The sequence below is a fragment of the Loxodonta africana genome, chromosome 18, assembly GCF_030014295.1.
Source record: "Loxodonta africana isolate mLoxAfr1 chromosome 18, mLoxAfr1.hap2, whole genome shotgun sequence".
In the NCBI taxonomy this organism is placed as follows: domain Eukaryota; kingdom Metazoa; phylum Chordata; class Mammalia; order Proboscidea; family Elephantidae; genus Loxodonta; species Loxodonta africana.
The window spans coordinates 56,206,582-56,331,315 of NC_087359.1; the positions used below are offsets into that span (position 1 = coordinate 56,206,582).

At 42.8% G+C, this 124,734-nt stretch overlaps 1 protein-coding gene across 3 annotated transcripts; it reads right to left on the reverse strand.

Moving 5' to 3' along the window:
- Positions 1-58,462: 58,462 nt before the first annotated feature.
- Positions 58,463-117,969, reverse strand: RHOT1 (ras homolog family member T1). 3 transcript variants are annotated; one of them, XM_023553463.2, is made up of 21 exons: positions 117,831-117,969; positions 101,219-101,277; positions 99,166-99,247; positions 96,835-96,878; positions 96,460-96,513; positions 96,259-96,311; positions 92,266-92,374; positions 91,843-91,944; positions 86,407-86,505; positions 85,805-85,913; positions 84,959-85,079; positions 83,606-83,690; positions 83,076-83,221; positions 80,528-80,628; positions 77,829-77,959; positions 77,093-77,176; positions 74,217-74,336; positions 73,020-73,222; positions 71,850-71,945; positions 70,093-70,215; positions 58,463-59,586 (listed from the first exon to the last, which is right to left on the reverse strand). In XM_023553463.2, the coding sequence occupies exons 1-21, from the start codon at positions 117,904-117,906 to the stop codon at positions 59,469-59,471; spliced, it is 2,115 nt and encodes a 704-aa protein (XP_023409231.2). In that variant the 5' UTR covers positions 117,907-117,969; the 3' UTR covers positions 58,463-59,468. The 3 variants fall into 3 exon arrangements, with proteins under 3 accessions (XP_023409231.2, XP_010592518.2, XP_010592519.2); XM_010594216.3 differs by lacking the exon at positions 71,850-71,945; XM_010594217.3 differs by lacking the exons at positions 70,093-70,215; positions 71,850-71,945 and having other exon boundaries at positions 117,831-117,967.
- Between the last annotated feature and the right edge of the window lie 6,765 nt (positions 117,970-124,734).

A 124,734-nucleotide genomic window follows, 5' to 3' on the forward strand; every position in this document is an offset into this window, starting at 1 on the left:
TAGAAAGAGGAAGGTAACTCTCGGTTAGAGAAGCAAGTTTCAGAGAAAAGGAAAGAGCATTGGGTCAGAAGACCTGGGTTCCAGCCTTGGGTCTTGTACTAAACAGCCAGGTGACCTTGGGCAAGTCACTTAGCCTCTCTGGGCCTCGGTTTCCTTATCTTCTAAAGGGGAGGGGAAGGGTTCGTCCAGATTAGTTATACCCTCCTTTCTATTTCTAGCACCCTAACCTCCTTCACGCCACAAACCAGCACCATGCTCAACACACCCTGAGCTTCACTGGCCAAGAAGAGCCAGGAGCTCTGGAGGACCTCAGCCCCATCTCCTTCATCCCTGCCCCAGTCTGAGCCTGGAAGCTGCCTCAGAGGGAACCCACACCCTCTTCTTCCACAGTCAGTGAGCCTGCCTCCTCCCCCATCCACGCTGAGCCACAGCAGCTCATTCCCTGCCCCTTTCAAGGCTGGAGACCCAGAAGCCATGGCCAAGTGGTGAAAGTCCAATTCCTTGAGTCAGGCATGCCTAGGTTTCAATGGGATATGACCCTGACTCTGATTCTACAAGGTGGCCACCAAATCTGGAAACATAGACAAATGCACAATAAATGGTTTATTACACATCATCATACATGGTACAATGGTATTGTTCACGTGTTCAGACCCTTCAGCCACCTTATAGCATCACAACTGCTAACTCTCCTCTTGGAAGGAGAAGGGAAATAAGGGGAGATGGGCACGTGCCTGGGTGAGGGTTCAGAGATAGCTTCCACCCCCTTTCTCCCACCCCACTCCAACTAGCTGCCTCTCCTGCCAGGCTGTGGAGAAACACCCCCGCCAAAAGCCTCTGGAGTTGGAGCAGGGCCCTCCAAAACTTCCACTCTTCTTTGGGAGTTGAGCATGAATGAGAGGCTTTCAGGACTCCCGGGGTGGAGAGGATCCCAGAGCAGGTGAGAGATCCTCAGAACCAGAGCCAAAGTTGTGCCTGTGGAAGGCCACCACTCTGGAGTGCCTTTGTGGACCCAGCACCCCTAGTGAGCCGAGGGACTGGCTGGACCCTCAAGGCACATGTAGTGTCCACCTGACTACTGGCCCTGCCCTCAGGTGGGACCTGAGGCTGCCCTGACACATCCCTCAGTACAGCTCTTGCTGCCTCACCCAGTGGTCGCCTGACTCTCAGAGACCAGAGGCAGCCTTGCTGACTTCCACCTGGGGGGGCCTCCTTTGCCTTTCCTGCCCTCCATGGCCACACTCTAGCCCCTTCTTATGGAGATGTGTCCTAGAGACACAGCTCTCCCAACCCCAGACCACATAGTACTGCCTGAGTGGCTGGTCCATGGAAGATGGTGTGGGGATTATCAAAGTGTACCTGGGACTATGGGCCAGCAGTTAACGTTAGGCTAAGCCTGAAGGCAGGAACCAGACAGGGCTGGCGAAGTGAACCATGCCAGACCAAGGTACAGGGGTCTGAACTGTCGGGGGAGGTAGCTGGAGAGGATCTAGGTTCAGACCAGACCAGATGGTATGAGCCTCCATCTGCAGTGCCTACCGTACTCCTGGGTTCTACCATCCTCATCTTCGAAATCTGGCTTAAAGTCACCCCCTCCAGCAGGCCTCCCCAGGTGAACCCCTGCCACCTCTTCCCTGTTCTCATCCCTTCCGTACCGATAAAGCTTGGCTCTGGCTCTGAATGGCTCAGGAGTTCTGTACATGTAGGCAGGGGCTGGGCTCCCATGTACACTGGGAGCCCCAGGCAGGGCCACATTGTCAGATTATTTTGCAGCCACCGTTACCACCCCCTAGATGTGCACACATGCTCCCAAACACGCTCATAGCCAAGAGGACCTGTGGTGGGGACAGACTCAGCATGAGTACAGGAGAAGTGGTGTGTACAATTGTGCATACACACACTCACCATTCACCCTATATCCTTGATAGCCCTAGAACCGTTTCAGACATAGTGGTAATCCTGGTCTCCGGAATCACAAAGGTTACAAGGAGAGAGAGATATGTAAACAGCAGCAAGAAGTGATATCATCGTATTTATTTGGTAGATAGTATTATCCCCACATTATAAGCGCGGGATCTGAAGCTTGGAGAGGGTAAGTAATTTCCCCAAGGACCTATAATTAGTAAATCACAGAGCTGGATACAAATCCAGAGTCATGCTAGCCCACATGGCACTTTTGTGCCAATTAGATAAAGAGGCCTCTTCTAGTCGGATGCACCCCGTGCCCAGGCCAGATTTCAGTCCCCACTCATTTGTCAGCCAGGCACCCTTGTACAGTACACAACCTGCACACGCATACATGACAACCCTGGCCACTCAGCTGTAATGCTATATTTTATATATATATATATATATAAAAAGTCTGAGCAAAGCACTGTGGGAGCCCTGGATAAGGGCGATTCGTTCTGCCTGGTTTGGGGGCTGGGAAGGGTTCACGAGGGATGCAGAGGAGTTCACCTGGTGCAAAAACATTAAAAGACAAGAAAACCTTCATTTTATTTAATCCTTACAACAACCCTGAAGAGGGCATTCTGTGGCCTCACTTGACAACAGGAAAGCCCAGGCTGACAGGGTTGTACAGTGAGTGGCAAAGGTAGAAGAGGACGAGGACCCAGGCTGCCTGACTTCAGGCCCTGAGCTCTCTCCCCTACCTGTCCCCTCAGTGAGCCCCTTCTCGGTCCCATTCTCCAGGGCAGCCCTACTCACACGAGACCAGGTGATGGCTGACTGGCCCAGCTTGGAATTTTAACGGAGAAATTTCGACATCGGTAATAAGCAAGCTCACTGATCCGGCCCAGACAAAGCATCTCATGGGCCCAGCAACGTCCTCACTCTGCTCTGAGGCTGAGCAAGACACCCTGTTTCAGCAAGCATGCTGGCACTGAGGCTGCTGAAGAGGCTGTGTGGGCTCAAACCCATGCCCTGGCCTTGGTGGCACTGCTGGGCCCATCCCATGAATCCCAACTGTCCCCAACTCCTACACTCAGCTCAGCTCTGCCTGCCCACTGAGCTCTGCCCGCCCCCCCATGAGCTCTGCTCCCTGGGTCTGCTCTGAGCAGCAGCAGAGGCCTCCATCCCAAGAAGCCCTATGGCTGCTCCCTGCAACCCCACTAACTCCCGGGCAAAGGCAGTCCCTCGACCGAGAGGATATTCACACAACTCGGAAGCCTGGGCATTCACATCGGAGGGCTCACATGGCACAGTGACAGGTATGAGGGATAGCGGCTTCCCCCTTACACATGCTTTCAGGTTCTGGGAGCCCAGGGAGCTTCACACAAGTCATTTCACTCTTGCCACCTCCACGTATGACCTGAAGAGAGGCGAGTCTCCGTTTCACCGATAGGGAAACTGTAAAGACTTCTGGCCTTGTAGTCATCCTGCTGGTTCATACTGCATCTACCAATGTCTCATCCATCCCACCATAGGTAAAATGCTGCCTGCTTAACCCCACTGAACCCCACTCCAATTTTACCACAGTAGCCCCTGTAATAGCACAGCAATAACCCCCATTGCTCCTGGGGACATCTGTTCTGACCCCCTGCCCCAGCATCCAGTCCCCACCCCCTTCCCCTGCCAACAATGCCCTTCTCACTCCTGGACCTTCATTTTGATAGGACTGACACCACTCCCAGCTCCCAGGGTGGACAATGATTGACTTGAGCCAATTAACAGATCCCACCTGACCCCAACTAGGCCAATGGGAGGGAGGAATCCCAGGCCTTGTGCAGGAGCTACCACAACAGTCCCTCTCCTCCCCTGCATGATGTGAACTGAGGGTGTGAGGGCTGGAACAGCTGCAGCCATTTTGCTGCCACAAGCGGGGGGAAGGTCTGGAACTGTCAGGGGCTGCTTTGAGGATGGGCTGACTCTGCAGTAGGCAGAACCAAGACATAAAGAGACACTGGGTCGTTGGTGACATCCTTTCACTTGCTGAAGCCTAGACGTTTTCACTGCTATGGGCCAACAGATCCTTTCAATTGTCTAAAAGGGTCATCTAAGCCACAAACCCCATACAGGTCCCTCCCAGTGGCAAGGGCCCCGTAGTGCTCACCAGGTTGACAAAGTCCTGGTAGCAGATCTGCCCATCCGCGTGGCTGTCGGCGAGAGCCAGGAGCACCTCCTTTTTGTGCGGGTCCAGCTGGGAGCTGTGGCTCTCCAGGAGGCTCCTGAACTTGCCTGTGCTGATGAAGCCTGTGTTCCCAGGGTCAAACTGGGGGAGAAGCACAGACAGCCATGGCGTCAGCGGGCACCCCCTCCTCTCAGCACAGGTGCCCAATCTTCACCACCACTCACCAGCTCCTGGTCCCAGCCCTCTGCCAACAGAGGCCCAGGCAGTTTCTGGGGGTATCTCCCAGGCCCTCATGGGAAACATCCAAATAGGGCATGGGCAACCACTTAAATCCTAGCAGACCCTGGTGACCTATGAGATCACCTCATCCAGCCGTCTCATGTGCGGATAAGGAAACTGAGGCTCAAAAAGGCTCAAGGATTCCCTCCCCTCCACCCTAACTACTGACCCTGGACAAAAGGAAAGCGAGAATGAAAAGGCAGTGAGTGGAGGCAAAGAAGGCATTTCTGGGGCCTGGACAGGGAAGAGAGCAGAAGAAGGAGGAAGAAGTTTCTACAGAAGGCCTTCTAGGGGTGAGAGGCAAAGAGGAAGAGGGCTGGGCCAAGGGACTCCAGTGGGGAATTCTGGAGGGCCTGGGGAGCAGGAAGCACACCTTGCAAGCCCTTCCATCTGACTATGGTCCCTCTGATGTCCCCTCGCCTCACGCATGGCCTACACCCAGGCACACAGAACTGTACAATGCTCCCAAAGACACTGTGCTCTTTGGCCCTCTGCAGCTTTGCCCACGAGAGCCCTCTGCCTCCAATTCCCTTACCTCACCGTCTCCCTGGAAAACCCCGACTTATGCTTCCTGACGAATCGGGTGACCCCTTCCCTGGGAAGGCTCCCCTCAGACATGGCCTGGTCCTTCTGCTCCCCCTGCACCTTTTTATGTGTGTGTGATAAAGTATATATGGCAAAACATTTGCCATTCCAACCGTTCGTAATGTCCGACTGAATGTACAATTCAGTGACATTCATTACATTCACTATGTTGTGTAGCCCATCTCCACTATCTGTTGCCAACTTTCTTCACTACCTTTAACAGAAGCTCAGTGTCCCTTAAGCAAGAAGGCCCCCTTTCCCCCTTCCCGCCTGCTCTTGGTAACCTCTAGTAAAATTTGGTCTATTCTGGATATTTCATTTAAGTGGGATCATAGCACATTTGTCCCTTTGAGTCTGACTTTTTTTGCTTAGCATGTTTTCAAGGTTCATCCTTGTTGTAGCACGTATGAGAACTTCTCTTTACGGCTGAGTGATGTTCCATTGTACGGATACACTGTGTTTTGTTGATCTGTCCACCTGTTGATGGGCCCCCTGCGCTGTGACAGACCTCTAGCACCATTCTCACACTGTTCTCTGGTTGCCTGCTGATACCTCTCTCTTTCGCCTCGTCACTAGACTGCAGGTTCCTGGAAGGCTGGCATCACATCTTATCCCTGGCGCTCAGCACAGAGCTTGGCGTAATTGGCATGCAATAGTGGATATTTGGATGGATACCCAAGCCAAATCAAACCAAACAAGTTGGTGTTGGCTGGATTCTGACTCATGGGGAACCCGTGTGTGTCAAAGTAGAACTGTGCCCCACAGGGTTTTCAATGACTGAGTTTTTGGAAGTAGATCACCAGGCCTGTCTTCCAAGGTGCCTCTGGGTGGGCTCCGACCGCCAACCTTTCGGTTAGTAGCTGAACACTTAACAGTTTGCCCCACCCAGGGACTCCACTCAGATGATCAACCGAACCTGTTGCTGTTGAGTCGATTCTTACTCATAGCGACCCCACAGGGCAGACTAGAACTACCCTATATGGTTTCCAAGGCTGTAAATCTTTGTGGAAGCAGACCGCCACATCTTTCTCCCATGGTGCAGCTGGTGTGTTCCTATCAGTGACCTTTTGGTTAGCAGCTGAGCATTCAACCAGTGTGCCACCATGGATGGGTATTAATTTTCTACAGGAAGTCTCAGTGGCTCACTGAGAAATCCAAGATTGTATTAATCTCCCCAAGAGAAGAACACAACCTCTCTGTCCCTATTCCATAGCCCCTCTTTCCTCACAGAGTCCACCCAACGCTTCTTCCCTCACACACACCCTGGACTCTCCTGGGTGCGAGAGCTTTCCTGGTCACAAAGTGCTTTCACAGAGGCTCTACTGTGGGCTGCTTCGATTCTAAAAGGCAAACAGATGTTGGGGTGTATGTGTGTGGAAGATGAGGGGTGGCTTCCTGTGCTGCCAGGTTTGCTTCCGGGAAGTCCAGACGACTTGTTCCCCCTTTTATAGCTAAGGTCACTCCAGGTTATTTTAGGAAAACTGCCTCTCTCTGCAGCATTTCTGAGACAATCCAAGAGAAAGAGCCAGGAGCCACATGTCAGGGGCTATTTCAATTCTCCCCAGAACTCAACAAAAGAGGACATCTCTACTGAGGCCTGTTTTAAAATCTGCATACCCCTCCTCCACCCCCAAATACCAAGTTTCAGAGATGATATCTATTTGGTTATCACCATCAAGTATTTCAGGAAACTCTGTTATGGATTGAATTGTGTCCCCCAAAAATGTGTGTCAACTTGGCTAGGCCATGATTTCCAGTATTGTGGGGTTGTCCACCATTTTGTGATCTGATCTGATTATCCTATGTATTGCAAATATGATGTTAACGAGGCAGGATTAGAGGCAGTTTTGCTATGAGGCAAGCTCAATCTGTAGGACTGGGTTGTATTTTAAGTCAATCTCTTATGAGACTGAGAGAAGTGGGACCTCAAGTCACCAAGAAAGAAGCACTGGGAGTGGAGCGCATCCTTCGGACCCCGCGTCCCTGTGCTGAGAAGCTCGTAGACCAGAGGAAGATCGATGACAAGGACCTTTCCCCAGAGCTGACACAGAAAGCATTCCCTTGGAGCTGGTGCCCTGAATTTGGACTTCTAGCCTCCTAGATTGTGAGAGAATAAATTTTAATTAAAGCCATCTACTTGTGGTATTTCTGTTACAGCAGAAATACTCAGATAACTAAGATACTCACTTACCCCGGGCCTCCCTTACCTTTCATGCCAGGGCCAGACAGGCCAGACGGTGGGGATCATCACAACCCTAATAATGAAGCCTCAGGGACATTGGGGGATACCTGGGAGTGAGGGAGAGTCAGGGATGGGAATTGCTGCCCAGGCTTTAAAGAAGGCCCTCAAGAATAAAAACACCTAATATTTGCTGAATGTTTTCTTGAGTCCAAGTACTGTTCCAAGTACTTTCCATTGATAGTTTCTTTGAACCCCTCCAATAACTTTACAAAGTAGGTCCTATTATTATCCCCATATAACAGACGAGGAAATGGAGGCACAGAAAAGTGAGCACAGAGGGGTTAAGTAACTGCCTTGCAAGCAGCAGAGCCAGGATACCACACCCAGGGAGCTTAGCGCTGCCTCTAAAACACTGCTGGTAGGCGCTGACCTTCGCCTCAAGGGCTAAAGAGGTAAGTGTCAACCTAGGACAGGTGGGGGCCCCAGGGGTGTCCAGGTTCCACCCTAAACAGAGAAAAGCCCCCAAACAGCAACCATTCTACCACCCTACTGCTCAGCTGAGGGAGTTGAAGAGGGAGGGAAAGTGGCAACCAGCCAGAAAGGGAAAGCATGGATGCAGAAGGTAGGAGAGAGGGGGTCCCATCGCTCTGGAGGGAAACGGAGCTTTTAAATAAGGCCGCACCCTCACCCAGGGAGTAGCAAGGATCAAGGCAAAATCCCATTCTTGTCTCAGCCACTAAGTGTTGCTGTTGTTGTGAGCTGACGAGTCAATTCCGACTCACAGAGACCCTATATGACAGAGTAAAGGGCCCAATAGGGTTTCCTAGGCTGTAATCTTTCTTTATGGGAGCAGACCGCCAGGTCTTTTCTCCTTCAGAGAGGCTGGTAGGTTTGAACCACCGACCTTTCAGTTAGCAGTGGAGTGCTTAACCGCTGCGCCACCAGGGTTCCTTTTGGCCACTAACTAGGGTTTGTGTATTTAGGGTAAATGGCTCCTCTTTGAGCTGTGCTGTCTCATCTTAAATGGGGCTAGCACCCCCTCAGGTTGTGGTGGGTTGAATCAGCAGCTCCTCCCTCAGTGACTGGGACCCTTCCCACCCCTGAGTCTCCCCAGCTGCCCACTCTCCTCAGGCTGGCACAGGCCACTTGTACCAACACCGACTCCATCACAGGGACTCACTACCCTGGACCCGCCTGGTCCCATGTGGCCCTCAGGTGCTGGGTGGGCATGGGGGTGGGGTAGGGGGTACAGGTTGAGAAGTAGCCATGAGTCCTGGAAAGATTCCCAGTGACCACCACAGGGGGACTAGGGTGGGCAGGGCAGTGATCTGCCACTCAGCATGGTGCCTCTCCCGCCTCAGCTTGGGGGAGGAAGCCCAGGGGCCTTGTGTGCATTGGGAACAGGGACGCCAGTCCTCTCCCAGGGGCTGCCTTGGAGGCTTGGGAGGACAGGGGGCGAGGGAGGTAGGCTGGGATCAGGCAAGGGCCCCTCTCCCTCATTCCGGCTCCAGACAAAGAACCACCTGCTCCCCTTCCCCCCACCCGGAGGGCTCCCTGCTGTTGGCCTAGTGACAGGGGCTGCCCTGTGTCTCCTCCAGGGCCCCCACCAGCCTCCCTGCCCTGCCCTGCCCAGGCACACCACAGGCTCCAGACTGCAGAAACAAGCTGGAATCAGGCCGAGCCTCCCTTCTCTGCCAAAACTCTACCTTTCGTGCCAGGGCCAGACAGGCCAGACAGTGGGGGTCACCGTTACCCTGATAATGAGGCCTCAGGGACACTGGGGGAGGTGAGGGAGAGCCAGGGATAGGGCTGGCTGCTTGGGCCCCACGGATGTACCCAGAACACCCTCCAACCACTCCCCAACACCTGAGAAGATGAGGGCAGGAGCAGAGACTGACAGTGGGCACTGAGCTGGGGAGGGGAGGTCAGAGGGAGGACAGAGAGAGGTGGGAGAGACAAAGGGAGAAACAGAGACAAAGAGCCAGAGAGCTTGGACACAGAAGGCAGCAGACAGAGGGTCCCATTGCTCTCAAGGGAAAAAGAGAGCTTTTAAAGGCTGTAATCTTTATGGGAGCAGATGGCCAGGCCTTTTCTCCCTCAGAGAGGCTGGTGGGTTTGAACTGCCAACCTTTCAGTTAGCAGTGGAGTGCTTAACCGTTGAGCCACCAGTGCTCCTTTGGCCACTAACTGGTTCGTATATTTAGGGCAAATGGCTCCTCTCTGAGCTGTGCTACACCCTCCCCCAGGGGTAGCAAGGATCAAGGCAAAATCCCATTCTTGTTTTGGCCACTAACTGTTGCTGTGTTGTGTGCCATGGAGTCAATTCTGACTCATAGAGACCCTTTATGACAGAGCAGAACGGCCCCAGAGGGTGTCCGAGGCTGTAATCTTTATGGGAGCAGATGGCCAGGCCTTTTCTCCCTCAGAGAGGCTGGTGGGTTTGAACTGCCAACCTTTCAGTTAGCAGTGGAGTGCTTAACCGTTGAGCCACCAGGGCTCCTTTGGCCACTAACTGGTTCGTATATTTAGGGCAAATGGCTCCTCTCTGAGCTGTGCTGTCTCATCTTAAATGGGGCTAGTGTCCCTTCAGGTTGTGGTGGGTTGAACCAAGCAAATGTAGACAGCAGCTCACCCAGGACCAGGCGGCACCGACTCAGTGCCTGCCTTCACTGGCTGGTCGAATCAAGGGGTGAAGTACCTGCAAAGCCGGAGGTGGCCCTCTCTGGGCACGCTTCTGCCTTTTTGGTCTCCTTCACAGCCTACTGTGTGAATGAGGTGATACTAACACCATGGTTTGGAGTGTTTGGAAAAACAGGTCCTATACAGGCCACCTCCTTGGAGAGGCCCTAGAAGCTCCCCTGGGTACTCTGCGCCCTGGATTTTCCCACAGTGGCAGAGGGCACTCTCAGTATAAGGTCTGCGCTGGGTCCACTAGAGGTGGCTGCCTGGCCTGGTCTGGGGATGGTCCCAGGGCAGTCAGAGGAATGCGGGCTGTGAACGGGCCACAGGGGCCCCGCAGGGAGCCAGGACTCAAGGAGCATCCTCGCAGCTGCCTCCTGAATAGGGCCTGCTGCTATAGAAGGAGGGGGGCCAAGTTCAGATTCTGCCAAAAAGGAGCATGCTGGGGGCAGAGGGAGGAGAAAGACACAGAGTGAGGAGCTGCTCCCTCCAGCTTCCCCCGCCCACCTGCCTGGCCCTTGAAAAGAGCGGCAAGGGCAAGAGCCTCCTTAGGACGTTAATCCTGCCAGCACCAGCCTGCTGGCCCCTAATCCTCTAGGTCACCAGTTCTCCCCAGCCTGGAGGCTCACACCACTGCCATATCTCCCATCTCCCACCCTGGCCCTCTTCCTCTCTGTAATGGCCCTCTCTTGTAATGCCGCCACCAGGGGCTCCTTCTCCTTCTCTGGGGCAAGGGGATAGGGGAGGAGGAGGGTTTCAGAAGGAGCCCCATCCCCAGCTGCTGTGCCAACATGAACAGATCATTTAACCACCTGCCTCAGTCTTCCCTTAAACCAAGTGGTAGGAACTCTTCCTTGTATTCTCAAGGAGATGTAAGGGAGTCCACACCCACCCCTGTGTGCATAAACACGCCCTATACAGATGGTGGCTGGGGAAAGGAAACCCACAACCTCACAATGCCCCTTTCACTCTCAAGCATCCCAGTTTAAATAATAAGTCATATGGCCCCCCCTTCTAAGTCAATTGGCAAAATAATTCCATTATGAAAACATTCTGCATCCCACTTTGAAATGTGGCGTTGGGGTCTTAAATGCTAACAAGCGGCCATCTAAGATTCATCAATTGGTCTCAACCCACCTGGATCAAAGCAGAATGAAGATCACCCAGGTCACACGATAACTATGAGCCCAAGAGACAGAAAGGGCCACATGAACCAGAGACTTACATCATCCTGAGACCAGAAGAACTAGATGGTGCCCGGCCACAACCGATGACTGCCCTGACAGGGAGCACAACAGAGAACCCCTGAGGGAGCGGGAGATCAGTGGGATGCAGACCCCAAATTCTCATAAAGAGAGCAGACTTAATGGTCTGACTGAGACTAGAGGAATCCCGGCAGTCATGGTCCCCAAACCTTCTGTTGGCCCAGGACAGGAACCATTCCCGAAGACAACTCATCAGACATGGAAGGGACTGGACAATGGGTAGGAGAGAGATGCTGATGAAGAGTGAGCTACTTGTATCAGGTGGACACTTGAGACTGTGTTGGCATTTCCTGTCTGGAGGGGAGATGGGAGGGTAGAGAGGGTTAGCAACTGGCAAAACTGTCATGAAAGGAGAGACTGGAAGGGCTGACTCATTGGGGGGAGAATAAGTGGGAGTATGGAGTAAGGTGTATATAAGCTTATATGTGACAGACTGGCTTGATTTGTAGACATTCACTTAAAGCTCAATAAAAATTATTAAAAAAAAAAAAAAGAACCACTTCTACATTAAAAAAAAAATTATATGGTCCCCCTATTTAAACCTCAGAGTTCTTGGGGGACACAAACAGTTAAATACTTGACTACCTACCTAGCTACCCATTGCCACTGGGTCAATTCCAACTCATACAACCCTACAGGACAGAGTAGAACTGCCCCACAGGGTTTCCAAGGCTGTAAATCTTTATGGAAGCAGACTGCCACATCTTTCTCCCTTGGAGTGCCTGGTGGGTTCAAATTGCTGACCTTTCAGTTAGCAGCCCAGCTGCTTAACCACTGTGCCACCAGGGTTCCTTAGGCACTCAGCTACTGGCTGAAAGATTGGCGGTTCAAACCCACCCAGAGGTGCCTTGGAAGATAGGCCTGGGCATCTGCTTCTGAAAGGTCACAGCCTTGAAAACCCTGTGAAGCACAGTTCTACTCTGTACACATGGGGTTGCCGTGAATGGGAATCAAGTAATAACAACAACAACGTTTAAACCTCACAACAACCCAATAAGGTAGATACTATTATTAGTTCCATTTTACAGGGGTGAGGACTGAGGCACGGAGAGCTGAGCTGCCCAAGTTTGAACAGCTGGTAATTGGTGCAGCTGGATTTACACCCAGCCAGAGGGGCCCAGAGGCTGCACCCTCTTCCAGCATTAGGATGCTGCGGCTAAAAGGAGTTTGGCAGATCCCAGCCCAATCCTCTCATTCATTCATTTAACAAATATCTGTTAAGGGCTGATTACGGGCCAGGCATTGTGCTCATTTTATAGATGGGAAATAGAGGCGCAGAGAGCAAGAGCTTGAAGTCACAGACTGAGTTAGTGGTTGAGATGGGACTAGACTCAGGTTCCCCTGCTGGGGTTGGCTGGTTCCAGCCCTGTACTCCCCCTCCCTTGCTTTTCTCTGGCCTGTTCAGGTGTATGAAATTCAGTCACATGCTCAGGGTTTCCCAATGTGCATTTTACGGAACACCAGGCCTAACACGGTGCAAGAAATAAGGGTTCTATGGTTCCATTAGTTTGGGAAACCCTCTTGGAGAGCCATGATACACAGAAGCCTACTAAGAGCACCGCAAAGTCTTACAGTGGAAAAATCTGTCTGATTTCGTTCAGCACAGCAGTTCCCAAACTTATTTGATCTTTGATCATAGTGTTTTTTCATGAGAGGGGTCAGAAGCCGGTTTTTAGAACTGGTCTCTCTCCTTAGCAGAGAGGCTTAAGGTCTTTGAAAACCCACTCCCAGCCCCAGCTTGGGACAGCCAGATGGTGCCTGTTATACTGGCTCCTGCCTCTGCACAAGTCATTTACCTCTGTGTACCTCAGTTTCCTTACGTGTTAAATGGGACTAATAACACTTGCTCTAGGGTTAGTTCCACTCCATGGGACACTCTTTGGGAAAAATGCACAAGTCCAGAGTAGAGTCCATTTTTCCCTTTTGTGGAGCTCAGCCCCTTCCTTGGTAGTTCTGAACCAGCCTTTTGCTTCCATCTTGTGAGTGACCAGAGGCCCTTGGCGTTGCTGACACTTTGCCTGGAATTCTCCAGCAAAGCTAGAAGTCTGCGGGATCCAGGCCCCAGCCAGAGGGTTGACTGAGGACACCAAGCCTCGGAAGAGGCCGAGATATCAGTGACAGACCTAATGGGGCCGCTGAGTCTGAGCTCTCAGGGAGCAAACCCCGCCCCAGCGGGATTTGCCTGCTCAGCACCCCGGACAGCAGCACCACTTCTCCCCTCCCTGATCCAGGCCAGCAAGCCCTGCTAAGGCTTCCAAATTCACCCGCAGCTACGAAGCAGAAAGGAGTGAAGAAGGGAACCATCTAGTCTATATCCATTATATACGTGTGACTTGCACAAGTGGCATCCCCAGGACAATCATACATTGGTACTTGCTCCCAGCACATGAATTCTCTTCTCTGATCCTCTTTTCCCAAGAAGAACCTCTTCCATTGGGATCTGGAGAACCCAGGACCTCAATCAAGGGTGTGGGCACTTTCAAGGATCCCAAAGTCAGCACCTGGGGCCAGTGAACCAGCTGCCATCCTGGTGAAGACTTGTGGGGTCGAGCAGGTAGGGACCTGTATGATCTAGGGCAAGTCTCCCACTTCCATCCTCACTGTCTTCTCCCCGTCCATCAAGGCAGAAGGAGCCCTGGGAAATGACCACAGGGCCTGTGTGCTGGGGTAGGGGCTAAGGTACAAGCAGCTGTCTCTCCTCCTCTCTTGGGGCGGGGTTACCATGGCTCATCTGTCAACTCCTGGCATCATTACCACGGATTCCGAGCAGAGCAGAGTTAACTGTCCCCACCCAACAGCCAGAGCCCACCAGGGACCTCGGGCTCATTCACGGATATTTACAGCCCTGTAAATTAGGTCCAGGCCTGCAGCTGCTGAGGTCAGGAGGCGAAGTCATGAGAGCAGGAGCTCTCTGTTCCAGTTCCTCCTCCTTGCAAATGAGGGTGCTAATTCACCCCAGAAAGAAAACCACCTCACACCCTCTCCCTGGCTCCCCCTCCCCTGCCTCTTTAAAATACTTCCTTTCACATATATTTTATCATTTTTATCCTTACACCAAAGGAGCCCTGGTGGCACAACTGTTAAGTGCTCCATTGCCAACCAACAGGTTGGCAGTTTGAACTCACCCTACAGCACTTTGCAACAAAGACCTGGTGATCTGCTCCTGTAAAAGATTACAGCCAAGAAAACCCTAGAGGCAGTTCTACTCTGTCACATGGGGTCACTGTGAGTCGAAAATCGGCTCAATGGCACCTAACAACAACAACATTCTTACCTCAAGTGTTATTAGTCCCATTTAACAGACAAGGAAACCAAGGTACACAGAGGTAAATGGCTTGCACAGAGGCAAGAGTGAGTATAAAAGCCACCATTTGGCCTGCCTCAAGCTGGGGCTGGGAGTGGATTTTCAAAGGTCTTATGCCTCCCTGGGAGGGAGAGAGACCAGTTTCTAGGATCCAGACTCTGGCCCCTCCTGTCCTCGGGCTTCCCCAGATGGAGGCACTATGGCCCTTGCTCCTCTGGGATTTGACCAGACAAGGCCTCTGACAGCTAGAGAAGCTCAGCAGCTCCAGGATTCCCAGTGGATTATTTCTGTCCTTTCAGCTGTCACCACAGCTCAAGATGGCTCAGCACTATCACATGGGCTTCTCCCAAGGGCCCCAAGCCAGACTCTTGAGCACCCCCCATGTCAGTCAGACAGCTGAACCCCCAGATCTGGGGCTAGGGGTGATTAGGGAACTAGAACACCTTTTTCTCAGTGGGGAAGCCTCATCCCTGTGGTCCCTTGGTGTCCAGGCCTATGTCCTGGCTGAGCCACTGGACAGTCAGTATGCTTCCAGAAAACCACATCTGCCCAGTGAGGGAAAGAAGAGGCACCAGACTTTCCCTGGAATGCAGGAAGCTGGGGCTGGGTGGGCAGTGAGGGGCAAGGGGCTGTTTCATTCCTCCAGGCCTGTTAGTCTGCACTATGGAGGAGCCAGCCCCAGGAAGACATTGCTTTCCCCTCTAGGGCCTGGGAGGCCTTCGATGCATACAAAAGGCTCTGCTCCAGGAATGACCCCTGCCTTTGCCATAGCCACAGACTCTGAGGGAGCAGGACGGGGCTGTGACTCAGAGGTAGGCCCCTTGGGCACCCAGGAGCAGACGTAATGGCTGTGCTGACTCATTGGTGCCCAGCCATCACAGCTGCCTGGGGACTGCAGCTGAGTCACAGCCCTGGAGTCTCAGGGGAGCAGCAGACAGGGAGAGGTGGGGCTAAGTGTGGGGGGAGGGTCTTACATCTGCTTCTTCTCTTGCCCTGAAGCTCAAACCCATTTCCTCCTTCTGCTTCCCGGCAGCCTCCAAGTGTCCCTGCGTTCCCCTGGGAAGAAGAGAGGACTCAGAGATCCAGGGCGCGCCATGCAGGGAAGAGGAGCAGGGCGGGAAGGATAAACAGGCACTGAACTGCCCATTGGGGTTCCTGGGTGGCGCAAATGGTCAATGCGCTCAGCTGCTAACCAAAAAGGTTGGAGGTTTGAGTCTACCCAGAGGCACCTTGGAAGAAAGGCCTGGAGATCTACTTCCAAAAAATAAGCCACTGAAAACTCAATGGAACACAGTTCCACTTTTGAGGTCTGGCTACCAGTAACCTGCCCATTCACTTCCCGTGGTCCTTCTGCCAACTGCACTGAGCCCAAATGATTTGGGGACCAGGGGAAAGCCCTGTTTCAGAAGTTAGTCAGAGCCTTTTGTACAAACACACACACCCCTCCTCGGCTCAGGGCCCTCATTTGCTCTTGTGTCTTTGGGCAAGCCCCGCACCCTCAGGCCTTAGTTTCCTCCTCTGTAAAGAGGGGAGAACATCCTTTATCTCACAGGGCTGCTGAGAGAACAAAACAAGACAACACAGGTATGTGCACATAGTAGACATTTGGTGTTTGCTCTCTCAAAGAAATGTTTACAATCTCAAACCTGTACCCCACTTCAAAAAAGCTGGGGGAGCGGGGATGGGAGCTACCTTTGGTTGTTCACAACTCAGATATGCATGGATTCACTCCTGTAACACAAGGCGCTGCTCTGGTCTCAATCTCACAGTGAACCACTAACTAACGCTCCAGCAGGAACTGACAAATCTGGACACTGGGCAGAGGGGAGGCTGCCCCAACCCCCCATGACCAGATGCCTCCTTCTCAGCCCCACTCCTGCCACACAGGTGTGGACAAGCTGGGAGACCAGAGGCGAAAGGCTTGGGCATTAACTCTCCCCCAGGCAGCCTTTGTCTAAAAACTTCTCTCCTTTCTCTGGAAAGTTCAGGGGGGACATGGATTTCCAGCTTCTGCCCCAAAGGAGGCAGCCTGATATAGTAGAGGGAACACCCAGACTGGGGATCTGGACACTTAAAGGTCTGGATCTATCAAATGTCAGTGCTCATTTTGAAAACAGTGTTTATTTCTTTAAATTCCAGTAACATGATAACAATATCTGTACCAGGTACTCACTGTATCCTGTGCCTAGTACTACACACACTTTATTATCTCATTAGTCTTTCCAACAGCCCTGGGGGGACAATATTATTCTAAGCAGTTTACAGAGGAGAAGGCTGAGGCATGGAGTGGTTAGTTGGCTTGTCCTTTGTCACACAGCTCGTAGGGGCAGGCCTAGGACCTGACCCACATCTGCCTGATTACAGAGTCTGTGCCCTCTCCACTGAAGGACCCCACCAGCTTTAGTCACCCCAGGCTGCCCAGTGATCAAATGGAAGGCCTGGTGGCAGGAACTCTGGTCGGAGACAGAGAGCTGGACTCTAGTCTCAGCTCTGATACCAGCACACAACATGACCTCGGAAGGTCACTCATCTTCTGTGGCCTCAGTTTCCTCACTTGCAAAATGAGCAGATGGGAAAAATGCTTCCACCAATCTTCTCATGGGCCTTGAGCTGGCAGCAGACCTAGAGGGGCCAACATGGGCAAGGTAGCCCCACAGTCAGGACCTGCTCCTGGAGAGGATATTTTAACCCAAGACAATACACCTGGGGCCGTGGTCCAATTTGTCACTCCCTCACTGCATCAGGAGGCAGGCGGGCAGCACGCAATCGTGAAGTTCTGGGCCCTACCGCTCAAACACTATCAAGTGCTATTTTGTGAGTGGTCAGGGGTAAAAGGGTTAACTCTGGCATGACTGATGGGGTCACTGGGACAGGGTGGGATAGGGAAGCTGGCTCTGTGGTGGAGGCAAGTCCTTGGCCTCAGTGGCCCTGGAGGCCACTTGATAAGGGGTTGGGGCTGCAGAGCCCACATGAAGGCTCCAGTTAAGCCCATGGCTTTGTCCCCCTCTGGGAACCTCTCTCTGCTGGTTAATCGTGTGTTCCAGGGGCCCGTGGCCAATGCTGCAGCCTCTGGAGCAGGTGTTTTCTCTGCGACTACTCGCTAATCCATTCAGCGCTCCATCTGAACCTCTTTCAGTTCCCAGAGCCCCTTAAGCCAGCTTGCAGGAGGACTGCAAATGAGGTGGGCTTCAGGGTGAGGCCAAGGGAAGCCTCCCAGGCTGGAGGCAGCGGGAATCCTCTGGGCTCAGAGTTGCTCTCTGTCTAGGAGCCCAGAATGGGAGGGAGCTGGTCTAGAGTGGACACTGCCTTCTCTGTGGAGCCTGGATCTAAGGCGTGGTCTGTGTGCGTCTTCCCAGCAAAGTCTGATTCCCAGTCAAGAGACGTGTTGAACATCCACTGGGTATCAGACATTGCGAAGGGAGTTTCCACTTCCATTTAATGCCCACAGTCTCCCATGGAGTTAGAGATTAGTGTCCCCATACGTGGTTAAGAGCGCAGATGCTAACCAAAAAAGGTCAGCAATTTAAATCCACCAACCGCTCCTCGGAAACCCTATGGGGCAGTTCTACTCTGTTGTACAGGGTTTCTGTAGGGTCCCTATGAGTTAGAATCGGCTCAGCGGCAAAGGGATTTTCATTACAGATGAGGAAATTGAGGCTCAGAGAGCTAAGGTGACCTGCCCCCCATCACAAAGTCAGTAAGATTTGAACCAGGTAGGTCTGACTCCAAATCCAAGGTTCTGCCTGCAGCTGCCCACCCAAGCTACCTTGTGCTCTGTTCGTGCCACATACTTATAATTTCAGTGGGATAGCCAGGACTTGTCTGCTTTCCTTCTGATCAGTGGCGTCACTCGGGGAGTGAGCAGCCTGCGGATGGCAGGCGGTGACGCTGTCAGAGGGGGTGACACCAAAATGATTGTCTATAACATTTTTGTACAGTGTTTCTGCAGAAATTTATTATTTTTTATAAAAATATTCCCATAGTTAGTTATAACAGCAAAAAAAATTTTTATAAGCCCAGCTTACATGTATCAATACACCTACAAGGCTAAAACTCTATGCTAATTTACTTTTCGAATCTTCTAATGCACACTGGTCAGAGCTGTCATTATTACCCAGTCAAAATGCTCCTTCAAATTATACGGTTTCATCTGCACATGCTACAAGCACGCACTGTTGTTGTTGCTGCTGCCAGTGTTTGTATAGTTGCTGATTTTGTCAATTTTTCTGCTGTTTTAGCTACAATATTGTGCTAATTAGCATGGGGAGGTGACGCCATGAGTTACCACACTGGGTAACACCAACCCTAGCGATGGCACTGCTTCTGATAGATTAGCAAAGTTGAGGTCTCCTTTTAGGGTCTGGGAAATGCATCCTCCCCAGCTGGAAGGGGAAAAGGGAAACACAATGATATAATCAAGTTTCTTTCAATTCTTCATTTTCCCTCTTTCCGGTTTGAGCTCCTAAAGTTATTGTGCCTGTTGACTTAACAAAACAGTTTCAAACTCTTTTGCTCCTTAAACATTTGGAGATCTTGGAGGCATTTTTAAGGGTGAATCTGGAAACAGCTCTTCCAGCCCAGGAGGCCCTTTGTGTGTTAAATGGATGCCAGTCCCACATCTGCCACTGACCTGCTATTTGACTTTGGATCCTTGACAGCTTGGGTTCAGGGGAGACCCTGGGGTTCAGGAAGGGACTGAGAGTTAAGTGATCAAAGCACAACCAGAAAAAGAGGACCCTGTAGGAAACCTACATAACAGATATAAAGGAATAACTCAAGGGTACATTGTTGCTGTTAGGTACCATTGAATCGATTTCGACTCATAGCAACCTCACGTGACAGAGCAGAACTGCTCCATGGGGTTTTCTAGGCTGTCATCTTTTACGGAAGCAGATCACCAGGTCTTTCTCCCACGGAGCCACTGGGTGGCTTAGCAGCCAAGGGCTTAACTGTTTTGCCACCAGGGCTCCATAAAGGGTACATTACCTGGGCAAAATTAAAAATATTAATGGGCTAGATCAGAAATAAAAAATAAACCCAACTGCATATAAAAATCTACCAAATAATAAAATTTTTCAAACAGTGTTTAAAGGAAGGGTTTCTTAATAAGTGATGGATAGAAATAAAATACAGATGGAGTAAAGGGTTAAATGATTGCTTTTAAATCATAGAAGTAGTAGAAAAATAGAAGTGGAAATGAGAAACTAACTTGCTCTGTAAAGTTTCACCTAAAGCACAATAAAAAATTAAATTAAAAAAGAGAGAAAAGAAAAACAGAAGTGCATATTTACGAGGTCTAGAGATGATGAAAACTGTCCCAGGGCTGAAGCAACTGAAGGAATCATGAAGGAAAAGCCCAATGGATTTGACGATACCAAACAAAGTCACGTTTAGCTTAATATTACATACACTACAACAAAGATGGAGCCCTGATGGTATACTGGTTAAGAGCTCAGCTGCTAACCAAAAGATCGGTAGTTCAAATCCACCAGCTGCTCCTTGGGAACCCTCTGGGGCAACTCTACCCTGTCCTATAAGGTTGCTCAAACAGCACCTAACAACAACGACAAAGAGAGAAAGCAAAAGTTTTGGGAAAGTGTTTGCATCAAATATTACAAAAGATTAATTTTGATGGTAACTTTAAAATCTATGAAAATATTTAGGAAAACCACTAAGATCCTAAGGTTATGAAAGGGCAACTCCCTTGAGGAGAAGTTCAAACAGGAAACAAATACATGGAAAATCAGGGGCTGAACTTAAGACCTTTGGGGTTCCTGCCTGATTTAACTTCTGGGACTCCTGGGGAGGAAGCAGGAGAATGGGTGAGAGGTCATGGCATGGATTGGCCCTGCTACACCCCTGCTTAAGCTACCAGACAAATGCCCAGGACACCAGTGGTGCAGGTAAAATTCCAAGGGACCTTGGGCCACCTGTTTTCTTTACCTCCAACTCCCACAAAACGCATCTCTGGCCATTTAGTTGAAGGATGACCACAGAGGACCAATAAGGCCAAGGTCATGGGTTCTAGCCCTTGGGGTCCAGTTGGCTTCATGCTAGGTCAGGACTACTTCACGAGCTGAAGAACCAGACAGCATGGAGGGACTGGTCCAATCTATCTTAAGACCTGAAATACAGGTCCTGGCAGGTTCTAGTTTGAACCTGGGTGACCACTGGTGTCCCCTTGACCCAGGAAGGGAAGGAGGACACACCTAACTGTGCCCAGCCTCCCATTCCATTGACCTCTGGAAGGTGCACTCCTGAGCCACATTTGCTTGAAGGGACTGACAGCTGTCCCCATTGACTATTGATGTGTCTATTTCTGTACGAAGGGGTGGGGAGACTGCCTGCAACCCCCAGCCAAACCTTCTTTCCTAAGTGTACCAACTTCACCAATCACCAAACTCTACCTTCAAGCAAGTCTAGAGGAAGAGGCAGAAAGGCTACAACACTTCAGCTTTCTGAACAACTTGGCATCCTGCTGAGGTTGTGTCCATTTGTGAAGCTTCATACAGATTCTTCTTTTAGCCCTATTAGGGGACCAGTCTATGATGGTTTAACAAAGTAAGAAATGAACACAGAGGGACTGGAAATCTGACCAGAGGTCAAAGCCCTGCTCATAAATGGCCCTTCTTAAACACAAAGCACCAGGAGGATGACAGAAGCTAGAAATGGGCTTCTAATGCTGCATGGGGATGGGGAGCAGACATGAGGCCACTCACTGTGAGAAGGGCTGTTTTCCCTGAGTAAGCTTTGGTCACTTCTTTTACAGAACTCATTGTGTCCTTCCAGAATGGTTTCTGCGTGGTATTCCCAGAAGCAGGAGGGCGACCTCAGTAACATCCAGGATCCCCTCCAGTTTGAAAATCAGGTTCCACAGGCCACCTGGTAACTTCAGGTGCTGCACCATCTCTTTGCTCCCTCAAATTCCAAAATCTCTGTACTAGAAGCTTCTGCCATTCACCAAAATGGTTCGTTTTAAAAAAATAAACACACGCACACACATACAGGGACTGGCAAAGAAAATTAACCAAATGAGAACGACAGACCCACACAGAGGGAAAAAAAGGATACATCTTGTACTAGGTTCTGGTTCTAAATCTGGCGGGAGGTGTGAAGGGCTGGCAGCTTGGTGGTGGTGGTGGTAGTAGCAGTGGTGGCAGCAAAGCCAGCTCCCTCCTGCCTCAGGGCGCCCGGCCAGCAGCCCCTGTGCTCTTAGGAGCCAGAGGGAGAGTGGGTGGTACTCGGGAGGGAGCCAAGGGAGAGATGCTCCACCCCATCAGGACAGGAGTCAGGGTGTGCTCCCCAAACCCCAAACCCTCACCCCAGGCCCGCCATGTCTTTCAAGCTACACTTCCATGTTTTCAGTCCCACTCTTGGCACCTGCATTTGGCTGGCTCCTCAAACCGTTCGAAACCAAAGCTGTCACTTTTGACAACTACCCCCTGCTTCAACTTTTCTGTTTCCTCCTAGGTTCAGAATCTCAAAGCTGTATATGTGATTCTGCTCAAAGCTCCAATCACCTGTTGTTGTGTTGCTGCCGTTGAGCCACTTCCAAATCATGACGACCTTATGTATAACAGAACATACAATGCTTGGTTCTGTGCCAAATCATCTGCCAAGGCCCTACCATTATCCCATCCTTTCTGTTCTCACTGTTATCTTCCAAGTCAAGGTGCTTGTCTCCATTTATTGAACAGACTCCTGGCTAGTCTCTCTCATCCCTGCACACTATCTCACCTCTATCCCACTATCACAGAGGAATCTTTCCAAAGCATTGCTTGGAATCATGAAACAATCTGCTGAAAAAACTTCTAAAGGCTTCCCCTGCCTAAAGTCGGATCCAAGCTACTCTCTCAGCTTTACCTCCCACTCCAACCCAACACACTCCCCCTGGCCCAACCAGACCGATCTCTTCAAGTCGTGATTCCCCCACGCTGGGACATGCCCTGCCTCCTCTCCTTCTGCACTATGGGATAAGCAGGGAAAAGAAAGCAGGACAGTCTTGGGAGATACAACAGCACACCAGTACCAAGCTAAGAAGAGAGACATTTCCTTGCTGAAAGTCCAATGCCTATCTCCAAATTCAAAAGCCGACACTCCCAACTCCACTCCCCACACCTAGGCTCTAGGCATCGCAAACCATCACATGCCATTTTCTTTCTGCAACTCCCAAGCACTCCCGCATCCCTACCGGAGAATTAAAGAAGTGGAATCAGCCTTCAAAAGAGCACATAAGGACGGCAGAGGTTGGGCCTCAGTGGTGGCCATGGACCTTTGGTAGCGGCGGTAGAAGGGGAGGGAGGATGTTAACCCAATCCCTTCTCTTCACCTCCCTGGCCCCCTACTGCAATCCCCTGTCATATAGAGAATTTACTGGGCATTAAATTCATATTGTCCAATTTCCACATAGTATAAACCCTGCTCTGCTGCAGCAGAGTTGGGAGGAGCTGGCGGGAAGGATTGTCTCAGGGAAGCCCAAGGCCTCCTCCTGATACCTGGAGAGCAGTGGAAAGCGGCATGGTTGTTCAGCCCCAGAGATGCACTAAGTCACACCCCCACTCCACATCTCCATCTCAGGAGTGCAGAGCTTAGGGAAGCCCACGCAAGCAGGGGGACTGACTGTGGGGAGGGCTGGAAGGAAGAGGGAGGATTTAACTGCTCACATACCTGATCAAACAGGACTTTCCAGTGCTGGCAGAGAGGGAGGCCATAAAGGAGAAAAGGAAAAGGAGAAAAAGAAACACAGACTTATCACTGAGGCCTCTGTATCCCTTTGATGTTTCTGACATAGCTTCTCAGCTGCTGCCCAGGAGTTATCATCAGGCTTGAGATGGGCACAAGAGACCAGGGAAAACCTGGGAGGAGCTCCCCTCAAAGGAGTTCACGCTGAGCAAAGGCAGGGAACTTCCGGGGTGGGGCTGGAGGCTGTTTTCTAGTTCTGGGACAGGCAGGTGGAGGGATGAGCAGAACAAGGGTGATTCTGAGCAATTACCAGATAAAGCTGTCCAACTCTGTCCAAGTGCCTCTAATAACTTCGGCTGCCTAAGGGTCCTGCACATTCTGCACCCAGGCCCAGGGAACGCACTCCTGCTGCAATTCCATCAGACCCTGCTGCAGCCCTTCTTAACCTGCTAAGGGCCAGGGACGCCCACCCAGGAAAACTCACTCCTGCAGAAGCACTAACATTTTGCCTACAGTTTGGGGGGGTGGGGGGCTGCAAATCTCCTGCAGCACATCCAATCTCTTCCAAGGCTGAACGTAAGTGCTGACTGAGTACAGGAGATCCTACCAGGGGGCTGGGGCCGGGAGAAAGTGATAGGTTTAATCACTGTAGATAAAGCGTCCCCAGGTTACTCCGTAGGTTGGAGGGCCTGGCTTCACTCCCATCTCCCGTTCCTGAGGGGGGGACGGGGCAGGACAGGGTTTAGGCCCGCCCAGTGTTTCTCCTCTATTTGCGGCTTAATCCCTGAAGGGAGAAGCTTAAGCAACTCAAGTTCCCAGGACTCCACAGTGCCGGCTCCGCTGATGGCTCCAGGACCGTAGGGAGGGAGACTCGGGCACCAGATGGCAGGGAAGCCCTCTGGGGCTGCTCCTCCCAATCCTCGCCCAGGGGACCGTTCCTGGCACCGACGCGGGACTGGACTCCCAAGCCCTCTTCTAAGGGCCAAAGTGCTCCAGTCCCCCTTCCCTCCCTCCTTCGGCCGGCTTCAGCGAGAGGGATCAGTTTGAATTTCAATCAGTGTCGCGACAGGGCAGGTGCAGGGCGAGAGCTAATCCGGGAGCGGAGAAGGGGGTCGCCAGACGGGTCTGCGATGCCAGGGGCCGGGGACTCGGCGGCACCCGCTCCTTCCAGAGGCTCCGAGAGAGCCCGCAGGTCGCGAGAGGCAGGGGAGGGTAGTCACTGCCGTGACGCGGCCGCCTCTGCGGGAAAACGCCGTGTCCCGGGCACTGCACCAGCTGCGGGGAGGGGGCTCCGGCGGCCGGCGGGTCCCCAGCGCGGCGGCAGCCGCTGCGGGTTGCTGAGCAGTGTCCCGCAGGGAAGCCGCGGGAGCCCCAGCAGGGGTGGCGCGCGCGTGCGTTTGGGGGAGCTGGGTCCCTCCGCCCCCTCTCGCCCGCGGGGACCCGGCCAATCCTGGGCGCTCCCGCGTCACCTTGAAACCTCCAAGTTGCCCCGTAGGGGCGAGACGGGGGCAGCTCGTCGCCTATCGCCCCCCAGAAAGTTTGCCTGGGCGGGGAAGGGGCACTCACGTCCTCCGGCGCTGCGGGCAGCTGCTCCTCGGCCTCGGGTTCCAGCTCCTCGATGCGCTCCGCCTCGGCGCAGGCGGCCACTGCGGGTCCCGGGCTGGGGTGCTCTCCCATGGCGGAGACGGGGTTCAGGGGCGGCCGGCGGCTGCGGGGCTCGTCCCGGGGCGCCGGGCTAACTTTGCGCCGCGGCGGCCTCGCCGCTCATGGGGCTCGGTGCTCGCCGCGCAGCCTCCGCGCTAGCCCCGCCGCCCGCCCCCATGGCCCCGGCCCCGCGCCGCCGCCTCCTCGCGACCCCGGGACGCCTGGCCTCTCTGCCGCCAAACTTCGCCGCGCTCACGGCCCCACCGGCCTCCGCCTCCTCGCGGCCCCGCGCCCAGGTCGGAGGCGAGGGCGCCCTTGGGCCGGCCGGGCCCCGCCGCTCCCCCGCACTCCCTTCCCGCTTCCCGCGGCCCCCGCTCTGCGCCCGAGTCTCCTCCTCCCCGCGGACTCCTCGGGGGCGGTGCGCGGGAGGGGGCGGGGCTGCTCGCGGGGACCGCCGTCCCCCGCCCGCCCCCCCCCCCCGCCCCGGGCGCCACCACTCGGGCCAAATCGGTCAGAGCGGCGCGGCCGGGAGAGGGGGAGGGCTTCGGCGGGTTGGCAGGGAAGTGGCTGCGCGGCCCCGGGCGCGGATGGGGACTGCCCTGACCCCAGCCCCATCACCAGCAGCAACCTCCACTCTGGCCCGGGCTTGTCTGTTCACACAGGGCCGGAGGGAGCAGTCCCTGGTTCCGGAGACCCACAGGGGTAACGACCTCTTGGAGGCGGCAGGTGGGTGCAGGAGGCAGGAGCGAGGTTTTCATTTAGTTGGCAACGTTGGGGTTGACTGGGGGTGAACTGGAGCGGGATGCGGTGGAGATGGGCTCCCCTCAGCTACCTGCCCTCCGTCACTTCACTAGGGTCTCAGATTTTGGAAGATCCTGGGAGGTCCAATAGTGTAGGGCTAGGACTAGTCACGTAGGCGGGTGCCCCGGGCCAAACCCTAAATCTTGTCCTCCTACACCCAGGACTAAGTGACAGTGCCTGCCCTCATTTGACCAGGTTGACAGGTAAGCTCCGGGAAGTGCCCCAGGTGGGGAAGTAAAGAAACTAAAGCCAGCAAGAATGACAAGTATGAGATCTGTTGAAGGAAAACAAACAAACAAAGGTGATGTTTCCCTGCAGGAGAGAGCCTCCAGGACAGACCGTCTTCCTGAAGCAAACGCTCCCTGTCCTGAACAGTGCCAGTGCCCTGCTGGGACAGGTGCCTGGCTGTCCCTAGGAGACTTGCGGGCTCGTTCCTGGTGAGTCTCCACAGCCAGTCCCCAACCCACACCAGGGCTGTCCCCTTCCACTCCTCTTCCCAACACCCACTCACACACCGCCTTTGCCCCTGTCTCCCTCTCAGAACCCAGGGCCTTTTGCAATAGTGAAAGTTGCCATTAATGCTCTCATCTTTATAAAGCAAACACATTTCTCCAGCCCCAGGATCCGACCTGTGACCATCCTACCCTGCAGTGACTGCCTCCCCTTAAACACAGAGAAGGAAATTAACTCCATTCTAATTAGCTGAATTTGCTACAGACACCAATTTTCATCTCAGTTTCAGAAAGTGTGATTATTTGACTATTTTTGTTTCTCACCACCCCCCCTTCCTACTCTACTAACAAGTCAAGATCCTGCCAAGATTTCCTTGTAAATAAAACTGTCTGCATAGGGTGTGATTTTGAAAACAGCCTTCAGGGGACAGAAGACAGGCTGACTCCTTTGTAGAAAGAAGCCCAGAAGGACAACACAGTACAGGGACCCTGAGGTCAGTGTCACTGTCCCCACTCCTATCCCCCTCCCCCATCATTTTCATACCCACATGGTTGTTGGCTCTGGTACACTTACATCTTCGGGCCTCGAGAAGTGGGCCAGGAAGCCTGGTTCCAGGGGAACTAGTGGAAGAAGGGCTCAGCAAGGCTCTGGCCCTTCTGCTGAGATGCCCGGCAGCCCTGGCCATGTTCTGACCCTGGCTGCCCCTTGGTTTCTGCCTCTTCCCCAGCCCAGGGACAGCATTTATCAACATATCCAACTCTGTCATCCCCTCAGGTGGAGGAGCTCTCAGTTCGGCTCCACCAGTGTTTATTGAGCACCTACTAAGTGCCAGTGATACAGCTTTGGGAATACAAAGATGCATGGGACCCAGACCTTGCCCTCCAGAAACCATTTAATTGGAGGCGACAGCCACGTTCAACACAAGTTTTGGGTCGAGAGAATTCAGAGGGCATAGAAGGCCAAAGGAGGGGATCTCTGTAGGTCCAGGAAGGCTTCCCAAAGGGATACATGCCACCATAGCTGAGCCTTAAAACTTTAACCAGGCAAAGTGGGAAAGGTGAAGGGGAGGCATTCCAGGCAGAGAAAATAGCATGGGCAAAGCTGGCATTGTATGGGAGGGAACGACAAACACTTTAGCATGGCTGGAAATTAGAGCAAGGTGCTCAATACAAAGAGCCCAGTCTGGAGAGGAGGGTTGTGGAGGATTGTGAGTTTGGACTTTGCCCTGAGGGCAATAGGGAGCCATTGAATGACTGTAGGCAGAAGAGTAATATTTTAAAAGCTCCCTCTGACAGGAACCATTTCCGAAGACTACTCATCAGACATGGAAGGGACTGGACAATGGGCTGGAGAGAGGTGCTGATGAAGAGTGAGCCACTTGTATCAGGCGGGCACTTGAGACTGTATTGGCATCTCCTGCCTGGGGGGGGAGATGGGAGGGTAGAGAGGGTTAGAAACTGGCAAAACGGTCATGAAAGGAGAGACTGGAAGAAGGGAGCGGGCTGACTCATTAGGGGGAGAGTAAATGGGAGTGTGGAGTAAGGTGTATATAAGCTTATATGTGACAGACTGACTTGATTTGTAAACTTTCACTTAAAGCACAATAAAAATTATTAAAAAAAAAAAAAAGATCCCTCTGGCTATAGTGTGGCGAATGGTCCTCAGGAGGAGGGTTGGCCTGAGCCTAGGGGAACGGGAGGCACTGTCCAAGGAAGAGGCCCTGAGGACAGCACTGGCTGGAATAAAGGGGAAGAAGAGGATCTGAGAAGTATGAATGGGCATCAACATCTCGTTCCTTCCTCTGCCCAAGAGGAACACTTCCCCCCACCTTGGCATGGACAGTGTTCTCAGAAGTCTCCTAATTCCGACCACTAACCAGATAACTGCCTTCAGGAGGCTGCTTCCTTCTCCCAAGACCCTGCTGGCCATCTGGACTTGGAGACTATTAGGATGAGTTATGGCATCCAACATCCTCTGTGACCCTGAGCCCCACGCTCTGACCTTTGTCCTCACTGTTGCTTCCTCTCCTTAGCCCCAGGTGAATCTGCAACTAGGTATGACCCACATCCCCAGCAGGCAGTGGGAAATGGGGCCTGAAGCCAGAGGGGCCTGATGGGTAGGCAGAGAGGCTACCCCTAAACCTAGAAACCTCCAAGGGATGGGAATGGCCAGGCTACCTGATAGCTTTTGAACCACCCCAATCTAAGCCAGCCTAAGGACTGTGGCATGTTCTGCGCCATATTGGGGGCAGAGGAGGGAACAGACTTGGCGCCCACTCACTTTCACTGAATACTGCCAGGGGCCAGACACTCGTAGATGAACTCAGGATCTAATGGGAAATGACAGCCAACATTCCTACTCTTCATCTTATAAGCCCTCCCACTCCCACTCACCTCCTTTAATCTTCCTAGCAAGACATTCTAAGTCAATGCAGAACAGTTCGAGAGCCTAGAGGCCGGTGGTTGAAACTCTAAGGGTTTGAACCCAGTTCAGAGGGGCAGGGATGTGCCATTGAGGTGAGTCTCAAAAGATGGGGCAGCTTTGGCGAAGAGCATGGAAGGGTTTCTGGATGGAAGGAACTACAGTAACAAAGGCACAGAGATAGGAAAACCACTGACTGTGTGAGGGAACTAGTAACCGGTTGAGGAACAAGTGAGGCTGGTGAGGCAGGTGAGGACCATGTCGCAAAAGTCCTTGGGTGCCAGTCTGAGGAAGCTGGACTCACCCAGTAGGCCATGGAGAAGTGGTGATGGCTTCAAACTGGAGGAGCATTTTAGGAAGATTAACTTGGCAGCTGCTCAACAGTGCAATTCAACACATTGCCAGTGTCCATTATTTGCCAGCCCCTGGCCGAGGTGCTGAGAAAAATAGGAGTAAGACCCAGGCCTCGGCCTCCTGGGAGAAAATAAGATAACCCTCTAGTTACAGCCCTGTGGGGTAAGTGAGAGGGGGAAAGGAAGAGCCATTTGGGAGCTGGGTCTCTAGGATGCACCCATCAACAGAAGAAGACTTCCCCCCCCTCAGATCTGATGTTCTGAACCTAAAACAATGGGGCTGCCTTGAGTGAAGCAGGCAAGCCAGGAGGATGGGGTGAGGAGTTTGTTTGTGGACACCTTCAGCTAATGAGAAGCCAGGGAGGAAACATCCAGGTCTGTAATTACCACTCAACACAAATGGCAGTGCTGAGAAGGGGGGTTAAGCAGGGTGACTTTTTCTCCAGAACCTCTCTGGCTTGGGTCTTGTCTTCAACACGATTTCCTGTTCTAATGTCTCCCTCATCCAGGCCCACACACTTTGAAGCCCTTTCTCTCCCTAAAAGAAACCTAAATCAACCCTGGCAGTCCCGCGTCTCCACCTGTAGCTTCAATCTTCAGAGAAACTGCTGAACCAGCTCTGAGCTGCCGCTGTTTGCCTGCTTGAGATGAAGACATGAGTTATTTTTGACTGAGATCCAAGCCCCAGCCCTGAATTCCTTTGTCCTGCAGGAATCCCCCAGTCATGTTTGAAGTCTGCAAGTCAGAACAGCAGACAGGCTCAGGGAGGAGAGTGCCGCTTGGAACCCAACCATCCTCTATCCCCATCTCCAGCATTCTTCCGTTATTACCAGGCTGTCTGGGAGATCAAACGGAACAAGGCTGCTAAACGGATTTTTTTCCCCTTTCCTTTCGTCTCTTCCCTTCTAGCTCCAAGGCCTCCACTTTTCTGAGTAACTTAAATCATTACTGAAAGATGTCTAGGTTCACAGACACCGAACCCTTTTCAAAGACAGGCATGGGCACCCAAAAGTTGAGCTCAGATAAACACAGGAGCCGTCCCTAGTCCTTCCTTGGGTTAGCCAATCACACCTTCATGGAAACTGTCAGCTTCCTTGCCAGGTCTCATTTTTTCTTACCATCTCCTTGGAGCTTGGCAGATCCCACTTCTGGATTCTCTTTGTGCCCCAACACTCCTGTATGACCTTAGGTTACACTGTCGGTAGGTCCTGTCTCCTCAAAGGGAGTCCCTGAGTGGTGGAAATGGTTAAGTGCTTGGCTACTAACCAAAAGGTTGGCAGTTAGAGTCCACCCAGAGGTACCTAGAAAGAAAGGCCTGGAGGTCTACTTTTGAAAGATCACAGCCATTGAAAACTCTACAGAGCGCAGTTCTTCTCTGAAACACATGGGGTCGCCATAAGTTGGAATCAACTTGATGGCAACTTTTTGGCAACTCCTCAGTAAACAGTCTGCTCAGTCTTACGTATCTCTCTGAACGCTCTCTCCTTCACACAGCCTTTTCTCCATACTCCCACCCAAACTGATCACTCCTTCCTCTAAACCGCTGTTTTCTTTTGACCTTGCATTATATTATCTAAGTGTTGTCTTCCTTATATGAGAATGTGCGTTCCTTGAAAGAGAGGATCATGGCTTAGTCAGTATTGTAGCCACCAAAACACACAACACTGCACACACCACAGGAGCTGAACCAACATCTGTTTAATGAAAAACAGAGCACATCCCTTATAGGACACGAAGTCTAATTATACAGTTATTACTCTCAGCCCCCAGGAAAGGACAACTTTTATATTATAGAGAAAAGATTCTTCTGCATAATAATAACAAGCTTGTGTGCCTGCTGCCTGTAATTTCAAAACATTTCCACATTTGCCATATTTCATTTCATGCTCAAAACCCTGGCCTATGAGGTAAACAGAGCAGGTACAATTGCCTTCATTTTTACAAATGGGGCACTACGGTCATTGGGCCAAAAGGAGGTTTTATTCTCCAGCCCTCTCACCGAATTTCTTATTTGAAAGGTGAAACGGTAGTGGGTGCCCTTGCGGCAACCGCTTTCCCAGGGCAACTCGGCAGAGCTAAATCAGTGTCCAAACTGGGCTTGTCCAGCTGCAGGCTGGCATGAGTCAGAAACTTCAGGGGATGTCTCTGGCTTTGCAGCAAAACTCCCATTGGTCTGTTGTCTGTTTCTCTTAAGCTATGCCTGCCCACCAGGACAGGGAATGTTCTGCTTTCATTCCCCCTGCTCAGAGCCAGGCTCGAAAGTGTTCCCCGAGCTCTGCTGAGTGAAAGAAGCAGTGAGACAGTCTCGGAGGGCCGGGAGTCATTTGCTACAAGGCCCATGGTAAAACTTTACACCAAAATGTATGCAAGGCAAGGACTTGGTTTGCTTGTTCATGGCAGTAGACTCCTAGAACAATCCCTGACACACTTGTTGTTAGTTGCTGTTCAGCCGGCTCTGACTCAGGGTGACCCCGTGTACAACAGAATGAAACATTGCCTGGTTCTGTGTCATCTTCACAATTGTTTGGTATGCTTGGTCCAATGTTTCAGCCACTGTGCATTTTGAGCACCTTCCAGCCTAGGAGGCTCATCTTCTAGCACTATACTGGACAACGTTCTGTGGTGACCTGTAAGGTTTTCATTGAAATAACCTATATGCCCATCAATAAATGAATGTATAAATAAAATGTGGTACATGCATTCAGCGGAATACTATTCAGCCAGTAGGAGAAACAAAGTCTTGATACTTGCTACAATATGGATGGAGCTTGAAGACATTATGCCAAGGGAAATAAGTCAATCACAAAAGGACAAATATTGTATGATCTCACTTATATAAAAAGACAAGAAAAGGCAAATGTATAGAGAACGAAGTTTATTAGTGGTTACCAGGGGTGGAAGGGTTAATGGAGATGGGGAAATCACATTGGTTGCACACCCAATTATTGTAATTGCTGTCAGTAAGTTGTGCACCTGTAAAAAGTTGAATTGGCAAAAGTTGTGTGATAGATATATTTTGCAACAATGACAAAAAAACAAAAGGTTTTCACTGGCTAGTTTTTGGAAGTCAATCACCAGGCCTTACTTCCCAGCCTGGAAGCTCTGCTGAAACCTGCCCATCATGGGTGACCCTGCTGGTATTTGAAATAACAGTGGCATAGCTTCCAGCATCACAGCAACACACAAGCCACAACAGTATGACAAACCAAGGTTCACAAAAAACATCTGCCAAATGAATGACCTCATTCCATGTGTACTTTTCCAGGCCGAGGAAAGGCCTCCCAGAGGTCAGCATCCCTGAGAAGTTGACCGTGTGTCTGGCCTCCTTGACCTCTTTTGGGGAAAAATGTCAATTTAACCCAGCACCTTCACCAGTGAGGGGCTACTGTGAGAATGAGTTGGGGTCCAGAGTCAGGCTCTCTGACTCTGAGGAAGTGGAAGCAGCAGCAGCAAGATCCCCCGGAGCTCCATATCCAGTGTGGCAAGAGGCAACTTACACTAGGGAAACAGCTGAACAGACACACAGCAGCGGCAGTAGCAGTAGCAGCTGCCCAGGAGTACCAGGCAGAGGAGTGAGACAGTGGGCCCTCAAATCTGTTTCCTCCATCTCTCAGCCACACAGCCCAAGTGAGGCTATGTGAGAACTTCTCGGTGCACATTGTAAATACCATCTGTCATGCTGCCTGCCCAGACGCGGCCTCCCTCCCTGGAAGGGAAGCGTTCTTTATTATTTATGCAGTATGCACCCTGCTTAAGTGCTGTGCCACCAGGAGAGGGAAAGAAAAGCCTAGAAGAGTCAAGGACTCCAGGGACCTGCCCCGGGGATAGCAGCTGGCTGGGAGGGCTTGGCCATCCATCTTTCTCAGGTGGGAGGAGCGTGGCAGCTGGGTAAGAGCACAGCCCTAGGAATGAGGAGGTCTGTACTCTTGTCCTGGTTCTACCACCACCTTGCTGTGGGGCTGTGGGCGAAGCCCTTCAACACTCCAGTTTTCCACCATCTATAAATGCAGGGGTCAGACTAGATGACTTCTGACATCCTCCCGGCTCTAAGATTCCATGGGTGTCGCTCTAACTCTCTCTTCCTGCTGTAGGCCCAGAACCTGTTCATTACTGCTCGGCCCTTCCAGCCAGGCTGGACCAGGGAAATACAGGTCAGGATGTGACTCCTTCGTCACCAGAGAGCAGGACCAGGAGTCAGCAGACCTGGGTTCTTGTCCATGCTCTGTCACTACTTAGCCTTGTGACCCTGGGGTAGGCATGGTTTCCTAACCCCAGTGTGCCTTTTGTGAAACAATTGAGTGGAACTAGGAGATTTGTGTAGGAGAACCCATCTCCAAATTCCATGATCTCTGATTTTCCCTTCCAAAACACTGCACGTGAACATCTTTATAGACCGGGTCTGCAGGCAGAGATTAACGAGACGTAGCCCCTGCCTTCAACGAGCTACATATATGTCAGGTGGAAGAGATATGAGAAAAAAAAAAAAATACATGCAAGGAGACAGGTACCAAATAGAGATGTATGCAAAACATGTGATGTCAAAAGAGGGTGCAAGTGGGTGAGGCTCGAGCTAAATTTTAAAAGACTAAGTAGAAGTTCATCAGGTGGATGAGGCTCGTTGCATTCAAGACAGAAGGAACTGCATGTATTGAGGCAGGAAGGTGTGAATCTGCATAGAAACCGCCTGCCCGTCGTTAGGGTGATGGTGATACTCTGGGATTCCTTTTATTACTGCTTCCCCTCTCGTCCCTATAGAACAATCCAGCACTCCCAGGTGGAGGCAAAAGGGTTTATGGTCAATGGCTCAGCCATCATGAAGCACATTACCAAGGAGGTGGGTGACTCTCGGAACAGGAGTGTCTCCTTCCATCTCCCGCCCTTGTCTATTCTCTGAATTAGAATCAGTGATGCAGGTCTGGAATCAGGGAGCTGGCTCAGATGACCCCAAGGTGACCCTCAGTTCTCCTGCCTTGCACACCATCCGGCTAGGTCAAACATGGTTCTGTGCAAAAGGAGGCCCAGCAGCTGGCATGGGCAGTCTCAGTTTGCTGGGGATTCCCCAGTGTGCGGCCAGAGCACGTGATCTGTCCTACAGCTGTGGCCGCCTGTGGTGGCTCCTTGGGGAGCTGTCCAAGTCCTCTGCAGAGAGATGGAGTTAGCCTGTCCCTCCTCCGTGAAGGACGTCCTGCAATGGAAACGCGCCTTTCCCCCGGCTTCTCCGTCTGCAACTCTGGTCTGCAGCTCACATGCCTGGCTGTGCACACTCCAGAATACACGAGAACAGCAGAGGGGGAATGCATGCATCCAGGGCATCCCTTAGCTGTGAGCAGGCTGCGAGCCATGGGGTTAATGAGGCCCAGGGAAAGCCTGTGAAGTGTGGTAGGCATTCTGCTGGTCAGGCTTGCTGCAGCCATTTATATTCAAGAAAAACGGGCCACGAGTCAGGGAAATACCAGAAATGCTGAAGGAACTGGCACATTTGCCAGATGGTCCCTGGGGCACGGTTGTGTTTGCACAGGGACAGTCTGCAGGGGGAGATCTTTCATCAGAGAGCAAAGGGGCTGGCTGATGGCTCCTTCATTGTCCTAGGGCTTGTTTGGAGGAGAGTGGCAGCCCACGCACGTTCTCTCTTCTAGAACCCAGAAGCTGTGATTGCCTGAAGCTGTAGTGCCATTTGAGGTTGGGTCTTTAGACACCTGTCACCTGTATCTTCTTCCCCAGCTGCAGCCAGCCAGTCCTTTCTCCCAGCTTCCAACTGTCACTCTCTGTCCTTAATGTGACTGACCTGATTTAGAAAATTACCCAGCTTGGGCTCCGATGATCTGAGTTTAGGTGTGCTGCCAGGGTTGAACTAGGAGGCAGTAGGGACCAGGCAAGGAATGGGTGAGTTTGAAAACATGAATAACTGGAAGGGCTTCAGTTTTCCAGAACCCATCACTTTTGTCCCGATAATGCATGTACCTGCTTTGTCTTCCCCCATTAAACTATAGGTTTTGAGCAGCAGGGGACTATGTCTCTCAGCTTTTTTGCTGTATATCCCAGTGGATTGGTGGTCAGCCCTCAGGGGGCCTTAGCTGTGGGAGAGGTGGCGGTGTGTGGGCAGTTGACACTAAGGCATCACTATAGGAAGAGTCCCTAAGAAGTGTATTTTTTTACACTTTATTAATAGTGGCCAGTGGTCCCCCTTTTACATAAGAACAGTGTTACATCGATAACAGGAAGCACCTTTTAAATGGCCACATGTTCAGACAATGCCTCTTACTAGGAGACCTGTAATCATTTGTCCACTTGTAAGTCCCTGTTCTATAATGACCACCTTAAGGACAGGGGCTGTGCCTTTGGGACTGCCTCATTTTCTCTATCCTGGTACCATGCCTGTTTGTATAGAGGGATTTTGTAGAAAATGTACATATTTATTCATACAGACCCACATGTGTATCGGGCTGGGTAATCTTTAGCAAGTTACCTTCAACGAGCCTCAGTTTCTTTGGATATTAATATTACACATCGTGTTAGTGAAAGCAGGTAAAAAGACGTAGGTAAAGAGGCTGGGGCACAGTGCCTGGCACAGAGCAGCTCTCAGTAACATCAGTCCCCCTCTTCCCTCCTGGGGATTTGATAAATGTTATAGAATAAATGAATAAATTGTTTCAGAGATGTATACTCTCTCCCATCTTTCTTGGATGCCTTCACATCCTCCAAATCCCATATATTGCGGTTAAAAAAAAAAATCCAATTAAGTAACCAAATTTGCAGTTTATAGCAGGAAGCAGCCACCCTGTGGTGGATGAAAGTGATTTCCAGCAGATGGAGAAGTCACCATTTTTTTTTAAAGGAAAAAACAGAGACTACCATGGAAAACAATGCCACAGGACCTTGTGTTTGACCTCTTTTATTTCTTCCATTGACCCAAGAAGCACACAGTTGGTTCCTAATGAATGCACACCAAAGGCCTGGCCTTCTGAGAGGCACCAGAGTAGTCAGACTGGCTAGAAGCCACAAGAAGTACTGGAGCCATAGTGTCCTCTAGTGGGGATGTATGGCCACAGCACCCCGCGGAGATGCAGTGCCTTCTCCTGGTTACCGCGAGAAACAGTGCCCAGGGCTGGGCTGGTTCCCTAAAGCGACCTGGGTCAGCCCCATTGGCCTACTTCCAGGCTGACTTGCTCTCTGGAAAATAACAAACAAAAAATACTCTTTCAGGAAGTACTTCCCTGAATGCATCACTCAGAAACAGCCATTGCAGCCAGGTTTGTTTCTTAAAATTCATTTTTTTTTTAAAAAAAGAAAGAAACCAAACCCATTGCCATGGAGTCAATTGCAACTCATGGCCATCCCATGTTACAGAGTAGAACTGACTGCTCCATGGGGTTTTCTTGGCTGTAATCGTTACAGATGCAGGTAGCCAGAACTTTCTTTTATGGTGCTACTGGATGGGTTTGAACTGCCAACATTTTAGCTTAGTAGTCAAGCACAAACTGTGCTACCTAGGGACCTTAAAAAAAACCAAATCAAAACCACTGCTGTTGAGTCGATTCCAACTCATAGCGGCCCTATACAACAGAGTAGAACTGCCCCATAGAGTTTCCAAGGAGCGCCTGGTGGATTCAAACTGCCAATCTTTTGGTTAGCAGCCGTAGCACTTAACTACTATACCACCAGGCTTTCCCCTAGGGACCTTAGACATCAATTAATTATTGGGTCTAGGCAATGGTCATCTATGCTGCTAACTTCACACAAAGTTAAGTAACTAGACATGCGGTCCTTTGGATGGAAGTATACAGAATTGAATCTGGCCCTGATCAAGTCTCTAGCTCCAACCACCAACTTATAGGAGATAAAATTGTAGTTAACAAATAAATTTACAAAGGACATGATGAACAAAATTAAGTGAATGCGATCAGAAAGCTCCAGACTGGAAAATTTTATAGGACAAAAGACCTGGTTTCTTCAACAATAAGCTGTAAAGGAGAGGGAGTAAGAGATGGATCTTTTTTGATCCTGATTTAAACAAACAAAATGAGAAAAAAAAAAGTAGACAATTGGGGAAATCTGAATATATCTGTATATTTTATATTAAGGAACTGTTCATTTTTCATTTTTTTTTAAAGGTATTATGGTTGTTTGTTTTAAAAGTCCCCATATTAATTATACACGTAGAAATTATTGAGGTGGCATATGTTTTGTTATGTATAGTCTCACCACAATAAAAAAATCAGTAAATAAGGAGAGTCCCTGAAAATGTTTGAGATAAAATGATGTGCTGTCTGGGATTTGTTCAAAATAATTCCAGAGTGGGTGGGAAACATGAAACAAGACTGGGCATGTTGGTAATTGTTACAGCTGGGCGATGGGTTCATTATACTATGTGGTCAACTTTTGTTTAAATTTGAACATTTTCATAATAAAATTCCCTTTTAATAATGTTCTACCTTGCGTCTTCTTGAAAGAACCCATAGGAGACTTCTTTCAAAGCCTTATTCTGCTACCTCTGTGAGAAAACCGAAGCCCATTCTCGGACAACTTCTGCAGGATGGGGTGTTGTGGATCGTTTTCACCTAGCACACCTGGAAAGTATGGTCAGAACCAGGCGAACTGCTGTGCTTTACAGTTGCACCATTAGAATGAGCCTTTCTTCTTTTTTTTTACCCCTGGACAACTGGGTGGGAAGAGGCCAAGAACTAGAAGGCAGGTCTTCTAAGGGCCCACTTTGACAAATGCTCTGACTCGGGGGAGCCGGTCACTCCATGCTTTCTGCAAGCTCTGAATTATCTGCACGACTCTCTCTCCTCAGCAGTAACTCCAGGTCCACAACTTCCCAACCAACTACACTGGACATCAGAGCATTGGCAAGTATACAGGTGGGTTAAGCACCTCCAGTCTCCTTTGTAGGCCTCATACTCCCCTCTGCTGCCAGCTTACATAAACACAGCTGTATCAGCAGCCCGCCAGCTGCCAACTCTCCTAGAAGATATTCTGTACTTTTCCTATCCTGGCTAAAAATAAGTCCCAGGTTCTCCTGGGCATCTGCAGGCGGTGTGCTCACTCTGCCATGTTGAAGTTTTCTTAGGATATTGTAACTCAGAAATGTGGAATTGCTTGTACCAAGTCCATGGCAGAAGCTCTGCTCCTTCCCTCGGAAATGGTCACAAGCAAAGTTAATGCTGAAAGAAGCCCTTCTATCCATCCTTAAAGGGCTTTGCTAACTGGGTACCAACCTTGAATATGGCATCTGCAGAGACAGGGCATGTGTTCAAGTCCCAGTCTTGCTATTAGCTGTGCCTGTGACTGGTTTCTGAAACTCCTTTAGCATCAATTCTGTTATATTTTTAATGGGATTGATGGTAACATCTATACCTCTTGGTTGTGAGAATTAAATATGTGAAAAGGGCTTTGGGAATAGTAAAGCTCTATAAAATGTGCTAGTTATTTTCCTTTTTATTACACTTTCCCACCCAACCCCTTGTGCCAACAGGTTCTCATTTATTCACTCAATCAACAAATATTTGAGTGTCTGCTATGTGCCAGTTACTGTTCTATGAACTGAGAATAAAGCAGTGAACAAAACAGACAAAAATCCTGCCCTTATGGAATGAACAGTGTCAGAGAGACTAACAATAAAATTAATTCTATAATGATAAGAGCTACAAGAAAGAGTAAAGCTTGGATTCAGAATAGGAAGTGCTTGTATGGGCAGGGATTGTCATTTTAAATAGGGTGGAAAGGAAGATCTTACTTACATTTAAGTAAGATCCTGAAGAAAATAAAGTATAAGACATGTGAGTATATGGGAAATGGGCATTTCTGCAGAGTTAACAACAAGTGCAAAGGCCCCAAGGTGGAAGCATACCTGGTGTGCTCTAGGAATACAAGGAGACCAGAGTGACTGGAGAGGTGTGAGGGTAGGAGATGAAGTCAGAGAAGTAATGGATGAAGTTAGATAAAGGTTCTATAGAGTCTTGTCAACCATTTTAAAAACACTGGCTTTTTTTCTGAATAAGATGAAAAGCCACTGGAGAGTTCTGAGCCAAGAAGTAGCATGTTATATTTTAATAGGATCACTCTGGCTGTTGCGTTGAAAAATGCCTGAAGGTAGGTGAAGGTAGAGGCGGGGAGGCTTTGAAAATATAAAAAAGACCCAAATTTAATTTTTAGAGGTAAAGAATATAATGTCTAGATGAGAAATACACTGGAGAGGATTAACAGAAAAAGAAGAAAAGATTTTTGAGCTTGAAGACACAGTAACAAGAGCTATCAAAAATAATATACAATGAGAAAAAAGACTTTAAAAAATTAATAGAGCATCAGTGATCAGCGACACAGTATCAAGTAGAGAATTTATATATACATAATTTAAGTCCTAAGGAAGGGAGGAACAGAAAAATAGTTGAAGAAATAATGCCTAAAAACTTTCTAAATTTGATGAAAACTACAAATGCACAGATCCAAGAAGCTCAATGAGCCCCAAGCACAAGAATACAAAGGCAGTTCATAATGAAATTAATTAAAACCAGTGATAAATGGAAAATCATAAAAGCAGCCTGAGAAAAAGGACACCTTACAAAGATAACGACAGCAGATTTATCTTCAGAAACAATGCAAGCACAAAGGCAGTGGAACAACATCTTTTAAAGTGGTGAAGGAAAAAAAAAAAAAAAACTGTCAACCTAGAATTCTTTATCCAGCAGAAACATCTTTTAAAGACCTCTTTCAAAGATAAAGGTGAAATAAAGACTTTTTCAGGCATTCGAACCTGGAAGAATTAATTATCAGCACACCTGCAGTACAGAAAACATTAAAGGAAGTGCTGCAGAAGGAAGGAAAATGATACCTAATGGAAATCTGACTCTATAGAAAGGAATGAGAAGTACCAGAAACGCTAAGTGTGTACTTAACTATGTGCTTTTCTTCTTATTATTTAAATATCTTTAAGAGATAATCAACTGTTTAAAGTAAAAATAATGACAATAAAGTGTGGGGTTTATAACATACATAGAACTAAAATGTATGAAAACAATAGCCCAAAGGCCAGGAAAGGATAAGTGGGAGTTACAGTTGTAAGGTTCTTATATGACACAAAGGTGGTATAATATCACTTGAAAGTAGACAGTGATAACCTGAAGATGTATACTATAAATCCTAAAGCAAACACTAAAATAAAACCAAGAGTTATTGTCAGATTGGATAAAAAACCAAGACCCAACTTTATGCTATCTACAAGAAACTCGCTTGAAATATAACGATAAGTTAAAAGTAAATGCAAACTATACACATATTTTCCAGATAATTTGAGTGGAGGGAACACTTTTCAACTCATTCTATAAGGCCAGCATTATCCTGACACCAAAACCAGAAAGAAAACTTTAAAAGAAAACAACAGACCGATATCCTTCATGTGCATAGATGTAAACATTCTTAAAACGTTAGCAAATGGACTCCAGCAGTATAGAAAAAGAATAATACACCGTGACCAAAGGATTTATCTAGGCATGCAAAGTTGGCTTAACATGTTCAAATAAATGTACTTTACCATTTAACAAATTGAAAAAAGAAAACCCATATGACAACCTCAATAGATGCAGAAAAATCATCTGACAAATTCAACAGTTATTCTCGATAAGAACTCTCTTAACAAGAGAGGTTGATGTGTTCTGTGTTGAGAATAGCCTGAAGGTGGGCAAACGGGGAAGCAGGGAGGCCAGTTAGAAGCCTATTACAATCCCAGCGAGAGATAAACCAGTGTGATAATCTGATCATGGAGGTGCTGAGCAGTGGTTAGATTCTGGTTATTCTGCAGGTAAATCCAACAGAATTTGTTGATGGAATGGCTGTAGGGAGTGAGAGAAAGAAAGGAATCAAGGAGGATGACTCCAAGATTTTGACCTGAGCAATTAGAAGGGTAAAGCTGTGATTAATAATGATGGGGGTGATGGTGGGAGCAGCAGGTTTTGGTGATAGATCAAAAGTTTGATTTTGGACATGTTAAATTTGAGAGGTACATTAGACATCCAAGTTAAGATATCCAATAGACAGTGGCCATATTAATCCAGAGATAAAGAGAGAGATCACATTGGAGCTACAAATTTGGGAGTCTTCAGCATGCAGTTGGTGTGTAAATCCAGGAGAGAAGATGAAATCACCAAGAGTCTGAGAGAAGACAGAAAGAAAGGTGCCAAGGACTCAGTTCTGAAGCCCTCCATTATTAAGAGATCTGATAAAGGAGAATCCAGCAAAGAAGACTGGAAAAGAAGGGTCAGCGAAGCAGGAAGAAACCTAGGAGTGTGTGAAAGCCAAGAAAAGAGTGTTCCAAGGAAGAAAGAAATGTGTCAAATGCTGCTGCTAAGTGTAAGATGATGGCTGAGAACTGACCATTAAATTTAACAATATGGAGGTCATCAGAGGCCTTGACAAGAACAATATAAGTGCAATAAAATGGAGGCAAAAAGTCTGTCTGGAGTGGGTTGAAGAAAGAATGGGAATATTAATCCTTCACAAACTCTTCCAAAAAACAAAAAAAGGAGGGAACACTCCCTACTAATTCTATAAGGCCAGTATTACCCTGATACCAAAACCGGACACAGACATCATGAGAAAAGAAAATTACAGAACATCCCTTATGAACATAGATACAAAAATCCTTAACACAATACTAGCAAATGAAATGTAAAACGGTGCAGCCACTTTGGAAAAGAAGTCTGGCAGTTTCCTCAAAAAGTTAAACATAGAATTATCACATGACCCCCTTTTAGATATTGTAAAAATGGCGTAGTGGGGATATCCGACCTCCTCTAACTTCACAAAGTGGAAGGAGAATCAAGAGCAACAGCCCAAGGCTGGTTCCTATGAGGCGGAGTTCAGACACACCTCCTCCTCTCGTCAACCTTTTTTCCAATTCTGATGTAAGTTGTTCCTTCCACCGCATTCTTTACTTTTCTGCCGGGTTCAATAATTCGTTGCAATGGCCACACAGAACTCACATATAATACAATAATGGGGTTTATTAGGGAAGTAATGGGTTACAATTCAGGATCAGAAACAACTCAGGATATAGTACGTCTATCAGAACAGCTTCTTCTTAGCTGTGCCTGCAGCAGGCCTCCCTCTGGCGCTCGGCCTCACCTCTCCCGCAAGTGTTACAAAGCTCCTAACTTTGTGGTTTGGCAAGCTCTACTGCAGCCATCTTGTGCTGGTCTCCTGGTCCCTGCTGTCTTGCCACTATGGCTTTTGCTCTTGCAGCACCCGTCTCTTGCTGTCTTCCATGTTACAGCTCCTTTCTCTCTCTCTCTATCCCTGTCTCCCTTTAAGCTTAGTGGGATGCCAAAACTGACCAATCCCCTCGTTAGAGTTCCATACACCTGATTTGCTTTGTCCCACTCCCACAAGGGTGCCACACACCTTATTTGTGTCATTAGCAAGCTGTCTAACCCCCTTGGTGCACCACAAGCACCTTACTTGCATAGTCCCACCCAGTTATTTGGTGGGAGTTACAAGACCATGGCAAGAAAAGCCATATAAAAGCAATCCATCGCATCGCAGATATATATATATATATATATATAGATATATATATCTCCAAAACACTTTAAAGTAGGGACTCAGATATTTGTCACCAATGTTCATCGCAGCACAATTCATAATAGCCAAAAAAATGGGAACAACCCAAATGTCCATCAGCTGATGAATGGATAAACACAATGTGGTATATCCATACGATGGAATATTATTCAGCCATAAAAGAAACGAAGTACTGATACATTTTACAACATGGATGAGCCTGGAAAATTTCATGCTAAGTGAGAGAAGCCAGGTATAGAAGGCCACATGTTATATGATTCCATTTATATGAAAGATCTAGAACAGGCAAATCCATAGAGACAGTAGATTAGTGTTTGCCAGGGACTGAGGAGAGTGATGCTAATGGGTAGGGAGTTCTTTTTTTGGTGGGGGGTGAAAATTCCCGGAGTTAGGCAGTGGTGATGGTTGTACACCTTTGTGAATATGCTAAAAACCACTGAATTGCACACTTTAAAAGGATGAGTTTTACAGTGTGGGACTGATAGTTCAATTTAAAAAGAGAGAGACTAGGGGGAGACATTAGAGAAACTCTTTCAAGAAATGTTGTTACTGTAAGGGGGAACAGAGAAATGGGGACAAGATGATAATTTTTTCAGATGGAAGAAATAACAATATGTATGTATGTCTATATAGAAAGAACCAGGGGAGAGAGAAAGAAATTAATGGGAGGGAGAGCAGAGAATTGCTGGAGGCATTTAGATGAGAGAGACAGTCTTGTGGACAGTTTACCTGCAGCAGCAGCAAAGTAGAACAGATCCATACAATACAGGTAGGTGGGTATATATATATGGTGCGGGGCTTGAGGAAGTTCTTTTGAGTGCGCCTTCCTTCTGGAAGCTCATTCTATTTTCCTTTTATATCCTGCTTATGGAAACCCTGGTGGCGTAGTGATTAAGAGCTATGGCTGCTAATCAAAAGATCGGCAGTTCTACTCTGTCCTATAGGGTCACTATGAGCCAGAATCTACTTGACGGCAAGGGGGATGGTTTTGGAACCTGCTTACAGCCTCCTATCTCAACATATGCCTTCAAAGAAAGCAAACTGGCTTCAAAGAGAACAAGCAAATCACTCCTGAAAAACCATCTACCCCCATAGCTTTTTAAAATTAATTCCTCCCCAAAGTGGTCATTCTTTTACTCTGAATCCTTTCCACAATGTTATTTATTTCTATCTTACTTTCATGTATTTTTAAATTAAGTTTTATTTTATTTATGGAGGAGTAATAAGACACAAATAAAATTGAAAAGCTACGGGAAGTAAGTCTCTCTCTTACCTCTGTCCGAGTTCCTCCCCCCTGAGGCCAGTTTATTGTAGATCCTCCCAGAGGTATTCTATGCATATAAAAGCACATGTGTGCATTTTTGTCCATATATCTCTCCCGGCCCTTTTTCAACCACAAATGGTATCTAAACTTACCCGCTGTTCTGTATCTTGCTGTTTTCACTGAGTATATATATCTTGGAGATTGTTTCTTATCAGTACATATAGTACTGCTTCATTCTTTTTCCTAACTACCATGATGTAATGGTTTAAAAATAGGTCCACAAGGTCTTTGATATTCCTGTCTTCAAGAGGTGGAGCTTGATTCCCTCCCCTTAAATGTGGGCTAGACTTAGTGACTGCTTCTAAAGAACAAAATATGGCAGATGCAAGGTATGCTGAGACTGGGTCATAAAAGATAATGCAGCATCCTCCTTGTTCTCTATCTCCTGGATCACTTGTTTTGGGGGGGAAGTCAACTGCCACGTGACTCAAGTAGCCCTATGAGGACAGGCCCACATGGTGAGGAACTGTGGTCTCCTGCCAACAGCTAATGTTAGAGAACCATCTTGGAAATGGACCCTCCAGTCCTACTCAATCGTTCCGATGACTACAGCCCTACCCGATAGCTTGACTGCAACTTCATGAGAAACCCTGAACCAGAACCACCCAGCTAAGCTGTTCCCCAACTCCTGACTCAAAGAAACTGTGAGATTAAAAAAAAAAAAAAGTTTGTTATTTTGAGCTGCCAAGTTTTGAGATAATTTGTTATTCAGCAACAGATAAGATAGGCAGACAGATATAGATGGCTGCCGTCAAGTTGACTCCCATTCCCATGGTGATCCCACGTACAACTGAATGGAACATTGTCCAGTTCATGTCATCCTCACGTTTACTGCATGTTCTCATTCATCATTGCAGCTATTGTGTCAATCCCACACCGTTGCTGACTTTCTTCTTCACTAAACGTGATGTCCTCCCTCAGCGATTGATCCCTCTTGATGACATGTCCAAAGGAAGCAAGTTGGACAATATTCTCTTCTGATCCCTAAGGTTTTATTTGGCTAATTCTCAGAAATAGATCACCAAGTCTTTCTTCCTAATCTGTTACTTGGTCTGGAAGCTCCACTAAAACCTGTTCACCATCAGTGGGTGGTTCTTCTGCGATTTGAAATAACAGTGGCAGGCATAGCTTCTAGCTCATAGCAACACGAAAGCCACCACAGTACAACAAACTGACAGATGGGTGGTGGAGACAACTAATACATATGTATAAAGAATAAGTCCTATCACCATCATCCCACATCAACATGAAAAGCCCTTTGCCAGCCATACCACGAGTCACGAATACAAGATATGATAATACTTTCTTGTCCCATTGTTTCTTCCTCCACCTCTGACGTATTCAGCACGTACCTCTGAAATTGCTCAAGCCATGTCTTGCTCTGGGATAAGATAGTGTAACACTTGGTCTTTGAGCCAAGGCTGTGCTGGCCCATCTTGTGTGTTGTCAGGAGATGATTTCCCCTGCAGAAGTTGGTACATTCACCAGCAATTCTCGGGGTGAGTGTGGAGAGTTACATAAATTTAAAGTTTTCGAAATCTTTCCACTTTGTTCAGAAACAGGAGTCAGCTAAGAAACAAATCTGACTCTCTGGGCCTCTTCTGTCACTGCTCCCCATCGGGGCAGGCCTCTCTGCAGTGTGGAGGGGACCTGTCAACTGTGCTCTAATGTTGAAGACAAAAAAATATATCATCTTTTCCCTGGAGTGAGAAGGCAGCTAATAGCATTCAGATATTTTGAGATGAAGCTGTTACCATGGGAATGTTCCTATATCTCTTCCTTAATAATGATGGGTAGAAACAACGTACAGCAAAAGCTCTCAGAATTCTAGAAATAAAGGAAACAAAGGAAGGAAAATGAAAGCTGGAAGAACAGGCCCCAAAGAGAGGATTAGTTCATTCAAAACTGCCCCACCTGCTTTCAAGGAAGGGGGAGGGGGGAGAGGGAATTTATGTCAGCAGTTTTTTTCCAAGGGTAAGGCCTTGAGTGATCCTGAGGTGCATGGGGGATGACTCTTCAGCGCTGATTAAGTATTACCTAAGTGGGTCTCTCCTTCAGAAACCCTGGTGGTGTAGTGGTTAAATGCTACGGCTGCTACCCAAAAGGTTGGCAGTTCAAATCCACCAGGTGCTCCTTAGAAACTCTATGTGGCAGATCTACTCTGTCCAATAGGCTCACTATGAGTTGGAATTGACTCTACGGCCATGCTGATTTTTGGTTTTGGGTCTCTCCTTCTGGGCTTTGTGTGTGGGGTACACAGTAGGGGAAGAAAACTGGAGACCTAGACAAATCCAGAAACTTCTAAACATTTCTCCATCTCTGCCTTGGCAGAAGGTCAAGTTCTCCATCCCAGGGCCTTAGACTGTATATACTTTGAAGGCAGGGAGCATGCTGGGCACAGACATTTCCATCTTGCATCCCCAGAATTTCTTATGCTCTTACGTCCTCTACAAGTACTCACAAACATTTCTTAACAAAGAAGGGTCCACTACCTTCCCTTCTACCTCAAACTACTCCCTCTTGATGCATATGTCAGGGTTGCCCTAGGTCACTGCTCGCTGGGCTCCTGTTCCTCCAGGACTTTGGGAAGTTAAAGGACAGATGATTCATTGATGGGGAGAATAATTTATTTGTAATGGGCATTTTACCCTTGTGTGCCATAATCCCATACCCTCTTTCAGAAGGATTTGTTGACTTTTTATTGCTTCTATTTTTTCAGAAGGGGCACCCTAATAGAGCCATCCTGCCAACAAAGCAAATGGAAACCCAACTTGCTAGCTGGGAATTTCAGAACTCATACTAATAAGTGGGTGAAGACATGGAGATTGGGTGCCCCCTTAATATAAACCAAAACCCCAAACTCACCGCCATTGAGTCGATTCCAACTCTGAGCCACCCTGTAGGACAGAGCAGAACTGCCCCTTGGAGCTTCCAAGGCTGTAAATCTTTATGGGAGCAGACTGCCACATCTTTCTCCCACAGAGCGGGTGTTGGGTTTGAACTGCAGACCTTTTGGTTAGCAGCTGAGCGCTTAATCACTGAGCCACCAGGGCTCCTCTCCTTAATATAACCCAAAACCAAACCCACTGCTGTCAAGTTGATTCCTACTCATAGTGACCCTACAGGACAGAGTAGAACTGTCCCACAGGGTTTCCAAGGAGCACCTGGTGGATCCTAACTGACGACCTTTTGGTTTCCAGCCAAACTCTTAAGCACTACACCACCACGATTTCCCTCCTTAATAAAAACCAAACCAAACCAAACCCACGGCCGTTGAGTCGATTCCGACTCATAGCAACCCTATAGGTCTGAGTAGAACTGCCCCATAGGGTTTCCAAGGAGCGCCTGGTGGATTCAAACTGCCAGCCTCTTGGTTAACAGCTGCAGCACTTAATCACTATACCACCAGGGTTTCCTCCTTAATAAAAAAAAAAAAAAAAAGCACCCCTTAAATACCATAAAAAGAGGAAAGTAGCGATACCACCCTACTAAGGACTCCTGCACACGTGAGCTGACGTGATAGGAGGTGAGAGAGAACAATAATGGGTTGCCTGCCCACCTAAGTCCTTACCTGTCAAGTTCCCCCAGGCCTAGGTTTGCTTGGAGTGTCACAACCAAGAGATTTCTTTTTTTGTTCTTGACATCTTTTGTTTAAATACAAGCAGCACTTGAACTGCTTCTTGGAACTACCTCCAGCTGGAGGCTAACCCTCATACAAATGCAGCTAAAGGACCAGAAACCATATTTGATTGGGTGAAAAACCAGAAGACTCACTTTCTCTAAACAAGCACCCAGTGAAGCAACAAACACAGCTGTCCCTGCCTCTCACAACCTCCAGAACCCCATGTTTTCTATTCTAAAATGTATGATCCACAAAGAGAAAACTGGTCTGAAAAACTGATCTACCATCAACATAAGCTCAGGAGAGTGCAGCAGGGAGACCAGCCAGGAGACACCCAGAGGCAAGCTGCCCTGGCCCACTTCCCAGGTCCCTTGGCTTTGGGATGTCCATAGTCTTGGCCATGTAAGCAAGGCCCTCTCTGGCAAGTGACACACTTCTCTCAATTCGGTCTCTGACTGCCAGGCTGTCAGGGCATCTTCATCTGGCTTGGAAGGTCCTTTCTGGTAAATTATAATTCTCACATCAGAAATGTGAATCCTAAGTGTGGCAGAGTCCTGACTGAAATGTAAGATGCTATCTGCACCTGGTTGGCAACCAGAGTTATAACAGGTAACAGAGTTATAACCTGGTGCATGTTTTAGCTGTCACTCACGCGTAACAAGTGAGCACAGCTTTCATGGTGCTTGAGATGAACACGTACTCTGTGCCAAGCACATGACTCTATAGTGTACTTTTCATATTCAGCCCCTACTTTGACATTTTTTAAAAATACAAGTGTGTCTAAATTTTTACATATCAAGCTGGAGGAAACTCCTTCACGGAGGTGACTGCTGATCTCCAGCCCCATGAGTATGAAGCTTTTGAACTCCTTCAGCTCAAATGAAGCTAGTTAAATACTTATTATCTATGAATCATTTAAGGGCCCAGTTGAACACCACCTCCTCCATAAAGCTTTCTGGGATCTCCCAGCTGGAGAATTACCGCTTTGCTTGAATTCTCACTGCACTGGATTAAAAAAAAAAAAAAAAAAAAATTGTGGTAAAATACACATAACAAAACTTACCTTTTTAATAATTTTTAAGTGTACAATTCAGTGGTATGAAGTGCACTGACAATATTGTGCAGCCATCACCATTACCTAGTTCCTGGACTTCTTCATCACTCCAAACTCTGTGCCCACTAAGCAGTCACTCCCACTTCCCCCTCCCCACAAACCCTGGCAACCACTAATCTGTTTTCTGTCTCTATGGGTTTGCTGATTCTGGATATTGCATGTAAATGGAATCATACAATATGTGACCTTTTGTGTCTTTAGTGTAATGGTTTCAAGGTTCACCCATGTTGTAGCATGTTATCAGAACGCCATTCCTTTTTATAACTGAATAATATTCCATTGTAGGTATATAGCACATTTTGTTTATCCATTCATCTGCTAATAGGCATTTGGGTTGTTTCGGCCCTTTGGCTATTGTGAATAGAGCTGCTGTGAGCATTTGTACCATTGCACTTGATTTTCTCTCTTATAGTTTATCATTGTTCCACCTTTAGTAGATATTTATCTCCCTACTGTACTGGAAGCTTTTTAAATCAGGCACCCTCACTGTAACTGTTTCATCTTTATGTCTCATGACACCCAGCACAACACCTCACACACAGGAAGCTCCAAATACATATTTCTGAATGAATGAATCACCAAGTGGTACAGAATCCCTCCTGGTAAACCAAGAGCAGTCATAGTAGAGAGAGCACTGAGCTCAGGCCAAGGAGCCTAGTTAACCAGGTGACTTGAAGAAAGGCTCAGACCTCAATTCACAAGCCCATAATCACTTGGTCCCAATTATGCTGTGATGGGTAAGGTTGTGTGTCAACTTGGCTGGGCCATGATTCTTAGTGGTTTGGCAGTTATGATGTAGTCTGGCAGCTATGTAATGATGTAATTACCTACATAATGAGATCTAATATAACGTAATCACCTACATGATGAGATCTTCTATAAGCAGCCAATCAGTTGAAAGAGAGTTTCCTTGAGGGTGTGGCCTGCATCCAATACATGTGGACTTTCTGGCAAAGCTCATTGGCTTTTGCTGTCTCTGGATTCTGCAGCTGGTTCCTTACTTGACGTCTAGTTCTTGGGACTTGAGCCAGCAGCTTACCTGGAGGACTTGGGATTCATCAGCCTCTGCAGCCTGTGAGCCAACAGCCTGCTGTCTTACCTGCCAATCTTGGCTTCACCAGCCCCCGCAGCTATATGAGTCAGGAGAAGCCTCTAGGCTGACCCTCGGACACACTACTTGCCAGCCTCTACAACCACGTGAGCCATTCCCTTGATATAAATCTCTCTCTATATACATACCCAGACCCAGTGCATATGTACATACATATATATGTGTGTATATATATATTTCAACACTTCACTGATTTGCTTCTTTAGAGAACCCAGCCTAAGACACATGCCATTCTGTAGTTGACTTTGCCAAGGCTATCCCCACAGCTCAATTGTCAGAGGCCTCTGGGCAGTAAATACTTCGTTTTCCCTCTAGTTTTATTTCCTTAATCAGTCCAATAAGCTGCACTGATTTCCATAAAGTTTTAAAGCAAATGATCTGAAGTTTGTCTGTTCATTCATACATTTAAAAAATATGTGCTAAGCACCAACTATATGCCAAGTATTGTTCTGAGCCTTAAGATTACAGGGGTGATTAAGACAGACTAGGCCCTACGCGCACTGAGGAAAAACAGACACTTGACAGATGAACACATATGAAAAACAAAACGCACAACAGGTGGGGAGACGCAGAGAATTCAGGGCAATGTCAGAATAAGTTTCTGGGTAGTTTAGATTAGATGGTCTGGAGACTCTGGAGAAGCAGCTTCGCAAAAATCAGAGGGAATGATTTGTAAACTTTCACTTAAAGCGCAATTAAAAAAAAAAAAAGTCAGAGAGAAGAGCATTACCAGAAGAGAACAGCAGTGCAAAGGGTTGAAAACAGAAAGCAGATTGGTATGGCTGAAGTAGTGGATAAAGGGGAGAGGAGACAGAGGTCGGAGACGCAAGCATTAGCCCAGGTGGGAAGTCATGGTACCCTGGACCCGGGTGGTACTAGTAGAGATGGAGATAAGTGGAGAGATAAATGTTTTGGAAGTAGATCCAACAGGACCTGTTGATGGATTACATGCAGGGAGGAAAAGGTAACTTCTAGATTTTTGCCTTGGGCAGCTATGGAGATGGTGGAGCCCTTTGCTGAAAAGAGAAAGGCTGGGGAAGGGGGTGGGGGTTATTGCTGGATATTAAGCATTCTGTTTAAGGCGCCCCAGGTATCTAAGAGGAAACAACACGCAGGAAACTGGGAGTAGGAGCCTGTATTTGTAGAACGAAGTCAGGGCTGGTAATATTGATTTGGGCATCACTAGCAGATTTTATTTAAAGTCAAGGGGCTGCTAATAGCAATGAGCTGTACCTAGTGCCAAGATCTTGGTTCCTAAATGCCATTCTCCAATAAAAGAAACCAGGGTTCACTGGAGGAATAGCTGATGACAGGACCAGGGCAGAGAACGTACATGATGATACCTGGGAAGTATACAAGTTACCTGAAATATCCTGCAGTGTCAGAAAGTAAGGAAGTGCTCAAAAAACAATGGGGCAAAGGACAACACCTGCTCAAAAGCAATGAAGAGAAGGTGAGAAGGGACAGGAAAAATGGACAGATGGAAATGGGGAATTGGGATGTGGAAGGAGAGTGCTGACACATTGTGGGGATTGCAACCAATGGCACCAAACAATTTGTGTATAGATTGTTGAACGAGAAACTAATTTGCTCTGTAAAGCTTCACCTAAAGCACAGTAAAAAAGAAAAGAATGGGGCACATGTTGACAGGGCACATGGGCCAACTTGAAGAAGCTCACAGTGGCCAAATCTGGGATGACAACAGTTGAGCAACAAAATAAGTAACAACAGTAAAGATTATGATTTCTAGAATAAAGTAAATATCCATGAGTCTATACTGGTATAAATAAATAATTGAATAAACAAGGAAAAATGCAGAAGAAAAATAAGAAGGGAAGAGGCTTGTTCTCCCTTATAGTAGAATTCCAATTAATAAATGTAGAAGGAATGACAGAAGTAGAAAATTGGCAAATAGCAGAGTGATACCTGTTCAGGCAAGAATCAGCTGTAGTCAAACTCACAATGAGATACCACTTCATACCCTCTAGGACGGCCGCAATAAAACAGTCAAATAACAACAAATGTCGGCAAGTATGTGGAGCAATCAGAACCCTCATACACTGCTGGTGGGAACACAAAATGGTGCGGCTGCTTTGCGAAGCAGTCTAGCAGTTCCTCAAAAAATTAAACATAGGGTTACCACATGACCCAGCAATTCCACTCCTAGGTATACACCCAAGAGTAATGAAAACATATGTCTACATAAAAACTTGTACACAAATGGTTATAGCAACATTATTCATAATGACCAAAAAATGGAAACAACCCAACCGTCCATCATTTGGATAAACAAAATGGTATCTCCACACACACACACACAAAAAAACAAAAAAACCCAAACCAAACCCACTGCCAGTGCATAGCAACTCTATAGGACAGAGTAGAGCTGCCCTATAGGGCTTCCCAGGCTGTAAATCCTTACAGATGCAGACTGCCACATCTTTCTCCCACGGAGTGGCCAGTGGATTCCAACCACTGAACTTCTGGTTAACAGCTGAGCACTTGAAACACTGCACCACCAGGGCTCCTTGTATCTATTCAATGGAATATTATTCAGCCATAAAAAAAAATTATTCAGCTATAAAAGGGACTAAAGCGCTGATATGTTACAATATAGATGAACCTTAAAAACATTATGCTGAGTGAAAAGCCAGTTACAAAAGACCACATATTGTATGATTCCATTTATGAAATGCCCGTAATAGGCCAATCTTATTTGCAACCTTTTAAAAGTTTGAAATTATTTCAAAACAAAAAGTTAAAAAGAATAAAAAGCAATGTGCTGAACAAGAACATCCAGAGACAGGGTCTAGATAGAGAAGGAATCCCAGGACTGAAGCCTGAGGTACTCTAACACTAGGCACACCAACATTTTGGAGGTCGTGCAGAGGTGGAACAGTCAGCAAGAGACTGGAGAACATAGCCAGCGAGGTAGGAAACTCAGCTGTTTGTGCTGCCTGCCAAGACAAAAGAGGTGAGGGACATTTTGTTGGCTCTACTACTCAGACAGCTTAATCATGACATTTCTCAGATTCATTAAAAAAAAAAGAAAAAGAAAATTGGCTGTCACCCACGGCTCTCCAGCTCTCCCCGACGCAGAGGTTCAGCTCTGCTCAAGTGTGCACAGAAGGGCAGAGGCTTGTCACCCTCTGGTGCTTGCTATGGGGAAGCAGATCTGTTCTCCTGGGGAAAGAGAGGAACTAACACCCACCAGGCAGCTACCTCCGCATTTCAGTGAATGTGCGCACAATGTTAATCTTCGTTTTATACACAGGGAAACAGGCTCAGGAAGGTCAAGCAATTTGCACAAGGAACACGGCCACATTGGGCTTCAAACTCAGATCTTAGTTCTTAAGTCCATACTTTTCTACCATCACCACAACCACCCCACACCTGCAACCTAGTGAATTCCCAGTATCACGGGGAGATCATTTACTTGCTAGAGATACTAGTCAGTATTTCCACAGGGGCTGTGGTGATGAGTGAAGCAGCTGCATAAATCAAGAAAATTAAGTTAGACATGAACAGATTGACAGGCATCCCCTTGAGTACTTTAAAACTAGACAGCCACTCGGCAGGCAAGGGCAAGGATGGGCGCTCAGTTCACTGCCAGTGAGGCTGTGGCTGTGCAGTGTGGAGATGGAACCTGCTTCCCCTTCCTCAGGGACAGGAGAAAGGACAATTTGCAGAGACCTACCCAGTGGAAGCATAACGATTGTGAGGACGGTGCAGGACAGAGCAGTGACACTATGAGTCAGAGCTGACTCGACGGCACCTAACAACCTAGTACATCACTCCCCTGCTTAAAACCCTTTAATGGAATCTCTAGAGTGAGTAAAAGTGAGGGTCTCTGGACAAAGCAAGGGGCCTTCGTGGCAAAATGGTTAAGCACTCAGCTGCTAATCAACAGGTCTGCAGTTCAACCCCACCAGCCGCTCCATGGGAGAGAAGACCTGGCAATGTGTTCATGAAGATTACAGCCTAGAAAACCCTATGGGGACAACTGTCACATAAGGTTGTTATCAGTCAGAATCAACTCAACAGCACACAGCAACTAGACAAAAGCACAGGCTGAGGACAGGGAGCTGTGCTGTGAATAGGGGGATGAGGGGGACAGATACAGACTGAACACCAAGACTAGTCCTCTTTCCCTCCTCAGCTCCCAGATGCTGGCAGCCAGGCCTTGACCCCCTTGAGGTGCAAAAGGTGAATAGCTGGAAAGACATATGCTAGACCAAGGGAGCAGCATCTGCAAAGGCCCTGACAGGGAATTAGCAAGGTGCACTCTTAGAACTGGAAGACATTCTCTATGGCTAGGGCACAGTCAATGGGGAGAGTGCAGATTTGTCTGCAAAGAAGGCTTGGGGCCAGGTCTGCAGGGTCTTGTAAACTATCTTAAGAATCGGATTTTATCCTAACTTTATCAAAGTTATGCATAATTTAATTACTGCCTTTAAAAAATTTTAACTATTGTTCTGTTAGTAAATTTATCTCTCAGTTACCCAAGCAGACTGTAACCTCTTTGAGGGCAAACACTGTACTGAACTACCTTGACCTCCTCAATGTCCAGTACACAGGGTTCTCATGTGCTTCACAATTACCCGGAGGGGGTGGGAGGCGGGGGAAGGAGGGTTGGTTAACACAGATTTTGCTGGTCCCCCCGCTCCAAGTTTCTGCTTCAGTAGGTCTGGGGCCTGAAAACTGTATTCTTTACAAGTTCCCAGGTGATATGACCACACATTGAGAATCTGGGGAAAAATAAGACATCCAGGAGTCAATAAAAAGAGTAAGCGTGAAGACGCACACACCTGTGCTGTAACAGCATGTGGAAGTGGCTGGGAGAGAGGAGGCTGGCAGTTCTAGGAATCCCACAGGCAGCTGATCAGACAAGTAGAGAAAATACAGTTACGTTAGTGATCAAACTTTTGTTCTAGGAATTTTCTCCTTTGTTTAAAGCCCCTGTTCCAAGATACTTTTCTATTTATAAATAAAAAGCGAAGCAGTATTTTTTTGCAAATTAACAATTTAAGAACAATTAAATGAAAACCTTAAAGAACGTTTGTGAAAGGAGTTATATTCCTACTTCCCTTAATTATCCGTACCGGAAATAAACCTAACCACCATGCCTGCACTCCCCTAAACACCATCAACTACCTGGTGACGGGTGCCAGAAATAAAGGCAAAATGCCTCAGAGGAACTGAATGGTTTCCAGAAAATCTGCCTTGCTCACTTTAACTCTGTTTAGTAATAGATATGTCAAAGCTCTTTACTGGCTTCTTTTCTTTCCCCCGAGGCTTGCCTTTTTAAACTGAGTATCTTACAAATTTATTAGTCTTAGATAATAAACTTAAGTTGTTAAAGGCTGCATCCTACAGTGGAACGAGTGCTGTACTGGGAGTCAGGATACCTGGGGTCCCAGCCCTGGCTCAGGTACAGACTAACAATGTGGCTTTGGATAGGTTACTCTCACTTGTCATGCCTCAATTTATGGCGTAAAAACACAGAGCTGAACAGATGATCTTTAAAGTTTATTTAAGCTTTTAAATTTGGATTCTGAAATCTCAAGAAATAAGAAGCGTAATCACAAAGCGAGGAGCTCATGGGGTTAAGTTCCCCAGGTAACTACAGCTCAAACTAAACATTCTCGAGGCATTCTTTCACCTCCCAGACCTGCCAGTTACACGACTGGACAAAATGAAAACAGAGATGGATAAGCACCAAAGGAGGAGCTGTAAGCGAGCGCTCAAAGGCGGCAGAACTGATGCTTCCTTCACCTTCCGAGAGCGTCACACTGCCCTCAGAGGCAAGCCCCAGCTGGAGCACATCCCCACGCTCCCTTTGATGAAGAAGTCAGTGAGAAACATCAAGCACCTCCTACTTATCCAATCTTAGTTTCTACACAAGCAGAAAAACTACTACAGTATTTTTAAGTTCTTCTTAGTCTCTTTCAAATTCCAAAATAATCAAGTTTTTTTTCTTCTTTTTTTTTTTTTTTTACCACTAGTCAATGCTGCTTGCATTTATTACTCTACTGTACACCATCAGTTACACTGGAGGGCAGCCAAATCTGGCCCACCACCTATTTTTGTACAACCTGAAAGCTAAGAATGATTTTTAAATTCTTATTAAGTGGTTAAAAAAAAAAAATTTTGTGACATGTAAAAAGTATTATGAAATTCAAATTTCAGGGTCCATAAATAAAGTTTCCATAGAAAACAGCCGTGTTCATTTGTTTACATATTGTCTATGGCTGTGTTCACACTACCAGAGTTGAGTAGCTGAGAAAGCCTCAAGTATTTACCATCTGGTGCTTTACAGAAAAACTTTGTTGACCCACGAGTTTTGCTACAGTGCATATACCTGTATCATTCTAAGAAACATTTCCAACCATTATTTGATTATAACAGGCTTATACATAAACTACAAATAGAAAAATGCTAAAAACCATTGTTCTTGAGGAATCTGATTTTTCAATGTGAGAAATTAATAGTGACAATGCCTCCTTGTGTATTTGTGGACGACCAAGCCAGAAAGAATGACAATCTCTCAATTCCACTGCCAGATTTCTGCCACTGTCTATGCTAAAGGAGAAGATAAAATCTGCAGAACAAAATACTACCGTTGGAAAACACAGCTGGGAACTAGAACTGTACTATGAAGTTAGGAAGTGATTCCCGATATCAAACCTCTCCTTTAGTAAGGTGTCTATACTTTCTGAACCCAAAATAACTGGGACAAGTGGTGTGGTAAGTCTGAGTGTATCGTGGGAACAATGGGATACAGTTTTTTTAAACCAAGACTGTGCTGGAGAAGTCTGTGGCACACAGCTGTGACATTCACAGGCCAGAGATGAGGGTCAAATACGTTAACAAGATAGATGTTCGCTCTCACTCATGGCGACTTTTGATAAACAGTCAAGAATTACTTGCAATCTTTGGGGTTTTAACAAGTGGACCAATGGGGCTGTGAATCAAGACATTTGGGAAGATCTAAGGCTAGCTGTGTGGAGCATTCTCATACCATAAACATTAAATACATGTAGCATCTTGATTTATGTTTCTCAAAAAGTATCTAGTCCCAGAGCAGCTTCCTAAAAACATTATGGAACCATTAAAAGCTAAAGCTTGATGCGTGTAAGTGAATGTATTGATTAGAACTAGGTCACATACTTATTTTTAAGATCTGTACATACAGTGAAACCTATGAGAGCCGGAACTTGACGAAGCTCCCTTGTTTTTTTTCAGGTCTTGCAAGTTTTCCACCTTTGACAGGGTGCAGTCTTACCACTTTTCTATCGCTATTAGTGGACAATATTTGAGTTTTCCTTCTCTGGCAGGTTCCCCCCTCAACAGGCTCCAGCTTTCACAGGTTTTATGAAATATTTTAAAGACTCCTTTATACTGACTTATGCTAGTACAAGTCACACAAAAGGGGCATCAAAGCTAACACCAGTTGCGTTGTGAGGGCCTGTTTAGGAAAGATTTTGCTCTACCACAGAGCTTGAGCACTTACCTCTGTTCTTCCCTGCTATTCATTACTCAGCTGCCTTCTGCAGGTCAGGAAAGCTCTCCTTTTGTTCAGCGCTGGCTCACCAGTGCGTTTCCTCTTTGGTGCCTTGTCCTGATAGGTGATGTGCAGATACACACAAATAGGTATCCACCTGCCTTCTCTTTCACAGGTCACCTCAGAATTGTTATGTGCTCCCCAAACTCCTAACATCAGAACCCATGCCTGCTGCAGTGCTTATACACAGCAACAATGTGGGAAATTACTCATTTTTTGGTCAAATGTGAAAAAAGAAAGCCATACGAGTGGAAAGATGTGCTAAGCAAAGCCAAGTTATTACAATATGCCATAGGACTATAACTCTTCACAATGCTGTCTCTTCACATGACTGCCTTACTATTCACTATAACACTGCAGCAAGCAGCCTCAGGATTGCCCATTTAAAAGATAATGCAATTGGTGTAAAATGAAAAATGTCCTTTGCTCAAGTTCTTCATTTTTTCTTAGTACTTAGAGTTTGCCTCTCTTGAGCAAATTGTAAAAGCCAGATGAAGCCTATTACTGTACTTATTCACGTATTTTCTCACATTAACTAGTCCTTAAAATGGATCTGAAATAAAGAAAAATATCCACACGTCTGCAGGTTAAAGAGAAACCAGGGCACACTCCCTCTGCTGATCTGCCCCTCCTGGTCTGACAGTGCCAGGAAGGCTGCCATATGCCAAGGGCAGGTGAGAGGCAGGGAGCTGCCTGGTCTGCCTTCTCCTTTATCAGGCACTTATGTTCAAATTCAAAGATTAAAAGAGAAAATCTAAATATATAAATACAGCACTTTTCACTTCTTGGCAAACTGCCTTCTTTCCTCTGCTTCTCACAAATACAATCCATAAGGTGTATTCATTTAAGATAATATTTCAGTCTACATAGGGGGGAATATGGATGGAAGAATTAACTGTCATTGAAAGCTATGTAACTGAGAAGTATATGTGATAAATGGGAAACTCTTAGAAAATAATAAGAATGAGGAGTCACCAGGTTTTTGTTTAATTTCCTTTTCCTCAAATTTGGAATGAAAATGGGGAGGAGAGGAGCGAGGGAAGTACGGACGTAAATATGGCACTTATTATTTTACAAGCTTATACCTGGTAAGTCACACCATTCATTACTAGTTGCTCAGGAAGTGTGTTCTTGTGAGGAAATGACCCTCAGAACAGCAAAGAGGGGATCAACATTAAAGGCACAAATAAGCCTGGAAACTGCAGTAGCAGCCACATTAGTTGTGTAGGGGAAAACGACTGGCCTTTTTAAAAAACAAACTGCCCACAACTTTTAGAAAAGATTTCCTCTTATATACAAATCATAACTGTCTCCTTTCTTAGTATTATCTTCTAGTATTTAAAAGAAAAAAAAAAAAACTTTCATGGGAAGATTGAAACCAGAGGATCTTACATTTACACAGAAATACTTACTTTGTAAGAGAACAAACTCAAAATGACAGTACACAGCAGTTATTTATTTAAATACTTGAAAAGGTTGATGATGGAAAAAATAGGTTTATCATGAGAGTTTATATTTATTAGATTTATTTTATCATTTAAAAAAGTGCTGCCCCTAGGTTATCCTAGCCAGACAGAGAACACTTCAGGACACATGCAGCTACTGTGATACACTGTAACAGACACAGCCATTATAGGAGAATTTAGGATCAGGAGGAGGTTCAACAGTAGTAATGGGGACTGTTTATTTAAACTAAAAACATTGAGAGTATACAAATTGTTTTTCTCATTTGATTGAAAGGGCTATAAAATTCAACATACTGACAAAGGAAGCAACATAATCACATAGAGAACGCCTCTGCTAATCGCCTTTGGCTTACCCCTTCATTACAGGAGAGCCTCACACTCAGCTATGCAATTTTCTAGACTGCATGATGGCTTCAAGGCTGGCCTACCCTAAGTGGACCTTTTTTCTTGTGAACTGAAAGTTGAGTTGGTAAGCTGACACGGACTCCTCTGTTTTTAAAAAATGGAGAGAAAATGGCAAGTTGTGCCTTGTGTACTTATAGAACCCAAAGGATCATTCTGAGTAAATGGGAAATAAATAAGTGATCCATGAGTAAATACAGTCTCTGGGCCGACTTAAACCTAGCAGAGTGAGCCAGCTGAGCACTAACAATACCATGTAGAAATGTCTAGAAACATCATTTCTAGAACGCAGTTTGGGAGACCATATCTTGCCTGAATATGTACATTATTTACAAAATATTCCCTTTTGGCCTCTGAAATTTAGCCATTTTAGTTTGGCTGTTAAGCTGTTTTCTTTCCATACGCTAGCCAATACTGCAGTTATAGCTATCATTAAAATACTCTTATGCATGAATTACAAACATTAATAAAGTAACTCTGCATGTATAAATATCTCAATATTTCTAGCAGAATTTAAAGCATTCAGAATGTACATAAAAGTATTTGTTTTTGGTAGGGCCAGTATCTTTTTAATCATCGCTGCTTCAATAATGCTTTGTACATAGCAAAGCCCAAAACCGCAAAAACGGTAGCACCAAAACTTGCTCGGAGCCAAAACGTGGAGCTCTTGAGGTCTGCTTGTGTCACGTGCCTGTAGTCAGAAAATATAATTAATGTTTAAAACATGATTAGTGCGAAAACCTCATACCAGTCATGTAACTGTCTACTTTTAGGGAAGTATTAGCACACTTGTCAGGCTAATTGCATACAGTAATGCTTACCAAAAACATTTACGCATATAGCCACATATATATCTTGTTCAATCATTATTTTATGAAAAAGACATGATGCAGACACTAATAAATAATAAAGACAAATGTCTTTGCAATTAGCTACTATTTTGGTATAGATAACATTTAAATTTTTATACATTTTCTTCACATTGGAAGTGCAGAAGTTAGACAAATCGACCTACCACTTTTTAATACCACCACAGTCCTCCAAAATGTGAGGTTAAGACTGAGTTCTCACAATTTTGACAGTCAGTTTCACGTAACTTCAATAGTGTGCAACCTCCTGTCCCCAGAAACCGCAACGCTGTCTTGTAAGCAGTTAAGCGACAAGTGACAATACTTTTCTAAGAGCAACAATTAAAGTCAAATTTGGAAACACTGAGCCCCATAAAATTTACCAAAAAAAAAAAAAGGAAATCCCAAAGAAGGAGGGGAAGATGTAAATCGGTTTGTATTAATTAAAAAACAAAAAAAACAAACCCTGGTGATAGTCAGACAGGCAGTGGCAATGGTGACAGCTAAAGGGCATAATGTAACATGGTGGACTGGAAGGTAAATGACATAAAAGACATATGCATGACAAGAACGGGGACAGCCTTTACCACAAACTGAGTTTGTGAGCATGCTCAGTTAATAACACTGCTAAGTACCCTCAAGAGTCTCAAGTATGACAGCTCACCATGAAGCGCATAAAGCTTTAAACCAAAGGATGGAGCACTTAAATCAAGTGTCACTGACGTTTTAGTTAACTGAACACAATTCAGATGATGTAGAAAACTTGCAGAATTAAGAGCTTAGAGAGACTGCTTAGCTTATTTTACTACTAAATTAAATAAACAGATCTGAAGCAAAAGTCAGATGTCATTAAAAGGCTAAGACACTGACATATGCAAAAGGGTTAAGAGCCAAGAATACGAACTGTATAAAACTACTGTGCCTCAGTAACAGTCACAGAGTGAACCATCAGATTAGTTAGCACAAAACGCAATCTGTACATCCTTTGAAACAAGCTTACAATACACGCCAGGTTGCTCCATGCTTATCACCATGGCAAGGCAGCACTCTGCACTCCAATCTCTCCTCATGTAATTATTTTTTTACAAAACAAAGTAATAACAGGTTCATTCCATCTCGCAAATTAGTTTTTCCAACACGAAGTGTTTTTATTTTAAAGAAAAAAGGGGGGGGGGGTGGGGGGAAGAGAATACTTAGGTTTCAGTTTTTCCAGCTGGAAAAACTCCAACAAAGTCAACCCATTGGTTGTGGGAAATGTTACCTGGCTTCAAGAAAAAGTGGACCATGAGATGACTCCATGAAGATGGAATCTTCTACGGAGCTGATGGCGTGCACCTGGTGGGTAATACTGCCTTCGTCGTCTGCTAACAGCATGGCACCCCACTCAGCTACCCGGGCTCTTAACCTTTTATACACATGCACAGTTTGCAGTTCACAGCAGAGCTCACAAGAAGGGGACTCAAAATAACAAGTCTCAGTTAAACATTCCATATATAAATTGAGTTGCTACCCTATGTGATGCATCTCATGCTTCCTATGTTTAGAATAAAAGTATTCTGTAGCAGAATTGGCAAACTTAAAAAACAAAATGCACAACAAAAAACCTCACTCTGTACGCTTAAAATATTCACATACTGGAAGAGGAAACCTAAAACTTATACATATTCTCTATTTCCCTGAGGCTGCTCTTGGTATATCCAAAACACTTAAAGAAGTCCTTGAAACTAATAATGCAAACAGTAACTGACAATATGTGGTGACCATAAGTATTCATTTACAATGAGTCTAACAAGTATTAGTCATGAAGCTTATAGATGCTTATAATTTTGGGCAGCCAAAAACTGCAAACATGCCGTTTGGGACACTACAAAAAATTGAGTCCAACATCCCAAACTCATAGACTGCCATGAATTTATAAGAACTTCAAAGTTTACAACTCCAAATCAATAGAGAGGTACAGAACTTAACATGAGAACACAGGTTAAAATTAAGTGCGTTAGGGCTTTAACTTCAGCTTTGGTCTTCCTGTGATTATCACACACCTTTACTGATGGAGGAGCCCCGGTAGCACAGTGGTTAAGAGCTATGGCTGCTAACCAAAAGACTGGTAGTTCGAATCCACCAGCTGCTCCCTGGAAACCCTATGGGGCAGTTCTACTCTGTCATATAGGGTAGCTGTGAGTCAGAACTGATTGGTGGCAACAGGGTTTTACTTGAAGGAGGGTTTTTGTTTTTTAATTTCTATGTTTATTTTTTAATTTAGGGGAGAATGGGATTAGGATTAGGATTTAAACTAGCTATAACCACATAAAATCATGAAGTAATATCTTACTTCTTCCAATACGAATATCTGTTTCACATGGCTCCCTTTCTTGTGTTTAAGAAAGTATTACCATTCATCAAATAATGTTTTCTGACTGACTTTATCAGTTTTCTTTTACATTTTGAGATAGTAATTACTATTTCCCCCAAGCTACAGTACAGCCTTCATTAAGGCAAAATAGAGGTACACATTTATATATATGGGAAACATTATAGAGACATGCTCAAGATATGGCTAGTGTAAAAGTTAATGCAGCTAGTAACTCATAACATATTATTTCAATGGCTCTATCGATGTTCAAAGCACTTTCAGACATGGAAAACTACTCAGAGAACTATTTATGCCTTTACCCTGTGCACTGAAAAGCTGCACTAACCAGGTACTATTTCTAAAAGAGAAAGCATTTATAATTTTGACAGCACATTTGTCACTGCTTAGCTAACACCTGAATAGAGAATAGTATGATCTTAAACGTATTCCCTAAGCATCAGGAACTGATTTATGTCTGTCATTTCAGGTCTCAAGCAGAAGCAGAGAAACAGTTTCATAAAACTGCTTCCTAAGTTCATTTCTAAACTCAACCAAAAATAATTCCTTTACAATTGAAAAGCATAAATCTTTCAAATGACTCACACAAAAATATCATCTTAGAATAAATGAAATCTTGCATACTTTTTCTTTTTTCTTAAATAAAGTTTACTTTCTTTTTGACGATTATAAAGGTAATACACGCCCATTATAGGATATATGAAAAACAAAGCAAGAAGAAAAAAAAAAAATCACCCAGAGTCCTACCACCCAACGGCAACCACTTAAAATTTGGTATATTTTCTCTTAGACTTTTTCTATGTAGTTTTTATACAGCTGCAAACACAGTGTGTGTAATTTATGTAATTTATATCCCTTTTTATACTTACTATAATGTAAGGATATCTCTACATTATATTCTAATGTAAAACTATGTAAACATCATTTTCAAAATAGCTGTGTTATATTCCACTCTCCCATGCTAGCTATCTCCACTTACTGGTGACTATAGAGTGGTGAATATCTTTCTATATAAAGTTTTCCTCTATATTTAGGATATTTACCTTAAGATATCAAACCCCAGAACCCAAGTGCTGTCGAGTCGATTCCGACTCATAGTGACCCTATAGGACAGAGTAGAACTGCCCAATAGAGTTTCTAAGGAGCGCCTGGCGGATTCAAACTGCCGACCCTTTGGTTAGCAGCCGTAGCACTTAACCACTACACCACCAGGGTTTCCACCTTAAGATACACTTCCCAAAAATGAATAGGCCAAGTGTGTGTATATGTGTGCAAAGGTTCTTTTTCTATGTAATGATATACCAGAATCACCAAACTTTCCTACTCCATGTGAAATAAGATCATTTAGTTCAGCAATATTTCTTTTTATAACATAAGAAATAAAGACTAAGTGCTAGAACAGAACCTTAATTAATCATTTACAGCTTGTCAGAACTTTCAAGTTCTTAGACGAAAAATTCCCATGTCAAGTATACTGGCTTTTTGGCTTAGAACTACTGAGGGTCCCGTATATAAATCAGATGGCAAGTTCTCCTTGACACAAATGTGGGAGCCAAACAACACGTTTGGACTTGGGCATCATTAAGGCTGCTACTTAATAATGCAGAGAGAAGAAAATGTTTCAGAATTCTGGCAAATAAAGAGTTGTTTGAATAGTTACATAAAGCAGGAACAGGATTCAATGTATTTAATCAATAATAATAAATATTATCAATTGTAATACTTAGAAATATATAATATCAAATTCTAAAGGCCCCAATGGAATTAAATCCATTCTAGCTATTCCCAAATAGGGTATTTTTAATACTCCAGTTGTTCTGTCACAGGACTTTATGTCTAGGGTGTAAAAACTATATGCAGATACGTAACAGTCCACAAAAACTAGAATGTGAGGTAGGCAAAGAATTCTGAAAGGTCCAGATATGAAGGAATTTTGTCTTAGCAGGTTATCATGTGAGGGGCAGCAAAAGTTCAAAAGCGGGAAAGCTAAGAGACTTAAGGAAAAGTAGTCCCGCATACAAAACTCCCAGAGAGAGTCACTTTTCTAAGTCCTCCCATACAACTAACTTCGCATAAATGAATTTGGATGTCCCAGTTTTCATTCTTCTCTCAGCATTTTATCCTTTCCAAACCCAACGCGGAAGCGACAATGCACTAATATGGTCTTCTAATTCTACAACTCTATCCATATATGGTCGCAGGTTATGAATTTTTAAGATTGCAAAATCCTTTGCAATAGCCTATATAATTGTAATGCCTATGTGGCTACAGTTACTAAGGCTTATAGCTATACATAGACAGCTTTTTCCTATCTGCAATTACGTATCTCAAGCTAAAAAATTATACTGGAGTTACCAAAGCTGTGTTTTCTGTTTTTGAATATTCTACCTTTTTTTTTTTTTTAAGTCTTCTGGACCTCCCTGCCTTTTACTTCTCGGATGATTTCTGCCTGGTATTGTCCATATCCATTTCTGTTAATAACGCCACTACTGCTAATAATAATTTTAATCTAATAATGACAATTCTCCTAATTGAGCTAACAGACATGAAATAGTGTAAACAGATATTTCTCAAAACAGGTTAAAAAACAAAATATGGCATCCAACAAAGACGAACTACAACACAAATCATAAGCAAGCAGTTAACTGAGCATGCCTAAATAGAACATACTTTGGAAAAGGACATAGGTGTGCCCCAAGGTCAAGAAATGCTTCACCAAGACCAGAAGAATCCATATTTACAGACGCTCGTGGCTACACAGGAACTGCTCCAATATCTGTATATTAACCACCAATACTTTAAAAGGTCAGATTAGGCAAACTTCACTTTGTCATGTCCTTTAATGTACGAACCAAATGACAAAGATTTTAAAACTTGAAAGCAGCATGATTTTAAACTACATAAAGGAGGAACTTGGGTGATTGTTAAAGCAATAACATTCATATGGGCAAATGGAATACGTTAATCAATGACTTAAAATACATGCCACACACATTCAATTTTAAAACTACGTTAAAAAAACAGGGTAAGAAAATACAATGGGAATGATGCCTGTCCATCATACCTCTGGTGTACTTGGTTGCTCAAGTAAAATGAGGCCACCAAACATAAGAAGTAACATGAACAAATAATTTATATGGCTGATGCAAATAATAAAATGAGATGAAAGCAATCCTAACACCAAAGTAAAACACACCAAAGTAAGAAATTGTCAAATGAACAACTTTTGATTAAATTAAAGGTTAGGATAGATGGAAGATTCACCCAGAAACCTAGGTTGGAAAGAGATCAAGAGGAGTGAAAAAATGACTACGTAGCACAGACAAACAAATGAACACCTAGAGGAAAGGGCAGATTAAACATTCACAGCATACTACAGTATAGTAACATGCTCACACACAGAACAGGAGTGCCTGAAGTGGAATAATAAGACTTCATAAACAAAAATCCTGGATAGTTCAAACCAACAATCAAGCTCACACCTACATAACCATTTTATCACTTTCGGATTAAAAAAAAATTGTGAATGTGGCAAGATACATTTAAAAAGGTATTTAAATTAAAATAAATTCAAAAGGCATTTTCTCCCAGTAACATGGTTGACATTACTTGAAATGAAAGCATTCTCAAAGACTAAAATCATCTGACCACATGTTAGTTATTCTCCAAATACAAGGTCAGATAATTTTAGTTACTTATAGGTTATTCTGAAGGAAAACATAAACCTATCCAGAGCTGAAGTGTGAGATCTATATGTGTGTAGTTTAACGCTCCTCTCCCACGCTGAAGTCAAGATACATTCGATTAAGTTGGAAAGAAAAAACAATTTGTTACTAGTTTCTACTTAAAATATGGAGTGCCCATAAGAAAGCTCAAGAAAAAAGACAATCTTTTCCGGGGACAGACAGCTAGGGAAAAAAATGGAGTGTTTCCGAGGTGAATCTGTTGAAACTGCTTAAGTAAAAATAAATTAATTAGGCTTAAGCCCTATCATGATCAGGTTATGCTGCACTTTTCTTTTTAGCATGAGGCACTAAGGTCACTGAAAATACAACCACAGGTTTAAAAAATTTTTTTAAATGATGCCGTATTTAGAAAGGTACTTAAATTTAAAAGCAGGTACTGTATCTTCTTCATCTTCACATTCTGCCCCAGCTCACAGCAAGCTCCTATCCAAGGCAGGTACTTAAGCATTCTGAATGAATAAATCGGGATGGGGGTGGCGGAGAGGGGGAATATGGCCTCAAACATGTATCATCTCTGGAAGTGATTTCTATTCCAGTGACCAAAAGTTCACTAAAATGAATGTGTTGATTTGAGACCAGCAAATATATACCAATGTTTGGTCTCGGAAGACATTTAGTGAAACTTGTTGCTTAAATAAAAACAGTGTACAGTTTAGAACTGTTCTTTTACAGTTCTAAATCAAACACTAGGCATGGCAGTTATGATTTCTAAAAACAAAGGCTTAAGGTTTAGTGTTGAGTGGGAAACTTCCCTATGGAAGTAGGGTGAAAAATTCTTAAATGACTTTTACACAATTAGTTAATCAATCTTTTTCTGCCTATGTAACATCCTGTCTAGCACGGGAAACCAAGCGACCGACCACCAAAGGCTGCTGAAGCCAGACAACGAAGGCCCCCTCCCCCCGCAAATAACAAGGGAAGGTGGTTCTTTCTTACTCTTAAATTCTTCATGGAGCAGAGAGTCATTTTCATTCCCAGTGTTTTTTTTTTTTTTTGCCTGCATGTTCACAACCCTAGATCATACCCTAAGACCAAGGTAGCAAACTGGTAGCCTGTAAACATGCTTTGTTTGTTCTGATTAGTATTAAAAATATTTAAGTTAATTGCCATTATTTAAATATCAGGAAGTGTCACATAAAAGTTCTGATTTGTGGTATCTCATAGACTCAGAAGACCTGCCAACACTAGGCCTCCACAACAACGATTGGCCTTATTTCCTTATTATCCTTATTTCTTATACTCATTTGTCTATATTATCTGCCCAGAACCTGCAGGCTCTGACTTTTTGGTCCCCAACCATCACCTACTTCAGCTACATCCTTTTGTAAACTGGGAGAAACTTCAATACAGAACCCCTAAGATTCCACTGTACTTCTATCAAATAAATGAATACTAGCAGGGATCAGCAAGTTCTTTAAAAGATCCACTCATTTCCTGTTTCATCTTTTTCATTCTTTCCATTCTTGATCATTACATGTCAGTGATGTGCACTGACGTTACCATTAAATTACTTCCAGTATATAAACAGGTGTGACAAATGTACTGATTTATTGTCAAGGATCACTGTATAATTTACTACGAGCAAGCAGATCCATTTGATACACATACAACCTATTTCAATTGGAAGCTGACTAAACTGACTTAAGAACAAAAGTGTCATCACCAAAGACACAGACAAATGAATCAATCTGCAAATAGGGCAATCAAGAGCATCCAGGATAAGTAACAGTTGGTTGTCAGTAGCAGTTACTAGGATCCAAGGTGGATTCACCAAGAATAAGACACCAAAAAGATGTCACTTCCTATTTAGATAAGAATATTACATTGGTAGGTAGATCAGAGGAATATGGTAGAAATTATATGCCGATTTCAGGAAAGTCCTTCATCGATCTAATGTGGGCTGGATCATACTGCACTTTTAATTGAGTGAAAAATTCCCCAAGAATTTTGAACCAAGAATTGGGGAAGAATGCTCTAGTGGAGTAGTACAGGGCTTGCTCACTTCAGCACACCCTTTCTCTCCAGTCTCTGAGTGTTCAACATTATTTCTTATCAGTAACTTAAAAGATAAAGAAGACATGTCTATTAAGTTTGCAAATAACACAATGTTGAGATAGCTATATAATGGGACAAATGACAGAAATGATATTTGAAATGACTGAGCTAGAACAAATGGATCAAATGGAAGAATATGACATTTAATAGGGATACATATGTAATCCTGCATTTAGATTCAAAGAGTCAACTAAAAATGTCCAATATGCAATTAGAGGAGAAGGGACACCTTGGCTTAATAATGCTTCATGTGAAAAAAATAAACTGATTTCAACTGACCCCAGGATTACTGTGCCAACAGGAGAATGTGGATTCATGCAGTAGTCGGGTGCTGTCCTAACTGTGGGACATGACGTCCACTGTGTTCTGGACTAGTCAGACCACAGCTGGGGCATCGTTCTCTATTCTCAGTGGCACCTTCGAAGAGGTACTCCGAAAACCTAAGGGACATCCAGATGAGGATAACCAGGCGTGATGAGGTCACTAAACCATCTAACTTAAGAAAAGGCTGAAAGAAATGGGGATGTTCTACCTGAGAAGAGAAATTAGGGGTGACATGATGTTCGTCTTCAAATGTCTGAAGGATTGCTATGCTGAAGAGGGAGCAGAATGGTCGTATGTTGTTCTAAAGGTCAGAACTAAAACTAGAGGAGAGAAAGTTATAGGGAAAACATTTTAGTTAAAAAAAAAAGCAAAAGCAAAAACTCTCTAATAAGGAAAGTTATCAACAGATAAACAGCACTCTCTCAGGAAGGATGCAGAAGACATTATACTGCAAGGTTAGGCCAGATGAATTCCAAAATCTGTTCCAACTCTAAAGATTCCCAATACCAGAGCTCCTGAATATTGTTTGGTTTGAACTAGCCTTGCATTTGCCGAGTCAGTCATCAGGAGAGAAATGCCTGGGGTTATTACTTCACAGGGTTCCACTCAAAGGACAGCAAACCTTTACCACCAAATGCGTGTGGTGAGCCCTTCAAAGCAGTCACCTGAGACACCTGAGTTCTTATTCCACAAAACTGCTATGCTCAAAACATCTCTGAAACCCTTTTAGAATGCTTCAAAGTCAGTTTTTGACGGATATAAGATACAGTTTCAGTATTTCACAAACATGTCTATACACTGTTGGTGGACACAAACTATCCTATTCACTTGGTACAGTCGGTGCCTAACTAGTCAGTGAGTGTCCAGTGGTGAACCAAAATAACCCTTTTCTAACCCACATCTATTATTATTTAGCTTGATCTTCCACCTTAAGTCCAGCTCCCAATGACATCTGAATGACTTCAAAAACCTAATTAATCCTTAAACACATAAAAATTTGATGTCTGATACAGATTAATATTACATAGGCTCTCAAATGCTCAAAAAATGTAAAATCGATCTGAACATTGGTAGCATAACTTCAAGAATATAAGTCTCCAAGTTCATTACTTTGAGGGAATACATACATATTATTTTTGTTTTGTTTAGCTTTCTTTTTAAAATATTCCATTTATAGGCATACTTCGTGTTTTGGACTCAGTTATAAAGATGTCAAAAACTGGCATAGTTGTTATTATAGATCTTTTCCACATTCCTTTGAGTCCTTAAAATTAGTTATTATCCTCATTTCCAGAAACCATGTTCTTTCAAAGAAACATTTTAAGTATTTAAATGTAAAATTAGATAATGATTATAAATGGTTTCGAGAACAGAGAATTTTTTTCAAACCCAAAATACTAGTAAACATATTAGTAAACATACTAAAACATTAGTATAGTTTTAGTAAGATGTACTATTTGAATGTAAGCTGGGTAAGATATAACAATATATTTTATTTGGGACCAGGGTGTCTTTTCCTTACACAAATATCCTAATCTATTTCTACAACTCACAGCTAAAAATTTTCATCTCCCTACATATATTATCTTCTAATACAAAATATACTTTAACTTCCTTAGTGAAAAAATACCCAAAATCTTATTTATAGCCCCTAAATATACCTATTAATTTAACAACATTACTAAGGATGGTTCCAAAATTAAACATTGCCATCACAGTGAGAATTTTGGTGGAACTTAGGTGGGCATCGGTTGGCTTGGCGTCTTTGGAGTGAGTATCTATGTAATAGTCATCCACTTTTTTCTTTTGTATTTTAACAGAATGCCTGGTACCCAGTAAATAAAGTTAAGAACCTGTTAAGAACTGCAGTGAAGATTTTGTTCTTTACAGATTGCAGCAAGTCTGAGTTGAGGAAGTTCTGACAGATGCAAAATGTACACCTGTTGCAGGTGCACATACAGCGTAACCGGGCATGGCTGCGAAAACACACAGAAGGACAGGAGTTGAGTTCTTACTTACAGATACGGCACAAGTTAGGGTGTGCCAACTTAAAAAAAACTGATTTAGGCATAAGCAACACTTTTTGTAAAAGGGAAAAGGATACTGTGGGTCATGCTAAAGCTGTGCATGATTCCCTACTTATCAAAAATGTAATAAACAGTAATAGCTCCCTCCTCCCTCCCTAAAGAAAATCAACTAACGCTTTTTTTTGGAGGGGCGAAGGGATTATTATTATAAGACTTTTGGTGGAATAAACATGCACAGCAATAGATGGAGCCCTCATCTAAACCAATTAAAAAAAACTGAGTCAGCCATAGCACCCCACCAAAAAGACAAAGTTTGCTAACATTTAAATAGTACTCCCTCCTCCTCCTCCTCCCTCAGCACACACACATGCCTGGAAACCAGGAAGGAGAAGGGTGACAAATACACAAGAGTCAAAAGACGAGTATATTCAACCCTGAGGAGATATGAACATCGTCTTTCATTCATCAAGCACCCTGGATCTCAAAAGAAAGCAAAGTGCTTCATAAATTTCCACTCGAATGAAATACAGGGTTAATTTCATCTGCTATCAAAACGCAGCAGCCCAGCATGAAGAGTGTGAAACTCTGAGTAAGGACATAAAAATCAATAATGGATCCAATTGAAATGAGATATGAAATTGAGAGAGGCTTTCTGACTCCTTTCTGGTTGGGCGGAGGTGCACGAGTTGGTGCAGGCAGGTGGGGCAACCCATTTCACCTCAGCCCGAACAACCGAAGTGGGGGTCTTCAATGCCTATGCAGTGGTCAGAGCCACTCAGACCTACAAGGCCATCACACTACCCAGGAAGAGGTACTGGCGCAGAACCCACTCAGCAGAGCGCCACCTGATGAATCAATGCCATCACTGCCTGGAACACCTGAACATGTTTAGAGGCTTCTCAGTCAAAGGACTGGCCCCATCTGACTTGGCTTAGTTTGTGAGATCTGATGAGACCACAGCACATGGGGGCATGGTTATGGAGATCAGCAGCATTCCAATGATGCTTATCTCCCAACATGAAGAAAAACAGGAATTTTTTTTTTCTTTTAAGCTCTGACAGGTTCAAGACATTCCTTTTTAAAACCTGACTTATAATGATGAGTATATCACTGCTAATAAGTCACTGCCAGCTGTCATACTGGAATCCACCTGCTATTTTATAAACCGAATCTGATTCTTCAACATACACAAGGCTCCACCCACCAAAAAGGAGGGATGCAAAGTATGCTTAGCAACAGGCAGATGCTTCATGAGAAGTAGTTTGGGATTAACCATATAAACAAGTGTCCACGTATGTACATTTATCATATACACACACACGCACACAAACAAGAGTTACGGTAAAGTATTTTAAAGCTGCAGATCTACATATGAACACAGGAGCAGTTATCTACAAGGTGAAAATAGTACATATACTTAGTAAAAAAGACACCATAATACACAGTTAGGCAGTAACCCTGACCAAGCAGTGCGTTTCTGGAAAATTATGTGAACGTTAATTATGCCAAGAAAGGATATTTGGCAATCCTATAAGAAAAGGTCAACAAAATCCCATAGAAGCCATAAAGAAAAAATAACTTACAAAGCAGTTTTTAGAAAGACCCAGATTTTTCTCAAATTCTCTATTCTATCAGTGTTACTCATGTCTCTGGAGAGTCTGTCTCTGTAATGATCCTCTCTGCAGATAACATACACGAGAGTTTTAAAGCAACAGTAAAGCAGAAATAAGGTTTTGTTTATCTTATAGTAGTAGGAATGACTTGACTTCCAATTATTATACAAATAGAATTTCAAGGGTTTGCTGCATTTTAAAAAAAAGTATTAAAGGAATAGCAGTAAAGTTAACTCTTTGATTTTAAAAATCTGTACAAATTAACACCTTTCTGAAAAAACCTCAGCCTTGATTTATAGCAAGCTTGATTACTATTTTATACTGCAATTTTCATAAGAAGAAAAATAATTTAGATACTGACATAAACATAAATAGAATAAGCTCTAAAGCCTGAGAAACGCACTGCCTGAGAAACTATCTTGTTACAAAACACAATTTACACAAACACACTACTCCAGGAGAATGCTACTTCAGGAGAATGCTATTAAGAAACATGCAATTTGAAGGCAGTTAGTAATCTACAGAGATGACCGCAGTTATGTGCTTGTGCATACGCATGTAAAGATATATAATAAATGTACATGAAATCTGGGGCTCCTCACACTTAATGTAAAACATTTATACGTGGAAATGCCAATTACAGTTTTTATAGCACTTAAAAAAATATATTCTAAACGCAAACACAAACATAATTTAAACATAAATTCATAAAAGATTTTAGAATCCCTCACATACCCACGGTCAAATTAATCAGCAGAAAAACAGAAAAATGATTTTTTGTTCACATGGAGATAAATGCCTTGTAAGCATAAAGCAACATGACGCCAGCCCTACTTTACTGCAGTAAGACCTTTTTTTTTTTGGCTGGGGGGGAGGGGTGTTTTCCTGTACCAGCCTATAAAGATAATTACAGCCCGCTCAACAATATACAAATATTGTCAGAAGCACTGTTTACATGATTTTATTACGACACCCAAACCAAACTTATATTTACTCAACTTTGGACCTTCTCATTATAACGTCTCTTTCTGTTGCTGAACAACTTCTATGTGATAAAGACTCCACCCTCATGGCTAAGAATGGCATGCAATGTTATTATGAACCATGCAACATGAAAAAGAAGACAGAGCAAGTACTTACGGGTACATGGCCATTGTTGTCAATTTAACAAAGATATCCTTACTGGGTGCATCAGCAGTATTACAAGTGAAGGCTTGTGGTGGAGGCATTTTGTGTTTCCTGCAGAAATCAGTAGGTGAAATACTATATTCTTGTTTAACTTCATGCAGGTCTGACTTTGCAGCTACGATTAAGCAGGGTATCCTGCTGTCCATAAAGTGTTGCTGTGTAATAAAAAAAAAAGAACACAAATCTGATGACAAGCTAAAAAAATATATTTAATTAAATGTGAACCAAAAATTCTTTCTGAATGGGCAAAGCATCACTAGATTCAAAGAGAGAAAGTGAACCAAGAGATAAAACTGGCAGTGGCCCAGGTCAGTCTCATATAATAAATACGATCAGGACCATTTTCCTCATGATGATAACAGGACAGGTCTATACTGATTATTCAGGTTCAATACAATTTGAAAAAACATACCTATTTTTTATTAAAAAGGTGTAATAAAAATTTTGAAATAAAAAGAAATCCACCTAAATTCCTCTATCACAAGGAAGACTACTTGCATTTTTTTATATTACCTCTACCATCCAGTTCTTGAGCACATGTATTTATAAATGTTTATATGGTTGCAGTCATGCTGAACATAATCATTTTAAAATGTAATACTGCCATCGTCCCTGTTCTTCATAATTTGAGACTGCTATTTTTAATGGCTACTTAATATTCCCCTGGGTTATTTTAATTTTGTAAACCATTCTGCTATTGTTAGATGGATTAATTCCAGTATTTTGCTATTTGAAACAATGCTAGAATAAATACGTCTGTACATATAGCCTTTTACTCCTACTGATTCCTGTCAGTAATCTCAAAGTGACTGGTTTATCTCCTTGCTCTGGCCATTACCGCTGGTGTAACTGGCAATGCATAACCCATGTGCATTCTGTACAGACAGGAAGGCTTCCCATTAATGCAGAGGCTCCCTACCAGGAATATACATCAGAATCACTAGTGGGAGTTTTTTAAAATACAGACGTCTGGGACTCTGCCGCTTCAAAACCAAATCAGAACTTTTACAGTAGGGTACAGACTGTATGTAGTTTTAAAAGCTCCAAAAATGACTCTGCTGCATTTCCCTGGTTAGGAAACACCACATTCCGATGCCACTAACCTACATATAAAGTTAAATTTCATCAAAGACCATAAGAGAAACAAACCTTAAAGATCCTGGCACAGTATTCAAAGGACCTGGGATTACTGACGTCATACACCAGGCACACAACGTCACAAATGATCTCAGCCTCGGTTAGAAATTCTGATTCTGAAATATCATGCAACTTGTAAAAAGAAAAACACAACGAGAAATGTAAGTATCATAACACTGATGTGTAAAGTCATGATATTTTATTATTTGCTTAATTTGACCTCCTGATAAAAGGATACTAGTTAAATATACTTTTGCAGACCACTTTTTAAAGTAGGAAGTGTAGATAAACAAGCAACTTCTGATTCTATGGTTTAAAATTAGTGATTATGGTTCTAAAGAAGCTTAGTGAGTGACTTCTGTGTGCTGGGTAGGCCCTTTACATGCATTACGCACATTCCATAGATAAGGAAACAGACTCAGTGAGATTAAGTCAACTGCCCGAGATAACACGTGTACGCAATTCACCGGACCAAATTTTACACTCAGATATGACTCCCGAGTCTATTTTCTTTCTTCCATACCAACTTTTCTCCCACTGATAAAAAGCAGAAAGCAAATGGCTCTTTACACTGAAGGTCATTTTGTTCTACCTCACTGCCTACTCTTTCCAATGCTTATTACAAAAAAAAGTAAAAAAAAACTTTTTTTTTTTTACTTCTTTTTAACCACTTTAATATTCTATCTATATACGATAATGATCCAGCAAGAGTAAAATTCAGTACTGAGTTGTCTAAGATAGTGCATCTTTGGCAAGAAGAAAGGGAAAATGTAGGGTCAGAAGTGACTCAATATATTCCGCTACGCATCGATAAAGAACAGTGATGAATCTGTGAAACATTTCATAACATGGAGGAATCTGGAAGGCAATATGCAGAGTGAAATTAGTCAGTTGCAAAAGGACAAATATTGCACAAGACCACTATTATAAGAACTCGAGAAATAGTTTAAACCGAGAAGAAAATATTCTTTGATGGTTATGAGAGAGGGGAGGGAGGGAGAGTGGGAGAGGGGCAATCACTAATTAGATAGGAGATAAGAACTACTTTAGGTGACAGAAAAAACAACACAAAATACAGGGGAGGTCAGCACAACTGACTAAACCAAAAGCAAAGAAGTTTCCTCAATAAACCGAATGCTTCGAAGGCCAGCATAGCAGGGGTGGAGGTTTGGGGACCATGGTTTCAGGGGACATCTAATCCAATTGCCATAATAAAACCTATTAAGAAAACATTCTGCATCCCACTTTGCAGAGTGGCGTCTGGGGTCTTAAACACTAGCAAGTGGCCATTTAGGATGCATCAATTGGTCTCAACCCACCTGGATCAAAGGAGAATGAAGAAAACCAAAGACACAAGGTAATTACGAGCCCAAGAGACAGAAAGGGCCACATAAACCAGAGGCTACATCATCCCGAGACCAGAAGAACTAGATGCTGCCCGGCTACAACCAATGACTGCCCTGACAGGGAACACAATAGAGAACAACTGAGGGAGTAGGAGAGCTGTGGGATGTAGACCCCAAATTCTCATAAAAAGACCAGACTTAATGGTCTGACTGAGACTAGAAGGACCCTGGTGGTCATGGCCCCCAGACCTTCTGTTGGCTCAGGACAGGAACCATTCCCAAAGCCAACTCTTCAGACATGGATTGGACTGGACAATGGGTTGGAGAGGGATGCTGGTGAGGAGTGAGCTTCTTGGATCAGGTGGACACGAGACTATGTTGGCATCTCCTGCCTGGAGGGGAGATGAGAAGGTAGAGGGGGTTAGAAGCTGGCGAAATAGACACGAAAAGAGAGAGTGGAGGGAGGGAGTGGGCTGTCTCATTAGGGGGAGAGCAACTGGAAGTATGTAGCAGGGTGTATATAAGTTTTTGTGTAAGAGACTGACTTGAGTTATAAACTTTCACTTAAGACACAATAAAAATTAAAAAAAAAAAAAGTGACTCAATGTATTCCAAATAAAATACTATTACAGCATACATATTAAGAGACATGCAAGCTATCAGTTTACAAAGAATAGGCTAAGTTTAAGAAAACAGGAAAATGAACAGTCAATATTTAGTGAGTACCCAATGTGTAGAACTATACTTATGAGAGAAGAATGGGAGACAAACAAGGTTTAGTAAGAAACTAACAAGGAACATTCATCATAAAAAATAAAGTACATATAAAATTCAATGTGATTATCTGACTGACAGATTAAACTATTTCTAAAAGACAAAGAGAAGGAATGGATTTTGTTTAGTGCCTATTATTTGCCTGAAGCTTCTCGTATTAGCTGACTTAGCTACTCAGGCTCAGAGAGAGCAAGCCACTTGCCCGAGGTCACACAGCTAATCAATGGGGGACGAGAGTTCAAACAGAAATCTGATTGGATCCAAGGAGAATGTATAAACTTTTTCTACTGTATTTCATGTTATCTTTTTAGTCATGCCCTTCTTTCATTCATTTTTCATGCTAACACATGAGTTAACTAGACATTCCACCCGTCCTCTGCCAAACAGATAAAACTCTACTCAGATTATAGATAAACTACCAAGTACTTCCACTAACTTTTTCATATTAATTTCTAGTCACCAGTGGGGGAAGTAATTTTTTTAAACAGAGATGGAAAAAAAGAGTAAAAAGACAGTTAATTTTTTTTTAAACATTCTTACTGAGGTATAACTTATATGCAGTTAAGTGCACAAGTTGACAATTTTTTTTATATATATATAAAGCCATGTAATCACCACATAGATCAAGGGAATTAGAATTAATTCCAATGCATAAACAGGGTGAAAAATTACACAAAATTTCTACGTATCATCATTAAATTAAAGCCAGTAATATTTCCAAATGGTCATTTTAAAATGTACCTAATAATCAGTAAGGAAATTTCTTACCAACAAGTATTTCTCTTGTCCATATACATAAACAGTATTAATCGCATAGTAGGATTTATGATCATCACGAATTTTCTTCTGCCTCTGAAAACAGAACAGAAAATCTTAATATTTATCATAATAAATTACAGTAACAAGTTTTCATCAACACACACACCTTGTGTGTGTTATAAATTAAAAGGGCATTTTTTTCCTACACAATGTACTAGTTGTCAGTACATAGGGTATATCGGTTTTATATTTCTTAGTAAAGATGAATTTGTTCTGCATAAAGTGAAAGGAACAGGTGAAAAGGAAGAACGTAATTATTACTGAAAGTGTATTCCAGAGCCACCTGGTGGCAGTTCTCACTGGATGTACTCTAGCCTGCTTTGAGCCTCATGTGGAAATATGTCAGGCTGCTGACTCAGCCAGAGTTAGAACTTGATATCAGTATTCAGTTCACAGTATTTACTATGCATTTATTCATGTCAAGCGCTGTGTTAGGTGCTTTCACAAGCGTATTTATTTAATCCCCATCTAAACACCAGTTAAGGAAAAAATGACATTTGACAGCTAACGCCAAGGAAACAAAGGCAGTTCAACAAGATTACTGTTACACTTTACACTGTACTTTATTAATATATGTCAGCCACTGAGTTCTAGTAATCACCTAAAAAGGTTAATGGCTAAGAAAAAATGACATAAACACAAGATTATAAAAATGTGTTAAAGCTCTGTATCTGAGAACTCTTACCATTAAGTTTCTTCCAAGGAGAGCCTGAAGAACTCCACTTTTCCCGCAGTTTTTCATCCCAATGACATTACATCTGAACACATTTCTTTGAGTCTGCTTTTTCTGAAGGTCTATTTTCTTATCTCGCGTTACTAAAAGGGGGGAAAAATCCACTAAGTATGTTTCGGTTAGGCTCACTCATTTCACCTTCTGCAAAAAAGTATTACTGTTTATCACGTGTACGAAGTGTTTGAGCTATAAACAAACATACTCCACAATAGTCAAGCTGTATGTGAAAAAAAGTACTTAATACAGAAGGGCCTCCCTTAGTGGAAAAGATAACATTTCTTTTTTTTTTTGCTATAACAAATAAACCTTTAAATCGCTTTTATTATGGTCTGACCCAATAAAAGTTTGTTTTGAGCTAGGATGAAAGGTGAAATTGGTCTTGGTGGGGAAATCTCTCCTCCACTCAGTCATTCAGGGACCCAGGTTCCTTCCACCTTGTGACCTGATCCCTCCTCAGGGCATCCACTCAGCCATAGATGGGGAGAGAGTACAGATCGTGCCTGAGTATTCTTTAATTTTTTTTTAATTGTGCTTTAGGTGAAAGTTTACAGAGCAAATTAAGTTTCTCATTCAAAAATTTATATACAAATTGTTTCGTGACAGTGGATGCAATCCCTGCAATGTGTCAACACTCTCCCCCTTTCTACCCTGGGTTCCCATTTTCCATTCATCCAGTTTCCCTGTCCCTTCCTGCCTTCTCCACGCTGCCTTTGGGCAGGTGTTGCCCATTTGGTCTCATTTACATGACTGAACTAAGAAGCATGTCCCTCACATGTGTTACTGTTTGTTTTATAGGCCTCTCTAATCTTTGGCTGAAGGGTGAACTTCGGGAATGATTTCAGTTCTGAGTTAAAAGGCTGTCTGGGGGCCATAGTTTCAGGGGTTCTTCTGGCCTCTGTTAGACCAGTAAGTCTGGTCTTTTTTTTGTGAATTTGAATTTTGTTCTACATTTTTCTTCTGCTCTGTCCAGGACTCTCTATCGTAGAAAAGATACACTTCTGAAAGTAAGCTGTAAAGTTAATTTCTAGTAACCAAAATGGTATTTATTTCATCATAAGTAGTACATTTTCATAAGGAAAATGACAGCCTAACAATCAATGAAAATTACAGTGAGTGTAGCCAACATCTACCCTGTGATAAATACCATAAAAAATTACATATTAAAAAATGCCATATTGAATCTATACTCACTTGGAGCTGGATCTATAAATGGGAAAGGGATATGTGCTCCAGGGTTAAATGGCCTTTTGAATGTAAATCTCTGAATGCAGCTGGCCAGAATACAAATGGTGTATCACCAGGGCAATGGGGCATCTCTCTACCTGAAGTAAACAGACTTCCCTTAAGCTAGACCCAAAGATTCAACTACAACAAAGCTCATCAGAGGCACTATTTATAGAAACAAAAAACTGAAAATGATAAAAATGCACCATAATTGTGGAACAGTTAAGTTACAGAACACTATATAACATTAAAAAATAGAAAAGTATACTTACTGACACAAAAAGATACCCATAATATGTTGTTGATTAAAAGAACTTCACGGCTGGCTAGCAATTAGTTTTTTATCTTAGGTGTTCAATTACATAACTGTCAATTTGGTTAAGAATTTTAAAGGGTACTTGCTCTGTCAGTTTAAGAAAGGCTGTCTACTTGTGCTAGGGCTTCCTCTGAGATCTGGCAGCTTTCCCACCAACTGGAACATAAGAAACTCTTGAAATAATGGACACCCAATTTGTTACTTCCATACCTATGGTTTTTCTCTAAGTGGAGTGCACTGCTGTGGCAAGAATGCCTAGTTTACATTACAAGATCTGTGAAATTTTATTAATGTGGAAAAAGGTTGCAAGGCTGAGAGACATGCAATTAGTTTAAGATGGGATCATTTGTTAACACAATTTTTTTAATTTAATTTATTGTTGTAAAAATACATTTAAGACAACAATTGTCAATTCAACCTTTTCTGCAGGTACAGTTTAGTGACATTGACTAATCATGCTGTGCAACCCTCACTGTACCCGCTGCCAAATTTTCCATGGCCATTAACAAATATTCAATGTTCCTAAACAAGGCCTCCTCCTTTCCCCCTCCCTCCCACCCCTGGGAACCACTAATACACTTTAGTCTCTATATATTTGCCTATTATAGACATTTCATATAAGTGGGAACATACAGTATTTGTCTTTTTGTGACTGACTGACTCTGCTCAGCTTGTTTTAAAGGTTCATCATGTTGCAGCATGTATCAGGACTTCATTTCTCTTTATGGTTGAATAATATTCCATTGTGTGTGTGTACATATATATATATCACATTTTGTTTATCCATTCAACATGACTTGTTTTTAACGTTTAAAGAAAATTAAAATACAAGACAGACTAGTAAATACTTTAACGCCCAAAGCTCTCTTTCATCTTCGTCAGTGGAGTACTCCCAGGGAGTAGACTAGAAGCAAAACCTCTATTCTGTCTCTTTTTTGATAAATAAAATCAAGCCATCTCAACTCAAAAGAAATGACCAAATCAACAGGGGAAACGAATGTATACATGGAAGATATTGAAGATGAGTTTATTTTCATTCTTTGAAACTTATGAAACTAGAATCTTAAAAAGATTTTTCTAATCAGGAGCTGAAGAGTATTCAGATACTTACTTGTAATGGCGGAAGCTTGAGACTCTTGTTCAGTCAATATTGAATATCCTAGATAGCCCAAATACTCCAGGCACCGCTGTACGTCTAAATAGGTCGTGAGCCTAGGAAAGAAGAGATTTTGAAACGTTAAAAGTTCTTAAGTGAACATTTAGAGGGGAAAACAGAAAAATTCAACAGCGCAAATGATATTACCACCAGATAGCTACTGACTGCTTTAACTTCCCACGCCTCTAGCCATGGCTTTTCCTACACCGCCTTTTTTTGTTTCTTAATTGTATTTTGGGTGAAGGTTTACAGCACTAATTAGTTTTTCATTCAACAAATTTAAATACAAATTGTTTTGTGACACTGGTTGCAATCCCCACGATGTGTCAGCACTCTTCCCCTTTCCACCCTGGCTCCCAGTGTCCATTCCTCCAGTTTTCCTCTCCCTTCCTGCCTTCTCATCTTTGTTTCTAGACAGGAGTTGCCCTTTTGGTCTTACATATTTGACTGAACTAAGAAGCACGTTCCTCACGTGTGTTACTGTTTGTTTTACAGGCCTAATCTCCAGTTGAAAGGTGGACTTTAGGAGTGGCTTTGGTTCTTAGTTAGCAGGGTGTCCAGGGACCATATTCTCAGGGGTTCCTCTAGTCACCGTCAGACCATTAAGTCTTGTCTTTTTTCTTTGAAAATCTGAATTTTGTTTTGCACTCTTCTTCCACTCTGCCTGGGACCTTCTATTTTGATTCCTGTCAGAGCGGCAGGTGGTCGTAGCTAAGCACCATCTAGTTCTTCTGGGCTCAGGTTGGTGAAGGCTCTGGTTCATATGGTCCAGTGGTTCTTTGGACTAATATTTTCCTTGTGTCTTTGGTTTTCTTCATTCTTCTTTGCTCCTAAATATGCTGGGACCAATAGATGTATCTTAGGTGGCCCCCCACAAGCTTTTAAGACCCCAGATGCTACTCACCAAGGTAGGATATAGAACATTTTCTTTACAAACTATGTTATGTCAATTGACCTAGATGTCCCCTAAGACTATGGTCCCCAGCCCTCAGCCCCTCAAGGTGTCTGGATGTGTCTAGGAAGCTTCTACGATTTTGCCTTGGTCAAACTGTGCTGATTTCCCCTATATTGTGTGTTGTCTTTCTCTTCACCAAAGTTAACACTTGTCTACTATCTCATTAGTGACTTCACCTCCCCACTCCCCCACCCCCTCCCTCATAACCATCAAAGATTGTTTGTTTTTTTTTTTTTTGATGTGTAAACCTTTTCTTGGAAACCCTGGTGGAGTAGTGGTTAAGTGCTACAGATGCTAACCAAAGGGTCAGCAGTTCGAATCCACCAGGCACTCCTTGGAAACTCTATGGGGAAGTTCTACTCTGTCCTGTAGGGTCACTTTGAGTCGGAATCGACTCGACAGCACTGGGTTTGGTTTTTTTTTTGGTTAAACCTTTTCTTAGGTTTGTATAATAGTGGTCTCGTACAATATTTGTCCTTTTGTGATTGACTTACTTCGCTTAGCATACACTGCCATTCTTGAGTCAGAGAAGAATGCAAGATGGAGAGGGGATTTCTATATCTATTCCACCTATCCAAAAAGAACAATGCCACATAGATGACTGGTAAGCCTCTGTAAAATTTAGAGTAGGAATGTTTTATATTGTCTGTTTCCCGAATAAAATACAGTGTCCTACAAATACTGGCTAGTTGAGGGCTTACCGATTCATTCAACAAATATGAAAAAGTTTGCCAAAGGCATAAAAATAACAAAAGACACCTGATACCAGTAGCCTATCTTATGTATTTGGACCAAAAAAAAAAAAAAAAGGTCCTAGCGTTGAAAAAGTTAGTCTCACCAAGGCTGAAGTAATTATATCATCACGTTAAGACCAGAGGATTCCTTTAACATCCAAGGGCACAATGCCTAACATGCTGTAACTGTAGACTGTAGACAAATTCTAACTCTTACAAAGAGTTCATCAAGAACGAACCACCACCAACAACAAAACCCTCACAATAAGTGCTCATTGTCAAGGAAAACATGCGTCTCCCCGTATTCTCAAAGTGTAAAAATTGGGCAGTAGCAAGGACATTTCTTATCCGCTAATGAAACAAAAAAGTACTAATATTTACTTTGGTTTCGAGGTGAGGCTTATTACTGTTTCCTTGTACAATATTCAAAAGTGAACACATCCCTTCCTGACAATTTATAGAACACCTGCAGTTCATCTGGACTCCCTGGTGGCACAGTGGTGGAGAGTTCGGCTGCTAACCGAAAGGTCAGCAGTTTGAATCCACCAGGCGCTCCCTGGAATTCCCATGGGGCAGCTCTACTCTGTCCTATAGGGTCACTATGAGTCGGAATTGACCTGACGACAACGGATTTGGCTTTTTTGGTTTTGGTAGTTCATCTGAGAGGTATCAACAGCATTATAAGTCCCACTAACCGGAAGTTACAATTGAAGCAATTCATCAGATCTGATAAGCTTACACAATTATGAATGTAAAGCACCATAATTTTAAACTAGCTGTAACTCTAGAGGAAACAGGTTCGCTCTATACTCACGTCCACTGGGAAAGGAATCCCTGGTAGGTTATCCATCCTTTTTCATTTGTACAAACTGTGTTGTTCACATCTGGTCCCCAAGGTATGTAAGGGAAAACTTTAAATAAATCTTTAAGCTCATCAGGTGACAAAGCACAGTCTCTATCCTGAAGATACATAAGAAAGGATACATAATGTTTAGATATCTAAGAGAATAATCTCCAAACACAGGAGCCCCCTTGTCTAGTAAAGCTATGCTTCTAAAAACTAATTAGTAAATTAAAACAAATTTTACATTTTATCAGGAAAACCTCTTACATGCATATAAAAAAAACCTATCAGAGTCTTATCATAGATAAGACTTTTACATCTTGAGAAAAGAAAACAATAAAAACAAATAGCAGAAAATACTTTTTGCAGTTTAACTTAAAAGAGTCTGAGCAATTTTTGGCTATGTGACATGAACATTCCATAGCTAAGGAAAGGGAGTTATATCATTTACAGAAAAATGTTTTATCATATAGCATGGAAAATTGCTGCTAAAAGCTTACCAAATCATGCTTGTCAAAGGTGCTCTGGAGAAACAAGTATGCGTGATGATTTAATTCAGTAGTACAATCAGGAGGTATTTTTAGTCTGTGATGAAAAAATTTAAGAGTAAAATAATCAAATATTAAAATTTAATTTAAGAAATGAATATAAAGCTGCATGAAGTCTTTTTGTGGGGTGACAACATGTTATAAAAATATCTTCACTAGAGCCATTTGGACTTCCCAGGGAATGTCTCTGGCATGGTTATGGCAATCTTCGGAAATGTCATAATGATGGCCATTCCCAATGCATGAGGTAATATGCAAAGCTTTCTTAAATATCAGAAGGGCATACTGAAATAAAAATCCATCTCAAATAATACTGATTAAACTGTAATGCATTTATTCTTCCTTTAAACAAATTTTAAGTCATAATTATGGGCTTTATATTAATGCCAGCATTGGTGACGGACTGAAAATTATGTAAAGAGATGTTACCTCTGCCTAATTTGACCTTTTTGACCCACCCTAAATTCAGCAGTAAACATTTATCAAATGCACTGAGCTAGGTACAGGGGACACAAAAACAAGACAAGTTCCCTGCCTCTACGAACTATACAACCAACCATTAAGGAATGAGCTAAGTGCTAAGTATGGATAAGGATGCTAGGAGAGCCCCCACGAAAGGGAAATTTTGACTTGGGGGTGGGAAGGTGTCAACATCTCTGAGAGACACTGTCACCTGAATTGAAGCTTGAGGGATGAGTGGCATTAACTAGGCTGGGGAAGGAGGAAGGAGAAAGCGAAAATAGCATGGACAAAAGCCTGCAGTAGGAAACAACGTATGTTTGGTGTTGGTGTACTATAAATAATTTGGTATTTACTTCTAGAACAGAGAACTTAACTAACTTATTTCTGATCTCTTGACATCAAAACAAGTTTCCTAGCATGTTTTTCTCCTTCCTCAGTAAAATGAATTTAGAAAGATACTTGTACTGTCCAGGAGAAGAGAAAAAAGTTAAGCCATGCTACAAACCATGACTTGGAACTGCCTTGAAGGCAACTAATTTTTTTTTTTATAAATCAGCAGCTTGCAACCAGGGATTATTTTTCCCACGGGGGCATTTGGCCATTTTTAGAGACATTTTTCATTGACAAAGCTGGGGGAGGAGGCGCTATTAGCATCTAGGAGTGCACTAAGCAGCCTCCATAACAAAGAATTATCCAGCCCAAAATGTCAGTAATGCCAAGGCTGAGAAACTCTGCTATTAATCGAAATTATTTCTGAGTAGTTTGAAGCCTACCTGCCTATGTGCTAAATAAAACTTGAAAAATTTGGCAAACAAAATCAATCAGGAAACCGAAGGTACCTACAGGGGGAAGAGATACTCAGGTGTCAGATCCAGGTCATCATCATAGCCAAACCGTCGAAGCACAGTCCAAGTAGTTTCGTGTCTCCCTCTCTGAATAAAAAGTGTGTGTAAAAAAAGGAAACCTGAAATAAAAGCAAATTAGTAAACACAGCTGATGTGAAGTAAAGGTATTCACATGGGAGAAAAGCATACTACACATAATGGCAAGGGCTAGGTTCACGAACATTATCAATGTACACCAGTATCGCATACTGAAGGTGAAGACAAAATAAAGCTCCCAAGTGTCTTGTGATTCAAGCTGATTTCAGAGTTGTTGTTTCACATATACAAAGAGTCCAGCAAGAGCAAGCCCTGGTAACAGGGCAAAAAATACATCTCAAGGAATACACTGACATTCACAAAGTTATGTCACAGAAACAGACTAAATAAATGGTTTTATAGATCTTTACTTTTATTTCTATAATGGAAAACTGTGATTTTCAATTTCATTTCTTATTTCACTGTGGGTCTGTATTTTACAGGAAACATTTTGTACTTGGTAAATCTGACTGGTAGTCAAAATGACTTTCCTAAAAATAACTTCTACTCAAAGGCTGCTTCTGCGTAGGAAGAATTCGAAGGCAAATTTGTTTGTTCCAGGTATCTCTTTCCCTCAGATGGACCTCTGCATGCCTGAGATCCAAGCAATTTCCCTCCGCCTAGTTTATACTGACAGTAAGAATGATTATCCCAACCACTGGCTTTGTCTCTTAAACATCCAAGACAGATTTTAGGCATATTACGAAATGCTAAGGTTTCCTTCAAGTAATGCTACAGGACCTTCACCTTCTGCCAAATTCATACCCACCTTTCAGTGTCAATCCACTGTCAGCCACACCATCACTTATATGCTTTCTGACTACATTCTTGACATCTTCCAGAGCTTGAGGGGCTAATGGAGTATTAAAACAGATTCTCTAGCAAAAACATAAAAATCAATTTAAAAATAAATCATCACTAAAACCACAAATAACATAAAAACAATAATCTTCAAAACAACCACTAAATCAAAGACTTGCAAACAAAAGAAGTAATAAACTGGGATAGCCTCTGCTTTGTGTTAAGTCAAGCACGTCATACTTAGAAGGAAAGAAACTTTCCCTACTCCCTCCCCTCCATCCCGTTTCTAAACATAGGGCTCTTTGTGTAACTATGTTATACAAAACTGAGAAAGCAAAATAATCCAGACTTCAAGTCATCCTTAATACATCCATTGTATCCTGTGAAATGAAACTTATCAAAGAGCCCCCTCAATTCCTAGGCACGAGAGTTCTTTAGGCAAAGGCTTAAACAGCTAGATGTGAAAGAGACACGTTTATTCCCACATCATTGTCTAAGCTGATCTTTTTTTTGTATCTTATATAGCAAAGAGACCCTGGTAGACGAATGACTGAGATAAAAGGTGCCTACCTGAAAGAAGTTGAGTTCAGCATCATTCAAAGTACCATCATTATCTTGATCAGATATTTTAAATATACGAGTAAGGGCTTTTATACAGGCTGGTTTCATCTACGAATCATGGGAAAAAGAAACCAATGTTTTAATTAAAACAGTTTGGACTTTCATATGATTTTGTAAGTAATACTGGGAATGATTTCTCATGGTTTTCACTGCCAAATACGTAACATCAAACACAGTCAAAAATGAACTAGAGCGAAGGCATCTGCTCGTATCCTCAGGTGTTTCTAAGCCAACGTGACGATATCTACTCGCAAGAACATCTGGAGCGGTCAAGCTCTCCCCTCGTGACTCTTCCAATCCTCCACGGATGGGAAAAAGAGAAATGCATGTTTAGGGAAGACTGAGTCTTCTAGTCATGGAGAGAAGCAGCATTTACTTATCTATGTCCTCCTTCAACCCAGAAACAATTTGAGCTGACTCAAAACCACTAAGGGCTTTCCTCTCTAACTTATTTCTGACCATCAACCTTCCGGTAACGGAATGGAACTAATGTTTTTTTTCTGTTCCTTGTGTATATACGTCAAAGTTGGATTATAAAATGTGCTTATTCACAAACAGGTGGCAAAATAGCACTAGTTAGTTAGTGTGAAAGTCTCTACTATGAGCTAAGAATTACTGTAAAAAAAAAACTTGTCTTTTGTGATTCTATAAAACTTTTGTAAGTTATGCTGCTGAAAACATATTCTGACAACCTCTCCAGTTTTTGTTTTAGGATTTATAAAGGGTAGAATATATTTTGATTATTTAAGAAAATAAAGCCCACATGCCTCTAATTTACATAACTGCTATACGATCATCACTGTCAACAATTTTGAGAATAAAACAAAACTTTCAGGAAGATCTTTGAACTTTGTGTGAACTCAGAGGAAGAGACCTTATGAACCCATGTGAATCAGAGAAACAGAGTGGCAAGGTCAGGAAATGTGCACTTATTAACTTCAGTCATATGGCTACTGAGAACAAAATCGTAATGACAGCTTTGATCATGCTACCAAACTCAAATAGAGAAAAGGAATTTTTAAAGAATAGGAGGAAAAACCAAAACCAAACCCGTTGCCATCAAGTCGATTCCGTCTCATAGGGACCCTATAGGACAGTGTAGAACTGCCCCATAGGGTTTCCAAGGAGCACCTGGTGGATTTGAACTGCTGACCTTTTGGTTTATAGGTGTAGCCTTAACCACTATGCCCCCACGGTTTCCAAAGGATAGGAGAGGAAGTAGTTATCTTCCCAAACATATACAAACCCTTTTTTTTAATATTGAATGGACAAAAAGAAAAAATTAAGATACAAAGGGATTAGAAATAAGAAAAAAAGCCAAAAGAAACATTTAGAGTGTACTGGATAGGGCTCTCTTTATAGAAGACTATTAAATGGAATAAAACCTAAAATGTATATAACCATAGGTGGTTTTCTTTTAAAAAGTAATGAATGTTATGATATTACTTCTATAAATGTTATCCTAATATTAGTCAAGATTAAAAAAGATTACATTATATTTTATTTACTGTCCTTTAAAAAATGTTATACAATAATATAAATGTCTCAAAAAGTAACAATAGCTATTATGATGCACAAAATAAAACTTGAAAACAACTTTTTACTTTGTGCAAGTAGTTTTTCCTCATGTCATAAAAAGCTACATTAAAAAAAAAGAAATTTGAAGAAAAATAACAAAGATGTATTTTTCATTAAAGGTTTCATCCAGGCACTAAGGTACTCCAAGCTCAATGTGATATTTAAATACTAACCACCTTAAAAGATAACACCAAAAAATGACTACTTTTAAAAAGTATTAAAAATTTATACCTCAATAAAGCTATAAAATTTATAGTAATAAATAAAAAACATTTTATATGGGAGCCCTGGTAGCACAGTGGTTAACAGGTACAGCTACTAACCAAAAAGTTAGCAGTTCGAATTTACCAGGCACCCCTTGGAAACCGTATGGGGGAGTGCAGTTCTATTGAGTCTTATACAGTTGCTGTGAGTCAGAATATGATTTGATGGCAACGTTTTTTTTTTTTTAAATCTAAACCCTCACACAGTAAACATTATTACACAAAAGTCAGATTTATTATTAGGTAAGTAGGAAGACTTCAGGAGTCTGTCATGGGACACACAAATTAACAGCACTAGAAACATATTTAACAGCTCAGGCTTTAATTTTGAATATGATGTTTTTGATAATTCTACCTTAAATCTGTGTCAAAAGCTTATTATTGTTGAATAAATAAAAGATTCTAATATAAGCTTAGACTTGAAGCTTGTACTCGCGTATAACAAGGTAGTCTCTAAAAGCTGCAGGTTTTACCTATCGGGCAGGTCCACCTGAGAAACAGGTAACAGATGGCAGTAGATGTTTTAATCCTGTGAGACTGGGGCTAAGGAAGGACACAGTGGGGGAATTAGCAGATTAGCAGAACTAATAATAGGTCTGAGAAGAAGAGTGGCAATGACAGGATTAAGAACAAATTGATAGAAGGGATTTAATGTACAGGTGGGCTACGGCTCAGAGGTAAATCCCTATAGTGTGAGATTAAGGCTGTTTCCCAAATTTCCTTGATCATAAAATCTAGCACTTGGCTGAATCAGGACGGAGTCTAAATTTTTAACAAGAACACCAAGGGACCATTACGATAAGGCACATTTAGGAAACACTGGATTAAGAGTAAATTAAAAAGAAGTATTACATTTAAGGAACAGTAAACCAAGAATAAAGAAGAGTAAACCAGAGTCAGATTTCGACTAATTACTTATACCAGGGGTTGGCAAACTTATTCTGTCAAAGGCCAGATAGCAAATATTCTAGGCTTTGAGGGCCAATGGGCAAAATCGAAGAAATTATATAAGTACTTACACAGCAAGAGAGAAATTAAATTTTGCAAGACTTTTACTGAATAAATTCAAAATATAATAACTGAGTATAAATTTTTGTAATACAGACCTATTACTAAGAATGAAATTCTTCTTAAAGACATAATATTTCACTTAGTTAACTGGGGTTCAAAGTTAGTGTTCTCTATCTTGACAACTGATTGCAATTGTTTATCTGTGAATATTGATCTATAATGAAATTTTATGCATTTCATCTTTGAAAATATCTTTCTGCACAGATACTGCTAATACTGATATATATCCACACACGTATGAATTTAATTGACCACATTCATCGTTTGGAAGGCATTTATAGAATTAGATTCTTTTCTTCATGTTTGCCTTTTAGCATGTCATTATCCTGCTGATTAATCAGTTCCAACTGAAGGTTAGGTGAAGTTCCTCAACTACAGTTATATGGATTACGAAATATGGAAATTTCCTTTGCAATTAAATCAAGGTTCAAAAAAATCCTGCTGGAAATGGAACTGTAGTTTGAGCTCAGAAAATATACCTCTGCCAAATAAAAATCCACTTTTTCTTTTCTTGTTTTGACATAATGGGTACGCACTGTTCAAAAAAAAAAAAAATGTCACGGTATGGCGATACACATGGTACTTGAAATATTGCTGAGTTATAACTGTGTTGGTGCAATTTGTAAAACGTGGAGAAGGAGAAGAGATGAGAGTACCACATAATGATCTCTGTCACAACTACTCACCACTGTCTTTGTAGCATAAAAGTGGCCATAAATAATAAAAAAATGAGTATGACTATGTTCCAATAAAACTTTACCTATGAACAATGAAATATGAATTTCACATAATTTTCACATATCACAAAATACTATTCCTTTTGATTTTCTTTCAACTGTTTAAAAATGTTAAATTCGTTCTTAGCTCATGGGATGTACAAAAACAGGGAGCAGGCCAAGCTTGGCCCATGGGTCAAAATTTTTAACAAGCCCCCACTTATACTGTAAACTTTTCCTAGAAAAAAAAAAAAAAATGCAACTTTTTATTTCTTAAAAACTATGACAATAAAAAGACAAATAATCCATTAAAAGATGAGCAAAAGATCCGAATAGAAATTTCTTCAAAGAAGATAGACAAATGGCCAACTAGCCCATGAAAAGATGCTCAATGTTGTTACTTATCAGGAAAATATAAATTAAAACCACAATGAGATACTACTTCACACGCATTAGGATTGCTATAACCAAAAAGACAGATAATAACAAGTGTTGGTGAGGGTGTGTAGAAACTGGAGCCCTCGTCCACTGCTGGTAAGAATATAAAGTCATACAGCCACTGTGGAAAACAGTTTGGCAGCTCCTCAATAAGTTAAACTAAGAGTTACTATAAAATCAAAACCAAACCTGCTGCCGCTGAGTCGTTTCCGACTCACAGTGACCATGTAGGACAGAGTAGAACTGCACCATAAGGTTTCCAGGAAGCGGCTGATAGATTCCAACTGCCAACCTTTTGGTTAGCGGCTGAGTTCTTAACCACTACACCAGAAATTCCACTCCTAGATATACACCCGAGAGAAATGAAAACATATCTCTACACAAAAACTTGTACACAAATGTTCATAGCAGCATTGTTCGTAATACTAAAAAGAGAAAACCACTCAAATGTCCATCAACAGATAAACGGATAAACAAAATGTGGTATACAATGAAATACTGTTTGGCCATAAACAGGAATGAAGCACTGATACATGCTACAAGATGAATCTTAAAAATATCATGCTAAGTGAAAGAAGTCGGGCACAAAAGGCTGCATATGATATGATTCCATTTATAGAAAATGTTCAGAATAGGCAAATCCATAGAGACAGGATTAGTGTTGGCCAGCGGCTGGGGGAGGGGAGGAATGGGGAGTGACTGCTCATGGGTACATTGCAGCTCTGGTTTTAGATATTCTGGACTTAGACAGTGATCATGGTTGCACAACTCTGTGAATATACTAAAAGCCACTGAGCTGCACATTTTAAAGGATGAATTTTATGGTATGCAAATTTTACATCAACAAAAAATTAATTAAAAAAATGACAAATTTTAGATATTTCTATAAGGAATTACTATGCTTCCTAGTTATGAAACAACAGGGAGTATTCCAGTTGTATCAGCATGTTGTGCCCATGTCAAAAAAATACAGAATTTTTTGGTTTCTTTGAGTATTTTTAAGTGTGCGGATTTAGAGTAGCAAAGCAAGTAGCCCATCGGCAGACTGGATTTTTTGTTGTTATTACTGCAAATTCTTCTGTTTTCATCGCATTTGCTGATAGTATGTCATCTGGAATATAATTCTGAGTATTTAATGTAAATATTACCATGTTTTTTGAAAAAAAGTATCTTTAAAATGTAGTACTTTAAAAATCATTAAGTTCAAGTTTTAGCAGTTCCATTTTCACAAAAGCAGTTAAGAGCTTACTAAAAATCATGGCCATACTAGAGTTACTACCTACACACCCCAGCCCCTACAAACCAGCTTGGGGGGTTACCTCCTTCTCCTCTGGGCAGTACAGGGGCCCTGTAGGATGGAGAACAGCTTTCTGGGCATAATAAAAGAGCTCTGATATGTTCTTCAAGTTTTTTGCTGAACACTGAAAAAAGAATTTTTTTTTAATTTTACAATGTGAAATCAATTTTAAGAGTAAAAAAACTTTTTAAACTATCGATATGCAAGGTAACAGTAAGATTCCTTAAAGAAACTGAAAAATGCATTTTTCGTTGTGGATATTACAACATGAACACCGAAAAAGAGCTCAGAGGCTAATTCCAGGTTCTCTGTTTTATTTGTTTTACATAACTTCACAAAGAACAAAAAATTTATTCTATCCCAAATCTTCTCCTTTCCCACCCCAAACCTCAATTTAGTGAGATTTCACCAACAGTAAACTTCCAAGTCAAATGATAAAGCATACCTCCACACAGGTTTCGATTTCTGTGTACTGGTTCATAATAGGAAGGATGGTTTCCATGCTACTATATTCCACCAGATCAGATTTATTTCCAACCAATATCAAAGGCAGCCTGAAACAAACGGGGCACATTGCAATAAGGCAGGCAAAAGATTTTAGACTGATATTTTAGTTTACATCACGACCCATTCTAACTTAAAAAGCCTTTATATAATCTCCCCAAAGTGAACCCTTTACGATCAAGCGAAGCCCCCTAAACAGCATGCTCATTCAACAAATATTTATTGAGTACCTATCATATGCCAGGTACTGTTCTAAGCATTAAGGACACAAGACAGACAAGGTCCCTGCCCATTCTAATCACGAAAAACAGAAAACGAACAAGAGATAAATGAGATAATTTCTAATGCAGTAAGTGCTATGAAGGAAACGACCTGGGGGACATGGGCTAGAAGAAGAGGAGGGGGCTAATTTAGATACGATAATCAGCAGGAAATCTGAGAGGTGGCATTTCAGCCAAGAAGTGAAGGGTGAGATGGAATCTGCCATGTGAAGAGCCAGGGAAGAGCTTGCTGGGCAGAAAGGACAGAATGCACAAAGGCCACAAGCTGAAAAAATATCCTGGTGAGTTCGAAGAGCAGGCAAGTGCCAGAATGACTGAGGAGAACTCAGCAAAGAAACCACCCCCGCCCCCCAAAAAACCCAAACCCATTGCCATCTAGTCAATTTCAACTCAAAGCAACCCTATAAGACAGAACAGAACTGGCTCACAGGGTTTCCAAGGCTGTAGTCTTTACAGAGGCAGACTGCCTTATCTTGCCCCTGAGAAGCAGAGAGTGGGTTCGAATCGCTGAGCTTTTGGTTAGCAGCCGAGCACTTAACTACTGCACTACCAGGACTCCTTGAGCTAAGGAGAAGCGGTATGATATAGGGGTGGAGAGAGGAGCAAAACCCAGATGTGAGGCCTTAGGGGTCATGGTGAGGAATATGAGTTTTATTGCAAGTATAAAATGGGAAGAAACCGAACGATTATAAGCAGGGGCATGACATGATCTGCTTGACACTTTAAAATGCAATGATTTGTTATCTTTCAGAGATACATACTGAAATATTAACAGCATAATATATCTCACTTTGCTTCAAAATGATCCCAATGGGAGGGGCGATAAATGAAAAAGACTGGCTGTGATTTGATAATAGTTAAAGGTAGATGACAGATACACAGGAACTCATCATACTATTCTCCCTACTTTTGTGTATGTTTGTTTGTTTTCAATAATATAAAGCTTTTAAAAATGCAGTAGCTTGGATCAGGGCGGTGACAATGACGGTGGGGAGGAGGTGTTCCGATGTGAGATATATTACAGAAGTAGTACTGAAAGGATTTACTGCAGATTACATACGAAGGGTAAGGGAAAGGCAGAAATCAAGACAAATACATGGGTTTTGGGCTGGAGAAAATGGGTAGATCTCCTGAGACAGAGAAGACTGACATAATTCTGCGGGTGAGAGTGTTTGAGAGGCAGGGAATTAGGGGTTTTGTTTTGGACAAATTCAATCTGAGAGGCCTGTCAGAAGTCCAAGTAAGGCTAGAGGACTAGCCTACAGGAGCATTATCATTTGTGAATCCGGCAAGAGGGCAAGGCGGAAAAGCAAATGATCTTGCTGGAACTCAAAGTTTCAACAGGAGTAATTGCAAGCATTTACAGTTTACCCCCTTGGTAGCACCATTACTCTTAAAAGGACTGACCCACTATGTAACACAAATAAAGATTCCTAACAGAGCCAAGAGGGTCTCCAAAAATGGAGTAGTTTGCAACCAAAAGTGTGCATCAGAATAATTTTTGGAGCTTTAAAAAAAAAACATGTCCAAGCCCTACTCCAAACCTACTGATTCGAAAACTCCAGAGGTAGGACTAGGACATCTATATATTTTTTAAAGTGGCTCAGGTGACAGTGATGGTCCCCCCAATTAGGTATCACTATTACAATGGTCCAAAGAAGTCCTAAGGAAGACTATATAAACATTCAATATACAATTATAAACAAATACAAATACTCAATATACAAAGGCCCAGGGAAGAAGGTATAGCAAAGTATAAGGTCCGTATAATAAAGAAATAGACCACCTTGGAACAAGTCAAGCACAAGAAGAATAAGTATGTTCACGTGGCTCAGGTAGGCTTGTGCACGATTGTGGACCACAGCCATATCCGAGAATGCTCAATTGGATTTTCAAGTGTCAAGTCATTTCCATGTGTACTAAAAGGGCCACCAAACTAGCCACAGCATTTTAGAAAGCTATCCTGGTAAGGCTGTCCTGGAGGAGTCCTGGTGGTGTGGTACAGTAGTGAAGCACTCATGTACTAACCAAGAGGTCAGCGGTTCAAATGCACCAGCAGCTCCACAGGGCAAAGATGTGGTAGTCTGCTCCCATAAAGATTTACAGCCTTAGAAATCCTCCGGGGCAGTTCTACTCTGTCCTCCAGGGTTGCTATGAGTTGGAATCAACTCGACAGCAATGGTTTATTTTGGTAAAATAAAAAATTTTTAATTCCATAGTCCAAGCCAGTGCTTAATAGATCCTGGCAAAACTGGCCTTCTCTGAAGAATGCCTCCTAGAAACAGCGCAAACCATCAGCAAGAAAAGCAAGTATTAGTAGCATATGGGTATTGGATCCTCCAAGGCAACCCTGTCTAATACAACCTCCTGTGATGATGGAAATGTTCTTTATCTGCATTGCTCATTACTGTAACTACCGGCTACATGTGGCTACTGAGCACTTGAAATGTTGCTAAATATGCCAAAGAACTGAATTTTTAAGTTATATTGCCACAACTGACTAAAGTCTACTACACTGGACACTGTAGCTCTAGAGGGTAACTCTCTTTTCCATCTTGTTAATAAGTCACTACGAAGTTTAACACCATGACAAAGAGGGGCCCTGCTGTGTCAGAGCTACAAGACACAGCATATCTACGAGCATCTAAGTCACAAAGTGTCCCTCCATGAATACCTGCAACAAAAGGTCAATGACCACATTCATCTGTTTAGAACCAGATCTTTCGAGTTCCAAGGCATTAAAACGCCCAACTAAGAAATTAAGAAAAGGACCAGTATGTACAGACATAGATATTATGTCTGCTTTTCCTAACACTTAAAAGACTCAAATGTTCCATAAATAACTTATGATCTATTAAATAATACAGAAAAACGTTTCCATTTTGACTTAAGACTTAAAATGTTTATACCTAGAAGTATCATTCTGCCCAGATAAAATACACAACGTGTATTCTCTTGCTTTTTCCGTATCACTCATGTATCCTCCAGGGAAATCTCCCTGAATGAATTCTTAAATGAAGATCTCTAGAATTTTAGAGCATTCATAAGGTGTTTACATATGAATTATTTCATTTGATTCTCAAAATAATGACATAGAGCCAAGACAGGTTTTAGCCTCATTTTCTCTTAATAAATGAGGAAACTAAGGCTCAATGAAGTCAAAGCCCTAGAGCTCCTAGGTGGCCAAGCCAGATTTCAAAGATCATTCATTTGCCTGAGTCCTAAGCTTTTAAATACATGACGCTGTGAGCATTCAATGACAAGAATATCATTCCCAGCAGAGGAGCATCTCAAGACAGAAGTCACACACAATATAGGAGGAAGGTGCATTCTAGAGCTGAGACTTTTCAAGCAGCAATTTTAGGGAGCAAAATGTAAAAATCATTCTCAAAATATTTGATGTTGGAAATTGTAAAACACTGTAGTGCCAGAGCTCTGTTTCTTGCTTTGCTCTCAAATACATCTGCCGCCTCAAATGATTCAGCAAAAAAAGTGTGTGTGTGTATGCAAACAGATAAAGCAAATAGGACAAAATGTTAACAACTGGTGAGGTTAAGTGCAGGGTTTACAGTGTTCATTGTACTATTTCCTCCATCTTTTCTGTCAGTTTGAAATTTTTCAATGTATGTTGTTTGAGGGAAAAAAAAAAATACCTGCTGTCTTTGTCCGTTCTTTCATTGATGAGAGGAATCCATCGACTTGTTACCTAAAATGAAAATTTACAAGAGCTAAGACATGATGAGAACCTTTTTTGAAAAATATCCTGCCCTTGGACCCCTAAAGTTCTAAACCAAAGATCAATCCTGAAACTGAAATTTAGCTAAATACGGTGCAAGAAATGAATACATTCATACCTTATCAATAGAATGCTTGTTGTTAACAGCATAAACTATGCAGATGACATTAGCCTAGGAAAAAATGAACAAATCAATGGTACTTTTAAATAATAAAAATGTAAGCAGTAGCATTTAATTACCAACTAGTTAATATATTTGGGCCAAAGGAAAAATGAAGAGCAAAACTTGAAACAGAAAGAAAACTTAGCTTGACTCTGAGAAGAAAAATTTCCTAAAGATTTACAGCAAAAGTACATACCCAAAGGCAGTGACAACAACAAAGAATCGAAAAAGCCTTCTTGGTACGTGAGAGAATAAAAATGGCAGACCCATAGGATCATTGTTGTTTTCCCACCAAAAAACCTACAGCTACTAAAAAAAACTAAAATTCACCTGTGATATTTCTTGATGAAGCTGTTCATCACTCTGTTCTGCTTCTACAAATGACAAAAAAAAAAAATGTATTTTCAGGGGGAAAACAGTTAACATTTCTTATTTTAAACACTTTCATTATAAACTACTGGCCAAACTAAAATCTATACAGCATTCACCTAACATCCCTCAAAATGATAAGGCGCAGGTGGCAAACACAAGGGCAAGCCAGGGAAGAGAAGAAGCTGAACTATGACAGGCAAGCTGGCTGGCACCAAAAGACAAGTCTACAAGAGGATAACTAAGGCAGGGAAGAGCAGAAGCGTTTGTGCGATAAATCTACACTGGTATCCGATTCAGAGTTGAGAAGGGCCAGGCAGAAGAGATCAGGGACTCAAACTAGAAAGCAGGGTGCTAGAGTCAGAAGTCCAGACAGTCTGTACGTACAGGGCCAAAAGGTCAGGTGAGAATCTGAGCAATACAAACTTAAGATCTAGATAGCGGTATGAGTAATGATAACCAGGTCCCGGGAGCAAAACTGGAGCATGATAATGAAGAGTCGAGAACGGTCTTTCTAGTTCTAGCACCTATCTCTGCTTAGAACTGGTCTCAATGGATGGATGTGCCTATTTACCCACAGTTGAGGAGAATATGCAAGATACTGCTAGAATGAGGAAGCAAAGAAATGAAGAGCAAAGCAATTACTGACATATTAACTTATGAATTTAGACCACTTTGGGTAAAATACGTTTCCCAAAAAAGGCCTGTCATTTCTGACATAAAAACTAACTTCATAAATTAGTTCTATGGCATTTTATATGATGCTAAGTAATTGACCATATTTTTAATCTTTCCATATGCTGAGTTATCAATCTAATACTGAGTTTAAATCTAATACTGAAGTGTATCTCATTATGTGGCTACAGGTATTGAATAGAAATAATTCTGTAAATGATGTTAGCTATGAGACTGATTGTAGCAGAAGGCATCAAACACTCAACTTCTGGTACCAAAAGAAAAACCAGACCCGTTACCGTCGAGTCAATTCCAACTCATAGTGACCCTATAGGACAGAGCAGAATTGCCCCCATAGATTTCCAAGGAGCAGCTGGTGGATTCGAACTGCCAACCTTTTGGTTAGCAGCCATAGTCGCTGTAGCTCTTAACCACTGTACCACCAGGGCTCCAACTTCTAGTACAGTGCTATTCAATAGAAATATAATGTGAGCCACATATGTCATTTAAAGTTTTTTAAAAGTCACCTTAAAAACGTAAAAAGAAACAGGTAAAATTTTCACTGAACCCAAAATACCAAAAATATTATAATTTCAACATGTACTCAATATAAAATTGAGATATTTTACTTTTTTTTTTTGTTTATGCTAAGTCTTCCGGTTGCATTTTACACTTATAGCACATCTCAATTCAGATTAGCCACATATCAAGTATTCAATAGTCACATGTAGTAGAAAGTACAGCTCTAGTATTTCTTGTTTAGAATATATGGAATACCAGCTTAGGAAAACAAAATATTACCAATGTATTCAGACCCACGTTGTTTAAAAGAGGAATGCCAGGACAAAGCAAAACAGTTGGAGAAGTAGAGAATTTTTGAATTATAAAAAGTAATACAGATGTGTTTCTAATATTATATAGTGCTAAGCAAACTGATAACTGCTTTAACTATTATTTTATATGGGACACAGGCTGACAAAGAACAAATTTAGAACTCAATAAATTCACAAATCCGGAACTCTTTCTAAATAATAACACTGTGCCTGATAACAAACTTGATTTACAAACTTATCTTTGTAAACATACCAATTTAAAAAGAATAATGACTAATCTATGAGCCCTGGTGGTACGATGGTTAAAGAGCTTAGCTGCTAACCAAAAGGTGCGTGGTTCAAACGCACTTGTGGCCCTGAGGGAGAAAAGACCTGGTGATCTGTTCCCGTAAAGATTAAAGCCTGGAAACCCTATACGGTAGAGTTCTACTCTGTCACATGGGGTTGCTAAGAACATAAATCGCCTCTATGGCAACGGCAACGGGATGAGTCAGAATGGATACCAAGGCATACAACAGCAAGGACTTATTTACTACTTGTCATTTACCATTCCTCCTTCTTAATTATTATGGGACTCAACTTAGTAATTTGGGGACAGAGAACTGCCAGACGGAGGCTGTGGGTGGGGCGGGGGAGTGGCCAGGAGACATAAATGAGACAAGAATAGTAAATAATCATTTACTGCTGAAAAGGGTCACCTCTCTGAACATTTTTTAAAGCTCAGTACCTTTATTGAGGACTATTAAATTAACTCCAGTTTCAACTACAAGAGCAAATTCATTACCTGAGTAATCTACGATGTGTGTGGGTACTCTCTCAGGTGTAACATCAGCTGGAATGGTGATTTCCTCTGCCCGGGGAGGAACCTTAGTTTGCAAACAAATATACGAAAGGAAAATGCTTTGGATGTTATCACACTTATTAACAGATAATATTTCACCCATGCCTATACTTACAGTATTGGCTGTACTTTTAAGTGCTTATTTTTATGCTTTACCACAGATGCAAATATGCATTAAAACTGTATGATAAAAACGTCTTTTAAAAAAAATACACACACATGGCATACTAAGGATACTTCAGATCCAACACAGCCTAAAACAATACTTGAATTAGTTTGTGGTTTCAAACATTAAATTCTGAAGGCTCAAGACAACTTAAAGATGCATTGTAAATGGGGAGCTATGTTAATTCAAGAAAATCCCCAAAGGAATGAACAAGTTATTAAAATTCGTTTCTTCTAGAAGATATTTGGCTACATAAACCTTATGCTTAATGATTTTAATTTTTTAGAAAGACTGTATGATTTTTCCATCAATTAGAAACCCCTTATCCACACCCAGAAGGACTATGGTAAAACAACTCTAAACTAAGTTAAACTATCACAAAAAAAACTTTTAAGTGTCATACTTAGAATGATTATAAATTAATGTTACTGGTTCCCGAAACCATACATAAAAACACACTTTATTTCTTAAATTAAGTAATTACTTCATCATCCTACTTAAGAGGAAAAAAAGCAAGAGAAAGAATAAGTGGTTATATAGTAGTTGTAAACGTTGAGAACACTAACACATGATACATCAAATCCCTGCCTGAACAATAAAATTACACAGATATTCCCATCTAAGAGTAAAGAAAGGGTAAATGCAAGCTGTGGCCCTAACAATGCCTACTGTGTGAATAAACGGAAGTAACAGAAATGATTTTCATCCCATTTGCATCGATTCCACTCCCCCAAACAACATCCTAACTTAACATAAGGCCTTAGCTAGCAGTCCCTGTCCGGGAACTTCCAAAAACATAAATGCACATACTGCCAACAATAATAGAGCCATCTTAACTTTTGGTGGCACTTTACTTACTTTACAAGCTCATCTCATTTGAAATCCATAACAATCCTTTGAAATAGGCAAAGCTGAAGTGAATTAGCTTCTTCATTTGTAAAATGAGGCAGGTAGATAATACTAACGGTTTTCAAAAACACTTATCAGAATTCTAGTGGTTCTGAGGAAATGCCTCAGAGATCTAGGGAGTGTCAGGTGGTTGGTAAGTGGGGATCCAGATCTTTCACTCTAATTTCAACTAAGGGAACATTCATCTCTTTTATATATTGGGTTTATGAGTAATTTTTTGATTTTTAAGAAAGGGCCGCACAGCTTACATGATCTCTAAGATCTTGTTTAGCTTCCATTTTACAGATAGACAACTAAGGCACAGAGACGATAAATGCATAGAAAATGCATAGGACTTAGTTGAACTCCAGGAGCCCTGGTGGTTCAGTGGTTAAGCACTCAAGTTACTAACTAAAAGGTTGGTGGTTCGAACCCACCAGTCATTAAGTGGGAGAAATGTAAAGATTACAGCCTTGACAACGCTATGTAGCAGTTCGATCCTGTCCTGTAGGGTCACTATGAGTCGGAATCAACTTGCCAACAACGGGTTTAGCAGGGACAGATTAACCAGTAAGCACAGCATGCACCGGCTTACAATAAGCCAAGGTATACACGGGCTTAAAACTGTATTTCCTTGCTAATCCGTGGCGAGCAATTTCACACGGGTTTCACTACATCTTTGATGTGGTGGGTGACAGGTGAAGCTGTGCACTGCAGACTGGTGGGAAGGCACAACCGGGCCCATGCAGCCCTGGGGTTTAGTTTAACTGAAATTTAATTTAGTTATTCCTCCTACGCTGTATTTCAGAGACGTCATGTATCAATATCAGTTTTTCAAAAAGTCACAACTGTCAGAAAGGAAACACAAAAAGGGAGGAATTTATTTCATTTTAATTCAATTTTTATAAAATTTTAAATATGGGAAAGAAATCAAATATTTACCTCTTCTGGGAATTCTTCACTGACCAGAGACATAATCAGTGATGTCTTCCCAACTCTAGCTGTGAAAAGAAAAATCACTACTTTAACATAAAGTGTTTAGGTTCTACATTAGCCCCAAATCAGCAACCATACAGGAAAGTCTGTTACTTGTTAGCTAAAATCGGAAGTACCCAAATTACCAAGATTTAGTACAATACTTATAAACATCTTGTTTGTTTCCTTAGAAAAGTGATGCATACTTATTGTTTTTTTTTAAAAAAAACCCAAAATATATAATACATAATGTAAAAAGTAAAAATCTCCCATAATATCCTCCATTAACAGGATATTTTTACTTACTTGCGCACACACGCACACACACCCCAGTGGCGTAGTGGCTAAGTGCACCAGGCACTCCTTGTTCTTAGAAACTCTATGGGGCAGTTCTACTCTGTCCTATAGGGTGGCTATGAGTCAGAATCGACTCAAAGGCAACAGGCTTGGTTTTATGTATATAAACACACACACACACACATACACACGTATACCATTCCAGATTTCTTCTACACTTACAGTAATGTATCATAATAATTTACCACGATGAAATAATAGTACTTATAGCTTTCCTTTATCACTTTATTATGTATTAGGGCAGTATTCCATGTCACTATATAAAACCCCCCTCTATTTTTTGACAGTTGTATAATCTATTACATGCAGTATCATGATTTATTTATGTAATCCCCCAATGGTGAACATCTGGATTGTTTTCAAGTTCTCACTTTTCAAAATAATGCTGCAATGAGTAGCATTATTTGTGATATTTTCCACAGGTTAAATTCCAAGAAGTGGAACTCAAGTTAGCATGCGTGATCTTTTTTGTGTTTAATAGATCTTGTTAAATTACCTCCAAAATAGAATTAACCAATTTAGATCCTCACCAACAGAATATTAGAGTACCTATTTCTCTACATGCTTACATTCTTCCTTTTTACACAATATCATATTTAAAGGCTTAGGAACAAGGAAAAGGAGTCCCTGAGTGATGCAAACGGTTAACCCATAATGTACACATCTGCTATCTAAAAGGCTGGAGGTTGGAGTCCACCCAGAAGAACCCTGGAAGAAAGGTCTAGCAATCAGCCCCTGAAGATTCTGTGGAGCAAATTCTATGGAGCACAGTTCTACTCTGACACACATGGGGTTCCGATGAAGTGGAATGTGCTTAACAGCAACTGGTAACAAGGAAAAAGCAAAGACAGTTTCCTGTTGCAATTTTTATTCTAGTCATTTTTTTAATACACAAACTTTAAAATCTTAGTTCTCATTCTGAAATTTGACTCCTATTCCCATCGCCTCCTAATCATACAGTTACTATTGTTAGACATTCAACTGCTTATCAACTAAACCCTTTTGTGAGTCTAGAGGAAAACCGTCCGCCTGCCTACTAATCTCTGCTATTATAGAAAATCACAGTTTCCAAAAGTACAATCTAAATATAAAAGAAACTGGGAAAATTTTAAAGTTAAGAAAAGCCACATTCCCTTTTTAAATGACAAACAGAAAGGGTGAACTAAAAACCCAAGAAAAGTCTCTGGAAAAGAGTGAATAACTGGAACAAAGGAAGGACAGTACTGATCAAAACAACTTAGAGTGTGTGCTGTGAACAACTGAGTACTGCTGATGGAGGGATGGATTAGATGGTCTGACAGGTGTCTTCCAGCTCTGATTTCTACACATCCTTTAAATTGGCTTGTGTGAGGAGGCTTGAACCTTTTTCAAATGGCTCACACCAAGGTAACATTTCAATGAGTTCTGACCATGTCAGTGAATCAAAAGCCATCAGCAAAGAACTGCTAGGATCTAGTGGACAAAGTCCACTTAATCATCTCCCCCTCCAAAAAAAATTTCAGATGAGGAGTCTGGAGTTGAGAGAGAGTGATTTTCTTAAGATCTCACTAAAAAATAAGTTGCACACCTAAGTGAGTAACCCATCTCCTGATGGCCAATCCAGTGTTCTTTCCCTTCTCATGCCACACTTCTAAATACTGTAAAAACTACTTGATAATACGGCAAGAGAATGGTGACCCCCAAAGTCGGCAAGCAGCACAGATACAAATACTACATGAGTTAATTAAAATATTCACTGATTCGCTGGTGACTAATTCAGCTCTGCCTCACTTAGGCTTTTTTTTTTTTCTTTTTAACTTATTTTGAGAAAACTTCGGACTTAAAGAAAAACTGCAAAATAGTACCAACAATCCATGTCTATTCTTTGTCCAAATCCCCCAAGTGTTCACATTCTACCATCTGCATTATCACTGTCTCATCATTACCTATTAGTCTGCCTGTCTCTCTATACCTGTTCGATTTTTTTTCTAAACCATCTGAGAGTGTGTTGCAGACACGATCTCCCTTTACCCCTAAATACTTAGTGTGTATTTCCTAAAAACAAGATCATGCTCTTACACAACCACAATACAGTGCCAAGGTCAGGGAAGTAATACCAATACTATTATCTAATCTACAGACCTTACTCACATACATTTCACTATTTGCCCCACTATGATCTTTCACAGAAAAAAAAAAATTCCCTCTAGTCTAGGATCCAATTCAGGACCAAATGCTGCATTTGGTGGTCATGGCTCTTCAATCTCCTTTAACCTGGAGGACTTCCTCCATCTTTTTTGTCCTCCATGATTGTAACATTTTTGAAGAGTATAAACCATTTAATTTGTAGACTATCTCTCAAGGGGGTCGTGTGACGTTTTCTCATGGTTAATGCCACATCTTGTATTTTTGGCAGGAATACCACCAGAAGTGATATTGTGTCCTTACTGCAGTATAGCAATGGCAGATGATGTAAACCAGCCCCATTCATTACTGGCGATGTTAGCTTTGATAGCTTGGATGAGGTGGTGTGCCAGGTTTCTCCGTGGTAAAGTTATTATTTTTTCCTTTGTAATTATTTTGTAGGGAGATACTCTAAGACTATAAATAGTCTACCAGTGCCTACTTGGAGCCCTGGTGGCGCAGTGGTTAACAGCTACGGCTGCTAACCAAAGGGCTGGCAGTTCAAATCCACCAGCCGCTCCTTGGAAGCCCTACAAGGCAGAGTTCTACTCTGTCCTATCAGGTCGCTGTGAGTCATAACTGACTCGACGGCAGCGGGGATGGGGATGAGTGCCTACTAGTGTCAGCACCTGCACTGATGATTCTTGCCTGAAACAAGTATTGCTGTGGAAGTCACCAGATGGCAATTTTCTACCTCTATCAATCCTCCTACATTTGGTTACTGTCGTGTAAGGAAAAAATTACCCTTCTAAAATAGGTAGATCAGATATCAGCGTGTGTGTGTGTGTCTCTAAGTATGAATGCATAGATTCCTATATTATTCTATGGGTTATAATCTGTTACTGTCATTATTTGGATGTTAAAATTGTTTAATTTTATTTTTTAAAATTACATTTAGGCCAGTATAGACTTGATTTGTAAACTTTCACTTAAAGCACAATAAAAATTATTAAAAAAAAATTACATTTATGCCAGTATAAACCAGCATGTGCAATCAGATCTCATTTTATAAATAAATATGTATGTGCATAAAAAAAACCCAGAAGGATATATATACCAGCTGTGGTTATCTCTGAAGTAAAGATAATTGTAATTTTCTTTTTTGCGCTTTCCTGTATTTTTCTAAATTTTCTACAATAAACATTTATAATTTTTGCTACCAGAAAAGGTCCATAAGTGCTACTGAAAAAGTGATTTTTTGCTAGTAAAAATTGGCATGTTCTAAATTTGCAGAAGGCAAGTGAAATGCACATATATGTCGACAGGTTACCATATTTTTATGCAAATAATGTCTGTCTTCTACGTGTGTTTGCCAACCGTGCCCTCCCCCCGCAAGGTATTTTCCTAAGTGCTGCTATGCCAATTTTTTTTACGTTATTGTAAAAAAAAAATTAGCATAGCGCACTTACAGAAAATACCTCGTCAGAGGAGGGTGTGGTTGGCAAACAAACATAGAAGATGGGCATTATTTGCATAAAAATATGGTAAATGTATTCTTTCCTCCTTCAACAAAAACTTCTTGAGCACTTCTACATGCCAAGCACTCTTCCAGGTGCTGGGGACACCACAGGGATCAAGGCCATCAGGTCTTCCCCACCCTTACCGAGTACATTCCAACGGAATTTTGAAGTTATCACCAATAACTTCCCATCAGGATAAAAAGCAAAAGTTCAAAACCCGTAGCCATTTTAGATTCACCTCTCCTTCATACTTAGCATTCAAGTTCTGTCAAAATTCCCTTCAAAATTTTTAATATTCTTTCCTCTCTGTTTCCTCTTTCCCTAATTATGGCACTTTTATTGCTTCACTTTCCAGTTTCCAACTTTCTGCTTTACTCTCCAGATTCTCCCCTCTTTGATCTACCAAGAACTAAACAAAACGCCAGTCTATCTTTCTTATGTACTATTTTCATTTTCTGACTCACCCAATCAAAAGCCTCTTTGACTCCCAATGACCTACCACATCAAGTTGAAACTGTTCTACCGGCCTTCAGAGGCCATACATAATTTAGTCCCAGCTCGCCTATCTAATCTCATTTCCCACTATTCCCCCAATTTGCTCAAATGAGGTCATTCTGCTCTGTGTAAGCACAAATAAGCCATGGTGAATCCTACCACCCTCACACTGTTCTCATCTAAAATATCCTTTCCTCTCTCCCCTCCACTTTTCTAAACTTTAACCATCTCCCAAGGACAGCTCAAATTCTACCTTATTCCTAAAGACATCCCAGGGCTACTATAGCTCTCAAGTACTTCCCTTCCTCCTTTGAGCTATTCTGTGCAATATAACTTATATTAAATTGTTATCAGTATATGGTAGATATTAAAATACTTAACATGTATGAGTCTACATAAACACAATAATCAAATTTTCTCATTAAAAAAATTTTTTTTTTCTCATTTTATATAAATGGGGTGAAGGACCTCTAGGACATCAACCAGACTAAACTATATGACTTGATTCACCTTGCCCAAGCACAATACTATTGCTGCTATTGCTACAGCCTCAGCACTGCCACTTGGGTAATTAGTCCCACCTCATGGTGCTTCTGGAACTCTGGAGGGCTGGTGCATAGTGATTGCTGAGGCAATCAAACTAAAAAAAAAAAGAAATTCTAAAATTACTTTGTTCAATTTGCTTTTACTCAAAAATAATGTTGAAATTTCAAATAATATTAAAGGAGGGCATGAGAGTTTTGTATTTATCAAAGGAGTTCTAGCTCAAAAAATGAAGAAACACTATAAGAGACCTTCTATCTAAGAGTTTGAGTTCCATTCAGACATACCTGTCCCCCTGCCTGGCCCAAACTAAGAACAACTCTAGAAGAACATACAGAGAGTATCACTTTATGCTTCTACACAACCATCTTTTTTTGTGCAGACCCCTACTATCAGTTCATTTGATAAGTATTTACCTGAATATCTTCTAAGTACAAAGTTTTAGATACTGTGTGGAGATAATATGGGAACTGTATTAAACAAAATAGATGAAACTGCCATAAAAGAAGTATGATCAAGTGCTATGTTCAATCACTCTATTTATAAAAGGAGACAAGAGGGGAGAGAGAAACAGATGGAAAAGTACCTTTTTCTCCCAGAAGTTTCTAAACATATCAAGAATCAAAAAACTCAAAAAAATTTTTTTAATCTGGTCTCTGAGAGGAAAAAATGAATAATCAGTAATCCAGTTAAGACATGCACGTTGAATGCAGCATTGTGCCCGTAATACTGAGGCAACATTATAACCTATCACCACTGAGATCATGGACTTCCTAGGCCTCCCTGATGAAAACCTGACATTTCCTAGCAGTACCTGAGCATCTCCAGAAAGACTAGTTCAAGAACGTGTATTTTGCTATTCCCTACAGGAAGCTCCATGAGGGCTGAGGACATGTCTTTCTTGCTCACTGCTAAATCCCCAGCTCACAGGCACTTAGTAAATTTATTAGCTTAGTGGTTAACGGCGCAGATGTGAAATTCAGGGAAGTGGTTATTTTTGAGGGAAAGAGAGGGCAATGCAGTAGGAGGGGGCTCCAACAGGTCGATAATGTTTATTTTTTAAGCTGGGTGGTGGGTGTTGTAATATTCTTTATACCTTTTATATAAATATTTTACCAAAAAAGAAAAATACACACATATACGAATCTATATAGGCTTTGGAACCAGCCAGAACAGGGTTGAAATCTTAGTTCCAGCACTTCCTAGCTGTTTTCTTGAGCAAGTCATCAAGCCTCAGTTTGTTCAGCTATAAAATACAGTCTGAATAGCCTCACAGGATTGTTGAAAGGATTAAACAAGATGACAAGATACATAATGCTTAGAATAATACCTGCCATACATTAAGTACACAAATGGTAGTTATTACATGTCTGGATGAATTAAAGGAGTTAAGTAATTTCTAGACTGGAGCAGAAAACTGGTATTCGGTGACCAGCTATGCCAGTGACAGTATGCTCCTGAATTGTCACTGTATCTCTCTTGGCCTTAATTTTCTCATCAGTTTTAACAAAAAAAAAGGAGTGGACCAGATGCTACCTAAATGGTAATATTCTTATTAATCTAAACTACACGGAGCCCTCATGGTGTAGTAGTTAAGAGCTACAGCTGCTAACCAAAAGGTTTACAGTTCAAATCCACCAGCCACAACGGGTTTGGCTTTTTGGTATCATATAGCACACTCAGAAACCAGATCTGTGACACAAGAAAAAGTACCTGCTACACTCAGAAAGATATAAAAACCCATTGCCATCGAGTTGATTCTGACTCAGAGCAACGCTGCAGGACAGAGTAGATAGTTTCCAAGGCTGTAATCTTTATGGATGCAAACTGCCACATCTTTCTCCCACAGAGCAGCTGGTGGGTTCGAAACCATCAACCTTTTGGTTAGGAGCCGAACACTTAACCACTGTACCACCAGGGAAAATGTAACCAAAAAATCCACTGCCTTTGGGTCAATCCCAATTCACAGCAAACCTATGGGACAGGGAACTACCATAGGGTTTCCAAGGTTGTGAATCTTTACAGAAGCAGGCTACCACTTCTTCCTCACGTGGAATGGCTGGTGGATTCAACCCGTTGACCTTCTGATTAGCAGTGAGAGCTTTAACCACTGTGCCACCCAGGCTCCTTAGGGAGGATATAAGAACAAAACCAAGTGCCTTGCCGTCGAGTCGATCCCAACTCACAGTGACCATACAGGACACAGTAGAACCGCCCCATAGAGTTTCCATGGTTGTAATCTTTATAGAAGCAGACTGCCACAGCTTTCTCCCACGGAGCGGCTGGTGGGTTCAAACCACTGTCCTTTCTGTTAGCAGACAGGTGCTTAACCACTGTACCATCAGGGCTCCTTCGGGAAGATACAGTAACCTAGAAACGGAAGACAGCTCCCCAAATTGTACCCATTTTAACAGTGTACGGGAAAGTGATTTGGCAGCAACATTCATCTATCTACGAGAACAAAGTGCAACTCATCAAGTCTGTGTGGGGTCCAGGAATTTCTAGAACTTGCTGACTTAATATTCAGCATTTCATAACCTTTTCTCCTTAAATAACTCCTTTCAGCATGACCTTATTGAAGGTCCCAGCAATTCCAAACCTTCAGCTAGCTCAAGGTAATGTTCATCTCAACATCCATGTTAGTCCACCCCACCTTAATTTGACATGATTATGTACAATGGAGACAAACGTTTATCTTACACCGAGGCCATGCCACTGTCCTCTTATTCCTGAATCAGGAAACCTAGAACTTGGACCTCGTGTCAACGGATGCTGCAGGGCAAGATGAATACATCTGGAAGAGAGCCCTAATAAGAGTTCTGTAAAGAGTGGTAATGTCTGACTTAAGATAAATACCACACAGCAGAACTCTTCATGGATCACCAGACAGAATGCCTCTGCCGGCAAGTCCCATCAATCCACGGCCCTGTTCTTTCTGCAATCTATTACAGTAGTAGTATAACTCCCAGGTACTCCAAACGGCAGAACTCTTGGAAGAGCCAATGCCTGTAGAATTCCTGTGATCTTTAAACTTTGGGTCTTTCTGGCCCCAGTGGAGATGCCTGTTTTTCCCCTTTCATCTCCAAAATCTCACAACTACCACCAGCACAGGTATTCCTATAAACTTTCCCATTTCTAAAGAACTCTCCTGGATATCTTATACATCTCTACATTCTTGCCCCTGACCTACTATGTTAAGAATGGAAAAAATGAATCAGATGCTCAATAGCTCAGATGTTCCTTGGTAATCAAAAGGCAGACAGGTTCCACTCTTGGTCCTTGAGAAATCTGCCTATCTTAACACCCTAAAACCTTGATTCTTCTTATAACCTCCTTTTTAGAACTACTTTTTAAAAATTTTACTGTATCCCACCACTCCAAGTTCCTCGCCAGCTTCAGAATAAACCTACATAATTTTTAATCCAGAGCTCAGAAAGCTTAAACAAAATGATAAAGATTACTCACCACAATTAAAAGCCTACTAGTTTCTAAGAAAGTTAAGAACTTTTTGCTCCTTAGTCACAATCATTCAGGATCCCTTAGCAAAATGCAGGCCTTGAACAGGTGTTCCTTATTATCTTTAAAGCCCCCCTCCTTCACCAAACCAAAAACCAAACCCAGTGCCATCGAGTCGATTCCCACTCATAACGACCCTACAGGACAGAGTAGAACTGCCCCATAGAGTTTCCAAGGAGTGCCTGATGGATTTGAACTGCTGACCCTTTGGTTTGCAGCCACAGCACTTAGCCACTAGTCCACCAGGGTTTCCCCTCCTTCACCATGATGCTTAAAATTCATCCATTCCTCATCTCTCTTCTTAAAATTCATTACGACAACCCTTTTCCTGATCATAGAGGGTCCCTTTCTGCTTTTCCCATGGACTCCTTGGATCGCCAGTGATATTTTCTGAACAGAAGGATCAATATTCTGAGGTAATTCAAATTTCTTCATAGGTCAACTCATCACATAGGCTACTGTCTGAAGGGCAGTTCTGGCTGTCTGTACAGTATCAGGGTTCTTGCCAAAGTATAAACCTGCCACCAAGTCTATTCCAACAGCACTGGCCTCAAGGACCAAAAAAAAAACCCCAAACCCACTGCTGTCAAGTCTATTCCGACTCATAGCGACCCTACAGGACAGAGTAGAACTGCCTCATAGAGTTTCCAAGGTGCGCCTGGTGGATTCGAACTGCTGGCTTCTTGGTTAGCAGCTGTAGCACTTAACCACTACACCACCAGGGTCAGGAAAGGAAATACCCTGGCAGGAGGAGATACTGAAGACTCCCCCCTTCCCCAAGACCTAAGGTAACATCAAAAATGATCGGCCCCGTGAAAGCCTGCCTTCCTCTGCAAGCAAACAAACAACTTGCTAACTTCTGACCACGCAAACTGGGCAGAAAGCCTGGACCCTAAGATCAGTGGTCACGATTCAGTTTGCTAGTGCTAACTGGCAGAGCCTCTAATCCTTTCCTGTCTTTGCTGATCTCTTGACCCACAATCGAACTAATATGCCCACTCAGAAACTGTTAGCCACTTTAACCACTAAGAGCCCTATTAACTCATATTCTCTGCCTACAGGAATCTCCAGAGCAAGATTTTGTAAATGGACTCACACTTAGTTACTCCAAATCCCACTTCTACACTCATCTCTCTTGACTGTAAGTATACCTCCTATTCAGCAGGTGTCTTGATCTAATCAGGCTCTCCATCCTGGCTTCTCCTGACCTACGCTGTGCAGCAGTCAGCACTCTCTACCACATGTTCTACAGCTTCTCGCACTGTCACTTTAAGAACACCTTAACCACTATTACATATAGCTGACAAAACACAGCTTAATTCTTCACAGTAGAGTGCTTAAAACAATAATTCTTTATAAATACAGAGTCTATGTAAAATGACAACCAATGAGCATCAGATGACTTTTTTTTTTTTTTTTAAGATAACAGTTTACAAGTGGTATCATGGAAACAGTATGGATTTAAGAATCAAACAAGCTCAGAATTAAATCTCTATTCCCCTATTTACTAGCTAATATGATCTTTGACAAATTACTAAACCTCTTTAAACTTCAGTATCTTCATCTATGAAATAGGGATTATGATGTTATCTACCATAAAACGTTGTTGAGAGTATTACAGGCTCCGGCATGTTGCAAATATCTGGGAAATGTTGTTTTCCTTTCCTTTTTTAAAGCATTACCTATTTCAATTATTTGTACTTCAAAAAATATCTACAAATTATCTTTTTCCTAAAGTTTGAATGGCTTCAATCTTGTTATTTCACCTTTTGAAATAATGCTTACATATAAACATCAAGGTCTGTTTTCAACTACAGCAATTTAATAGCTTTACTTACAGTTGAACGTAATACACACACAAGACAGTGGTACCAAAAAATGGAAGAAACTCCATTTAAGGTATCTACACATGACTACTATCTTTTAGAAAATGATACTTTTAAAAAAACTTACTCATACCGTGCCTCCGCTGGAGAAGGATTTGAGGCAGCTTACCCGTTGCCATTGAGTCAAATTGACTCATAGCAATAATATAGGACAGAGCAGAGCTGCCCCACAGGGTTTCCAAAGAGTAGCTGGTAGATTTGAACTGCTGACCTTTTGGTTTGCAGCTGAGCTCTTAACCACTGTGCCACCAGTGCTACTGAGCTAGCTTAAACCAAACCAAACCCAGTGCCGCCGAGTCGAGTCCGACTCATAGCGACCCTATAGGACAGAGCAGAACTGCCCCATAGAGTTTCCAAGGAGCGCCTGGCGGATTCAAACTGCTGACCCTTTGGTTAGCAGCCGTAGCACTTAACCACTACGCCACCAAGGTTTCCCTAGCTTGGCAGTCATTAAATATAACAATTCTATCAAGTGGTTTACATCAGCTGCTAACCTAAAGGTTGGCGGTTTGAACTCAGCCAGTGCTCTGCAGAAGAAAGGCCTGGCGAACTGCTTCTGTAAAGACTGTAGCTAAGCAAACCCCACGGAGCAGTTCTACCCTGTAACACGTGGGGGCGCCCTGAGTCAGGGGCCAACCTGAAGGCAGTCAACAACATCTAGATTTTGAAGCAATTGCATAATCTAAGGGGCTCTGGTGGCACAGTGGTTAAGAGCTATGGCTGCTAACCAAAAGGCTGGCAGTTCAAATCCAAACAGCCACTCCCTGGAAACACTACGGAGCAGTTCTACTCTGTCCTATAGGGTCGTCATGAGTTGGAATTGACTCAACGGCCACGGGTTTTTTGGTTTTTGGTGTAATAAAATGTCTTTTAAAAATCAAAGAACATGAATCTCTTCTAGATAAAATCCAAGAGTGATTTCCTTTTTATAAGGAAGTTCAAAATTAGAGCAAGAAATACAAATTACAGTGAACTTTGAGTAAATAAGCACGTTTTCATCAGTATCACTTGGATTTCCTTTTGCAAACGCAATGAGATAACTACTTTACCTAATAAAGGATTATACAGACATGATTTAGTTAAGCAATGCTTCAGTGGATTTAAGCCAGGGATTCTGCTTTCCTTAAGGCCTACCTACCTAACCTTGAATGAGACTATCCAAGAAATAACGCAGCCAATTTAAAATTGAAATAGGCCACATTTAAGCTAATTAAAATTGAGAAATAAATTAAAATGCCTTAGAGATAAGAAAACATTTTAGGATATTAAATTTTTAAAACTATTTAAATAAACCTAACACCAAAAAAGTACTTTAACAATGGCAGATATGAGTATAAACACTCCAGAAAATAAAAATTATTTCCATAAGAGAACAAAATTCCAAGCTCTTCTCAAATCATTTTACTAATTAAATTTTATGTTAACTTGGAGGACAAAAAATATCCTTTGTTAACCAGCCATTTGATGGTCTTTACTTCCTCTATCTTGCCTGAGAAATACCGATCTATAAAAACAAAAAGCAAGGCCATAATTACCTCCAAGGACAGGAGGCCTTATGATTCAGTTCAACACAACATGCCACAGTTCTGTCTGAGATGCCATGGTTCTAAGTAGGTCATCCGTGGGAAATATAATTCACTATAGAACAAATTATCTAGATGTATCCAGGCTCCAAATTTCTTTGTCTTTTCATCACATATTTTGGGCACCTAGTTCTAAATGACTACAGAATTCCTAATATTCATGAAGCAGAAATAACATTCTCTGATTCCAATTACCACCCATTCAGTCATACTGGCTATTTTTCTTGATAACAAACACCCTTCCCTTTGAGTGGCAGAGGGCCCTACTCCTCATTTTCATCTGCTTCTTTGTTAAGAAGCTTTGTTGCCTCTTCCTAAGTTACTGTAAGAAGAATATACTGGCGGGAGAAGTGTGACTATGGAGTTATATTTCAACTGGAAAACTTTAGCATTTGGGGAAATAACAAACGCTGCCCCAAAGGAAAATTTAATTAACCATATGCAGACAACGGTGGCCTGCAGAAGGACGAATGCTTTCAACCAGCTACAGCCCATCCTCTCCTTCAAACCAAATCAACACTGGAGCCCAAGTGGTGGCAGAGGAGCCAAAAAAGACAGTAGAGAACAAGTTTCAATACATTTGTGAGGATGAGGTAGAACAGACTCCCTATTCAAACATCCCTAGCCACAGAACATCACCCAGGCACTAAACACAGTATAACTGAAAATGCACAAGTTTAATCTTTAAGTAACATTCTAACAAAGACCAGAATGGAGAGCAATATGGCTTCAAAATGACTGTAGGATGTTTTTTCCTAAAATAAATGCTAGCTTATACCTGAAGCCTCTTTGACTCTTAAACCTAGCTTATACCTGCAGTTCTCTCTCCCAGCCCCTTCAATCCTCTAAAATAGCTTCTGGTGTCTCAAGGTGAAGCTGACTTCTGTTGGCAAGGACTCTAATTCTTTGGGCAGTTCTACACTGCCCTATAGGGTCACAATGGGTCGGAATCAACTCAACAGCCCACAACAACATAATTCCTGATTGCAAAGTCATGAAATGGACATGGCATCGTCATCCTAATCACCATCACTGGTCTACTTTACCACCAGAACACAGGAATCTTCCGAAAACGTGAAGCTCTGGACGTGAAACAAGAGACAGGATGAATACTTCTCCTCCAATCCTAACAATAACCACACATCAGACTGGATTTAAGAAAGGAGAATGATCATGTTTTTATGACTGAAAGGAATGGTTGGGAAAACAAGCAAAGTCTAAACAATCTGAACTAATTTGAACTCATCCATTCTTTCAACAACTATGTGAGTGCCTACTTTGTGCTGGGCCTTTCTAGGCACTGAAGATAATAGCAATGAACAAGACAAATCCCCTGCCCTCATGAAGCTTTCTTTCTCACCAGAGAGACAATGGACAAATACGCAGGGTAATGGGGATAATGACTGGGAGGGCCTTCTAGTGGAGAGCCCTGAAGGAGAAGGGTAGGATAGAGAGATAAGGGCCAGTTGTGGAAGGCCTTGTAGTCCTGCATAAAAAGTCTGGACTTCATTCTAAGTGAAAGTAGAAACGATTGGTGCATTTTAAAAGGAGGTAATAGGATCTGAGATATTTTTTAAAGATGATTCTGCCTGCTACATGGAGAATGGGCTAGAGGAGGACAAAAGAGTCAGGGAAACTGGCTGTGGAGATATAGGCCAGAGCTCGTGGAAGCTTGAACTACTTTGGAGGAGGTTTGGATAATAAACTAATCAGAAAGGAGCTACAAGATTAATTTTAAAAGAGGATAACAGTCCCACTTTCTTAATGAATCTGACCAGCAGAAGACAAACATAATTTAAAAAAAAAAAACACAAGATTTCATTAAAACTAAAATTATTCTGTGTACTTTTAATGTAGTTACATGATTTAGATAAAAGGGCATTAAGGCTCTCGCTAGTTTTACTATAGCAAGGATATTTGTTAAGCATACTAATGCAAATCTAGTTAAACACAAATTCTGGCCTACTAATTTGACAATAAAAAAATTATGATCTGAAGAGCTGAGTTTTGCATGAGAACATTTGAAAAGATTTTTAAAATTTTGTTTAAAGAATAGTAACTGATTTTCAATTTGGCCTAAACAGTATTTGATATGTATGTTAATTAAGATGATAAGATTCTGAAGACCTAAAAGCTTTGGCGTTCTCTGCAAATACCTTAAAATTTAGAGACAGCCTAACTTCTCCGATCTAAGCACTACCAGGACATTAAGCGATTAGTTAGCATTAAAGCCTGGATGGATTAGAAGTGGGCAAGAAAAATTCCTGTTCACCTGGGGAGTAGAGTACAGGTTTAGCCAACAGAATGTTGAAACTCTCCACAACTATTCCAGCTGCTAAGGCACCGATAATGACAACAATAAAATATATGTAATGTTAAGAATAAATAGGTTTTACTACGATAATACCAGAAACGATGTTCCTTTTTCTTGGCTTTTCCCACTCCTGTTGGTTAACCATCTTAAAACTACAACTGGAAACTAGACTCGCTCAAATGAAAGAGCAATGACCCAAACTGCAACCCCTTTTCCCAATATCAGTGATGCAGATAAATCCATGTATTAGACCCTGGCCGCACTGATGTTTACCTAGTATCTAAAGTGCTGCAGCCAGACTAACAGCTCTCAAATATTTACATTAAATCTCTAAAAGTAATGCTTCAAATATTTCCCCTCAAAAAACCAGCCTTTAAATAACTAAATTTATGGATTTCAATTAAGCATTAACTTTACTTCTAATATTTTAAGTGTTAGAAAAAAATTGTATGTATGATAGTTGGTCTAAAGCTGTTGGTATCACCCCTTTAAGAAAAATGTCTCCCTTAAAAAGTAAGGCTTCCTCTTATGTCAAGTTTCTCCCTAATATTTCTGATCGGAAAACTCTTGCATATCCACTTTTACCAACTTTCTTATTTGCTTTCATTTTGCATAACATGGCTTGTAATTTTTCTAACAAGCTCTGAATTCTTGTTACGTATCCCTAAATAAAATAATACTGTTAACATGTTAACCCAAATGTCCTAGGGCTGACAATATATCTTACCTATGCATACCATTTCTATTTCGACGTCTTACAGACTAACAATTATACGTAATTGCTTCCTATATTCAAAACTAAACCCAAAACATGGGATTTTTGTTTTTTAAAAAATCAGTATAAAAACTTCTAAGCTTTAAAACTATTTCACGATACCGTGAAGGACCACTTTTTTACAGTCCCTACCTTGCTCCAAATGCATTCAGCGTGAATCACCCTTCCTGAACTTTGCTAAAGAAATCTACACAAAATACAGACTAAGATATACTTATAAATAAAGACTAAAACCCAGAACTGCAAACTGAAAAGTGAACTGTATTCGGCTAAGCCTACTTCTAAATTCCAATTCAAAACGAAGGAACAGCAGGTGAAAAAGGAAGACCAAAGAACACTACAGGAAAAGGTAAAAAACGTGCTTTCTTCCTCTGGAGTTCATCACAGTGACCTGGAGGGGCTACTCATGAAAGGAATGTGGCTTAGAAAAGAATGCTTCCGAACAGCAAGGGCAGACCATTAACTCCTGTACCTGAAAACAATCAACATCCAGCTCTCCCCAGCCCACTTCCTTCTTATTTTAGTCCTACCGTCTGAGTCATGTAACTTGCACAGTGATATCAAGAAGTCCCTGCTGTTTTATCCCATGTCCGCGAACAGAAGGCATTTCTCCTTTATTATATCTTCAAAAGGTGAAATCTAAGAATCTCTAGCGGGTCCCAGGTATGTGTGCCCGTTTAGGTTTCGTGTGTCTTTGTAGGTATTTATACATGAGTAGCTATGGAATGAACACTGCTTAAAAAGAGGACGGCAAATTAGACTTCAGGGTAACCATAATTTCCTCCACGGAGGACCGCCCCCGCCCCAATAATTATTCATTCGTTGAGCGCTTGTATAACTTGAAGTTGAAAATACATTTCTGGGAAAATACCTAGTGTACTAGAAGCGACTCCACTCCAAAACACAAGAATGGTTAAAAATGCACCACCCCTTAATGGTAATATCTAAGAAGAGAGAGCGAAAACCGCTAATGCAAAAAAAAAAAAAAGTCAGAAACCTGACCTTGCCCCCACGTCGGACACTTCTGCACCCCTCCCCCTAGCTTCCCCGGGAGCCGGTTCACGCCATCCCAACTGGTCAGTCTGCCGGTCAGCACCTAGCACCTGCCTGGCAGTGACAAGGGAGTCTCCACGGAAGACGAGGGTCTGACGAGGAAAGGGGCGGCCTCGAAAACGGCGGGGCCCGGGAGAAAAGGATTTGAAGAGGAAGAGGAGAAGAGAAGCTTCGGAGGGGTGAGGCCGGCACTCAGAGGCAGACGAGGACGGGTCTTGGGAGGTCGACCAGGGGACGAGGGGAGGCAGCCTTAGGGGGCCCAGGTAAGATGAGAGAATGAGGGCCGCCTGCGGACGGCCAAGCAGGAAGAGCGAAGAGTCTGGGAGGGAGGACCGCGGGCGCCGACGGACGAGAGGGGCGGCGAGGGGCGAGCGCTACGAGCAGGGCAGAGGCAGGGGCTGCGGCGGCAGCGGGGGCCCGGCGCGCGGACTCACGTTCTCCCACCAACAGGATCCGCACGTCTTTCTTCATGTCGGTGGCTCGCAAGGGCCGGGCTCGGCCCGTACGCATGGAGCGGACTCCTTTCGCCGGGAGCGCCCACCCCACGATGCCGCTCTCCCGCGCGGCCGGCGCCGCCTGCCCGCCTCCCCCGCCGCCCCGCCCGAGCCTTGGCCGCCTGGGCCCGCCGCGCCGCCTCCTCGGCTGCTTCCCTGCTCCGGAGCTGGGGCAGCGGCGGCTCCGCCTCCTCCGGCTCCGCGGGCGGCCGCAGCGGCGGGGCCGACGGGGCGCGGCGAGGGACAAGCGCTTTCGGAAAGCAAACGCGTTCCGGGACTCAGCAGCGCCCCTTCCGTCGGGTTTCTTGCAGCCTCGCGTCTGAGAGCCTTGTTCGCACTCCTCTGGGCACAGCCGCCAGGGATTCTCTTTGGGTAGGGAATTTAAGTAGCCGATTAGCTAGTCTCACCACATTTATTTTACAGAATAGAGGCAGGTCACATAAGTAGAGTTTGGCAGTGAATCAGAGGAGAGATCTCACCAGAATATAAGCTCCTGGAGGACAGCACCTGTCTACCTGGTTCTCAGTTGTTGCCCATCTTATTGGACCTCAGTAAGTGCTTGGTTGAGTAAAAGGATGACTGGCTTCCTTTCCACTACCCAGAGTCCATCACCCTAGCTGTTTTTGCTTATGGTGCTTATAAAGAAAGTATAATTATAAATAATAATTATTATATATAATATATATACTACTATATTATATATAATTATATATACGACTAGTGTTTGTGCCATTTGTGTAAACAGATTCATTTTTTGTAGCCAAACTAAGAGATTCTTCTCTATGTTTACTGTATGGTAAGATACCCGTCTTGCCCAGCGTAGTGCTGAACACAAAAATGTCACTGGATAGTAAACTCTTACTGATTTTTCCAACATTGCCTTAATTTTTCCTTACCCACTCTACCTGGAGGAATTTGTTGCTCCATCATGGGTGCTAGAACAGTGGTTAGAGCTATCTGTGTGTAATATACCTTTTTTTCTATCTTAAACATTACGTAATAAATGGTAAAAGGAAATAAAATGTGCATCATATCAACCCCTCCCCACTTTCTCCTAAGAGAAGCAATGTTGTCTAGTGTATCAGTTAAGAGCTGCTGACAAATTGCTTGGGTTTGAATCCAGATTCCATCACCTAATAGCTATGTGATCCTGAGCAAACTCTTGTACTTTTCTGCGCCTGTTTCCTTCTTCTGCAACACAGCAGTAATGATAATACCTACCTCTTAAGGTGGTTATGGTGGGAGAAAGATGCGGCAGTCTGCTGCCATAAAGATTACAGCTTTGGAAACCCTATGAGGGCAGTTCTGCTGTGTCCTATAGTGTCGCTATGAGTTGGAATTGAGTCCACGACAATGGTTTTTTTGAGTAAGGCAGTTATGAGGAATAAATAAGGCAATACACTTCAAGCATTTGATACAGTGCCACTCATAGTACACGCTCCACTAATGTCAGCTATCATTAGGATCATAAAAGTTCACTGAAAAGTTGTATATCCATGGGCTCTAAGGGAAATAAATACATCACTGTTTTCTACAATATTCCACCATCTTAGTTATATGATGTCCCTAAGGAATATAGGCCACCACCCATCTGTCAGTTTTTCGTACTATGGTGGCTTGCACATTGCTATGATGCTGGAAGCTATGCCACGGGTATTTCAAATACCACAGGGTCACCCATGGTGAACACGTTTCAGCAAAGCTTCCCCACTAAGACTAGGAAGAAAGTCCTAGCAATCCAAAAATTAGCCAGTGAAAACCCTGTGGATCACAGAATATTGTCCGAGACTTCTACTGGCTTACTTCGAATGCCATTATCAGGAGGGACCAATTGCTGGAGAAGAACCTTATGTTTGGTAGAGGGCCAGTGAAGGTAAGGGAAACTCTCAGAGATGGATTGACACAATGGCCACAACAATGGACTCAAACATACCAACGATCATGAAAATGACACAGGACTGAGCAACATATTGTTCTGTTATACATGGAGTCACCATGAGTCAGTGTTGACTCAACAGCAACAAACAACGAAGAGTATAGGGGAGGAAGCCCTTCCAAAAACCACTGTCGCTGTGATATAAGAAGGAAAACAGGAAAAACACACCCCTTGATCACTGGGAGTTGATGATGCAGGTAAGATGCTTTAGTCTCTCTCCTGCCTGCATCCCAGTGAGTGGAAATGTGAAATTCAGGAGGGCTGATTATTTGATCTTTCAGGAAAAAGTGTTCTTCAGAATTTTAGAATTACAAAATGTTCGAATTGGAAGAATTCTCATAGAGCACCTATACCAACCTCATTACTCTGTAGGAAAGAAAAGCAAGACCCAGGGAGATGCAGAGACTTGTCAAAGGCAGAACAGCTAAGCTTGAGCCCTGGCTCTGCCACTCCCTAGTGTGTGACTCTGGGCAAGTCATATCACCTCTCTGTGCCTCAATTTCTTCCCTACTAAATGAAGACTATAATCTCTTCCCAGCCTTGCACCTCATGAAATTGTTTGTAGGAACCCATGAAATAGTGTACTCTGTATGAAAAAGCTTTTTCTTTTTAAAAAATTACACAATTATCAAATCACAAAGGGCAAAGGCCCTTTACAGAGGTGCAAACTCTTTAGGGCACAGCTTGCTCCAAGCAGCACTTGATAGAATATCTTGACCCCAGGACTCTCAGCATTGCCAGTTGATGACAATATTAATTCAGTGAGGCTTCTCCATGAGTATCAGATGAGACAGGGCCTTTGTGGTGCTGCAGATGTATGGGAAAAAGTCTCTGGCATTTTTATTAAGAGGAATGTCTCTGAAAGACAGGGGTGGGACTAGGCAGACAAGCTTATTTGGGAGGGGGGGCTCTCACTGAGGTCCTACTGGGAAGAATTCCTTTGTAAATTACACTTGCTTTAAAATCCAGACTCAAGGGCTGCAGAAAGGAGGCAATCAGCAAGCACTTTCAGCAGGCAATGACAAATGTTTTGGTACAAACAGAGGCCAAACTCACTAACCGGGGTGAAAGGGAGTTTTGCATGCCAGAGCATGCCTCCCCTGTGATGTAAGTTTCTTTTTACAGCCTCTCTCCATCAGACATACTTCTGAAGCTCTAGTCCCCTGGCTAGCCTTGAGCTTTATGCCCTTCTCATGATGTTAACAGATATCCACCAGGGGCCACTCTGAGGTTCCCCTGGAGATAGCAGAGCTGAGGGTTAAGAGCAGGGACTCTGGAGTCCACTCAACTCTGCCAATTATCAGCTGTGCATCATTGGGCAAATTACTGAACCTCTTGGTATCTCAGTCTCCTCATCTGAGAAATGGGAATGACAAATGGGAATAATTTAGAATAGTGACTGGTATATGGTAAGTGATACATAAGTGTTAGATAAATAAATTGTAAGAGAAGTGGTTTCTGTACATCTCTCTGAGCCTGAGGATAGATGTGCATGCTGGAGCAAAACACAAGTCAGAGAATGGAGTTGTTGGCAATAGAATTGACTGTTGGGATACTACAGATTGAATTCTGTATATTAAAGAGATTTGATAAAACCAGGAGACAGATTGGTGTCTGAAATGCACTGACAGAATTTTCCTCTAGAATAGTGAGGGGGAGTGTTACCCTCACAAAACAGATTTCATGCCTCTTCAACTGTGCCAGGGGTGTTGGGAGGTCTAAACCAAGTACCTTGGACAGGAGATAAGGGAACTCTATCTTTTATACTTACCAAAGGAGGAATCTGGAATACAGCCTCTCTGAGTCTCAGGACAATGGAACAACCAGGGTCAGTGAACAAGCCTGCTGGGTAGAAGATACAGTGTGTGTTAAATGACTAGAGTGGAATAAGAGCCTAGTTTTGGATTGGTGAGTTAGACACAGTCCTGGGCCAGTAGCCAAACAAGACTTCAGTTGGCATCAGTCCTATTTTTCAGGCCCATCTGTCTTTGGTTTCTCAAGTTAAATCCAAAGCTGCCCTTCTTCACCCTCCATTTCAGTTTCCCATTTCTGCCTGGAAGCCTTCCTCCTTTTCCTGCCAAGACTACTCTGGTGGAACGGAAAAGTCCAGTGTCTTGTGTCTTAGTTATCTAGTGCTGCTGTAACAGAAATACCACAAGTGGATGGCTTTAACAAATAGAAATTTATTTTCTCACACTTTTGGAGGCTGTGAGTCTGAATTCAGGGCGTGGACTCTAGGGCAAGGCTTTACCTCTCTGTCGGCTCTGGAGGAAGATCTTTGTCTCTCCTGAGCTTCTGCTCCTGGGCAATCTTCATATAGCTTGGCATCTCTCTTCCTCTATCTTTACTTACTTGCTTGTTTGTTTCATTTCTTTTATATCTCAAAAGAGATTGACTCAAGATACACCCTACACTTATCCTGCGTCATTAACATGTCTTTGGTTTTCTTCATTCTCATTTGCTCCAGCTGGGATGGGACCAGTAGATGTATCTTAGATGGCTGCTCTCAGGCTTTGAAGACCCTAGACGCGCTACTCACCACAGTCGGTTGTAGAACATATTCTTTATAAACTGTGTTATGCCAACTGAGCTAGATGTCTCTCGAGACCATGGTCCCCAGCCCTCAGCCCAGTAACTCGGTCCCTCAGGGAGTTTGGATGTGTCTATAAAGCTTCTGTGACTTTGCCTTGGTCAAGCTGTGCTGACTTCCCCAGTGTTGTGTACTATCCTACCCTTCACCAAAGTTACCGTTTATCTACCATCTAGTTAGTGTTTTTGCCTCCCCATCGCTTCCCTGCCTAGTGACCATCAAAGATTGTTTCTTTCTGTGTGTAAACCTTTTCATGAGTTTTTATAATAGTGATCTGAGACAGTATTTGTCCTTTTGTGATCGACTTATTTCATTGAGCATAATGCCCTCCAGATTCATCCATATTGTGAGACGCTACACAGATTCATTGCTCTTTATCGTTGTATAGTTATCCATTGTGCGTACGTGTCATAGTTGGTTTATTTATTCATCTGTTGATGGGCACTTAGGTTGTTTCCATCTTTTTGCTACTGTGAACAGTGCTGCCAAGAACATGGATATGCATATGTCTATTCATGTGACAGGTCTTATTTCCCTGGGGTATATTCCAAGGAGTGGGATTGCTGAATCAGATGGTATTTCTATTTCTAGCTTGTTAAGGAAGTACAATATCATTTTCCAAAGTGGTTCTGCCATTTTGAATCCCACCAGCAGTGCATGAGTTCCAATCTCCCCACACCCTCTCCAACATTTATTTATTTATTTTTATTAGTACCAGTAATGTTGGGGTGAGATTCATCTTGCCTTTTAATGCAGTTGTTCTTCATTCATTATTCAAGCATCCATGTCCTCTGTATAATCACATGGGTTGGTCTCTAGCGGACATGGATTCTGTTTGCTAGATTTGGCCAGAAGATACATCACTCGGCAAAATTACTTATTAAAAGGCATTTCATTATAACTAACAATGTTGAAAGGAAATTTCCAGACAAGAGCCTCATCTGTTGGTGAGGTTGCATCCAGATTTGTTTTTAATTTTCTCAAGATCTGTTTCAATACAGATGGAAAAGAAATACCCTCAATTAGGAGACAGTTGATATCGAGAAGCTTCCATGAACATTTCTCTTAAAATGGCCTGAGTTCCCTTAGTGGAGTGGTTAAGACCATGAGCTCTGAAGTTTACATATCGCCTCCAACATTTTGCTAGCTGTGCAACATTGGGCAGGTTACACAACTTCTCTGAGAAACGTAAACCTCATCTGAAAAATGGAGCTATCTCATAGGGTCTCATAGGGGTAAAATAAAACAATGCAGGTAAAGCATTTGTCACACTACTTAACATGTAAGTACCTGCTCATATCACTTTATTTTTATTTTTTCTTTGTTCCTGTCTTTTTTTATATAATTGTGCTTTAAGTGAAAGTTTACAAATAAAGTCAGTCTCTCATAGAAAAATTTATATATACCTTGCTGTATACTCCTAATTGCTATCTGCCTATTGAGACAGCACACTCCTTCCCTCCACTCTCTCTTTTCATGTCCATTTGGCCAGCTTCTGACCCCCTCTGCCCTCTCATCTCCCATCCAGACAGGAGATGCCCATATAGTCTCATGTGTCTACTTGATCCAAGAAGCTCATTCTTCACCAGTATCATTTTCTATCCTCTTGTCCAGTCCAATCCCTATCTGAAGAATTTGCTTTGGGAATGGTTCCTGTCTTGGGCTAACAGAAGGTCTGGGGACCATGCCCTCTGGGGTCCTTCTAGTCTCAGTCAGACCATTAAGTCTGGACTTTTTATGAGAATTTGGGGTCTGCATCCCACTGCTCTCCTGCTCCCTCAGGGGTTCTCTGTTGTGTTCCCTGTCAGGGCAGTCATTGCTTGTAGTCAGGCACCATCTAGTTCTTCTGGTCTCAGGTTGATGCAGTCTCTGGTTTATGTGTCCCTTTCTGTCTCTTGGGCTCATAATTACCTTGTGTCTTTGGTGTTCTTCATTCTCCTTTGCTCCAGGTGGGTTGGGACCAATTGATGCATCTTAGATGGCCACTTGCTAGCGTTTACAGACCCCAAACGCCACTCTCCAAAGTGGGATGCAGAATGTTTTAATAGATTTCATTATGCCAATTGACTTGGAATGTCTCCTGAAACCATGGTCCCCAAACCCCGGCCCCTGCTATGCTGGCCTTCGAAGCGTTTATTTTATTCAGGAAACTTCTTTGTTTTGGTTTAGTCCAGTTGTGCTGACCTCTCCTGTGTTGTGTGTTGTCTTTCCCTTCACCTAAAGTAGTTCTTATCTACTGTCTATTTAGTGAAAACCCCTCTCCCTCCTTCCTTCCCTCCCTCCCTCCCTCCACCCTCTCATAACCATCGAAGAATATT

Bases quoted from the DNA above. Each gene is read 5' to 3' on its own strand.
- RHOT1 (XM_023553463.2), bottom strand. From the start codon at position 117,906: ATGCGTACGGGCCGAGCCCGGCCCTTGCGAGCCACCGACATGAAGAAA. The intron at 77,960-80,527 runs GTAAGTATCTGA...CCCCCCTTTTAG, and splicing joins TCAAGCTTCCGCCATTACAA to TAACGCGAGATAAGAAAATA. The intron at 59,587-70,092 runs GTTCTTAACTTT...TTCTGACTACAG, and splicing joins TTCACTGCAGTTCTTAACAG to GCACGTGACACAAGCAGACC.